The following is a 144,179-nucleotide window of genomic DNA, read 5'->3' as shown; positions in this document are numbered from 1 at the left end:
AATACAGTACAATATATTATGTAAGAAATTGTGGCGGGCGGGAGGGCGATTTGTTTGGCTACATCAACTCTTCACAATGGAGACAAAGAGGCTCTGCCACATGTTAGCTGGGAGGCTGGGGAGAAGCTGCGTAGCCTCTCTGTACTTTTGTAGTCTCATCTGGAAAGTGTGTATATATAATAGTACTTAGTTCCCAGGGTTGTTAAGACGGTAGGATGAGTTAATATTCATAAACCACTTAGAGAATAGCATGGCACACAGTATATCATTCAAATTCTTAATTAAATAATAAATTTTTTAGGGCATTCGCTGCCCTCCCATTTCTCTATCATTTACATGCTTGTGCAAACAAATAACTTTCCTTATGAGAGCATTATGTTTCTTTCTGTCTTCCAAAGTATTATGCAAGAGAACTTCCTGACTCTACCCTACCCATTCTTAAAAAGGAAAATCCTTAAAGAGAAAAATATTTCCAAAATACAGTCTTATGAAATCATACTGTACGGCAGATTTCAGCCCCATACCAGCATAAAGACACTTTTTAAAAAAATGAGAACCTCACTTCATTCTTTCTCCCAAGTATGAGTTCTTCTACAGTATCTTTTTGCTTTTGTCCACACTCTAATATCTTTGGATAATTTCAAAAACACTTTGTCTAGAGATGATAGTTACTACATAGGAGGGAGGCCAGTCCACAGCAATGTCTCTGACGTCAACTGGAAGCAGAGCCTCTACATTCTGTTCGAATGCAAATTGAATAGAATGGGGTGGAAGGGGTAGAAAAGGGGCTCCTTTCATGTGGAGCCTTTTCTCAGGCGTCTGGGACCCTTTCTTGTTCATTTATATACAAGAATTAGATATTAAAGCTGAGTGCAAGTTCTAAGGGCATGGAAATGTTGTCAGTGGGCTATAGAGGGATGCGTTACCAGCCAAACAGTTGTGAAAGCTTCCAAACATCAGAGGCTGAATGTATTTCTCTAGAGAATTACGTTTTTTCAGAGAATTGTCATTTAGTTGCCTGCCTGGGGTATTGCTCAGCTACAAAAAAACGTGACTCTGAGATGGAGAGGGAGCTGGAAGCCTTGATGTTCAAGCATATTGTTATACATGACCCCTTGTCTTCACTTGAACCTTCATGTCTACCCTTCTGCCTGTCTAAAGAAAATGAGTCTGTTGTGTGATGAACTAAGATTCTCTAGAGAAAACACATGGTCTCTCTCGCAGAAGGAACAGCAGCAATCTCAGTGCACCTGACCAGTCCACCTGGTTCCCCACCTTCACTCCAGCTTTATATTCCAAAGCCCGTTATGTTTACTATTTCATTTTCTATGGTTTTGAAGTGAATCAACGACTGGTTTGCTTCTCCCACTGTAAGCATTTAATTTTGACCCTCTTTCAATTGGCCAAATCATTTGCTGATTTCCATTTTCACAAACTTGTGGGGAATTAACAGATTTTGACAAACTAGAACAATAATGCTATTTCTGATTGTTCTTTTTTTGCAAGGGTGAATTTTTAAAGAAGGTGGTGGGTAGATTTTCACCTTTTTATGAGTGTTGGAAATCTCCTTCTGGCATGCTTTTAATCAACAAATTAGTTGATTTAATAACCCGAAGTACTTTGAAATGTTAAGTGAATAATAATGTAGTACGTCATTACTGAAAAAATTTTAAATGAACATCAAGTTTTTCCAGCATGAGCATTTTACTGTATTAAGTATTTGTTTATGTACTATATTATCTAGCCCAGGAACATTTAAGGAAATTTTTCACCCACAAACACTGGTTATGATTTCAGGAAAACATCTGTTTAAATGGGGAGAGCAAATATTGTAGACTGTAAAACAAATGTACAATCTTTTTTGACAAGAGCAAAGATGAAATAAAATTTTACCTCTTAGAAATGCTTATTTCTTACATTAAAAATGGGAGATCTGTACATATTTTTAACCATTGGCAATTTAGAAAAATGAAAATGTTTCACATTTACACATTGACTAGATCTCACTTGAAAAATCAGAAGATCTGTCACACGAGTTCTATGTTCACAGGCGACAACAGTCAATAGGCACTGAGTATGATAAATGGTGTCATCTTTTGCCAGAACTTGTGCTTTTCATTTCACCACAGTCTCCATCTCTCCCTATGGAATCTCTGAAACCCAGCCCACCTTAGATGTTATACTATTTGCTTCCTCCTTCTAGGGGGAAACCAGCATCCTAAAGCTAGTTCTATAGTTTAACTTCATACTTAGGATAGATTTTCCCAAGAGTAAATGAATCAGCAAACACTGCAATAAAATGATAGTACTGCAACAACCATTATGTTAGCAGTTTTCACAATATGGTGGACAGACAATGAATATGAAAACTCCACCCAATTTTGTTAGCTCTTCTTGGAGGTTATGTATTTATAGTATAAAAAGAATTGCATTTTTCTTTCTGGTATGAACAAATAATTATATTTTTATTAAATTTATTGGATTGGCATTGGTTAATAAGATTACATAAGTTTCAGGTGTACAATATTATAGTACATGATCTGTATGATACATGATTGCATTGTTTGCTTATCATCCTAAGTTTAATCTCCTTCAGTCACCATATTTCAACCCCTTTTACCCTCTTCAATTTCACCCATCACCCTTTTCCTTTAGTAACCACTATACTGTTCTCTGTGTCAATGAGGTTTTTGTTTTGTTCATTCATTTGTTGCTTTCTGTTTCATATCCTACATATATGTGAAATCATATGATTCATCTCCTTTTTCATCTAACTTACTTTATTTAACATGACATTCTCAAGTTCCATTCATGTTGCAAATTGCAGCATTTCATCTTTTCTTATGGCTGAGTAGTATTCCATTGTATATATGAACTGTATTTTCTTTGTCCAATCATCCATTGAAGGACACTTGGATCATTCCCATGTCTGGGCTACTTTGAATAATGCTACAATGAACATAGGAGTATATGTAATATTAACAAATAAATGTTTCCAAATTTTTTGGTTAGATAACCAGAAGAAGGATTGCTGAGTCATATGGTAGCTCTAATAAGTGTATATTTTACAAAATATACACGTATCACAGGTTTAGTGTTATATTAAGGAGAATATAGTTAAATGAAGTTAGGTCATTTATTTGGCCACCTTAGAAGAGAAAAACTAAAGCACATAAACCAGGCAGGTGTAGAGAAATACCAAGAATTCATTACAAAGGGAAAAGAGAAACCAATTGTCCAGGTAAGAAGTAGTCTAATAAATAGTATATGTGAATAGAACTGCTTATGAGAAAAAAAAAGAGGATGAACAGATTGTCAGAAGCATTTGAAAGCTGAGTAAACCTTCAAATACACATCATCAGCATTTACTTCATTTCCTAGACACATGGGCATCCTTCTCAATTTGCCACAAGCTAGATGTGTGAACAATGACATTTACTGCTTTTCAATTTTGTGATCAGTAAAATATACCTAAACTAATTGTATCTCATCAATAGAATAGCATGAGAAAAGTGTCTAGGATAGTGTCCAGCACATACTTGGTTTTCAAAAGATACCAATTCCTTTCCCAAGCATGCTAATTCTCTTTATGTTTCCTCAAAGTCGAATCTACTCCTTGAGCACCATTTGAGTCATTCCAGTCCAACATTCTACCAGTATGAGAAGGTACTTCAGTGTTGTCCTTCCTCATTTGCTAATCTGATCCAGGATATAGTACTAAGTGTGGATGCAGGAGTTCTAGGATTATCCTGAACTGAATCTCTGCCCCTTTCCTTTCCCAAAGGGAGCTATCGAATCTGAGAGGTTTCCATGCTGAAACCCACCCCCCACCTACACACACACACTCTTTTTTCTCTTCCTTATCTCTGATTCAGTAACTAAAATTAGATCTTCTCCTGCCCTCATTTCAAATTATCAAAGGCTTGAGTGACTCCAGCAAGAGGTAAGTGTCTAAAATTCTCTTCAACCCTTTAGGGACAATTCTGCCCAATAAACATGTTTCTCCAACCCATCAAGGTGTCTTCAGTTTTAAGTAATATCCAAAAAGCTTAGGTTTCCCAGTACCCTTAAGCTCTTGGCAACCATCATTTGTATGAAATTTATAAAGCCAACCTGTGCTAAAATTGTATTAAATAATAATATGTTTTTTCACTGAATCTTTCATAGTTTCAAACACAATTGATGCAACTTTTCCTCTTATCTCTCTCAGGCTGGGTCACGTGCCAAAATGCCCTTTGTCTACTGTCATCTACTACTCCATGCTGAAATCATCAATTAGAAAATTCGGCTAATTTTTAAAAGCTAATTTCACTTATGAGGCTAAAGATCTAAGTGATTTTTTCTCTGTCTCGTTGGCGTTATTGACTTATAAAATACTGAAAGCTCTTTAGTCCTTGAGTCCTCAGCCTATGTAGCATAGCAAGACCATCCCCAAACAAGCGATGCGTCCTTCTGGTTCACTTTCCATAGAGGATCTCGCTCCAAACCACACCCATTTTGCTCTCTCACGCCTACCTCCGTTTTAAATAGCTTTCATCGGTGTGCTCAAACTTCTCAACAAGTTCACATCCCCTCCTTGCCTTAATCAAATTGTCACTTTCTTTAGAAAATGTTAAACTGTTGTTCAACATATGTCTCTCTCAAGTGGACACTACTTGTTCTCATATACTCCCCATGCCACAGGATTCAAACTCTTGGAATTAAATGGGTTTAACTTTTGTGTTGAGACAGCCAAGACTTTTGTCCTAAAAGGCGTCAGGAAGTTTTGTTCCCAACTTACTGGAATCAAACTACATCACATTTGTTATTGACACCTATCGATTTTCTACTCCCATGCCAGTGCCCTTTGACTGTTTTAAGGTTCATGTCATTCCACAATACGCCACTCATAATAGAGAGACTGAATTTACTTCATCTTTATACCAACCTACAAAACTAAAAATCTACATAGAGCAATTACAAGTTTCTCAAGGCTATTATTTAGAGCAGGTTTCTCAATAGTGACACACTTGAGTTGGATAATTATTTGACGTGGGAGACTGTTTGGCACATTGTAGGAGGTTTAGCAGCATCCCAGTCCTTTATCCACTGGGTGCTAGTAGCAGCTTTTCCCCAAATTTTAGTGAGAATTAACAATGTCTCCAAACATTGCCAAATGTTCCCTGGGTATAAGATTTGCCCCTTGTTGAGAACTATTGTCATAAAGGAAATGATGAAAAAATTCACTTCTTTTCATCATGGAATTCATAAACTTGAACTGACACATTAATTCAGAGTACAGCTCAAGAGAGGAAGGACAACAGAATATTACAGGCGGAAATATAAACACATAAGCCTAGAAATTTGCTCACAATAAAATTCTGAGAACAATAGATGCATTAAAATTTTTTAGAAGTCTCTATTCAAGTCAGTGTGTCTGAAACTGAGAAATAAATTCATTTCATAATTATATGTGTTCATTTAATTTATGCTTGGAAATACAAATGAATTTGATTTGCTTATAACATTTAAGACACTATAGTAGAGGAAAAATAGGGAATAAAAAGCATAGACTTTTTAAATAGCTTCAAACATAATGGATTCAGAGAGAAATAATTGTATTCAACCACAAGAGTAGATTTAAACTGACATAAGTATCTGCAATTGCCTCATTATCTTTTCTTATTATGTCATTTATACTAAAAAATACCCCAGCTATTTATAGTAATCTACTTATTTCATGAAAAATAACAGTCACAAAATCAAGATTTGAGTTCAAATTGAATGTAGTGTAATTTCAGGTACAAAGTGAAAAACCCATAAATTTCAGTTAATGAATTGTGATGTCAAAGTAGCTAAACTGGTACCAAAAACATAATTATTCTTTTATTTTATTATAATAGTTTTCAAAGAAATAATAGCCATTATACTTGAACTGTAAGGCTTACCATGAAGTTTGAATTTTGGGCTGCCCAAATCAATTTCTCAAATATATTCATAATTACAAAGCGTGTTAGAATTACCTTAAAAATCACATACTCCAAAATATATTAATGAGACCAGCTTAGTCTGCAGCTGCTTTAGCTTGAAGATTGTGACCTTCTCTTTGGTTTCCAGTTTTCTATTGTGTAGGAAGGTGGGCACACTCTCCTGATTGTGGTGGTATCCACAAGGAAATAAAATATCAAGAAAATTAAGTATTTAAAGCTACAAATACATTATTTTCTTTTCCTCACAAATATAAATATGTTGAAAAGCCAACAATGTATCCTTTAAATTTATAGTTTGGCTTACACAGGGCCAGATACATGAGTTTCATACTTACTACAAAGTTATGATATAAAGCATCTTAAATTACATGACATTGGCCAAATACTTGGGTTTTGTAACACTTGATATGAGCAGATATCAAGAAGATTTTTAAATTGTCAGACTATTTCTGTGTAATTTTGAATTGTTTTGTTCTTAACCATAACTGATTAGCCTGATATTTAAATGATATTTTAAAATATAAATAGATCTTCTAGAGAACATACTTCCCTTTAATTTTAGAAACTAATAGAAATGATTTGGTTTAAATATTCTTGAACAAGCAATTATTCCATTACACAGTGAATTCCCATTTATACTAAGAAAATTGATTTATCTAAAATTTTAATTTTGACCACATGAAGATATTACTTGGGTTAAATTTTCCACAGTTAGAAGTTTTTGATGCAAAAGGAAATGTTTCACGGTAGTTTAGAACTTAACTTTTGAGTTAAACCTGTACTTGAATCTTGTTTCCACCATTTTCCAGATGTATAGGCTTAGGCAACTTTCATAAGCCTCGGTATTCTCGTTTGTAAGATGAAACATCTTGGGTCAATGAGAGAATTAAAATGAAGTAATGTTTTAAAATTACTTATTTAGCATGGTGACTGGCACAGAGTAAATGATCAAAAGTTATTTCTATTATTATTGCAAACAATTATTTTTATAAAAATTAATTCAACTTGTTATTGGGCTTTCTATAAAAACAGAAACATAAGCTGCTCTATGTGCATTAGTTAACAAAAACATTGTTACATGCATGTGTCATTTTTCTAATGGAAGTGCAGAGAGAAGTTCCCAAATGACTGTGTTTCCAGTGGAAAAAATCACTCCATATCACTCCATGAGGCCTTCAGGACACATTTCTTTCTTTTTTTCCAAAATACTTCATTATTTAGTTTATTATGTGTTTTTATTATAGTTGACATACAATAGTATATTAGTTTCAGGGCTACACATAGTGATTAGACATTTATATACCTTGTGACACGATCGCCACAAGTGTAGTAACCATACATACTTATTAACAGTATAATTGACTATATTCCTTACGCTGTACATTGCATACTCATGACTTATTTTATAAATGGAAATTTGTCACTCTTATTACCCTTTCCATTTTCTGCTCATCACCTTACCTTCACTCCTCTGACAGCCATCAGCTTGTTCTCTGTACTTGTGATTTTGATTGTTTCATTTCGTTTGTTCATTTGTTCTGTTCCTTACATTCCACATATAAGTAAAATCATATAGTATTTTTCTTTCTCTGTCTGACTTATATTACTTAGCATAATACTCTCTAGGGCTATTATATTGTTTCAAATGGTAATATTTCATTCTTTTTTATGGCTAAGTTAATATTTTATCATACATCTATATATATCTATAGATAGATAGATAGATAGATACCACATCTTTATCAATTCATATCTCAATGGGCATTTGGGTGGCTTTCATATCTTGGTTATTATAAACAATGGTGCAATGAATATAAGGGTGCATATATTTTGGGGATTAGTGCTTTTGTTTTCTTTAGATAAATACCCAGAATTGGAATTACTAGGTTGTAGGATAGTTCTATATTAATTTTTTTGAGGAACCTCCATAACGTTTTCCACAGTGGCTGCAGTAAGTTTACAAGCCCAGCCACAGCATGTGACGGTTCCCTTCACTCCACCCCCTTGCAAACACTTGCTCTTTGTTGCATTTTTGATAATAGCCATTCTGACAGGTTTAAAGTATTATCTCATTTTGGTTTTAATTCACATTTTTTCTGATAATTAGTGATGTTAAGCATCTTTTCATGTGCCTGTTGGCCATCTGTATATCTTCTTTGGAGAAATGCCTATTCAGGTCCTCTGCCCATTTTTTAATTGGATTGTTTGGAGCTTTTGATGTTGAGTTGTATGAGTTCTTTATACAATTCGGATATTTACCATTTACCAGATATATCATTAGCAAATATCATCTCCCATGCAATAGGTTGCCTTTTCACTAGGTTTCTGATTTCTTTCACTGTGCAGTTTTAGGGTAGAGTCTGTTCAAAACTAAACACTTTGGGGGATTACACTGTGAACTTTTAAGGTCAAGAGTTAGTTGTGACTATGTATTCAAATATAACTTTGAATACTTGAGCTTTACATTCCATAATCATCTGGGTTTTGGGGTTTTTTTCCTGTATTCAATGGTCCAGAGTTCTGGTTTTCTATCAGTTTCTTATTCAAGAATTTGAAGACACTCAGGTATTTCAGAGAAGTGAGGGAGGATATTAATCATATGTATAAGTTCATCTGCAGTTAGCATCTTTAAGAGGTATATTTCTATCTAAAAGAATGCCATAACAGATACTAAAATTTTAAAGTCAGGATCTTTTTTACCAGTAATTTATTGGATTTATTACTTAAATAGCATTATTGTAAACAGTCCAACTATTCCAGTCCGTTTTATTAACAATATCTAGGAGTTTTCTGTCCCTTAAAATTCAACTAAAATTTCACCAAAATATAGCCTGTTTGAGACTCTCATTCTTCACAGAGACCAATGAAGGCATTTATTTTGCTGCTCTGTTTCCCATCACCCAGGGTCACTTAGTAGTGTCTGTGTGTCAATTATTTTGGCCAATGGACAATCATCTGCATTCTAAGACCCAAAGCTGTTTTAAATGATGTTACATTTAAAGCTATAAAAAGGAACCCCAAGAAGTGGAGTTCTATGTAAATTCACTGTGATGAAGAATTTACTTTGTCATAACAATTTAAACAAAATATAAATAATTGCAACAATTTTCAGCTTAGCAGGATGGTTGGAAAATAAAGGCTGCTTTTTTTCTGAGAGCTTACTTATCCCGCCTGTGCCCTGGACATCCTGAATAACATCTTATCCAATGTAACCGTTAGCCTTTGTTATTATATTTTAAATTTTATTTTTTGTTTTTCACTGCTAGTTGATTAATGTTACCATAAAGGAAGGCTATTATCTTGTATGTATTTATTATATGACAAGATCTGTCCAGAAGGTATCCAGCCCTGTAATATGAAAAATATGGACATCTACTGAAGAAGATACAATAAAGGAGAAACATTGTACATAGGACAATGATGCTTCACTTCCCTTCGAAGTAGGCACCTCTGGACCTCACACAGTTCTCCCAGTCACCATCATCTGCCCGGCCTTATTTTCATGAATCTCATGGATGGTCAGAAATCTCTTCCCTTTCAAAGGTGATATTATTTGGGGGTAAAGCCAGAAGTCACAGGGCGCCAAATCTGGGCTGTAGTGGGGCTGAGTCACCTGGGTGATTTGATGTTTCTCCAAAACACCCTGCATGAAATGTGATGCGTGAATGGGTGCGTTGTCGTGATGAAGCTGCCAATCACCAGTTGCCTGTGGCTGTGGGCTTCTCAATCACCAGAATAGTTTTCACAGAAGAATGTTGAAGCTTAACACAAAACGATGCAGATTCGTTGTTTTACTTGCTCAGTCATTTTTAATGCAATGGCCACACAGTTCACTCAAGGGCGTCTATTGCCTCCACTGACTAGTACAGTGAAATCGTCATTGTTCTCACATGCTCATTCCAGCCCACTCTGCTTGGCTGCCAGGTCACATGGTTGTCATGCAAACCATTCTTTTTATATTAACAATAGCTGGACTTCTTCCAGACAGACATCATGTATACTGTTATAATATAAGAACCTCTTATAAATTTTAAATATGATTAGTAGTTTTTCCTCTGAAATATTTTCAAACACTTTATAAGAGGTTTTCCTAGGTATATAACAATATGTATATGAAATTTAAAATAATCTTATTTCTAATCATTATATTACTTTACTTTCACTTCAATACCAATCTAATTTGTAGAGTTGACTTTACAACAATATTTATTATGCTAATTGTTACTGTTTTATAGTAGTTTTTATATAATATTTGTGTTCTATTTTATTTTTCTTTACATAGCATTTTTTAAAATTAAGATGCACTGCTGAGTTTTACCAAATCCTGCTTCAGCTTCAAGTGATGTGAACACATTGATTTGTTAAAATATATTCCTGAAATAAATTATCTAATGGATTGTTAATATTAAATAATCATTGAAAATTTGTGAACTTTTTTTTAAGATTCTATTTATTTATTTTTAGAGAGAGGGGAAGGGAGAAAGAGAAGGAGAGAAACATCAGTGTGTCGTTACCTCTAACAGACTATCTAGTGGGGACCTGGTCCACAACCCAGGCACGTGCTCTGACTGGGAATCAAACCCACGACGCTTTGGTTCTCAGGGTGGCACTCAACCCACTGAGCCATGCCAGCCAGGGTGAAAATTTGTGAACTTTAAAAATAATTTTGCTCACTTTTTCATTAAATTTTAGATAATATAATATTGATTTTGAGATTTCTCATGGCTTCTTAAGTTTTTTAAACTATGCTTTTTCATTTTAAGTTGCTTAAGATTTGACATGTGTATTTTTAATTTTGTTTTACTTAATTTCAAGGGATACTGACTAATGCTTAGGCAATGTAGCCTGCACCTAATACAATTTAGTGAAGTTTTTGAGGTTTAGTGAAGTTTTGACGTTTTTATATTGGTCATATCAATACATGACCAATTTAATATATTTTTAAAGAAATAAGAGATAAATGGTTCATATCTACTTTTGATCTTTATATCAAAATACTTATTTACTGAATTTTCATTATTGTATACATATAATAGTGCTTGTTGATTTTAATATATGACATTTCAAATTGTTTCTTGTTTCATTTTCTATATAATTCAGCAGTACTGAGGGATATATATTAAATCTCTCATTACAACTGTATTTTGAAACAACATATTTCTAGGCATTTTTTTTATGAATACATGGCTATAAAACTTCATGGAAAATTTTATCATGCTATGTGGGTTATATTTTATTATTTTGATCTTTAATTCCTCTATTAATGTTGCATTTTATTTCATTTCATTTGGAATTTCAGGATAATACATTGATTTATCTCTATCTTAGTACATTTGTTTTATTGTATATACCAAAATACACTTTTAGCTTTTGCATGGTATTAAATAGGAATATAATTTTATGTTTTCCCCTTGTGGACAGGCTGTGGTACCAACACTACTTTTTAAAAATTACCTTTTACTCACCGTTTCAAAGTTTTCCTTGCTCAGATACCAAGATTCCACAAGTGCGTCAGCTGTGTATGGTTTCTCTGTTTTACTTGTGTTTATCCATGCCGATGCCCGTACACCATTTTAAAGTAACATTACTTCTTTTGAAACCTGGGAAATCCAGTGCCTCTCTGTAGTGGCTTACAGATGGATGTAACGTTTTTCCTTTCCTCCTACAGAGAGACAGGGCTTTCCTTGAATCAGGATGGCCAGAGAGAATTGACTGACAGATCAATGAAATGCAGAGGAAATACAAATTGGTTCTTGGGGATTCGGCATAAAAAGCTTTCAGCTCCCCCTTGAGTCTCTTGAAATGCAGTCTCTCAGATGGCTCATTCTCAGAACACAGGTGCCGCACTAAGAGAAAGGCCAAGCCGTGAGGAGAGGCCTTGTGAGGACTGCCACTACACAGCCCTAGTTGAGCTTCTAGCCTTCATTCAGCATCAGCTGACAACAAGGTGACCAAACCAGAAGGACTTCCAGCCTAGGGGAGCTAGCAGATGATGCCACTCTAGGAAATGCTGAACTGCAGCTATATAAAACCCCCCAGGCAAAAAACCCCCTCGTAAACCCATTCAGTCTACCACAATGAAATAATATGAATAAATTATTCTTTGAAACCAGTAAACTTTAAAGTGGCTTATCACATATCAATAGATAATCAGGATACTCTTTTTCGTATCCTAAGTTCTTTTCTATGGTTGGTTTTTTAGTCTTAATTATTACTTTTAGGATCAGCTTATAATTTCATTTTTAAAAATTAGGAATGTGAATGGAATTGATGTACAGATTAATTTGAAAAAAATTGTCTTTATAAAATAAATAGAAAAGAAACAAATCACAAGTCTCTAGGTTTGGAAGTAAGTCAACAAATAAAACTAAAGTCGAATCACACATTTATTTTCCTGTCATGCAAGTTTGTTGTTGGTGAACCCAGCTTTACAATAGGACTCAAAAGACAATGAAGTTTTAGAAATAAATATTATAAAATTCAAACACTTTTGAATATATGAGTTTTTAAGGATTTATGTCTTCAATTTAAGAAAAATTTTAAAACTCTATCCCCCCACCACCATTTCATAAAATTTAATGCACAAATACATGTGCATCCCAACATGTCAAAAGATTATTTTCATATGTTAGAAGATTTGATCCATGCCTCTCTTAAAAATTTAAAACTCGTTTGCTTCTAAGGCTGAGTGGCTTTTGGAATAAGTTTGTGTTAGCTACAAATAACAATCTTTTCAAGCCCTAGCAACCAGTCTCTGCTTTTAGCAAAGGCCTTTGAAGAGTTTCTTTCACTGACTTTGCCCCTCCTCCTACATACACCCAGGTCCCTACCATCCCAATTAAAATGAGAGAGAGGGAGAGAGGAAGGGAAGAGATGGAGGGAGGGAGAGAGGGAAGGAGTAAGGAAAGGGGGGGAGAAAGAAAGGAAAGGAGAGAGGAAGAGGAGAAGGAAGGAAGGAAGGAAGGAAGGAAGGAAGGAAGGAAGGAAGGAAGGAAGGAACGAAAAAATTGTTTAAAGTGGGGTTGTGCAGTGTTTCATAGTTTAAAATTATATGAAAGTCAAATGTACCCTTATTCTCTTGCTTAACATGCAAGTTTGGGGATACAATCCTTCAGCAAACAACAGGTTTATTGATTATAAAGATTCCAGCAGGGCTTTCTTGCCAATGTGTGCTTTTTTTGTGAAGAAAAAGAAAAAACAGTAATCTGGAAATGAGCCACCTTTATTTTAAGTTCCCAGTCAACATGTTGCCACAGCAACCCAAGTTCTTGCTATCCCGGAAAAGACAGATGCCTTTGCTTCAATCAGGATGCAAAGCTTAGAGAAGGAAAAAGGGGAAGAGCAATGAAAATTCATCATTTCATTATTTTCAATGTGAATTGTTCTGAGTTGGCTTTGGGCCCTAGTTTTTATCCAGAGTATCCTTCAGCATGCATTCAAGCCCCTCAATATTGCAATACTTCATTTCCACTAATTAAATAATTATATCCAACACTATCTCATGAGTCAGTTGAAATCATTCATTGCCAAAAACAGTCATTTTTCAATTTAAAGTAGTTTATATTATTATGCAACATATTGACCAAGATGATATTTAACTGTACATAATAGGAGTAGTTGTGTCCAGAGAAGAAAAAGATGGGCACTATGAGAGAAGGAGAGAGAGAAAACCAGAAAGCCACCTGCATTTTTAGTTAAACATGGATACTTGGCTAAATGTGCTTATTTTTTCTCATACTTGAAGCTTTCCTAAAATGAAAGTAAGCCATTTTATGAATGTTTAAACGAACAAGGACAATATACTACAAAAAGCTTTGAAGGCAGAAAAGAAATATAACAGTAAATAAATTAACAGAGTAGAGGAAGGTTCAATCAAGCTGTCTGCCCAGGAAGATGCTAAAGAACAATGAACATAATTAGGTGGAATTACAGATAAACTCAGGTTCAATGTCTACAGAAGGCAATGTGTACACACACACACACACATACACACACACACACACACACACAATCAGGACATTGTTTTAGAAAATCTGCTTCAAGAAAAGTCTGAACTTGCAGACCGTTTCACTTCCTGAAACTAAGATAACAAACAAAGTCAAGAGGGAGGGTGGCACCCAGGTCTCAAGTTATATGCCACTCTACAATTTTATTTAATTTAGTGTTTGCATGTTTAAATTACTGGGCTTTATTTTCCAGAACAGGTTTAGGTGTACAGAAAACTTAAGCAAATAATACAGAGAGTTTCCATATATTCCCTCTCCCCCAAACACTATTTCCCCTTTTATTAACATTTTGCTTTATGTGGTACATTTGATAAAATGGCTAAACCAACAGTGACACCCTCTTATTAGCTAAAAGCCATAGTTTACATTGTCTCATTCTTGGTGTTGTACCATATTATGAATTTGACAAATGTGTAATGTCATGTATCTGCCATTAAAATATCATTCAGAATAGTTTCCTTGCTCTAAAAATCCCCCTTTTCCTATTCATCCCCTGTCTTCCCATTCTACCTGAACTGCTGCCAACCACTGATCTATGTACTGTACATACAGCATTGCTGAATCAGAAAATGTCATACAGTTAGAATAGTACAGTATGGAGCCTTTCACACTTGCTTTGTTCACCTAATAATATCCATTGTTAAAGCCAAGCTGCCTGGGTAAAGTAAAAACATACATGTTGGTATTGGAAGAAGCATTTAAGGAAGATAATATTAAACTTAAACCAGTAGTATCCCACACAAATGGACATGTCCCAGGAGTAGATACCTACAGCAGGTCACCACCATGAACTTTACTAATTAGTTTATCAATTCTGTCATTAAATGTATCACTTATACATGCTCAGGTACTCCATTTAGTTAGTTAAATTTATTTCCTAGTAAAAAATAATAATGCTGATGCAATATCAGGATAAATACTCAGGATTGTCCAGTTATTCAAATATATTTTCCCATCTGGTATTCACAAGCTGCATTAGCCAAGAGGCAATCTCAGACAGGGGTGTCTTCCATAATTGTGGAGTAGATTAGCAGCTCAAGGTGCACCAGGGGGTTGGGTTTCATGCGTGAGTGCCATGTTCTCAACAATTGAGCTAAATAGTACAAATGTTCAGCTCAATGTGGCAGAATATACTTCTTGGAAATATCTTTTTTTGGATGGCTGGTTTCTTCACATAAAAAGCGCAACTCCTTTCCAGAATATCTGAATATTCATTTACCCTTTTCATCATTGATTATGTGTAAGAAACTGAAAAGTTTATCACAATACACAATCACATGTGTAGCCTCAAAGTTCACAATGTGGTAGATCATCTGCTTTTTACATGTTGGAATGATCTGTATCTTTATGGAAATAATTTAATAACTTACCATCTGGCTATGTTTTATCACATATGGTATACTTAAATAGTTAAGCAATATTAGTCACCTGTTTCGTATTAGGTTTGTATTACTTATTATACAAAATATGTTACATAGATCATACTTTGTTTTGACTATTGAAAAACTATGCTTACTATGTTTACTGCTGTAATTTAGTAATTCCATGAGAGTTCCAGAGCCCCCTTGGGAATTCCTCATATTGACATGACATCCCGAATTGCCAGAATCTACATTTAGATATCTACTTATAATTTTGCTTAAAACTATGTTGAAACCCAAACAATTATCCTTCTGGCTGTTCATCAGAGGAGTCTCAGGAGATTGAGCATTTGTATTCTAGGGCTGGAATGATTTACCATTTGAAAGAAATGTAAGGAGGCCCTGGTTGGGTAGCTCAGTTGGGTAGAGTATTGTCCAGATATACCGAAGTTGAGGGTTCCATTCCTAGTCAAGGTACATACAAGAATGAAGCAATGAATGCTTAAATAAGTGGAACAACAAATCGGTGATTCTCTCACTCTCACTCATATCAAGAAAATGTTATCAACATAGGCTTTTAGTGAAACAACCAAATGGCTCGTTAACATTTACAACATGTGAGAAACCATATTATTATCTATACACATAAATAATTGAAAGATGTTTCATAAGACTCCCTTAAGTCACAACCACATCTTTCAGCAGAATCCAATGAAAACCCATTTTGTTTTCAAGAATTGCTCCAAGAAAATTATTCAAGAAATTCCTCTTAAGACACTGGTCAGATAATTGTTGTTATAATCCAGTCTCTGACTCTGAATCTGTTTCTGATCATGCTTAATGAAAATGAGTATGAATGATTACCAATCTGCACAGACTTTGGATCAACTAGAAGGCAGCTATTGAGTAACTTGTAAGCCTTCTGATTTTCCATGAATCCATCTCAAATCATTTCCCTAAAGTCTATCTTTCAAAATCCCTCATGTGGGAAGAGCCATCTTTTCCTTCTCCTACGTTGTACAATACAATAAAAATCCCTAGCGTTATTATGTAAAACAAGCATAAGAAGACTGAGAAACAGAGAGAAGAAGGCAGAACAGGTAGGGCATTGGGACCCCCGGAATGACATGATGATGAGTTCCTTGGTTCTTTTTTTTCTTTGTTTGCCTCACATACCCCAGACATGGAGCTGAAGAAGCTGGCAATGCAGTGATGCAAATAAACACAGACAAAAATGGGGAGCAGTCTAGAGGGACAAACACCTAGACAATGACTGCTCTACTCAAGCCAAACACCACAGAAAAGAAATGGCAACCTAACGTCCATCTGCATTAGCAAAGGTAGAATGGAAAGCCTAAATATCCATTCCACCTGGTAGTGATAAAGTGTCCCGCCCCCCCACCGGCTGGGGTAGTAGCAGAGAAGCCTAATGGAGAATGAGGACTTTAACCCACTCCTGCAGATAAAAGCCCACCCCCTCCATGGTGTCCGTGGAGCGGTATGGGAGCAGTGATGCCTCCTGGCCAGGAGGGGATGCGTGGCGGCCTCACCAGGAGCTGGCATCCCTCGTCTGTCTCGCAGTAAAGACGAGCCCTTTCCTCACATCATTAGGCTGAGGAGGAAACCTAGATTTCTGTTCTAACCAGGCAATAAAGGAGCTGTACTGATTCACTACCTCCCTCTATCTCTGACAGAATAAAGTTAAAAGAAGTTAGCTAAACTGAAGATTAGATGAAATCCAGAGTTTCATAGTATAGTACCAGAAATCTGCAAGTTTCAATCACAAGTCACTTGTTACACCAAGAACAAGGAAGGAAATGACAACAATCAATAAAGAAAAATACTGAAAACATAGATATGTTAGAATTATCTGATAAGACTTAAAAGCTACCATCCTAAAATCACTTCAAAAAGCAATTATGAACATGTTTAAACCAATTAAAAATATAAGCACTCAACAAAGAAATAAGAAATCTCAGAAAATGAATAAAAGATTTTTTTAAGCAAATGGTGCCTTGGCTGGGTAGTTCAGTTGGTTGGAGCATTGTCCTGATACGCCAAGGTCGGGGGCTCGATCCCCACTCGGGGTACATACAAGAATCAACTGATGAATGCATAAATAACTGAAACAACAAATCGATGTTTATCTCTGTCTTTCTCTCTAAAAACCATTTTAAATATTAAAAAATAACAAGTGGAAATTTTAGCACAGAAAACTATAATGGCTAAACTAAAAAACTCAGTGGATGAGCTCAAAACCAAACAAAGAGGGAAGATGAAAGAACCAGTGAGCTTAAAGGCAGAAAATAGAAATTAGCATATCTGAACAATAGAGAGAAACTAGACAAAGAGAAAAAAATGAACAGAAGTGCAGGAACCTGTGGGACCATGACAAAAGATCTAACACTTGTGCCATCAGAATCCCAGAAGGACAGGATAAAGGAGAAGGCACTAAAAAAAAAAAAACAAACAAAGAAATATGGCAGAAAGATTTGAAAATTTGGCAGAAGTAAACCTACCTATCTTTTAAAAAGCTGAATGAAACACCAATACAATAACACCAAAGAAGCCCGTACCAAGACACATTATATTCAAACTTTTAAAAAGAAAAAAAAAAAGAAGAAAATTCTTGAAAGCAGTAAAAGAAAAACCACACATCTCTAGAGAAATCGTGACTGTTAGACCTACCTTGTACATCAGATTTTAATTAGCTGGCTCAGGTGCGCTCTCTGCATCCAGACCCACATCGAGCCTCCCTAAAGCAGGGGAAAGAGTTTTTCACCTGCTTAGTGAAAAGGCACAGAAACTTTAACTAGCTTATACATCACTGTAAAATTGATTGTATACATTTATGTTTAAATTAACAATAATATTTTTAAATGCTGGTTTTATCACTCTCAGTTAATCCTTTAGTATATTCATGAAGTATAATGCTAAGCAACGCTTCCTGTTATTGTTACAGATGGCTTGCCAGATAAGATAAGTCCTTTGATCTATGGCATATTACAAATTTTGAGACCCAGAGTGGCCAAACGAGTTAAGTCTCAAAGAGTGGGTTCCCAAATGTCAGGGTGCAACACCTGTTCCATTGATTTAAAAATCAGAATGAAAATAATACAAAATATTAGCACTATTTAATTTTGGGTTTGTGGTAATATCATTTATTTCTTTCTAATTGTTCCCATTATCTTTAAAGCAAGAATTTGAATTCTGTAAAGAAAAAACTATTTTAATTTTGTAAAATTTGATATATATGATATGTTGCCCATTCTCAGACTCAGAGACCAATGTGCAAAATATGTGATGTGTAAGTAAGTATTTGGCATTGCACATTTTGATTTTGGGAAATCTGCCTACATTATGATAATCTTCTTAGGGTGACTCTTCTTCTTCACGGAGACTCAACTCTTTATTCTTCAATTTGTTCTTTCAAATCATCTTCCATCTGTTATTTGTGTGCCTTCCTAATGCCATTTTCCCTGATGTTACTGTGAGTTTTATCTATGTTTCTTTCCTACAACATAATCCTAATATTTAATCTATTATCTCTCACAAACTTGTATGTGGATATATGGGGATATCTGTGTGAATTTGTATTTGTGACTGCATACCTGTATATGTATAACTATGTATACTTGTGTGGTAACATCTATGTATATGCCTATCTATGTATATATGATGAGTTTATGTGTGTGATTGGGTGTGCATACAGACTGTTTATGTGTTTGTTTTTGTGTGAATATTTGCTTTTTATTTGTCTCTTCATCTGCCTACCTTTAAACTTTTGTGTCTTATCTACATACCTAGTTACATTCCTCATATCTACCTAGAGTCCAAACCAAAAATCACTTCATAACTTTTAGAATATTCTTTCACTTAAAAAATTCCAATGACAACCTGATCAAAAATATATGTTCAGTACCTAGAATGTGTGAATGACTATACCATTTACTGGGATTACAAAGTTAAAAATGTAGTTTTGTAGATAAGAGAGCAGGATGACAGCTACCGGGGGGTGGGAGGGGTTGGAGGGATTGAGCAAAAAGGAAGAGGGACTCACGGACATGAACAACAAATAGTGTGGTGATTGCGGGGGCGCAGGGAGTGTAAGGAGGCTAAATGGTGATGGAAAATAAATAAATAAATAAGAGGTACGTGGAAAAAAGTACAGTTTTACACTTAAAAAACTTCTCTTAAAAAGTTTTTAGAAAATTGAGATTATGAATATGCAACTAAAATGTAACTTATTTTAGTCATTGAACCAAAATTGTATAAGTCTACCTAAAACTTCTCAAGATTTCACTGAATAAAAGCTTAAGATGCCCTCTTTTTGCATGCTGGGTACTAATGATGTGACTTGGGTGTTCTTTCCAGTGTTTGTGCCGGATGTCCCGACATCTGACTGGAGTTCGGACCTGAGTTATTCACCGTTTCACATTCACTCGTCAACTACCTCAAAACTCTAAACACGCTCTTTCTTCTTGGCTTAATTCTTCTTTCTCTTTCAGTTTCAGTGCATTTAATCGTAACCACTTTCCCAAACTAGCAGAGATTCGACGTAGTAACTTGTATCTCCTTAGCAGGCTTTCTTTAGATTGTACTTCTCCTCTAGCAATTTCCATCATCTGCATAAATCAGTCAAAAATATACAGCTAGTGTGTCAACAATGTGCCCATTACTGTGTTAGGTACTAGGGATACAGCCACTAACAAAAGGGACATTGGTCCCATCCACCGGGAATTTAGGGCCCAGCAGCTAAGGCAGACTTTTAACAAACTGTTTAAAATAAGTGCGCAATTACAAGTGCCTTGAAAACACCTTCAGAACACCGTGGAAGCTTGTAGGAAGCACGTCTGTATTGTTTATGTGGAGGAACATTGCTAGATGGCAAATACACCTCCAGGACAACTTACATATATACAAGACACTCAAATATTTACTAATTGGCTAAATCGTTTTGAAAATGCTTAAAGCCTTTGTCCAAGTCATAGTAATAAGTAAAAAACCTAGTTGTATAAGTAGGCTGCTTTTCATTTGTTTTTTCACCATATTATTACAAGCAGATAATAAGGTTCTAATAGAATGTTACCACATCTTCTTTATTTCAGCCACATTGATGTTCTTAGTAGACCATACAAATCACTTAGAAATCCAGCTGTGATTTTTGATGTTAACCACAATTGCTGTTTTGTAACTTCAGGAGTAAAATAACAGATTCTCAGATTCTCCTAATAACAGATTCTCAGGGAATCAAAAAGCTCGACAAGTGCACTTAAAGCATTGAAATTGTTCTGGGATTAGAATAAGTCACACTAATTAAACAAATATAAGAACCTCACCAGTGCCTGAGGACCCATTAGACCAGAAACCTCTCTGGATTCCGTCTTAACCAAAAGATCATCCACAGAAAAGTGCTGCTACTTGGAGACATCATTAGACATCACCATTCTGAAAACGTACTTCAATTTCAACTTAATTACATTGCATTTTATATTTTGCCTTAATGTTAATACAGAAAAAAAAAATCTAGTCCAAGCATTCATTTTTTAAAAAAAGATTTTATGCAGTCACTGCATGAATTTAATGAAAGTTTTTTTTAAGGCTCAAATAATGGCGACAATATACTAGCAGATGGGTAGAAAAACTTAATCACCAGACTAGTAATAATTCGATTTCCTGAATTCAATGATTAAAAATATGGATGTAGTCATTGATAAATTAGATGTGAAGTGAAGAACATGAAGTCACAGAGAATAATTACTTTCAAGGCCTGAGTTACTTTGTGACTTCAGGCAAATATGTGCTTTCACCCCGCTTCTGAATCTCCTCTTCTACTCTTTCCATGTATTCTATTGAACAATGAAAACACTACACCTGTAGCCTACTCAACAGATTCTATTACTTCAACTCAAAGTATTTTTTTCCCAGTATTTTAAAATTATTGAAGAAAAAAAAATTAAATAGGAAATGAAATCTAAAAGGAACATTTGATTGCATGTTAACCTAAGTTTCTTGATATATTTGAGGCAAGAGATTTTTCTATATTTTTTTATAATTTAAGAATTTATGATTTTGAAAAAAAGATAGAAGTCATTCAATAAAGAAAACTATAAAATATATGGGAAAATATCTTACTATCTATAAATTACTGTACCTTACCATGAATAGCATTTCAGATATATATCTACACGACTATGCATTGACAGAAGAATATAGAAATAGAAGGATACATGAATGGAAAGCAGATGGATGGGTGGGTACATAGTTGCATGAATGGATATAATTTTTAAAACCTAGAATATATTATATTTGCCATTATAATAAAGAATTATATTAAACTTTAATTATATTTAAATTAACAGCAACGTAGTGGCAATTTTATTTCATTGGACATCTTCCATCAGGGAAATACTTGTGCCTTATCCCCACTAAAAGATACTTAGAACAAGTATTTGACCCTTATGCTTTCAGTGCTTCTGCTAACACTGCCATCCATGAATTTGTTGAATTTTTTTTATGGTCTTAGTGGTTTCTGATATTGAATCTTATGTTGGACCAAAGGTGGTAAGGCAATAAGTTTCTGGCATGGAATCTATTTACCCAATGGCTGGCTCGAAAAAAAATGTGGAATAGTCTATTGAATATTTAATCATGGTGCACTCTTGCTGGTACCATCTTGAGGGCTTGGTCCTTCAAGATGGGATATATGCTTTAAAACAACATATGACATACAATATTTTTCTGTATATTGATCAAAACTCACGGTATTGAGGATTTCTATAGGCTTAAACCAGAAGACCCTTTCCTAAATCATTTCTTCTTCTCATTGAACTTTGTCTTCTGTTTGTGAAGATACCAAGGAAAATGCTTGTACTAGGGGATGTAATGGCCACCACACTGAGCCAGAATTGGAGACTACTACCTGGTCATTTTGAGCTTATCATGTAACTGAGTCAACAGGAAAGGAAGGTGGTCACTATATTGGCTGAGGCTTTACTCCTGATTATCTTGGAAAGTAGGTTGTGGTCAGAAATGGAACAAAAGGAAGCATGTCAGAAAACCTCAGATATCCTATTTTGGGTTTCCTTTATTCAGCTTATCTTAAAAAACTTCAAATCTACATAGAATGCTACGATAAACATTCATCTCTATATATCAAACACTAATATTTTATCACATTTATCTTTCCACAGATGATAAATAGATGATAGTTAGATGATAGATTAGAGATGATAGATGATAGATAGATACATAGATAGATGATAGATTGATTGATTTTCTGCTAAATTACCTGGAAGTTGCAGGCATCATTGCCTTGTGAACACTTAATACTTCACATATCACCTAAGAACTGGAACATTGTCCTAAATAAACATAATGCCATTGTCATCCTTCATACATCATCTACATTCAAGGTTTCCAATTGTCCCCAAAATAAAGCAATAGAAGAATAGTCTTAAACTGTGAGCCTACTACATTCCACATCTGAAGAAAAGCAGGAGAGGCTGGGAGTGCACCCCTACAAGGTCACAGAAATTTATCTTTAGATCCCCAGTCAGGGCGAGATCTTAAAAGGAAAAGCGTGGTTTGCCTTGCCACACAATGACAGTATACATTTTGCAGGTATCAAGTCATGGAGCTGAGAGCAAACCAGTTTCCAGTCCCGCTGGTGATCCTGTCTTATTCCCTCTCATGTCCCCAGGCTCACCGTTTTTTTAAAACCCACAGAAGCAGAAAACGACTAGAAATTTTTTTTTTCGGGTTTCTTTCACAGGTGGGAGGTGGGAGCAGTGCCAATCAAACCCCTACATTCATGCAGTGAACTTGGCTCACCATCGCCACAGAACACTTACTTCATATGACCCTGCAGGGGTAACTTCCTGACTACCACAGGGTTCTGGTCGCACAGCACACCCATGAATTCATCTTGTTCGTGTGCATTTCTGCTGAATTTATGGCCATGGAGATTTTTATGTTATGCTTGATCCTACCTAAGACTTTTTTAGTTTTCCTTTCCATACTTCATGGATTATCATTATGGGTCTGTCACAGAAAATACAACATGGAAGCATAAACTATTTGCAATATATTCACTGGAAGTAATTACCAGGACCACTGCATGTGGTTGTGCAGTTTGTTTAAAGCACAAGAGGACCAGGCCTGGGGGTGAGCAGGGGCAAAAATCAAGTCTGATGTCTCACACCACGTTGTGTGTCCGGCAAGGGACTGCAGGCGCCTATAGGAAAAGACACCTTTTTTCTGGTTCGCACGAACAACTTGTTTACCAAGATATATGTCATAGATGTGTGCATAGTGAGAGGAGATATCTTTTCTCTAGTTCACACAAAGATAGCCTGTGGGCTTACAATATCTTTGGTCATTTTATTCATTTAAAAAAAAAATTCCTGAGGATTGTGTAAGGGTAGTGGCAGAGTTTTTCAACCCCCACATAAAATAGATAGAGAAACTTAATGGCAAAACCCAAAACCCAAAACCCAAGTCATAAATGGGCCAATTCAGGGACAAGCCATAACAATTCTAAACATGAACACATTTAACAAGAGAGCTTCAAATTATACAAAGCAAAAAATTGCAGTACTGAATGTGCAATTACAGTTGGAGACTTCAACACCCCTCTCTCAGTAATCGATTAAATAAGTAGACAACAGATTGAACTAATTGACATTAGGTCGCCCCACCCAACAGCAAAATACACATTCTTTTCAAGTGCATGTAAAATAATCACCAAGATAGACTATACTTTCACCAAAAAGGAAGAAAAGAAAGATGCAACTAATTCCTACAAGCCAAAATCATGCAAAGTATGTTCTCTGATCACAATGGAATTAATGTTTCAATCAACAACAGAAAAGTCTTAGGGAGTACAAATTCACAGTTACAAAAAAATTCACAGGGATGTAAATTTCAGCATACGGAATATAGCTACTAATATTGTAATAACTATGTATGGTCTCAGGTGGATACTGCACTTCTAGGGGGTCACTTTGAAAGTTATTGAATTAATCATAGTGAACAAGAGGGTCTCAGGCAGACCCTGTGAGTTAGGTATCCCCTGTGTCTCATTGTTGCTGAGCTTCTTAGCAAGAATTGGCCTGCACATACATTCCCCTCTTCCTCAATTACCTTTAAGTCACCCATTCTCACTTCTGAAAACTCGTATCCAGTCCTCCCCTTTTCTCCTTTGTCCAAAATGTTTTATATACCCAATGATGGAGACTGTTGCTTAAATGTGCAAAAGAATTATTTATGCTAGACGAGTGAGATAAAATATGATTAGTAGGGAGAGTGAATCCATCCTGTCTTTAGATGGAAAGTTTCAGTCAGAGGCATAAATTAATTGTGATGTTAGAAATAAGTGTTATAAGAGAACTACTGTTTTCATAAGGTACTGTTTCCTTCATAATGGCTGAAGGCAATATTCATTTTTATTTCACCAGCAAAGTAACATATATAAAAGCATATCATAAAAAGGATATTAGACAAAGTCTTCATAATTCTTATTCTAATATTATTTATTCATTTGTGCAGGCCTTTTTTTTCTCCTTTAAACGTTTACTAAACAGAGCTGTTGTGCTTATAATTGATTTTGCTGTCTCAGCCACATTAGGCTGAGATGCTTTTTGGCTTTCATCTGAATGAACAATTTTCTCATTAGACACACAGGATTTGGAGTTGGGTCAATAAAAGCTTTACTGTGTCCTTTCTCTTTCCTCTTAGAGCTCACAAAAGAGACCTAAATTCCATTCATCTTTTCACTTGCCACAGTGGAATCTTTAGCAATGCAATTATGGCTTCAATGAAGAAACATAGCAAGAAATTGGCAGAGAAACAAATAAGAATTCCCTATGTTTCATACTTGTACCCCTGAAGATCAGTTACTTCTGGGTATGCATGTAAATTTGTCTACTTTAACCATTTGTCTTTGCTATCCTTTGGGAGTATACATCATTATCAAAAGTTTAATGTACTCCCACTGAATCTCATGTGGCTAACTCTAAAGGTATTTGCAAGGAATCTAAGTTGATTTGATCCTGGTATTTAAACTTAACATATTTTGAATGGTTTGAATCAAGGAGGTTTTTTTACAACTTTGAATGGTGTCATTCAAAATTACCACATATTAAAAAGTCAGAATTTTTAATACTCATAAACATTTATAAAATTTTTGAGATGCCTACCCTATTTTATAGACTGCAATATAAGAACCATAACATGCATCATCATTTTTATCTGACACATTTAAACTGAAAATAAGCAGTCCTAAACTATCAGCTGTGAATGAAAAACATGTTATGAAATAACTGTAACTACAAAAAAGTTGGCAGTTCCTAAAAAGAAAGTGTGGCTGTTGTGTTACTAAGTCCAATGGTCATTCAGCAGCTTGAGTACCAACGGATTCTCCATTCCACTTCACTCGGCTCCGTGGAGCCGCAGACGTCACGCCAGCTTCTCACTTCAGAGACGGATCATGCTTTTTGGCTCATAGATTTATTGAATCTTATCAGATGCTTTGTCTGCATGAGACATGGGTAAAATATTGATTTATGTTCTCTGTTCCAAGTTCCTTTTTAAATTTTTTTCTAGTGACATAAATAATGAAAAAAACTTATGGAATGTTCAATAGAGAGAAAGAGGAAAGAACCAGCTAGAAGAATAGCAGGGAAATATGAAAACAAACATAAAAATTCAACTCATCAATGGAAGAAAGACAATAGTGGCCTTTAATGATCCATATACAGAATACATGCTCAGAAATAAATGGAAGCAACAAAAAAGTAAATTAATTTATTAATTTAGCAAATGTCTATTGTAGTACCAAGTACTGTTCTAGGTTCTAGAATATAATAATATAACAATTAATGAACAGAACAGTCTCATGTCCCTGACTACAAGCCCCTTACATGACAATGAGGAAAGTCAGACAGTCAACAAAAATAAATAAACTATTTAGCATGCCAGGTGCTGATGTGCACCATGGCAGAGGAGGAACATAGAGCAGGTGGGCTGGTAGAGACTGGTATTGAACTGCAGGCTTTGGTCTTCACTGAAGAAAACACCTGACTGATGTTTATGTCTAAATATTCATTAGAGGTTGAAAAATTACACCCTAGTGTAAAATTTATCATATGTTTCAGCATAATGTACTAGCATTGGATTATATCACATTGAAAGACATTGAAAAATACAAAGATGAAAACATGGAACTCTTGGCTGAGAGGTAAAATTTATTATTCCACTTCTACCATATTCTAGGACTATAAGATTGCTAATATGAATGAAATCCCCCAAAAAGGTCATAAATGTTAGGTTGAAAATTATAGACCAATGAATAACACTTTCTTACTTAATAAACATATGGAGGTTATATTATTGGGTGGGCAATGAAGCAAACATAATAGGTACGAGAAAGGCAAATAGTTTCTGTAAGAAAAGAAAGATCATGCTTAAGTCATGTGAACTCATTCGGAAATAACTAAATATATGAGGAGAGAAATACTGAAGAGGACTTAGATCTATAATATGATTCCATATGAAAGGTAATTTTACAATGAGAAGATGTAAAAGGGAAATATTTTTTATAGATTAAGAATTGACTTGGACAACAGAGTGGGAATTGACTGTGGGAGAGAGGGGTGGGGTGGGATGGGCGGAGGGGGGCAAAGGAGGGGGATATTGAGGCAACTGTAACAGAATAAACATGATTTAAAAATAAATTTTTTTAAAAAAATTAAATCAAAAAATAAAAAAATAATTGACTTGGAAGCATACTGAAGTGAGAGGAAAGGCTGACTTATGAAATAAACAACTAAACAGTGAAAGACCCTGAGGCTTATGCAACTAATGTAGAAAGAACATGTACTAATGCCATGCAGTCAAGGGCACATCACTATTCTAAGAAGTATTCTAAGAAGTCTAAGAAATGTCAAGTGGGTGGAAATAAAGCCACCAGTTCATACTTAGTAACAGTTACTGAGCACCTCCTTATATGTAGGGCCATATACTAAGTATGAAATTACAAAGACATTTTTTAAATAGGGGCCCTGTATTGAAATAGTCATCAGCCAGGTGGTTAGGACTACAATGTAAAGAATGAATTATAATGTCAAGTGCTAAGGACATGATATACTTATACATAGGATGACTGAAAGCATATAACAGGCTGGGAGTAGAGACATTGTTCTCGAACCAAACAATGCTTCAATTCAAAGTGCACACATTCCCTTACAGGAACAGCTGAAAGCACGCAGGGAGGAGGAGTCCAAGGACATCCTATTAAAAGAAAATGGCTTCAAAAATGGGATAGAGATTTTTTAAATGCCTCGGAATAAGACCCACATTAATTTTCTGAAACCCTACTGTGTGCTAGGAGCTCTGCCAAGACCACGACATTTGCAAAGATGAATGAAAGATTGTTCTAGCTTTCAAGAACCTCATCAGTCCAAGAGGGCAGAAAGAGAACAGTAAAACTACTTACCATGGCATATTGCCCTGAGCATATTAATAAAGAAATGCACTGAATATAGGGATGGGCAAAAGGATGAAATAATCATTTCTGCTTGGATTATATGGGTAGGCCCCCAGGGTGTCCTTGATTTAGATTTGGAGATATGGCTTAGAATTCAAAGATATAAAGGACAGAGAATATGAGACGGAGCGACATTTTGCAAAAGCACAAACAAATGAATCATCCAACAACATTAGAGGAAGAATAGGTGGTCTTCCATGGTTGGAACACAGGGTACAACTGACCAGAGGGACTTGTGAAAGGCCTTTCCTGCTATATTAAATACCCAATGCACCTGGAACATGGATTTTTTTGTAAAGGGAGTATAGAAGACGCCATTGTAAAATTGATTGGTATCAAATTTTGAAAAACCTAATATACTAAAATAACTATTCAAAACATTATCTGGAAATCAAGGAGATTTCATTGTGCCATTTGTGCCAGAAAGTTTAGAGAGCGTTGCTTTAAGAAACATTAGTTGATGACAGTGTCCAGAATAGTGTGTAGGAAGGAAAATGGTTGTACCTGTAAGGATAGAACCAAAGGAGACTTAAAGTGATAAAAAATCAAAATTAAAATGTCAGAAGATGGTATCCAAGATGACTTCAAGGTTTTAATCTTTGTTTAAATTGTAGAGGAAAACATAGCTCTTCTTATCAACTTGGATTACAAGAACTAATATTAGAGAAGAAAATAGGACAAATCCTGCTTACACACTATTTGGTAAACATTTACAAAAAAAATCTGCTTGTCTTCTCATTAGGCAGTAATTTTTATTTTATATTTTTATCAATATACTTTCTGCTTCTATGATTTCTCTAAGGAAGGCTCTGGAAGTTCAGGTCTTTATGCAGCTCTTACACACCCGATTTTGTGCATTTGGTAATAAAAGTCATGGAGACAGGCTCCTAGCAGCTGGCGCGGGTACCTTCACAGCTGTCCCTTCTCTTCTCACACCTCAGGATGTGGTGCTGGGCAACACACCAGTCTAGGAAATAGCCTTTACTTCCCGTGATATTAGCTCTCCTGATTTTAAGAGAAGAACAGATGTTCATCCAAAAAAATAAAACGTTTAAGCATGGAAGCGTTGTTCCTCATACGCTTCCATTTGCACTGACCTCCACCAGGGACGAATTTTGCCTGCTCCAGACAGATTCATGGCTCCAAGACTTTAAGAGAATAAACTGATGAGTCAGGAACGGAGACCTTGAGCAGGGATTTTTTTCATTGAAGGACACATTCCAGAAAACACTGTAGTTTTCCTTCCCACTCCCTTCCTCTTTGCCTTGCCCTTTAGATCGGTATGGACTGTTTGTTATTGCTCAATAGAAAATTCAATCTTGCTCCAAATCAGCACAAAACAGACTTAAATATGGGTTTTAATGGTGGAAGATATCATTCCATTTTTATTATTTCTACTTACTTTCCTTTTCTGCCCAAAGGTGTGTTGTCCAATTTATCATCTATTTTAATGACATTTTGATAGTGAAAGATTTTTATTAATAATTATCTTGGGCCATCAGGAGTAGAAGATGATTTAGGACATAGGATTATTCAACTGCATAAGATTTTCTAACACTCACTTCTCTGTGTCTCTAAAGGGTGGTTATAGAAAGTGAGATCTGGGCCATGGCTGGTGTGGCTCAGTGAATTGAGTGCTGGCTTGTGAACCAGAGGGTTGCCAGTTCAATTCCCAGAAGGACACATGCCTGGGCTGCAGGCCAGGTCCCCAGCTGGGGTTGCGTGAGAGGCAACCACACTTTGATGCTTCTCTATCTCTCTTTCTCCCTCCCTTCCCCCTCTATAAAAATAAATAAATAAAATCTTTTAAAATTTTTTCCTAAGGAACACCTGAATTAGAGAGCCCATGTGAGCTATTCAGAAACACTATAGAAAGAAAGAAAGAAAGAAAGAAAGAAAGAAAGAAAGAAAGAAAGAAAGAAAGAAAGAAAGAAAGAAAGAGAGAAAGAGAGGAAGGAAGGAAGGAAGGAAGGAAGGAAGGAAGGAAGGAAGGAAGGAAGGAAGGAAGGAAGGAAGGAAGGAAGAAAGAAAGAAAGAAAGAAAGAAAGAAAGAAAGAAAGAAAGAAAGAAAGAAAGAAAAAGAGAGAAAGAAAAAGAGAGAAAGAGAGGAAGGAAGGAAGGAAGGAAGGAAGGAAGGAAGGAAGGAAGGAAGGAAGGAAGGAAGGAAGGAAGGAAGGAAGGAAGAAGGAAAGAAAGAAAGAAGGAAAGAAAGAGAGAGAGAGAAAGAGAGAAAGAGAGAGGGAGAGAGGGAGAGAGAGAAAGAGAGAAAGAAAGAAAGGGAGGAAGGGAGGAAGAAAATGAGATCTGGGAAAATGCTATACAAATTTTGAAAAAAAAAGTGGTTTGATTCAAGGACTTTGCTGGATTTAGTAGAGTCTATGTTCTTTAAGAAAGATAGTGTGATCTCTTTTTCTTCTATTATTATTACTTGAAATAATTCTTCTGTGTGCTATCTACTTTACTACTCTATTTTGTCATTCATGAATTTGGAGACCTCATTTTAGCTTTTGTTATCACATTCTATGTCCATAAACCTTGACCCCATTTTAAATTTTATTGTATCATTTTAAGCAGTAGGTATCATTTAGAAATTTATTTCAAGAGTTCTGCTTACTTGTAGCACACTAGACTGTCTGCTTTTGATCTCTCTCTGTCTCTGTCTCTCTGTCTGTGTCTCTCTCTCTCTCTCTCTCTCACACACACACACACACACACCCATGCAGGCACACACAGGCATCTGTCAGAAGCTACTAATAACCATAAAATATGCTCTTGTTTTCTTCTGTAACAATTTGGGTAAAGGAAAAAATCTAAGAATATAGTTTACTCATTGCTAAGCCCAACTCGGCAGGCAATTATTGGTCATTCTTTGTGGACCTCAGAGCCAATAAACTGTTGTTGGAATTTATTTACTAAACTAGAATTTAAAACTCATTTGATTGAAAATACAAAATGTGTGTGACTGTATGTACACAAACCATTATACTGAAACTATATGTTGTATTAAAGAAGCAAAGACAAAATTTCTGAAAAAAAAACCCTGTAACTTAATGTTTGAATAAAATAAAAGCCTAAAAATTACCTATGAATGTACATCAATATAGGAGGAAATATATAAAATTCAAATTATGATTTTGGTGGCCTGAGTTGTATAAGAAATGTCTTAAATTTTCTCTTTTGTTTTTCCTGGTATTAAGAAATTTAAAAAACTTACAATTTTAAAAATTTAAAAAATTACATACAAGTACTTTGATTAGAAAACAGGTTAACACTTTTGAGTTAGCCAGCAAAGTGTACCTACACATATTTCAAGGTAATAGACATGTAAGTCACTTAGCAAGGTGCAGCTGCTCAGCCAGCAGGAAGGAAGATACTCATCCTGAAGAACAGGGCTTAGAGGAGAGAACACTATAAGCAACAAAGTATCTACTTAATATAACCTTTTGAGGAAAAACCACAAAGGTCCAGGTTCCTGTTTTTGACAACAATATGATGGCATGAGATGACAACAGCGTGCATTCTGCTTTCTCCTATGGCATGCTGAGACCCATTTTTAGATTTAGGTTGATCTTCTGTGGGTTGGGAGGGTAAATATAATAGGAACCTAGTTGAAATCAAACTACTAACCAAGACACATCAATAATGTTACTCCATTACCAGTCAATTCTACTCTGTAAGATTGTCTTGCCCGGAGATCAGAGGAGAGATACTGGGGAGATGAGATTGGAGTCACTGCTTCTAACTGGCTCTTTCTACACTATTAAGTGCTTCATTCAGTTGATGCGAGTGAATGGCTAAGGCAAATTGAAATAGCTTTATCTTTGCTACTTAAACTGTAGCCCACAGAGTAACACAAGCATGCCCTGGTTGCTTGTTAGAAATCCAGATTATCCAGGCTATATCCGAGATCTACAGATCAGAATCTGCATGTTAACAAGCTACCCAGATAATTCATACTCAAGTTTGAAGGACACTGCTCACCCTACTTCAAGGGCCAAGCCAAAGCTCAGGGAGCTTAATAACCTGCTAAACATAGCATAACACAAACAGTTGATGGACAGAGGCAGTCTCAGTATCATTCATAAGTAGAGAATGGCTCTTCATTTACTAATATGTCTCCAATACCTTCCATAGAGAAATCTAAGGAAATTAAGGGCAGCATGAGAAAGATTCTTATGGTGGAGTGAAAAAAGGATTTTTAGCCAGTGGCATATGAAATAAAATATCTTAACAATAATAAAGCAACTAAGAAATGTTCAAGAAGAGTTTGTATTATGAGAATGTCTTAGTCAGCTCAGGCTGGTAAAAGAAGAGAACATATAAAGGATGGCTTAAATCACAGGTATTTATTTCTCACGGTTTTGGAGGCTGGGAAGTCCAAGTCCAATGTGCCAGCAGATAGAGCTCTTGATGAGGCCCTTTTTGGAGGCTGGAGGTGTCTAACCTCCAAACCTCGCTCTGCATCCTCACGTGGCAACAAGGAAGCCCTAGTGCTGCTTCTTCTTCTCATGAAGACACAAACCCCATTATGGGGGCCCCACCCTCATAAACTCATCTAAACTGAAATAATCGCCCCAGAGCCCCATGTCCTGATTACCATTATAGTGGGGGTTAAGGCTTCAACATACGGATTCTGGGGGGGAAACAAATATTCTGTCCATAGCACAGGACATGTGAAATTATTACCCCTAAAGGAAATATTTATTTTCAGTAGGTAAAAATATTATAAAATTTAATTCCATTTAGCAACAAAGATAGATGAACAGATGAATTTCTTCTAATTCCATAAAAAAAATTTGTTTGAATGATTAAGGATATATAAAAACAGACATACACAATAGCAGAATTGCAAATCCTGTAAGGATGCTCTCGGCTGAGAAGAGTTAAGAATATTAGGAACATCCAAAAAAGATAAGGCCAGAATGAGCACACAGAATTTATAGAGGAAAGGAATACACAAACATTTCATATATATATATATATATATATATATATATATATATGAATTTCCATGAAAAGTAAATCGAAAATCACTGTATGATCAGAGGCAGTGTTGGCTGGGAAAATGAATGAGTCATGTACATCAGAAGAATTTCTATCACTCTCATGGTGAATGTCAGAATTACTCTAAGGTAAAAAATGGCACCAACTTTTCCAAATAGAACTGAGTTTTCTTGTGGACGAGGCAATCATAAATTGAGTGAATAAGCTGGGGGATCAAGGCAATGCCCGCAAATAATTGGAAACAAAATAAAGAACATTCTAGAAGACTCACAGACAACACACACTCACACACACATGGGAACCAGGCTTCTTTTATTGATCAATAGCAGGTCAATAAAATCAAAAGCTACCTCTCTGAAGAGTTTGATGAAATAGAGAATTTTTTGCTCTAACATAAATACAGACATGAAAAAGTTTCCTTCTGCTAAAAAAAAATAATTTTAATTGGAGCTTAGAATAAACAATCCAGCAGAATGACTATATTCAAGAAACAGTTAAAGATAAAACAAAAACAATTTAAAATAACTATAATAAGTATTTACAAAGAAATTTGATGGGATTTAGCATCCTTAGAAAGACTGTAATTAAGAAAAAAGTAATCAAAAAATTAGAATTACAAAAATTACTGCTAAAATAAAAATATTATAGAGTAAATAGAATGCATTTAACTAAAAAATGAAGTATTGAACTAAATGATAGTGCCAAGGAATTCCCTCAGAAGGCAGTCAAAAAGGATGAAGAGTCAAATAACGTAGGAGAAATAGAGAATTGGTTCAATTTGAACATCTATATAATAACAGTTTCTGAAGATAAGAACAAAAAAAAAGGAAGAAAGAAAATAAAATAATAGTTCAAATAAAGTACTAGAAAGCTGAAGAAGGCAGATTATTTAAACTACCTAGGCTCATTCCTGCTTCGAACATTGCGAGAATTTGAGTTGATGGAAAATAAAAACAAAGAAGATCAAGAGTAAATTTATCCTTTTAAACTTGTAAAACACACTTTTACATAACAGTAGGATTGCAGAGTACATCAGTTTTAAAATGCGAGGTTATTTACTAAAACACAACATGCCAAAACCCTGCAGAACAGGGCTAAAGTGGCACTTAGTAATTTGCATAGTCTTAAACACACAAATTAGAAAACAGGAAAAGACTCTAAAAAACTAGACATTCACTTCAAGGATCAAGAAAAAAGAACAATAAGACTTGACTCAAGAAGGAAGGAATTAATAAAGATAAAAATAGAAATAAAACAGCCAGAAGACCAATAATAGATTCATAAAAGCAATAGCTGATTCTTTGAAGAGTCTAGTGCAACACACCAAAAAAGTTAGAAAACACAAACACCTTTAAAAATAGAAAAGCACTGATAACATAACTACATGACGCTTTTCATGTATAAATTCAAAAAACAAAAAATGAGTTGTGAGGAAAATATGCAATAACCAGATTGATCTGGTAAGAGTAGAAAAATCATAGACATTTCCCTTTAAAATACATCAAACCCCAACAGCCTTATTTGCAAGTCTTTCAAAACCATCAAAGTAGAGTTAAATCCTAAAATACAGATCATTATTTTTTTAGAAAGCAGAAAAATAGAGAAGGTGTCTCAGGATCGCAAAAACTTGTGGCAAAATACAAATGGTTGGCATTCCAAAAACTTCTAGTCTAACCTCTTTGACTAAAAAAAAAAAAAAAGATAAAAGTATGAAAACAATTTAAAGTACGGTACATTTCAGTTATAAATTGGAACACCACTTATCACTAAGAACATTTTTCCCCAGAAATTCAAAAATCACTCATCTCTAGAGCATCTCTGAATATTATCAAGTAGTTTAAAAGATTTCACTAGAAAGAATAGGCTTGAATTCATCTGTTGCACTTCCCACCGATGTAGCTCCGTGAGTGGTAGGCAGGCTGCAGTGTTATAGCAGGAGGAGGGGACCGCATATGAATTCCCTGTGGTCTAGTCGAAGTTTGTTTCCTTCACCTTTGCCTGCTGCTAAACTTGTGTTTGGGACAGTTGAAGATTATTCCTTTGCTTGGGATCACTAGTGTTGTATAACCTTAAGAACTAGCACAGTTCTTATGAGAGCTCTCTTCCCAAATCTTATAATTTTGGTCAAGGTTCAGGAGAGGGAAGGAGGGAGGGAGGGAGGAAGAGAGGAAAGGAGGGAGGGGCAGAATAAATAAATAACTAAGGTGGGGTGTCAGGGGGAAGAATCAGGAAGAGAGAAAAGAAATGAGAGAAAAACCAAAGGAAGCAGGAGTTGAATCAGAGATATTTAGGTATTTTTAAAAAAAAAATTTTAAACTCTAAAATGACATGAATAGATATTAAGATACAATCGATAAGATTATCTAGAGAAATACTGAAAACACATTACACACATAAACTTTGAAACCAAGTCTTAGCTTGTTAGAATGTTTCTACCAGAAAATCATAGCATTTATCACATATCACACTTCACAGATAAACATTTTTCAAATACAATCCCATTAATGTTACTAATAAGATTAGTCACCTACTATCATGGAATCTGTTGTTTGTCTGCTTAGCACTTTTCATTTCCTCTAGGAAAAATAGCCCCCTTCTGCAGGGAACTGCTCCCCACAGCAACTCTACGACATCATAGGGACGAAGGAGGCCACAACTCCCAGTTTGTTATTTAAAGTTAAACAAGTGAGCCAACCCAAACCAAATACTCTTTTTCAGGTTTTGCTTACATTTTTGTTTTTCAATCTAAAGCTGAAGGAATGGATTCTGTTCCAACCAAAGGCAGAAGATTCGAGATATGAAACACAAAGCTCTCTGCACCTACGCCTGCTGTCAATGAGGGTACAATCAATAGCTGTTGAAAAGGAACCCCAAATAAAGGGAAATATAAAAAGAGTTAGTGAGAGAATGAGTCCTGGCTGCACTTCAGTTAATGGTTTGAAGTGTCCTTCAGGCCAAGCTGCAGTGACTTCAGGCCAGCAGCAAGTGTTTGAGTCTCCTAATAATTTCCTCTGTTTGCCTAATTCTCTTCAAGTTAAATGTATTGTTATTTGCAATAACAATACGATATCAAAATGGTATTTGCAGCAAAAAGATCCTGATGAAATATCATCAAAACTGCTCAATATCCATCTCAAGGAGTGTGAGGGGCACCCAAAAAGCCCCAGAATTATCTTCTGGAGGGTGTGTGTCTTGTAGTACAGGCTTTTCCACGAGGTGAGTGTTCTAGAAGCCCACCTCTATCAGTGCACCAGCTGGCATTGTTGTGAGAGGCTGCAATGCAGTGAATTTTACTGGAAGACTCTTTCAAGCATTTGCCCATTTCATGATGGGTGATTTACAAGTGCACCTGCCCACACTGTGCTGAGTGGTCAGCAGTCTTGGACCAAAAACGGCATGACCGCCATGTCCAACCCTCCCTATTCACCCAAACTCACATCCTAGAGACTTTTTGTTTCCCCAGATGAAAACAGTTCTCCAAGGGAAACATTTTGCCGGTGTGCAAGAGGGGAAACATAAAACAGCAGAAGCACTGAAAGGCATCTTAATTGGTGAGCTCAAAAACTGTTCTGAGCAGTGGAAAAAAAGTCTCAATAGGAGTATTACATCAAATGGAGAGTACTTTGCATGTGACTGAAGTTTAAATGTGTAAGAATAAATACACAATTTTTTTATAAATAAATTCTTGTTTTGGGGGGGTCCCCTCTTGTACAGTAAGAGAAAGGAAATGAATAGAAGGACTAAACATTGAATATAATGATAATGTAATTATGTGTAGATGGCATTTATATCTACCTGGAACACAGAAAGATTTTAGAAATATTTTTAAAATATGAGTAGATGATAATATTGCTCAAGGTAAAACTATAGAAAATATTCTAAATAGCTTTTTCATGAACTAGCAACAAGAAATTAGAAACCATCATAGAAAATGATTCATATGCAGAACAAACCCCATGATCCTAGATGGGAATATACATATTGAGGCATTTATTCCTTTTAAATAAATCTTGCAAATGATTGCATCCTAAACTGTTAATGCATTTTGTCTTTGAGCAAGGAAGTTAAAGAGAGAGGGAAGGGAAAGTGAGAAATGAGATCCTTATCCTTTAGCTCATATTTTAAAAAAATTAATTATAATCATGTGTTCATGCAGAACTATGTACCTGAAGAAAGCAAAGGTACAAAAATATTATTTAGCTCTAATGTTACAAATTACGTAATTATTTTATAGCTTCAGTAGTCAGAGAAGTGGGTGGAGGGTCTGGCATGAATCCTCAAAGAATATTAATCAGTTTATATAAATTACTAAGTACTTCTCTCCTTCTTCAAACTGGAGGTCAGTCAGATGGTTAAGTTCCTTGAGAGTAAGAAAATGTTTCACCTCGGTACCCTCATTCTCACCACCACGCGGATCCTTGGCGGTGTTCAAAAAGCGCTACAACATTGGTAAGTGAACGTGTGGAGGAGAATGAAGCTGTTTCAGAGGTGATGAGCTCATGCCATAGGGCCATCTGCTTTCATAATACAAAGCATCACCTAGAAGAGAATGGAAAAGTCTTTTCTATTGAAAAATTAAAGTCTTTAATGACTTCCTATTATCACTTCTCAGATGACCCTTTGCTGTCATATAAAGAAATAAAGTGATTGGGACAAAGATAAGGATTTTGGCACAGGATACAATTGATTTGAGAAGGCAGGGTTGTAGGCTAAGTATGAGAGGGTACATTCAATATACCAACAGCAAGAAAAACACAACTCACTTGTCAGATTCCAAAAATATAGATGTATTTTTAAATCTAGTAGATAAATTATTATTAAAGGAAAAAGTTATTCTCTTATTAAGCAGAATACCCTGCCAGTTCCTAGAAGTATATATCCCTGAGTAATAAAACATGCCAGTCCAGGCCAGTTCTAGGTGCGCTGCATGTCATGGCAGTGAGTGCAGTCCAAGGTCAGATGCACAAAGGATAAAAATATATCATTGGTTTCTTACCATTGAAAAAATGATAACATTACCTTTTCAGCAGTATGCATATTTATCACTGTTAAAAGTGTTAATAATATTCTATTTTTTCTTTAGTATTTATCTAAATCTGAGGTTCAGCTTTCATGAAAATCTGCAGTGATTTTTTTCTGACAAGCATATTTTTAAACCACAGTAAATGCTTCACATGTAAACTGAAGATGATTTATAAAAATTATTTTTTCTTGCAGCTACATCCATCCAGTTTCTAAAAGGGACAATAGTATAAAGAGGAAAACAGACACCAAATTTTGAAAGTTTCTGGAACTATGGCGTTAGATCTCTTTGAAATGAACAAACTGTCAATATTGTAAAGGACACGTCCCCCTTTATTTCCTTTCCCAACAGAAAGATTCTAATTCTAAAATGCTAGATTGGGTCTTAATGATTCTGAAGCCCGTGATTCTTGTACAACCAAATCTGCTCCGCATCCAGACTAGAGCCTACCCAAAAGGTCTGAGTGTATGGAGAACAGAAAGAAAGAGACCCTCTGTTTAAACTATCTTTAGATAATTTCTAAATATTTCTATAAATGCTGATATGTATTTGTTTTTATCATGAACTGTTTTCCTTTTTTATAATAACAACGATAAAGCAGCAATAATAATAAATGCTAACGTTTCTTAAGCACTTGGTACTAGGCACAATTGTGAGTACTCTACTTGTGATATTTGAATCTCACCGCTACCATATAGCGCAGTGGCTATATTATCTCCATTTTATAGATGACAAATCGGACTGATGAGCGTCACTAGGTTTCATCGGTCAGAAACTGGCCGAACTGAAATTAAAACCAAAGCACAATCCACACAGAAGTCCTTCTTCACTTTCCTTTTCTTTTTCTTTTGTTCCCCTTATAGACCCACCATTCATTCATTCATTCATCTGTTATTATTCCTCATTCTTTCTTTGACTCCATTTTTACCCCTTCTGTTACTTTAAGGGGACCTCAGGTAGAGAGAGCATAATAATCCTGGGTTTACAATATTATATCATTGAATGTTATATTACTCTTTTAAACTTTTATTATTATTTTTATTAAATTTATTGGGGTAACTGGTTAATAAGGTCATATAGGTTTCAAGTGTACAGTTCTGTGATACTAGATCTGTATATTGCACTGTGTGCCAGCACCTACAGTTAAACCATCTGCTTTCACCATATATTAGGCCCAATCCACCCCCAATGCTCCCCACCAGCTTCCCTCTGGTAACTGCCACATTGCTGCATCCATGAGTGTCAGTTTTATATCCCACATATGAGTGAAATCATACATTCTTAACTTTTCCTGACTGGCTTATTTCACCTAGCATAATATTCTCAAGGTCCATCCGTGTTGTGGCAAATGGCAGTGTTTTGTCTTTTCTTATGGCTGAGTGGTATTCCATTGTGTATATGTACCATATCTTCTTTATCCAATCACCTCTCGAAGCACACTTTGGCTCTCTCCACGTCTTGCCCCCTGTGAATAATGCTGCAATAAACTTAGAGGGTGCATATATCTTTGCAAATATATGTTTTCAAGTTTTTCAGGTAGATACCCAGGAGAGAGATTTCTGGGTCATGTGGTAACTCTCTTCTTAATTTTTTGAGGAACTGCCAACCTGTTTTCTGTAGTGGCCATACCAGGCTACATTCCCACCAGCAGTGAATGAGTGTTCCTTTTCCTCTGCAACCTCTCCAACAGTCATATTAGTTGTCTTGTGGACAATAGCCATTCTAACAGGTATGAGGTGGTATCTCATTGTAGTTTTGATTTGCATTTCCCTAATAGCTAGTGAGGCTGAACATCTTTTCATGTATCTGTGGCCTTTTGTATGTCTTGTTGGGAGAGGTATCTGTTTAGGTCCTCTGCCCTTTTTATAATTGAATTGTTTGTTTTTTTGATATTGAGTTGTATGAGTTCTTTATATACTTTGGATATTAAACCTTTGTTGGAGCTGCTATTTGCAAATATCATCTCTCAGTCAGTTGCCTTTTTGTTTTGCCATTGGTTACTTTCGCTGTACAGAAACTTTTTAGTTTACTATAGTCCCATTCATTTATTTTTTGCTTTTACTTTCCTCTCCTTTGGGGGCAAATTCATAAAACGTTCTCTATGACCAAGGTCTGTGTGTTTAGTCCTATGCTTTCTTCTATGCAATTTATTGTTTCATGTCTTATATTTAGGTCTTTGGTCCACTTTAAAATAATTTTTGTACATGGGAACAAACTGTAATCTAGTTTTATTTTTTTGCATGTGGCTTTCCAATTCTTCTAGCACCATTCGTTGAAGAAGCTTTCTTTTTTCCACTTCATGCTTCTAATTATTTTGTCAAAAATTATCATCTGATATACATGTGGGTTTAAATCTTGGCTCTCAATTTTGTTCCATTGACCTGTGCATCAGTTTTCTGCCAATGCCACTCTATTTTGATTATTTGTCTCTGTAGTATAATTTGAAGTCAGGTAGTCATATTACTTTTTACTTTTTAACAATTAAAAGCTGTCAGAAGCAAATTTCCTTTGAGGTCCACACTAGCTCAAACATTTAGTATCTCCTTCATCATTTTCCTCCCCACCATAATTTAGAGAGACTCCTAAATCATGTAGATGAGTCCTCTAAAATCTAATGGCCTCAACTAGAAAGACTTCACTTAGCTTGAGCAACCACTACCACCTTCCAATTGTCACTGCTATTCCACCTCAGCAAACAGAAACTCCAATATATCTTTTCTCTACAACAGTAGTTTTATGCTCTAATTTTTTTTGTTTGACAAATAAATCTCCTGATATCACCCCCTTTCCTATCTTTGATGATTCACCACCTTTTGACCCTGCTCCTCTTCCAAGGCGTACCTCTGTCAAAACAACAGCTGCTAGAATGTCAAAATGGGGCGGGGGGGGGGGGAAGTGTGTGCGTGCAACTATGTAGAACCAGTAGGCTATTCCAACAAGGCCTTATGTTATACATTTTCATCTGTGCTTTCAGAACGACTTGGCCATCCAACTGTATATTCTGAATAAGCTCCCTCTCACAGCCCCCTTAGTGGTCATTCCAAACCTTTGCCTTTGCTCTCCTGCCCTCTGTCTTAACATCCTGCGACCACACAGAAGAAGACTCCACTTGCATCATGAACACAGTCCTGCATCCCCACTTCCTTGTGAATCCTGGCCCCCTTCCTTATCTTGTTTACCCTGTCACAGAGGAAGCAGGATGTAGGCCATTCACAGACCTGAAGCTGACAGGCCATCCCCTCCAGAACTGCGATCCATGGATTATCCCATCACTCCTGTGCCCGCAGTCTCTCTTTTTAATGGCTCTTCTACATCAGCATGTAAATATTCCAGAGTCACTCCTATTAAATCACAAAAAAAAAAAAAGAAAAAGAAAAAGAAAGAAAGACCTCTTCCATGTTCCATGGCTTTACATGCCTTTCTAGCTATTTCTTAGAGCTTTCTTTTCTGTAAAAACCAAGCGTCTACAAAGAATCTTTCCTTATTGTCTCTACCTCAACCCCCTAAAATCCAGCCTCTGGCTCCATTTCTTAACAATGATCTCCAAGTGACTACATCTCATGCTTCCTCATCCTTGACTTTCCCTGATGTCCCTGAACTTCATTAAGTTTCTCTACTCTGAACTCTCACAGAGTCCTGTGCTTCCTTGTATCATTGAATTTAAAAGACCACCCCTTATAGTTATCTTTTCATATATTTACCTCATTTACTTTATTTCTTGCATTCAACACACCAAAAATATCTGCTAATATTTTTTTCTAAATATTACCTTTGTATGTTGCCTCATTTTCATTCCTGTCCAATTCAGGCCATCAGAATCCTTACCAAAATAAACTGATTTATTATAATAGATTATTTATCCTTCTACCCTTACATCACAAAATAAACTTTCCCTCCAGAATAAGCTTTCTACCAAGTAAAGTAATCAAATTGAGTGATTAAACACATACATCTGAATTTACTCCAAGGTTCCCAGTGTTTTGAGAAAAACTAAGATAATACAGGGCACATCCCTGAACCCAGAGCAAAGAGGATTAGAGGATGGGTAGAGCCACATCACTGGGAAGGTGAAATGAAACACTGCCCCCTCACCAGGGAGGGGGTGTTGTCAGGTTCTCAGCTCCTTCGTCCATGAGCCACGCGGTGGAAAAAAAGAAACACAAGGTACAGCACAAAGAGAGGATGTGCCCTCACCCAGGTTTCCAGGCCTGTCAGGAACTTAAAAGAATGATTTTTCTGGAAATCCCTGAAATAGAAACAAGTCCTAAAGAATATTTTAAGTTTTTTGTTGTTTTTCTGGAAAAAAATTAAAAAGCAACCACAGTACAGTGTTGCTTTGATGAGTCCTGAGTGTAGCAAGCATGTGCCAAGCAAATTAGCGTGCGATAAACGGTATAGTCATCTCCCCTCCAATGAAGACCTGTATCAAGTCTTACAAGACCAATTCCTGCAGAACTTCATTTGTATATGCTAGAAATTAGGACATAGAGACAGTGTTATAACAGTTATCATGTCCCTGCATAATGCATTATTTCTTAGATTTAGTTTATTTTTAAATCCATGAGCTTAGCTATAAGAGATGGTTTCATAAGGTTGTTTTTTTAAAGACAAGCTATTACTGTGTAAGGCACTAGATATCCTAAATGCCTGATTTATAAAGAGCTATTATTCTGGTGATTTTTATTCCAGATTCCACAGTTTTATTTAATGTTCTATATTTTTGGCCTAGGGCCCGAGATTACTTTAAAATGGTTGCTACATAATATGGTAAGATTTTTTTTTTAAGGGGGAGGAAATTTAATTGTGACTAAGGAAATTGTATTTGCTGTTGGAGGAACTATTTGAATGTGAGAAGTAAACTGATTGCACAACTTGAATTCTCAACTGCAGGTGCAGGGGATAGGGAGTTGTTCCACACAAACAAAATTTTGACAGCACAGAACTAATAGATAGAAGAATAAAATCATAGTTGGCACTAGCCCTGACTGCCGAGACCGTTAAAATGAGGTTCCGCTAACTGTAGGGACCTCCTTCACTGCATGACACTCTTATGACAGAATCACAGCTGGCCAGGACCTTAGGGATACAGAGGCCAGGCTGTGACCCCGTATAAGAATGTCTTACCCTGCATTCCTAACAGATGGCCTGACCAGTTGCAGCCTCAGGGGAAAAAAATCTGCTCACTTTTGGTCATTTACAGTGGTCAAAAGGTCTCACTTAACATTGTATCAAAATTTTTCTCTTTGGACCATTGCTTGTTGGCACTAGTTTTGTCAGGAGACGACATGAAAATCTATTCCTTTGACAGGATAACTCTTCACATATTTTGTCACATCTATTATACCAAGCCTTCCTTTCTTTGGATTAAACATTCCCAATTTTTAAAATTTTTTCCTATTTGGCATGATTTTCAAAATCTTCACAATCTTTCTTTTCCTTTGCTAGATCAGTTTAACTTTCTGAAACATGTCTTGCATTGTAGCAACTTTAGCTACATATAGTGCTCAGATGTATTCTGATGTAAAAATGTGATGAAACTATTAATTCTTTTATATTTTAATGTGTATAGCTACATTAAACTAAAAATAGAATGGACAAGTCTTCCTTGTTTTTAGTTATTTTTGGTTTATTTTAACTTACCAAAAAAAGAAGCAAAAATCTTTTGCACAGAAATGATTCCAGATACAACTGATTTTTAAAATGTTTGCCTTATAAATTTAAATTTCACACATTTGACTCATACTTAAAATAAAAATAATAAAATAGTTTGACTTAAATAGCAAGTGTGCCTCAGTACATGAAGAAAAGTACAAATTTTCACTGAGGTTGATTAACAAAGCAAACATAAAATTATTTTTCTGTTTGGAAATGCTAAATAATGTAAATATATTAAATTTCTAAAAATATATATATTACATGAAAACACCTCATATTATATTTCCTAAGAAACTTTTTAGGGACCTTAACAAGTGTTTCTAAATTTCATTGAAAAAGGGTGTAGCTAGAAGCACACAGGCATTTTAGAAAAAGAACCAAGTGGATGTTCATACTCCCAAATATTAAGGCATATAATAAACCTTCAGTGATATAAACAGTGCAATCAGCATCTAGTATACACAGAAATCAGAATTCATAGCCTTGAAGCAATATTTTGTATTAGAAAAAATATGTATATTTATAAAATTTTTCATCACAAATCTGTTTAAAGAGAGAATATTAGTCCAAAAATGTTTGACCTCTTATTTATTTCTGGTGAGACTATAAAATTGGCACAATCTTTCTAGAAAAAATTTGGCAACATTTATCAAATCTTTAAAATATTTTATATCTTTATATGGCAAAATCCTGTCTAGAAATCCTAAGAAAATAATCAGATATCTGTCAAGGAACATATAGCAAGGACTCATGGACAAAACCAAAGGGGAAGGATTGAGGGAGGGAGAGTGGGGAGGGGGCAAGGGAAAGTGGTGGGGGGAAGGCAGAGACAAATGTACTTGAAAAAATAAATTAATTAATTTTAAAAAAAGTTTCACAGGTATAGCACCAAAAAAAAAGAAAGAAAGAAAGAAAAATAGTTTCTAAAAATATGAGGTGTTTGAAATATATGGGTATGTGTACATGTGCTTGTGTATTTCTTATATAGTAAAATAGCATCCTGTTCTCGCCCCGCTGACTTGAGTCCAGAGGCACATTACTCCTGTGAGCGCCCTGAAAGTCCCCTGTGAGCATTGTCATGTCAATGTATTTTATTTGGTGTCACTGGCATTTCCCTGGACGGGGACTGTCTGCACCACTCCTTCCAGCCGCCCTCTGGGCTGCAGCTCACAGCCATACCTATAGCAGAGCCAGTAGGAAAAGCTGCGTGAGGCGAGCGGCCTGAGCTTTGCGCGCGTCCCTCCATACCTGTAGTAATAATGAAGAGACTGCGCCTGGCCTTGATAAGCCTCAGCGCTCACTACTGCCCTTGGTCAATTTACTAGGCAGTCACCAGGGGAGCCTGTGATAGAAAGAAGCTATTGCATGGGGCAAACTAATATTTGAGACATACGTAATTATTTTGTCCTTTCATCCACTACAAAGATAGGGCCAAACAGTATTTTCTTAGAGCTAAGCAGACTATATATGTTGACATCACTGTTCACTAAATGAACAGTCTTTAAAACTACAGTGGACTGAGGGTCCACTATTTAGTGAGAAACACAGTATCTGGACACAATATTTCTTTATTTAAAGCAAAGGACATTTAAAAATATAAACCTATTGCAATAAAATACCAATATAGAAATTATTCTGCATTTATTATTAAAAATATACTTAAACTTTCTGACTTATGTGGTATTATCACCTTCTCGTAGCCAATACTTTCCTGAAGCTTTGGCATAAAAGTATGTGAATAAAGTGAATTAAGCATATCCTGAAAGTTACAAAATTCCTAATGGAATTTTTTTGTCTTCCTTCTATGTAATTTCTTTTAAATAATAAATGTTGGTAATTAAAAAAATATTTTATATCTTTATATGGTAAAATCCTGTCTAGAAATCCTAGAAAAATAATCAGATATTTGGACCAAGAATAGTACAGAATAGGTTATTGATGCAGGGAAAAAAAGGCAAAAAAGAATAAATTTTAATAGTAAAAGGAATAAAGTCATGAACCATGTAATGATAAGGAAACACTAGTTTCTGCAAGGACCAACCTCCAGATATAATGCCTCAAATATAAAAGAATCTAATTTGTACAAGAACAAACCAAGTGTTTCTGGTTCCTGATATCTTCCCTCTAAATTCACAATTCAAGGACTGATGTACGCTCTTTCCAGCTTGTGGCTCTGCCATCTTCAACTCAAGGCTGCCAATGAAGCATGTCTCATTCTGGAAAAGGCAAAAGGCCTTGGAGTAACATACATGTGACATGTTACTTTCTGTTCACATTCCACTTGCAAGAACTCATTCCCATGGTCAGAAATAACTGCTGGGGAGGCTGCGAAGGATCGCTGAGCTGTACGGATTAGACGAAAGGAAACTGCGCTGAGTGAATAACTAAACCACCGCATCAGAGCCTAGCTTGAAGCTTCAAATTGTGTCTTTCTTTTCAAAGAGTACAGCCACCATCTTCTCCTCCAGGAAAATAACCAAATGCCCATCTTAAAGTTCAGGACCTCTGAATGGAGGGCAGTTCTATCAGATCTGGAATGATGTTCCTTGGGGGTCCAGTGACCTGTGAACTAAAATGGCTGATTACTTCTTGCCCTACAGGTAACAGCGGAGGACAGGGTCAGAGAACACCATTTGGGAGAATTTAAGAGAGGAGCAGAGCAGTTGCTAGTCTGGAGCAATTAGGAATCTTCCCGCATAGACATATGAAAGACCCAAGGATCTTAAGGCTTAAGCAGTGAAACATAGTTTTCATTTTGTCCAAACAGGTTCCTGCTCTTCCATCAAACTCTTATGAGGCTTCCATTCCTCATCCTCGTTCTCCTTCGCTCCTCATACTAATTACCTCATCCAAAATTCTCTACTAATTGATACTTGGGTTGCTTCTAAATCTTGGCTATTATAAAATACTACTGCAATGAACAAAGGGATGCAGATATTCTTTCAAATTTAGTGTTTCAGGTTTCTTTGGATATATTCCCAGCAGTGGAATTGCTGGGTCAAAAGGCAGTTCCATTTTTAATTTTTTGAGGTAACTCCACACTGCTTCCCACAGTGGCTGCACCAGTCTGCATTCCCACCAACAGCACATGAGGGTTCCCTTTTCTCCACATCCTCGCCAACACTTGTTTGTTCATTTATTGATGATGGCCATTCTGACAGGTGTGAGATGATATCCTATCATGGTTTTAATTTGCATTTCTCTGATTATTAATGACATTAGCATCTTTTCATATGTTTGTTGGCCATTTATATGTCCTCTTTGGAGAAGTGTCTATTCAGGTCCTTTGCCTATTATTTAATTGGATTGTTTTGTGGTACATTTAAACAACAGAATACTACTCAGCCATAAAAAGAAGGAAATTTTACCCTTTCTGACAGCATGGATGGACCTGGAGAGCATCATGCTAAGTGAAATAAGCCAGTCAGAGAAAGACAAGTACCACATGACTTCACTCACATGTGGAATCTAATAAACAAAATAAACTGACAAAACAGAAACAGACTTATAGAGAACAGACTGACAGCTGTCAGGGAAGGGAGGTCAGATGGCTACGTGAAAAAAGCGAAGAAATTAAGCAAAAATAAAAAGAAAAGAAAAACCTCAGACACAGAGAGGGAGGTAGAAGGAGGTATGGGGGGACACATGGTGACAGAAAGGGACTTGACTCAGGGTGGTGAACAAACAATACAGTATGCAGATGATATCTTATAAAATTGAACACCTAAAACCTGGATAATTTTAATGAATGTCACTCCAATAAATTCAATTAAAAAATTCTTTTCTAGAAGCTGTCCTCAATTAATTTCATTGTGGCTGCCTTGTGACCATCTGAAAAGAGGTACACGTGGGCCAAAGATAACATGCTGTTCGATACTGGACTGATTCCGTGGAGTGAGAAATCTGTTAGGCTTGTTGTTCAAAATCTGTTTCAGTTTTTCTTTACTATTTGGATGCAGAAGCAATAACTTTCAAATCCTGTAGACTCTTCATATCTGATTCTCTCTGTGTTTGTGATCTCTGCTTGCACCTAGTCTAACCTCATTTCTGTTGCAATACCTTTTACTACCCCTTAAATTGTGTTTTTCTCACTCTTCACAAAAAATCTTCTGTCTTCAGTGCTTAATTAAATTCTGCTCTTTGTACTTCACTGTTATGATTGTTTACTGCGATGAATTTAATCTCTGTAGAGCTAAATCTGTGTCACATATTTTTTTATAATTAGCATGTTATTGTTTTTTTCATTTTCTGAATATTTGAACTGAGAGGAAATCCAAAATAGAAAACATTTTAAAATGTGCAAATGGTTAGATATGTTTGTTTCTAATTTTGCTTTTATTTTCTAGTTTTATTATAATTGCCTCACTTTCATTTTTATTATTTCAATTTTTAAATATACTTATGCTTTATTTTTGGCCTGTTTTAAGTTCATGATTTTTGCAAATGGAACAAAAAGCACTTGCAAAAAGGATGCATTCTCTGTTGAATACAACATTTACTACCAGTCTTTATATAAAGTTATTTCATTCATTTTTCTCTTTTGATTAATGTTTCAGTCCATTGAACTCTATCTCTAAGTGATTTTTATAAAGATCTATAAATGTTATGTTTTTGAATACCTATAAGTACATTTCCACTTCCTTTACATGTATATGATCTGTGCTGGTTCAAAATGTGGTCATACAAAATAGTTTACGGACACTGCTCCATTTAATTCTGAAAATGTTAATGACTTCAGTGACCAGCTTCTTCTGGTTGGACATTTATGCAATTATTTCTACATCACAGATATTTAAAAAATGTCATCATGATGTAACTCCTCCTGTGCCTTCCTCCATTTATCTATTACTTTCTATCTCATTGTATTTATCTTGTTATTCTTATTTTATATAGGTACACAGATTTTCTTTCTTAGGCCTGTCTTTCATGTCACTGGATCTGATTTCAAAAATATTTTTCCTATATCCATCTGCTTTTAAGATGGATTTTCATTCCCATAATGGTTTTCTTATTTTCTACCTTTTCTTTCTTATTTCAGCTCCTTTTAAAAATCAAATTCTATTTTATCACATCATTGTTTTATATTTATTTTAAAGATATATTTTAAAGAACTAATTTATTTGATTTTTTTTATTCATGTAATAAAAGTATCTTGTTCAAACTTTTCTTGTTTCTTGGTGTCACTGCTAGTTTTGTATCTGCTTTCCTTTTTGAAAATCTTTTTTTTTTTTAATTTTAAGTATCCCTGCACAGATCTCTTGTTGAATTTATTCTATTTATAGCTCTTCATTTAATTGCCATAAATCTTTCTAAAGTTTCCACTTGCATAAGAGTGGTCTGTCGGTCTCTGTCTCAGGCCTTGTGCATTTATTTCATTGTTTATTTTATTATTTCCATAGAACTTAATTTACAGGTTAGACTATTGATAGCTTTAAGTATCCTTTCAGTTCTTTGGCTCCTTGGGGAACACTGGGAACAGTGGGTTAAAGAATAACTGAGCAGCGTGACTCAGTTATTCTATGAAAGAAAATGTGTTCTGCTGAATTTGGTAAATTCATCTTCAGACTGAAGTCCTTGCTCCCTTCCAAGTAGCTCTCTCTTTTGGGCCGCCATGTAACTGTACAAACTCAGACCTCGCAGTGAAGACCTGAAACATACTCATTGCTGTTTTATATTCACATGTTAACTTATTTCTGCTTAAGAACATCATTCAGTAGCTATAAAGCTGATTTCTGCGTTGATGGTTCCCCTGAAATATTTTTGCATCACCACAGATCTTGACCATTTTTCAGCTCAAAGCAAGTGAAAATGGCATATCCTCATAAAGCCTTTTTTACCTTCATGTCTTATAGTGAAGAACTAGATACTATACCATCCTAGCCATTTCCAAATCCTCATCTTCCAAAATGAAGACTTCTTGATTAGGGCCCTTTAAGATCCTGTGACTTATTGAAAGCAATTTACCGTATGTGTTGTTTCTGTAGAGACAGACATTAGTTCTTGTTGCCCTATTTCATTTAGATTCATGTTATTACTCTCTAAAAGATATTATTTGCTTTGGTAATGTGGCTCTTTCTTAGTTTATTATAGTTAGGCTTAATTTTCATTGTTTTTGATCACTTAAGTAACTTCAGGCAGAAACATACGTTAGAAACAACTTCATTCTCTTCTTCAACCAGAATTATATAGTGTGCTATCTGAGCCTTGGCTTACATAAAAATATCTTTTTTGTTGCTTTCAGGCAGAAAAGATTGTAATCATTCCTCCAGATTTGAATGTGGGCCGAGAAATCTATGGGTGTGTTTGCTGTGTGAAAAATCTTTTTTTCTTTCTAAAGTTCCAGGGATCTAGATACTTTCAAAGTTTGTAATTCATGAATTGTGAGGAAATTTGGAGCCTGAGGACATGTGGCCGAGCATCTTCTTCTCTCCTCTGAAACAGAATATGAGAGGACTTGTGTTTATGAATAAAACCATGGAGGGCACTATGTTGAGAGTCACTCTGAGAATCCGAGCCTTATGTAGATATGTAAGACCAGGCTAAGGAAAGGCACTTGAGGCCAACATACTAATTAAAAGTTGTACTTCAGGTGACCCTACAAGAGGAGCCATCCCAGCAGTGGTGTCCATGCCCCACAAGGGATGATTTATTCAGTTGGCAGGTGGCAGTACAATAAATGAAGCTGAGTTTTTAAAGAAAAAATAGCTCTTTTCCTCTACGAGAGATGGCCTAGAGAGCTTAGAGAAACAGTCAAGAGAGTGGCTGCATTAAACTCTCACAAGGTAAGTTCCATCTTAGAGGTGACAATGCTCTTCTCACACCAAGAAAGAGAACTGATGGTGGGAATCCTGAAGTCTGGCATAATACTTTGCAAATGAGACCAAAAAAATGCACACATAAAAACAAAAGAGAAATGAAGGCTTGATGTCACATAATTTTCTATCTGAAATTACCCGTATTTCCAACACCTTCTCTTCTCTCAAAAGGCTATTTTTTAAAATCAATTAAATTCTTACCTCTTCAGAACAAAATTGTTCACCAAGAACCAGGAAAACAAAATTCAGGGGAAAAAAAGATAAAAGCAAAGATTTATCCTCCTGAAGGGGTGGTAGAGGCATATTACTCTCCTCTCTGCAATCTTTGATTCTTTAGCTTAATTGAAGATGCAAAAGCCAAGTGGGTGTTGAAACATAGCGTAAGTTATTTCTTGATTAGAGCTTAGTCTCACGTTGGGTAAGTTACAACTTCTCAAAATGAATTCATCCATTCAGTTATAAATGAATAGCTGGAGGCAGCAGACCTTCCCCCAAAGCAATGGAAAGGAAGAAAACAAATTTCACCTTTGTAGGTGGGTACCTACAAGACAGGAAAAGCAACAGGATACAGGATCATGGGTGGGCAATGGTTTTCCATATACTTTTAGATCCCAATAGAGGACACAAAGGATTGCAGACTGTCATTAATCTTTGTAGTAATCTTTTATTGAGGCAGAGTGAAAAGGGACAGAGAGAATGGCAGGAACTCTTTCAAAGTGCTCCATTAAAATGACAGCAGTATTGGTTGAGGTTCTTATTTTATGGAACCATTCAGAAATGATGATTGGAGCTGGTAAATATCCCTCCCCCATGTTGGAGAAAGTCTTGATTTTCAAGTACTCAAGCACGAGAAGTAACAGGCCCAATACAAAGAAAGTAAAACTACTTTCATACCCAATATGCAACTGAATTATTTGTGTTTCTGTAATTCATGGCTAAGTTAAATTAACCTACATATCAAATCTTTGGGAGGGATGAAAGAAAGAGCAAATACATTGTTCTATTATCAGTGAATATTATGCTTGTCCCATTTCCTTTCATGAAGAAAAGCAAGGTAAGATCATTTAGGCCTGGGTGATATCCTGACTTTCAAAAAGATATAGCAAACTTATATGTCTTTCACTATTTTATATATTATCTTTTTGTCAAGTTAAATGTAAACTAACATTGATTTGACTAATTTTACTAACAGTTCTCTACATTGAACAGAATCTGTATTGTCAGTCACTGTTCTGATTACATAATTTCAAACTAGTAAAATGCATTGGTTCTCAACACCAGACAGGTAATGAGTCATTCAATTCAAAGATATTAGACACTCTACACATGGAATAAGTAACGCCCAAAACATGGGCAGTATCTGAAATACGCTTTTGATTAATGGTTTGTGATAGCAAGCCCTTGGTATTCATAAGTGAAATATGAAAGCTCAGCAAAATAGGAACAAAAGCTAAACAAATGTCACTCTTTCCAGCAACCTACTAATACATGGTTAAGAAGACATTTTTCATATTTGTAGATGAAACTGAATTAGCTATAATGAGCTGCTAACTGGGTATTAGCTGAAGGTTGGAAGAGGTGCTGCCACTGGGACATGCAAGGGTATTTAAGTGAATATCTCCAGATCTACCATAGCAGCTCTCAGCCCCAGAGCAATTTGTATTCCTTGTTGTACATGTTGATATAAAAGAAAATAACATAATGAACTGAAGTTGGGGTTTTTTTTTCCCCCTCAAAGGAACTTGACCTCCTTAGTGGAAAAAGAAAAGAAAAAGAAGAAGAAAAATAAAAAACAGCTGTTTGGCCTAAAGGAAGAAAAGGATTCCCCAATGACAAATTTACAATCAAGGGGAAATTGGGTCCAAAGAAATGAAATGAAGACAGCCAATGTGATTATCTCTAAATTTTTAAAAAATAGTTTGCGTATCAAAGGACAGGAAAGAAAAATGTCTTCAAAGAATCGAGCTTCACAGTAAACCTCCCAAAGGAACAAGAGGAGAAAAAACAAATATAATACTTATATATGTATACTATGCATTTCTGATTTTTCTTTAAAACTGTTACAAAGTTCAAACCTGTCTCATACACTTATCGTAACTACATCAGAGATGGGCTGATGTGAAGCTCTAACTCTAACCACGCTGCAACTTGTACTTCAAATGCAGAGATATCACATATGTCCTGTAACAAGAAATAAACAACATTTCTGGGATAATTGGTAAATGGAATAAAAAAACACAGATTAATAATATAAATCTTACTTCTTTAGCAATTAAATTAAAACCAAAGCGTATGGAGGAATTAGAATCAGAAGTGCTGATGAAATCTGGGTCTGCATCGATCAACTCAATCCATGCAAAATCTACAAACTGACTTTCTTCATGCAAAAAAAAATCCTATATGAGTTACACAGATATTTTCAATTTGCCACTCTTTGCTCCTGCAAGGAGCAGCCTAAAATCCTTATAACATGTGCCAGGTGCCTGTGCTATGCTTGCAATCCTGTCATTAACTTGTCCCTTCACCTGCCACAACTTGTGCTTCCTTCTCAACCAAAAGGAAACCTTGCCAAACTATGCTGTCAAAGGCGTAGCTTGAAGGCATACGTAAGTCATAGGATAAAAACTTTTGAGATTATTTTCTCTAAAAAAATATTTAATTTTTTTTTTAGCTAGAAAAGAGTTCCAGCTTGTTAAGATTTCCTTTAGTTGCCTCTCAAGGCTTTAATAGCATATCCAGTGTTTGATGCTCCATAAAGATAGTCGCAAATATATGATAAAAAGCTCATATATAGGAAATTAATAAATAACAGGGAAAATCACTTTCAAATATTTACGCTATTGCCAATGGCAATAATAACATGCACAGAAAGTGGAAAATAACTGGGCCATTGTTTTTACAACATATCATACTCATACTAAAAGAAAAAAGAATGATGACTGCATCCCAACTCAACAGAAAAACAGAATTGCAGATGTTGTGGCTCCTACCCAGAAGAGGCTGGACCTCTGAGCAAGGGAACTCTCTGGTGGCCAGAATTGTTGAACACACATCCTGAAACCAAGAGACACTAAAGCTTAATGAGAACTCTGGAATGCCAGGGGAAGCCAAACAAAGCTTTCCAAATTGAAAAATCACAGAATTTTCTCCATTTGCTTTACTGAAAAATTATTATGTATTACAGAATTGGGAGTATTTCAGAATAGGTTGGGGGAAAAAATTGCAAATAATTTTTTAAGACAGCTGAAAGTTGCTTTTCTCTCATAGAATTGACTGGAATAAATGTGCATAAACAAACCCAGGGAGAGAGCTTCCTAGGGGTTGTTACAGACGATGCATACAAGAGAGATTTTATCTAAATGAGGATCTCAAAGGAAAACTTGACCACACTCATAGCAAAATTGCCACAAAAGCAATAAGCTGTATTGACGGTTCTTCCAGCCCATATTCTGCCAGCCACAGAGGACGAGGAACACCTTTTGAAATTAATAAACCAGAGCTTTAACCTACAGGCAGGAGCTTTACTAAATGTTCTTAAATATATTCAGATTTTCTGCCTTTTGAAGACACCAGTTCCAAAATGTTTCCAACTGTATTTATGTTGCATCTATTCAAGAATAATTTGTTTATTTTCCTGTGCTTATTAAGCAAATATATATTGCAGATACGTATATATGTATGTATACAGATACAACTTTAGAATGCCATAAAATAAACAGCATCATAACACTGAGTTGATAAGATTCCAGCTAAATGTGAAAACACTTGATTTGACATTTTAGTTTTTCCACCTTCATTATCAATAAACACCAAATGTTCCCTATGTATTTTTTTAATCCTGAAAACATCTTGCAAGGGTCTACCTTCTTCATACTTGTTTCCTTACATATCACCTCAAATTCTGGGAATGCACGTTTGGATATAATTATAACAAATCTTTAACAGACTCAAAAGGATTTCATTACATTTTGAACTGAACTGATTTTTAAGAGGAATCCAATTTGTCTCCCATCCCTGAGGTAATGTAAGGAGATTTTACAAAGACTTGGGTATTTTGTTTTAACCATGTCAAACAGTTTTTTCTGCAGAAGCTAATATAATCTTGAGCTCTATCAATCAAATGTGCTTTCTGAAATGAGGAAGCTGAGGACCCCTCTCTACTCTGCTGAGATCACTGTTGAACCAAATGCCCATTCTGAGGACTGTGCTTTCAGAGAGACATCAATGAATTGGAATTTTTCCAGAAAAGGGTGATACATTTGATAAGGGAATTCAAATCATGCTCAAGGGGAACCATAGGATGAGTCATCCCAAAGAATCTGGTAAACTCAACTATTCTATATATCTATGAATAAATTCAGGTTAGATTATGCATAACATTCTTATATAATGTATATAAAGTACATTGAAATGAGAAGTTCCATTATTCTCTCTTTATTTTTTAATTGATTTTAGAGAGAGAGGAAGAGGGGAAGAGAAAGAGAGAGAGAGAGAAACACAACATCAGTTTGTCGTTCCTCTTATTTATGCATTCGTTCATTGATGCTTGTGCGTGCCCTGACCAGGGATTGAACCCAAAACCTAGGCATACTGGACGATGCTCTAACCACCTGAGCTACCTGGCCAGGGCCCCGTGACTTGTCATTTAAGTTTATAAGTCAAAGTCCAATGACTTAGTAAGTCAAACTTAAATTCATAATCAAATTATATAATACATGAATAAATACACATTATAGCCTCATTATTTTTGATAGAAATTGTGTTTTTCTTCTGTCTATATAAAACAATTTTAATGCTCTTATCATAGAAAACTTAGATTTTTACAAGAGCTTAGGCTTCCTATATTCTATCAGTGCCTAGATTTTACAAAGCAAAATCTACTTTTAAAATATAACTAAAAAAAGGCATTTTATCATATGGGATAAAAACAAATAATTTAAGCAAGGAGTATGACAGTGGAGTTGGAATGATGATAGACTTCAGATATCAAGAAAGGGACAGACAGGAGATTATACACACACACACATACATATACATATAGAGAGAGATATGGACATATAGGTAGATATACGTATATATAATATATATCTACATGTAGGTGGAAATAGATATATCTATATATTATATATCTACATGTATATCTAGATATATCTATGTATTATGTATATCTAATGTATTATGTATATCTAATGTAGGTGTGTGTGTATATACACACACATGCATACATATACATATACAGAGATGGATACAGACATATAGGTAGAAATAGATACATCTATATTCATATATATCTATATGTATATATCTATTTATTATATCTATATATCTACATGTAGGTGTGTGTATACATACTCGTGCACGTGCACGTGCTCGTGCGCACACACACACACACACACACACATAGAGGAGGTAGAAATATTAATGAAAACAACTCTTCCCAATTTTAAACTCTAAGGTGAATGAACCAATGTTTTCAAAACTATAATATTCCACCAGAACCACTTAATACATACAGTGGAAACCCCCAAAAGTCTTCCAGGGACTTGCCATTCCAGGAAAACAGGTTTTCTCCTCTGTGGCACAAGCTTAACATGTTTTTTCTCAAACAGAACAGCCAGCCCTTTCCTCAAGTGCTGACCCTTTGCTCCGTAGCTGGACTTCTGCCCCCGCTACGGAGACACATCTGAGTCGTTGAAGAGGAGCACATATGGTCATGTGAGGAAAAGAGCACGGGACTGCTTCATTTAGAGATAAGAAATGTCTCATTACAAAAGCAAAAACATTATAAAGATGATTATAATGCTGATTTCAATATATGCCAGGCCTTATTTTTTGTCCTCCTTCCAGCTTGATTGGCAGAATAAATCTTCCCTCTTGGAGACACAAATTCCCTCAGAACTGGTTGCCTAAGGTCTGAGTGCAGCAAAAAACTTTCTCCGGTCATATTTGCTCATGTTTACAAGGAAGCTATTTGTATCATAACTTCTTTAAAGTAAAACATAAATGACATTCTCTTACTGAATGCGTTCACTGTAAAGGCAGGACTCAGTGATGATTTGAATGAAATATGTTCCATTGTCATTGCAAACATAAATTTATGTAGTGTTTACAGATTTATTTCTTAAGAATGAAAGGTCTTTAGGCTCCTCAAAAACCACAGGGTAGTAAGCTTTCTATAAAAGAGCAAGCTACTGCAAAAGGAGGCAAAATGTTCTGGAATTTAAAAACAATGCAGATATTTGGAAATATTTAAATCTATAATGAAACATGGAAAATTACCTTTAAGTGATAGAAAATTGAGGAAATTAATTGATGAATGCTTTAGGAAATGAATCTTTACTTTATAGAAGACTTCTTAGTCTGCTCTTACAGAAGTTGTAAATCAAAGTGTAGCAAACACTAAAAATATTGTCTGTAGTTTATTAAAAGTCATAAGGTCCACCAGAGACTGATTACCAGTTCCAGAACATTTCTGGTTGCATCTGTAAGCAGAGACATAGAATTAATTGTTCCTTCATATATATGCCACTATTTTGAAGGGAATGAACTCTGTTTGATCCAAGTTCTCACTAGAAAAATTACCTTATCACTTCATTGCTAGGTGTGTGGTCCTGGTTCTCGTCTTTTAATATCTTTTCATATCAGTATTATTCAAAATTTTCTTTTAAAGGAGAATGAATCATTAAGAGATTTTTATGTACTCTGCCTTCCAGAATTCCCAACCATTCCTAGGGTGCGAAAACCATCTATGTGCTGTTAATTCATAAATCTGCATCCACAGCCCCAAATTTTCTCCTGAGCTCCCAACCCTTACCTTCGACTGCACACAAGCCAACTCTTCCACAGGCAACTCAAAATCAATTTGTCTAAATCCATACCTCTTACATTTTCCCATTAGTCTGTTCCGCTACTGTAATCCCCCCACCAGGACATAGCGCCAGCGTCCATCCCATCGTGCAGGCAGGTGACCTGAGCACGTTACTCTCCACCACCACTCCGCGCGCGATCCTCCACTGACTCTCGCCCCTACTCTCACTTCCCTCATCCAGACTCCTAGCACCTCTTACTGAAACCTTTATTTTCACAGTTTCCCTAAACATGCACCATGTGTCCTTCCAATCCGTCAACCAGATTACAGTTTAACCATTCTGTAACTATTGTCTCAATAGGATATCAAGCTTCAAAAACATCTCTTTGCCATTTGAAAAATTTCAAACTCCTTGACCTGGTTTAACAATGGGCTTATGACCAGAGCCCAGCCTTCTTTTGTCTCCTGATCTCTATAGGTTTCTCCTACTAAATTTAACCTTCACCCCATAGACTTTTCTCCAGTTCCTTGGAATTACCATACAGGCTCCAAGTCTGTTTCTCCCTGCTGCCCCCTGATGAAATATTCATGATCCATTGTTTATGCAACTAATTCCAACTCCTCCTCCAGGTTTCAGTTTAGCAGTTTTCCTGCCAGGAGTTTTACCTGACCCTCTAACCTAAATGTTCCTATTACTAGACAAATAACACTCTAATAGAACTGGGTTTATCTATCCAAAAGTGGCCTCTAGGCTCAGAAAGGACAGGGAACGTGTCTGCCTTTGGTATCACGCCCCCTACCCCCAGCTCCCAGCAGCCAGAGCTCTTGTCACTTAGTAGTTATTCAACACATTCGGGCCAAATAGATGGAATTTTTAGGGCAGACAAAATCCAGATTATGCATTTTAGTTCTGACTATTACATTAGTAGGTTGGTTAATTAAATCAACGATGAAATAAGACTGTTTTTAAAGATACAGACAATGGATTTTCAAAGTAATTTTTACATGGATTTTAATCATCACCCTCCCTTGGCAACTTAGGTGAGGTGGAAATCGGCAGAAGACTCTTCCACATCAGAACTGAGAAGCCAGACTATCTCAAAAGATGTCTTTCATTTCCTTAGTTGTCATTATTCCCGGTCTTCACAGAGACATTAAATGGTATTTTAAATAAATTTCCATTTCTTTCTCTTAATTAACAGGTTGGTTAGTCCTGCTTAGACTCCTTGCCCAGTAAAGAGGGGCGGACCCAACCCTCCACCTCTGCACAGGAGGAGTCAGACTGCGGCCAGGCCCCTGGAACAGAGCCAGAGCCACCCTCACCCACTTGACATAAAGAGCAGTGGCTGCGTGACTTACTGCTGCGTTAGTGTTCATTTACCAGTGGGACTGGGTGGGTGCATTTAACTTTCCCCCCAAAATATTGAGTCTGATCGAACGGTCAAACCCACTCTAATCTCATATCACTGTGCCATATTTCAAATCCTTTTACTAACATCAAAACTTGGCTAAAGCTGTTCAAAGCAACACACTAAAGTGAATGACTGGAGCAGTGGCCTGTGGTAATAAGGGGGTTTTAATTTTATTTTTCCTATCTGGTTATCACAGATGCATTTATATGATCTTTGTAACTGAATATAAGCTGATTTTCAGTGCATCTTTTTTCTGAGACAAAGAGATAGGGATATATAGATATTGATGCAGAGAAATGGAGATAGGTATATAGATAAATATAGAAATATAGATATAGCATAGACTTAGATGTAGACATAGATATCAGTACAGAATCTTGTTTTTTCTTTATTGTCATCAGTTTCCCTAAACTATCAGAGTGTTTAATGATGTGCTTTATTTATATTTACTGGGGTACTAAAAGTTTTTCTTTTTAAAGTTGATATTAACATTAAAAAACTTACTCCTTTGAGAATTTACATATTTTAATTTATCATGTAGATAAAAAAATTTTAATTGTTTAGAAAATTTCAGTCTAAAACCTTCTATAAATTTTTTGCTTTTGAGGTAACAGTTTCTAAAAACAATTCTTTTTTTTCCTAAATGTGGCATAGGCCTTTAATTTGTAGTATTAAGGTTGTTTGGTTTTTCTTTCAGAAAGAGTAAGGAAAACCTGCAGTTCCTTTTCGTAATGTTCACTTACATAGAAAAAGAGGCAAATATATATTTTAGTGACCTGGACTTTTACAACAGCTCATTAGCGCCAGTTAGCATGTAATAGATATTTTGGCTAAAGAAGTTTATGGGTTTTACAAATAATTTCTTCCTCCCACACACCAAATTTAACAGTTTTATAGTCCTTTACAACTTCCACCCCATTCATGCACCTCGTCATTATACCAAGAGCCAAATTTTAATGATTTTTGTTGCCTCTAGCACCGAATGCATGTTCAGAAATGATGCACCCCAAACTGATTAAATGCCAAACTTTACTGATGAAAAACAGGTCCACTGAGTAAGTAATAATGATGAGTGAGATTTCATGCTGTTTTACTGCCAACAGACCATCAGAAAGGGAGTTCAGTTCATATAAAAACAGTTCTCCACCAAACAAGTCAGGATGGCTGGCAGCCTTGGTAAACATGTAAATGAACTTGATAACCTTCTCTCTTTGGAGAATTCATGTAAAATACTCTCCTGCTTGCTTTATTTGGCTTGGTTTAAAATGTCAAGGGATTTGCCATGAGACCATTAGCATCTAAACTCTTAGATTAACTAAATGTGTATTATGATGGCTGACGAGGACCTGATGTATGATATGCAGTGACTCTTGAGGAGACCTGAGAAACATGCAAGAGAATCTAATGTTTTACTAAGAATAATGTGTAAGGTAGCTAAAAGGAACTATTTTAGGTTTCCACAACTACAGAGCACTACCATTCTAAAAACATAAAGAATTGGCACCTTGAAGAATTTTTATATCTCATCAGAATTAACAAGGTATAATGATGTGATATTAATAACAATAAATAGTATTTGTTGACCACCTAGTATTTGCTAGACCCAGTACTATATTCTTTATACATATGAATTCATATAACTTTTAGGATATTTTAGTGTAAAGAATGTTGTTCACATTTTACAGATATGATCAGAAAGATTAAATACCTTGGACAAGGTCAGTCACATGAGCTTTGGATATAGAGCCCGGGTTCAAACCTTAGTATATTAGATCTAAGTTCTCACTACACAGTGTATAACACACATGCACATACACACAATTTATACCCTATTCATTTATTTTCAAACTTAAACTGTTATTTAGATTGATCATCTGAGTCTTTTTTGAACCCAATTCTTGCATTCCATTACATATGAAATAATAAAGGGCAATACTGCATGATTTATAAGTCAATTATTGGAAGAAGACTATGCCGTACAATTTTAGTTATCTGCTTCAAGGCTGAGATGGTACTAGAGGAAATGAGACAATACAGATTTGAATTTGAGCCCCTCCAAACTGCATTGCATACATGGATTTCTAAAACTCATCCTCCAAAATGTGTTTATCCTTCTCCAGTCTTCTCTCAAGATGTCTTTCAGGGCAACTCCGCTTCTCTAGGTTGGACAATGGACAAAACTTGCTGACATCTTTACATAACTTTCCAACAATATACTTTATGCCTCATTCTATGTGTGTCATTCTCTCATGTCTTCATGAAAAATTTTCCTATCTATTAAAACTCATGAATATTCTATTTTTTCCAGTGAGAGGAATGTGTATTACTTTAATAAGACATTTTCTGAGTATTCCAATAGTGCTAGTAATAACTATACATCGTTTGGGTCAGTACTTTCTCTTGTCAAAACCCTGTTTTTTTTCCCCTGCCATCTAATATACTCTCTAATTTCCACATTTTGTCTATCCTTTATTCTTCTAACTAGCTCATACATTCAATACCTGACTGACTCTGATTCAGCTTTACCTCTAACCTTCAGAGTTTTGGTTTACCGAGTGCGCGCGTGCATGCGCACACACACACACACACCCCCCTCACTCCCACACACCCCCACACACCCCCTCCCCGATGCCTTTTAAGAATAACCTCTGCCCACTTTTGAGTGCTTCCTGGATGCTAGCCTTAGTCTGAGAGCCAGTCTCACACTTCCATGACAACTCGGCTCATTCTAGAATCTATTTCTGCTACATTTCATTGTACCTCAATAGAGCAATAACAAACGAATTAATATTTTTATAAAATAGTTGTGTGAAACACTATCATATTCTTGAAAGGCTTATTCTGATTTTGTATCATTTCACAAATGTAAATAATGACATCAACTCGAGTTCCAGGAATCTAAATTAGTAATTTGACTAATTGGCCTTTAGTTCCAGAATAAAGGATATACTTGATTCACTCAATTTCTATTGTTTGAGTCTGTACTTTAAATAGACACCTACAAGATGTTATTTGAACATAACCTACTTCTAAAATGCAAAAACTGTGAACAGAATTGATCATCACTGTTAATAAAGTAAATAAAAGGTAATAGTACTACAAAAAAGCAGTTTATTAAAATAAATTTGTAGTGGAAGGAAAGTATATATTAATGTACATACTTGCAATCTGAAAGAAAATTCTTAGGTGAATACATTCAAAAATGGAATAACAAAATACATAAATTTTAACTTCCTATAGAAATCAGAAAGAAAATAAAATAATGAGAATAATTATAGTAAACAATTATTTAAAAAAAGGTATCATTGTTATCTTGAGGGGGAAAATTGAAATAGGATGGAAGGGAGGTTAATAAAATACCAGTATTGGAATAAAATAAAGAGTGATAACATTTTTTAAAGATATAATTTAAGTCAAATCTTCGAAATAGTCCAAGAAGTTCTAAATTTCTTGCTTTAAAAAATTGCTACGAAGCAAATACAATAAAAATATTTTAAAAGCAAAATGATCAACAGGTGATTTTTTTGCAGAATGTCAAACTTGAACTCAACTTTAAAAATATGCATAAATAACATAGAAAAGGGTAAGAGAAAACCACAAGAGAGGAATAAAATATATAATGGTTCCGATATAGCAATGTCCATTCTCCTAGGATAGCAAGGACCAGAACCAGGAGTTCATTTCTTAAATGGTAGCAAATAGAGCGATCATAAGATGGATTATGGGATGTTTTGAAAGGAAATAGAGCGCAATGTAAGAATTTTACATGAAGTCAGGAAATGATTTAATATCTGTGTTTATTTATGTTATCCTGAAAGCAAATATGAGGTGTCTGGATCAGGGACTATTACTACTTACAGCAATAACCACTTCTGTTTCCCCAAGCCCATTTTCTGCCCTTCAAGGTGAAGGGGGAGAACCAGATAGATCCAATGTGTGTACAAAGAGGGTTTCTTACACACCACTGAAGTCGCCCAACACTCTTAATCAGAAAGCTTGTACAGGTGACCTAGTGCCTCCTCCTCCTCCTAAGACAGGGAAAGAAACCTTTGTTCCCTAATGTTTTACAGTCCTTTGGAATGTGAACAGATGGCTCCAGGAATCCAGGTTTTATCCCTGTTTAAAAAGTAAACACACTTAGAAATAAATCCTAGGTCTCTCTAAAGGTTCCTCATTATCTATTCAGCCATCTTTTATTTCCTTTAACCCAGGCTTGTCCTTTAACCCCAGTTCCAGTTTTCTTTGCTCAGAAACCCATAAACATAAAAATACGCCCTTCCTAAGTTTGAATCACAGATCCGTTATTTACCAACTAAGTGCTTTCGCACAGTGATTAAATATCTTTGGAGCTCAGTTTCTTCAACTGTAAAATTAAAAAAAAAAAAATGAAAGCTGTGACAGAAGTTACTGTGTGATGCACATTAGACAATGCCTGCAAAGAACAAAAACATTGCCTGGCTCTGAAGTAAGGGCTTAATTCGTGTTAGTTCCAATTATTTCTGTTTTGAAATCCAGGGGAAAAAACCTCCATATTTTCTATATTTTAAATATGAAGATATTTAAAAATTGTTAAAACTGAGGATAAAAATGGTGTTTAAGCCCAGTCATTAAAAGAAGTCTTTGAAATGATCCAACCTTGGTTTTGGATTTGAATTCTGGCTCCGCCATTTACTGGCCATGGAACCTTGGTGGTATCTCAGCCTTATTTTCCTCATGTTTAAAAGATTGATAAAGATACTTAATTCATTGGATTGTTATAAGAATAAAGGAGTTACTGTACAAAATCCATAAAAGCTAGTATACATTAAGCTTTCAGTATATGATAATCATTTTATTGTTACTATTTTAATTATTATTGTTGTTATTACCATAGTAATTCTAGGGAGGTGGGTTTAGAAAGAAAATTTAGCTAAGAGGATGGTTAGTACACTCTTGCAGTGATACACATGTGAGAAGTTGGAGTTTATGGAAGGAGAGCACTAAGCCTGTCCAGAGCTGTATAGGAAATTTCTGAATGTCTCTACTCGCATTTATTTCAGGAAACAGCCTCGATCTTTATAAGGAACGTGCTCATTTGTGTTTTCCCAAATGGAAGTGATCTGAGGTTAGTCAGGGTAGAAGGTTGACTAGTAGGACAATCCCTCTTTTAGTATTCTGTTATATTTCCAAAATAAGGCAAAAGATGGCAAAGAGGAGAGTAGTCTGTTTACCTTGGGTGGACCAGAGTAAGCAAAGAAAAAGCTGGAGAAAGATTTTTTGTCCTATTTTGTAAAGTGATCATATGCTTTATTTTCTAAACATGAAGAAATGAATCAAGCATCATGAGTATATAACCTAAAGGAAATTGCTTTATAATGTAGAAACTAAAAGAAATAGAGCACATCTGGCTTTGTAAAAAGTACAATGGGTATCGTACATTCAATTGCTTAGTTATGAATGTAAGTCTCAAAGCCCACACAAGTGAAGGAATCATATGAAAGGCAAAAAATGCAAAGAATCAAAAAAAAATCATCAAAGCTGAGAGAGGGAGGCAAGAGAGGACTTTCAAGCAGCAGTGGAAAGGAAGGCAATTTGGCTTATTATAATTACTTCCACTTATTATCAAAGACGTTGCTTTGGAAATCGTTATTCCCAGTAGAGCATGCTTTTTTATCTGTGCTTTGGTAAACACAGGAACACACAAATGGATGGTTTTAAACGGTACTTTCCAACATGTCTCCTAGAGAATCATTTTCTAATAGCTAGAATGCTTCTTTTGTCTTAGGGCCTTTTATTTTAAATTAAATTGAGAACAAATTGCACATTACCTCTTCATGGCATTACTGCACTAAAGGCAGCAGGAAATTCAATAATATGATTCCTTTTCAAGAAAGTTAAATAGAGCCCTTATTTCAACAATCATATCAATTCCTGTACCATTTGTGAAATTGATTCTGACCTTATCAACCTTAATTGTCTTCTTCAGATTTAGATCAGTAAATTCAATTCTTGTTGCTGTTGAAGGGTTTAAACTGGACTTTCATAAACCCTGCCATTCATTCGCCTTTACTTTTATAACTAGGAAGAAAGACTATATAGATACACACACACACACACACACACACACACAAACATATACATACTCACATATACTATAGTATTTGTTAATACCTAGTAGGATCTTTTTACATATGATGTGTATAAAACTTATCTCTAGCCTCTCTTATTATTCTACTTTCTTTTCTCTTTTACTACTCCTTTATTGATTGTTTTACATGTGTTTTTGGAAGTCCCTTTATTTTGGACCAAGGTAAACTCTAAACAAATAAATAACAAAGATGTAACATCATTTAAAAAAAATAAAATCATCTCGGCTGGTGTGGCTCACTGGATTGAGTGCTAGCCTGTGAACCAAAGGGCAAGCAGTTCAATTTCCACTCTAGGGCACAGGCCTGAGTTGCGGGCCAGGTCCCCCATAGGGGACATGTGAGAAGCAACTACACATTAATGTTTCTCTCTCTCTTTTTCTCCCCCCTTCCCTCTCTAAAAAGAAATAACAAAATAAATCTAATAATAATAATAATAAAATCAAAACATTTACCTTGTTTTTCAAATCAATAATTAGTTGCTTTTGACATTTAAAACGTGGTTTGTAATTATATGGATTGGTCATATATTCAAAAGAGTTTACAGGAGAAGATACTACCATATGTAAGTTATGCTCATGTTACCTTTTTTAAATTGTTTAATTATACTTTACTCTGAAAGATTCTACTAGATACTAACACAGAATTCATAACTAAAATATATCCATTTGAAGATGTGTAACTTTCTAAGGATTTTATGTTTAGAAAATATTTCAGCATTGTACTAAAGCAATAGCAATGAAAAAAATTCTTTGGAAGGATGCCCTCACCTATCAAATACAACTCTCAAAATATAGCCTAATCCTGACCAATCCCCACTTTCTGGTCCTTCTCTACGGCTTTGATCTAATAACACATTATCAGCTCTTGCCTGGACTTCTACAATAGCTTCCTAGATAATTCCCTTAGTCTCTTCTCATACACACACACACACACACACACACATACACACACACACACACACGCGTGTGTGTGTGTGTGTATTTATCATTCAAATACATTTGTCTCCATTTTCCCGCCACCACTTTCCCCTGCCTCACTCACCCCCACCTCCCACCCTCATTCTTTCCCCACTGTGGTTTTGTCCATGGGTCCTTTATACATGTTCCTTGACTTGACCCCTCTCTTTCTTTTTCCCATTACCCACCTCCCTCCTTCTCTCTCATTACTGTTGGTTTGTTTTTTCTTCTGATATTTTTTAAAGATTTTATTGGTTTATTTTTAGAGAGAGGCAAAAGAAGAGAGGAAGAGAGGGAGACCAGCAGCATGGGTGAGAGAAACATAGATGGGTTGCCTATTGCACGCACCCCAACCAAGGGACCATCCTGCAACCCAAGCCTGGCCAGGAGTCCAACTCGTGACCTTTTGCTTTGCAGGCCGAAGCTCTACCAACTGAGCCGCTCCAGTCAGGGCTTTTCTTCTGACATTTTAAATCAGTAAATAATATTGTTTCACATATATTCCCCACCCATTACTTAAAACCATCCAAAAGTTCTCCTTACCACTTAAAGGAGAAGCCTAAATCCTGACTGTCAGGGGTAAAATAAAACGCATTCAATAAGTAATGCAGTAACACCAACCACCCCACCCCTTACGGATGCATCAGTCCTGAAGGAAAGATCAAAGTACCTGCCAAAGCAAGGAGATAATAAGGGGTTCTGAGTAGCTCAATAATGTAGTAGTATTTAAACATTTAAATAAGTTCGGTTGTACCAGTGCAAACAGGCTGAACCATGGCTCACTAACTCCTGTACGTTGCTGGCCCCAAATTTGCATTTCAACCTCATATTCTCCCCCTTCTCTTCCCCTTCCTGTGCTTAGGCTATCCAGATTTGTGTAGACATGGAAAACACAGACTGCTTTTGGGTCTTTGCACTTGCTGTTGCCTTTACTGGGAAGATTGCATTATCCGTTGCATCATTTAGTAAGTTCTGTGTTCAAAGGTTACCTCCTCAGGGAGAATGCCTTTGGCCACTCTGTCTATAGGTAAACATCTCCTCTACGCTTTACCCCCCCACCCTGCTTTATTTTTCTTCATAGTCCTTACCATTTTCTGAAATTATCTAATGCTCTTATTTGTTTCTGTGTGTGTCCCACTAAATTGCAAAGACAGGAACTGGTGTGTCTTGCTTCCAAGGAATTATTACCACCTGTAATCAGTCCTGTCTGCACTTGTGTATGATAGATACAGACTTCAGAAACACTTCAAGAATGATGTGATTAGAAGCACGTTACACCGGCAATACACATACAGAATGCTTTATCAATGCAAGAGAGAGTGATTCCTTAGAAACAAAGCTTCATGCAAGGAATAGCGGAAAAAGCTCGGAGCCACAGAGACTAGTTGTAAAACCAGCAACCAAGATCCAAACCGAGGCAGTTATGGAGAAACTGGCTCCACAAACATACTACATTTTTAAGAAATCTAATAAAAAACATTTGGAAACTCCTAGACGCTCTTGTGAAAGAACCTTTTAAAATTTTGTGTTGAAGATGAATGCATAAAATATATTTATAACTGATGTTAAATATATGGTTTATAAGGCTGCAAAATAATAGATTTAGGACAAAATTTCTAGCATATGTCCAACACAGAGATTTTAATATGTACTTTTTAAAATTCTCTTACTCTGTTATTAATTTTAGAAAAGGGTAAAACTGGGATTCAATATATTAAGTAGGAGACATTTAAACATAATATGGTGTAGCCTTGTAAATTTGCTAAACAATTTCCCCAGCTTGCTAATATGTACTCCCACTTCCCCAAGAAAGCATTATACAATTTTTAAAAGAAATAACCCCTTTACAACTCAGTAAGCCTGAACTAGCACTGAAAATTAACAAATGAATTCCTGGTTTAGATACATCTTGCAGAAAGCTGCTAGTAAAATGATATGATATTAAGTAGGTACTATCAATTATCAAAATAAAATTTTACAGCGTTTCCAGGTCTTAACCATTGTGAATCTGCATGCTTAAATTGAATAAGCTTAAGAAGATTAATCATTAAGTTTAACAGACTGACAGATTTCAGAGGGGTGGGGGGTGTGGAGGACTGGAGGAGACTAGCCAAAAAATATATGCATATGTGCATATTCCATGGACACAGAGAACAGTGTGTTGAAGGTTGGGGGTTGGGGCTGGGTGGAGGGGAGCAAAGGGGGCAAAATGGGGGACAACTGTAATAGTATCAATAAAAAGAGATTAACAGCAAGTTTGATTCAATTTCTAGCAGCACCATTAAATTTATGATTGATTTATCTGAAGATATATAGAATATTGTAAGACCAAGTTAGTAAAATATTAAACAGTTGTTTCTCCAATTATAGTTTTGAAAATAATGTCAAATTTTATGCTTTTCATGCCATGATTATTTCAGTAACTATTACAGGAAAAAATGTAATATGGATAGAGAACATTTCTGAAATTGGCGAGAAAGTAAGCATTTCCCCATTTCAGAAACAACTCCTACTATTCAAAATTGGGGCCAAAACAAAGAACAAAATGCATCCGCCATTTAGTGCTAGTCACGAAGCAGGAGAGTGCAAAGTTGAAGGTGAGGAACACAGAGGTCGAGGAGGGTTATCCACTGAGTCCTCATGTTGAGCCAATGATGGAGTGAAAGGACCTTCAAAGAACTAGATTTCTTCCATTGAGTGCCAGTAGATTCCCCATATCCAACAAGAGACATCTCATAGCCACCTGGTATTCAGAAAACTATTTCTCAAAGACGGAAGGACCCCACCCCTCCAAATATTTCATTTTTATAAATGCCTAAAGATTTATGAAAGGAAAACTGAAACGACTGGAGAGGTATACACCAAAATCATTGAGAGATTTTTTCTGACTTAGCTGTGTGTACATCCTTCTTTGCACCTTTCTAATATTTTCCAAATACTTTATATTAAAATGAATGTTATTTCAAACAAGTGTTTTAGTAGATGATCCACAATACTAAGAAGATCTAATGCTTTTTTAAATAAAATGGGCCACCCAAATAAATAATTTTTTTCTGAATCCTTCATTTTCCTCTGACTTGCCACGTGGAAGAAAATATCTTGGAAACTTGGGAAAAAATTTTTTTTTATTTTATGCAAATTTTCAAATATAAATATACCTTCTTTCTAAAAACTCCCTTTACCTTTGCCCTTATGGCCCTCTGGCTTGTTTCCTATAAATCTTTTAAATCATATTGTTTTACTTAGTGCAGTATGTTGTGCACATTCCTGGAAATAACTGTATTTGTCTCATAAAAACACTGTTTTCCTTCATGCAGGTGGCATTGTGCTTGTGCCAGGTGTCCCTGGGTGGCCACCTCACCGATTTAAGTGTAAACTGTGTATGTATGGAGGAGACTGGACCAGGAGGCACTGCTACGGCTCACGTTAAGTAATGTGCTGGTGTCTAGACACAGAGTGCGGAAACTTTTTGTTGTTCTGGGGTTGAGGGACACATTAGCAGGGGCGAAATGTCATTAATGGTAGCAAAGCATGTCAACAGATTAAGGATAAATTCAGAAGGCTAGTATGGTTATAGCCAAGGGATCCAAAGTGCAGGTTAAGAAATGAGTAGGGCAACAGTGGATAGTGGTCTCCCGTTGTACCTTTTTTTATCCAATTCATATCCTATCATTTGTAGTGAAATACGTTCCTTTATGCTTCAGTTGAGTCCAAACTCTATAGTATTTTGATATAAAAAAAAATTCACCAAAATCTATTGCCATCTGCCTACTGAGTTTTAATGCCTCTTTTGTCCTTGTCCTTATAACTTCCTGAAAGAAATTTATACCACCTGAGCTACTTGTGAGATCTCCTCTTGAGAAAACCAAAAAATATCTATAAATATACATTTCTTCCTCAAATTTCTGATTCTTTTCCTTCACATCACTAAATTCCTTGCTCACCAGCCTCAGCCTTGACTTACGACATTGCATTGACCAAAAAGTCCATTTAGTTTTTTCTGTAAAATAAAAGATACATTTTTTTTTATTTTCACCAAACCTTTATTGATTTGGATATTTTAAGTATTTTGGCTATCTCCCACTATTAGCTTCTAGTGGTTGAAACCAAGAGTGTTGATAAACATCGTCCAATGCATAACATAGCCCCACACCTAAGAATTATTTGACCAAAATGTCAATAGTACCAAGAAACTTCGCAAACCACTTTGGACACATTTGATCAGTCACAGCACCCTCTTCACACACTGCACAAATCAGTTTTTGCATTTCAGTTGCATTTTTACCTTTCTTGAAATAACAAAGTATAATATGCTGAAAATGTTGCATATTTTTTCTGTCTTCAATGTTAAAATGGCAGCACAAAAGTTCACCAATTTGGATAAGTGTTTTTTTAATGCATGCTGATATGAGAGCTGTCACAAGTCAATCTAGCAAAATTGTTTTAAATGAAGTTAAAGACAAGTAAGCACTATTAGAGCCATTGTACAGAAAAAACTAAATGAACTTTTGGACCAACCCAATATAGCTGCTTTTCAGTTGGGACATCAGCATGTTTCCCATTGGGTAATTATAAAACGAAAAGGATATATGGAAAGCTGAGATTTAATTTATTTTTACACATTAAAGAAATGAGTATGTGAATTTGTACAAATTATGTGGTGGGAATTAAATCCCACATACAATTTGTTATATGTTAATAAATTCGATGAGTATGGAGATTAAAATAAGGATAGTTATCTTAAATACATTGCTAAGTAGAAAGAAATATGCTTTTGTTATGCAATCTGTTTTTCTACAAAGATGTAGACTTGTTTGACCTAGTAGATTTTGCAGCTTTCATGAACACCATTGATGATAATGGTTAGAGAACTAATATTGGTTTTGTCCTGAGAAAGTGAAGTTACTAATTGATTATATTATACATTGTGTTTGTGTTTTCTTTCCTTACAAATTTCTCTCCATTGTTTCTAAAAGATTACTAGTTTCCAATATGTAAAGTTTAAAATTGACAAGGAATTGTGATTTCTAGGTATGACAAAATTTCTACTTTCTTATCACATTTTGATTATTAGTCAAGGGGCACGTGGTTATTTTAACAAAATAATAGATTGTTTCTTGGCCGTGAAGCTACTGGATAAATAGAAGATATCAGCACAAAATTATGAGAAATGTGAGTCTCAAGTCACTTAAACATCAGTGAGGATAATACCACCAAAAACACATGTATTAGGGCAAGGAGTTAAAATTGATGTTCTATGTGTAAAAAACTCTTTTTCAGTTGAAAGACTCTGAAACAATAATGTTTATACTGTGTGCTATGTTATGACATACAGGTTTTGAGGGAAAATAATTTCAACAATTTTGTCTCAGTGCCATAGAAACCCTCATACATTGACCCTAATTATGAATTAACTATATGTGCTCCATACTCTAGTACACACCTATCTAATGATGACCTTAAAGATTTGGTTTTTTGCAGCCTTCATAAGAATCTTTATCTGGAAACCTTTTGCCACTGTCTTAATTTGTACTTTGGAAAATAGGTGGTGGTTTTATCTAAAAGACTTTCCCTAGACTGAGAAAATTAAGCTTCATTTTTTTCTAAACCTACCTTTTCCACCCTGTAACATAAAGGTAAATGCATACATTCTTAAGAACAGAATGTCTGGTTGATTTTTTTAATCTATACAGTATAAAGAGAGGACATTTCAAAGTTTGCTACATTGGTTATGTAAGTGACTAATCACCCATTCAAAATGGGATTAAACTTGTTCTGTATGTGTATTTTAGGCAATCAGGGCAGTTAGATACAATTAAAAAGAAACCTCAGGGATTCATGTAAATAAAATATAACAAACATCTGTACTTTGGTGTTTTGTGGGATAGTCGCTATAAATGCACCGTTGTACCCAGATGACTGGCATTTCTAACAATACAGGGGGGGACCCAAAAAAATCAAAAATTACTTATAAAAATATGTATTTATTCTTACATGTTGAAACTTAGTCACCTTCAAAGTACTCTCCATTCGATTCAATACACATATCAAGATGGTTTTTTCCACTGCTCAAACAGTGTTTGAACTCATCAATTTTGACACTTTTTAGTGCTTCTGCTGTTTTTTTGTTTAACCTCTTTTACATCAGCAAAACATTTGTCTTTGAGGACTTTTTTCATTGAGGAAACAAACAAAAAAAGTCACCCAGGGTGAGATCCAGTGGATAAGGAAGGTGGGGCACAGGGTTCATGCCATTTTTGGTCAAAAACTGCTGAACACTCAGTACAGTGTGCAGAGATGCAATCACACATGGTGAAATGGGCAAGCGTGTTGAGAGAATCTTTAAAAAAATTCACTGAAGCTGAAAGTAGCCTCTCACAACAACACCAGCTGGCACACTGACACAGCTGGCTTCCTAGAACCCTCACCTAGCAGGGGAAGTCTGTACTACAAGGGACCCACCCTCCCAAAGATTATTCAGTTTTTTGGAAGGTGTCCGTCCTTGTGTTACTTACAAGCGGTTCCTGATGACTTGATCTGCTTTGTACCAACACAATCACATGCCCCTTGGGCCTCACCCTCTGAAATGTGCCCCTTGTACACCATATACCCCCACCCCCTCACCTATTTCCATTTCAACATCTAGCACATTTCCCTAAAGGCAATATGAAATTTGGCTTGCTAAAACTAATATGTAGTGGCAGCAAAAAGTCATTAGCCAGTGCACATTTGGCTGGAGATCAGTAATGTTTGTTATACTCCACATTCTGCATACGACTTGGATTGTATTAAGAATGAGAGGAGCCAAAAATCATCAAATGGAGTGGCTAGTCCCATAAGCGAAAGGCAGGTGGATAGGATTAATACAAAGTACCCTTCCCACTCTTACCTTGCACCTATTTAGAAAGCCCATTGTTCAGTCTTGGATTGCCCAAGGCTTCAGGCAGTAGGCAGAGTTTATTAAGGAGCCCACTTCCTATTTGTAATACACTCTTTATGCAGGGTGGAATTCTTTCTGTCACAGAGAGATTTCTAGGCAGAAGGTCAGGAGGCCTAGGACAAGTCCCCAGGCATTTCAAACCCACAAGCCTTTATTGAGCTCTGACAACATAAAGATACACATGCTTCACTCTGTAAAGTATAGGATTGTCTAACCACTACGCTGTACACCTGAAACTAATACAAAATTATATTGAATATAAATTGTAACTGAAAAAAATTTAAACATTTTTTTAAAGATACATATGTTTAGGAAAGCAAACTGTAATAAGACATGAACTTTGACCCAAGGAACTTACAACCTGTCACTAAGAATTCATGTAGCTTTCTTAAACTCTCAGTGCCTCAGTTTCCAACTTGAAAATAGAAATCATGATATACTCCAACATACTTCACATATGTATTGTAATGTTCATCAGGCTTACAAATCAGAACAAAATGATCTAGTCTAGAGGGATCACATTCCACAAAAATAAAACCCCAGTTGTCAATAGGTATTTTAGGCCATGTATTTTTTTTTGTCCTCAAATATTGCTAGAATGACAACATTTAAAATAAATGGGCCATTGACTGAGGTTTACTGCATTTTATTGTTCCACAAATAATTCTTGGTCATTTATATTTTTTTACAATAATTTTGTTCTCATGAAACATATTAGATGTCTATTATTATAGGAATAGAAAAAAAATAGAAGGATTATATGAAAATCACCATGAAGTATCCTTTACTGAGAAGTCAAGCTCACTCTAGGATACTTACAAATAGAAATCAAGGTAGATTATTTAAGACATAATGTTACAGAACAAAAATAAAATTTGAGGAAAATTAAAGTAAGAGGAAAACGTGACAACAAAGCAAAGAAAGGAATTCATTACACTGACAATTTTTCTTCCACTTCTCTTCTTCAATCCTTTTTCCCAGAATTTCTTCTCAGGAAAGAGCTAAACTATGGGCAAAATAAGCAGCTGACTCCATAGCGTAATGTCAGGAAAAAAGAAAACACACACACACACACACGCACACACACACACACACACACTAAAACCCAAAACCCAAAAAATTCTGTCATTGGTCTACCATAGAATCTTTATGGTGGCATGAAATAATAATAATAATAAAAATAACAATGATGGTATTGAAAAAAGGGCTCTTTAGGGATTTTATGAAAATCTTGTTCTCCATAAAACACAGTGCATAAAGCCATCTTCAAACACTGATGTAAGCAAGCCTTTATAAGAATAGGCAAGTAACCTTGTATAGATGATGAAAGAAAGCAGTCCGCAGATTTTGATAGTGGAGAGGGATTTGGGGAGGTGGCACAAGAATATGGAAATCCTGACTAAGTTACTTAGTAAGGGAACTAGACCATCAAGAGGCATCATAAGGGAATTGATACTCAGGGCTCTAAGATGCCAAACTGAAGAGCAATTTGAGCAATGGATGAGGGAACTTTTAGGTATATTACTAGTTTACAAAATTCCTTAAGGCCAATCTTCCCGTAAGTGTCTACCTTGAGGAAAATAGTTGCCACGGCAGCTCATCTTAAGAGAAGCTAAGCAGATAGGCAATGAAGTGTAGTAAAGGGAAGCTACTTCTGCAAGAACTGAGGAAGTAAAAGAAAATAAGATAGGGTGAGAGTCATGGCTTAAAGGGGAGGTGAGTATGTATGTTACAAACAACAGAAAAGAATTCAAGATGATTATAGGCTGATAATAAGATTCCAGAATGATGATCTAGAGAAAGGAGAGGGGATACACTCAAACAGGACCAAGAAAATTTCTTCCTTTGAGATTTGAAGATAATACTGTAGGGTTAGTAAGGATGCAGGTATTGGGGGCTGAGCAGTGGGACTGTGCATTCTCATGATGTGCTTCTATTGTCTCTAAGAAGTAAAAGACAAAAGTGAAAGGGTTAGAGTGTAGCAGTTTGACAAAAGAAGTAGAATTTTCAGAACCTGTTTTGAAAAATCAAAGTTGATTAGAATGGGAAAGAAAAGTATTGCCAAGGAGATTTGTGGCTCAATTCGGGTTCGAAACCAGCGACTAACTCTGGATCCTCTTTGGAAAGGGCAGATCCTGAAAATGGACCTTTTTAAGTCTATCCATAGGAAACGTTTATAAGACATAGTCCTGGGGCCAAGCCAAGATATTCAGAATATTAGCTAATGGGTAGGAACATGGCAACCCATGGAAATTGGCTTGAAGCCAGATGATAAATCAGGTAAAAATAAGCCAAGATGCCAAAGTTGGAAATGGGTAAGACACAGATGGCCTGAGGAGGCAAATGGTCAGAGCCTGAGCTTGAGCAATAAAGAAGACAGCAAACCGTTTGGGCAATGCAGGCTGGGTTTTGGGAGAATGCATTTTGCAAACATATTTATTTGGCTGCTTCAATTCACTTATTTTGCCTGTGGTTATGTGAGTTCCAACAAGGTCAAGAGAAGACACTTAGAAGGGTGTACGTGGATAGAGGATGCATACTTTTCTCTAGCAATCTCCGCAGCCCTGGAGTAGGAGCAGAGACGTCAGATAGTTAGGATTATTCAGGGTTTCATAGTAGATGGCTAAGAAGGTAGAAAAATCAACAAACAGTGATTCAGGGAAGATGTCAAAAGTTTGCTGGTAGACCAGAGAATGGGGGATTAGATGGCTATAGAACGGGAGAGTGGGAAAAACAGAATGAAAAAGATGGCTACTATCTAATGAAAAGGCAATCCTATATCCAAATGCAGTTTTCCAAATCAATTCTGGAAGTGGATAATTTGTGACCCACAATGAAAAGTTTGGCTGACCATGAGTAGTTAGAATCATAAAGAGGATGAAGAAAGAATATGATGCTACCTCTGATACTTTTACAGTTCATTGAAAAGGAGAAGAATGTCAGGCTATGAGAAATATCAGATTATGTATACTTGAGTGAGCATCAGAAAGAGTATGCCTAGGGAAGAATATGAGAGAATATGACTAGGGAGAGAATACAAATGACATTGGTTCGATCAATATAAGATAAAGTATATAGAACAAAGTGGTGTCATTCACATCAACCAAGATGGCTGCCCGTCAGCCCTGACATATTGGTTTGAGAAAGAAACTACCTAATTCACACCTGGCAGGGTGGAGTGTTCAAAGTACCTGCACACGTGACCTGAACAGACACATCTGTAGAGGTGGGGTACCCCAGGATAAGCCCACCCAGAAATTTTTCACTTACCGTCAGGGGTGCAAGACACTTATCAAGATACCTAGACGGGTGGAGGACGCCACTCTCAGGGTGTAACTGCAGCAGGCTCCAGGCCACTGCTCAGAGCTGAGCTCTGCACACCGAGGTGCTGCCCACGCGGCGCTGCTCTCCATGTGCGGCACCCGTGCCCACCGTGCTGTCTCCCAAGCCCGTAGACTGAAGACTCTGGGACTCGGATTCATTGTCCCACAATTCTCTTGTGTGATGTTATTATGGATTATATTAGTATGGACTTAGAGTGAATTCGCATTAATAAAAGTTGAGGGAATAGCATAGTCACCTGTGTGGGCTCCGTTATTTCTCAGTGCTGGTGTCACCTGTAGGACTGGTGGTCGGTCATATAGGTGGCTTGGCGCTCTCAGTTCTTAAGGCCCAGATCAGACGGTCGAGGAGGGACCCAAGTGGGGCTTCTAGGAAAGACTGTATCATGAAGCACACCCTTGCAACAAGCCCAGCCTCCTTTTCTAATGCCACGGGGCAAGAGTGACGCGAGTTTCCCATCTCCATAACAAGATGGAGAAAAACACTGAGCGCTCCTGCAAAGTGGAAATATCAGTGGCTAAGTTTAGACCCCATGAGAATAAGTAGAGAGAATAGTACTTTTGGTTTCTGGGTGTTGTATATGACTAAATCCATAGTGTTTAATAAGTTATGAGACTACACTGCTGTTATGAGAAAAATGTTATCTCTTTTATCACTCAGTAATTTGTGTAAGCATAAATCTATAGGCTTGGCAGAATTCGTAATGGCTCCATACGCCCACAACTAAGGCTCAATTGCTCTTCATCACTGATGAGAGCTTCCTTGTGGCTTCTCTATTACATCATTTAAAATATTGATCTTAAGTTATTATGCACACGATCATGAATCAAGTCCTGTGTGTTTACATGCTGCAGCTGAAGACACTGATCCAACAGTATCGTAATATGAACTTTAAAGTATTGCAACTCCCTAAAGAAATTTACTGAAACCGGTTGAACATACTTTGAATTATTTGTTTGGTTAATTATCAATGGCTCCAAAGTGGGCCACTGTAAAAGCTTTCTCAGTAAATTGCTTTCAAAGCCTCAGGCAGTTTGTAGGCATTATGCCTTTTTTACACTCCACACAAGGTTCTCTTTGTTTATTGCCCTGTGTGTTACATGTATCTTTGCACTGTGCACTAATGGTTTGTATGCAGCCCTGGTTCATTATCAGGCTGCCGTGACAGCTTAAATGGTCTTCCGGTTCTCTCAGGTTGGGCTTGCATTTGAACATAAGACCTTTACCATCATAATAAACACACCCATCAGGTCACTATGGATGAAGACATTAAACATGTCAGTCTCTTAAGTCTTCACTACCCAATGTCTTTCTTAAAGCATCCAGGTTCCAGACTGGTAATTACCACATCATATGGCTGTTGCTTCCCTTATTATCTTATTATCTTCTCTTAATATCTTTCATAATTAAGATCATATCCAGTGTGTCTGGAGGAAAGGTAACCTGGATGAAACTTCCTAAGATATTATCTGATGCAGACACAGAAGCTGTGATGAGAATCCTGATGAAAACATAACATAGACCAAAAGATATTCATGTTTGTTCCAGGGGGAAAAAATGGGGATGCTTGGATTTTTATTCCTTTTGTGTGTGTGTTTAACATATGCATGGTGGTTTGCATTATGTCAGCTTGTCTACATTAGAACAGCGATTCTCAGAATTCCTTTGTCTACATAGTTCTAAGTTCCCATGCGCCACAAAAGACCAATTACCATCAGCTCTCCTTTTTTTAGTTTCTCTGACTCTTGGGCCAGCTCTGAGTTTAACTTCATGCTGAAGGGCACCAGCCTCACATTCAAGTCACCAGGAGCATCGGTGTTGAGGCTTGGCCACGTCAGGAGACCTACATGAGTTTCAGTTCTACATGGGTACCAATGTGTCCTGTTCCTCACCAACTTCACCATCTTCCCTTTCCAATGGTCCCTAGTGCCGACTCAGGCGCAGCATCCAATGTAGAAAAACAGGGTAATGTAAACTGTTTAACCAACTCCTACAAATACCTAAGGCCAAATCCCTATGATAAAGCCCTTAGACTTTATCACTCCTATTGGCTCTGTTTCTCTAATTTAGACTTGACTAATAAACCACATATATCTGTTATACACGGGGGAATAATAATTAGTAAAATATGCTTCAACAACCTATTTCACATGAGTCATTAAAATTTGGAGTGGTAAAGGAGAAAAATTCCACATTTACTTTTTTAGGGTGATATTTTGAAGCTTCTGTCCTTTCAAATAATTTTATTTTTAAACAGCATTCCATGGGTAAAATGTAAATGTTACAGAATTATTGGAAACTTAAGATAACCCCCCATAGACCATTCTGAAAGCTACATTCCTACAGAAGTTAATGCATTCATAAGAGAACAATGTTCTTTATAAGGACATGGATGAGTATTCAATCCCAACCATTGAAACAATTTCTCAATTTTGACATCATGAAGAATTAATTCTTCCTAAACTTGGAAAAATAAGAGAATTCGTCTCAAGACATGGAAAATATTTTGTAGTGAAGACACTACAGGTACCTGAAACCAGGAAGTGAGCTATTAAAATTATTTATGAATATGAATGTTCTCCCCTAATATATTTTTTCCATACAGGCTATTAATCTAATTTATATCACATACTTAGTTCTCTTCTACTTTCCCCTAAGCCACAGAGAAAGGAATGTGCTGGTATAAATTCACAGAAGTGCATGTTTGTAACTGCTAGAATCCTGCAGCTTAAAAGGCAGAACTGAAGGTTTGATATGTGTTCCATAATTCTCTGGTTCTGTTTCTGTCCCTATATTACTTATATGTGTTGAAGCAATGGGACTCTTAACATCTGAGTCACTCAATGTCACTTAGCAATTCGAGTATGCATGAGACATGGCTGCTGACACTGCAGGAGGCACCAGAGTGGTAGAGACCAGCCCCTGCCTGCAATTCAGTGAAATATACAAGAAGGATGTGGCCTCGGCCGAGGCTTCAGAGAGGGAAGTTACTCTAAAGAGGAAAGTGGGGAAAGGTGGAAGATGTTGCTGTTTCACTCCTGTAAAAGAGCAGAAGAAAAATGGAGGTCGAAATGCAGAGTCCACAAAATGGAGAAAAGGTGTGATGGTAAAAACATACTACTTATGTGAGCATTTTATTTTTTTAACTTTTTAATGAAAGATTTTATTTATTTATTTTCAGAGAGAGGGGGGAGGGAGGGAGAAAGCAAGGAAAAGAAACATCGATGTGCAAGAGAAACATCAATCGGTTGCCTCTTGCATGTCCCCAACTGGGCATGTGCCCTGAGAAAGAATTGAACTGATGACCTTTCAGTTCACAGGCTGGCACTCAATCCACTGAACCACACAAGCCAGGGCATCTATGTGAGCATTTTAATGAAAACCCCTTAACTAAAGCCCATAAGCAAACTTCAGTAAATTCTACATCTGTGACAAATATTGCATGTAAATGGATTCTAGTAGAGAACATTTGAAAAGGTATTTATTTCCCATTGGATCATATAAAGTAGATGCAAGTCTATTCCACATAAACCTAATTTTTTTAGGCAAAGCGGGTTCCATGTAATGTATTGATTAGAAATTTAAATTAATGAATGGAGTAACACAAATACCCCAGCTACCACAACATAAAACACAGTATAAAATACAATGGACTTTGTAAAAAGATGAGATTACTTTAGGGGAGAGATGAAGAAAAGCATTTCAGAAGAGTTGGTTGATCATATGAATCTTGAAAGGTGAATGAAATTTCAAAATGTATAAATAGAATTACAGATATTGGCAATGAAAGGAGATAGCTGCTGAATGGGTAAATGCATAATCTATTAAAGGAATCAATGGCAGCACCTAAGGTATAACGTAACATCTACAAGAGAATAACTAGAGATAAAATGGGGGAAGTAGGTTATAATATATTGTGGACTAGAGAATGCTGAATGCCAAACTAAACAGTTTTTTCTACTTTATTTTATTGGAATAAAGATCCCAAGAAGGTACCTTCTTAAGAGAACAATTATAAAGAGAACAGTTGATACAGAAAGTTTATCTGGAAGTTATGAGGTTTGAAGCAGGTAGTGCAAAGGCAACAGTGGTAGGAACCAGTTCAGAGACAAGATGGCAGACCATAAATAATGAGCACCTAGAAATTCACTCTAAGTGTGAGGTGCACCTATTTTTATTATTAAAAGAGGTGGTAGAAGAAAGAACAAATGAAGTCTTACATATGTGTTCACATTATTTTCCTGAAGTAAAAACTAAAGTCATTTTTTGAGAAGAATAAGATGGTGAGGTTATAATTCAAGAAAAGTAGAATGGTTAATTTATTAATATTTAGGGTAGTATTTGTCTGTCAGTAACTGTCCTGTCCACTCGGCTTCATCTATACCATTCCCATTGGAACGGCGCAACTATTTTATCACATGTGCCCCTTTGGCCAAAGTTGATGAGCCCACACTCAAGTGTAACCAGGCAGAGTGCTCACCTAGAATTTCTGGAACTGAGCAGTAAAAATCAGTCTTTCTAGTAATCTGGGTTTTAAGTTAGAAACCTGAATGTTACATCCTATTATCCTTTTATTGTTATTTCCCACCTGTTTACCACCACATGAAAGATAGAGCAGATATGGTCTGCACAGAAATAAAATTGATTCATAAAAAAATAATAAATATAAGATAGAGATAAAATGTAATCCCCTTGTTCCAGCTCTAACAGAGGACCAGTCTTATTCCTAGTTCTTCGATTCGGTGAGACATCCCAGAAAGATGTTAATAAGTTCTCCCCTTTGCTTCAACTAGTTCACGTTGGTTTTCTGAGACTTGCAACAAGAGGTTGTAATTAATAAAAATGGTTTGGAAAATTAGTAATAGAGCTTACTTTGGAGACATCTAACCATTACAAGACAGTGTTAGGGGTCCAAATAAAGGTTGAAACGATAAATGGCAATAGTATTCATCCATTTAGTGTGTCCATTTCTGCAGAAGTATGCTAGAGCCCAGGGATAGATAAAGTAAAGGTGGTCTGTTGAATTGATCAAAAGTTGAGTTGTGGTTTGAATTATAAAGCAACTCAATGGAAGTACAATAGGACATGAGGGTTAGTGATATTGACAAACATGATTGCAGCTGAGGGTGAAGTGCCTCTCAAGGGGAATGATGTAATCCATCAGTAATATCTGCTCTCGCCAGAAGGGTAGGACGCACAAGTATGATTTTTAATACATTCCTTTTTTTCCCTCTTCAGGATCCAGATTTATACTCTATAATTCTTTTAGCAAAACCAAATTAATGTAACTGTCTGAATAAGATTATGCTACAGGAACTGATATAAAATCATTGTGTAAACCTAAAGAGGCTTTAAAAAAAAAACAAACATAAAGTCACGCGATATATCTTAACAGTAGGATACCAGAAGAAAAAGTCACACAGAAGAAATAAAAAAATTAATTTTAATGTTATAGGAATAAAAAATAGGTGGAAGAGAGCACTGTGTACATAAGATTGTAAAATAAATGGTAACGGGAATGCCACGATTTTACAGCTTTCCACTTTTCTGCTTCCTATCCTGTAGGATTTTGAAGTGGGGAAACTATCACTCTTTGTGCCCCACTTAAATCCCTTCAAACCACTCTTCTACCTGCATTCCATCTTGTCAGCTGCCTACACCTGCATTTGAGTGCCTGTGAGTTTTATCTGGCTACCAAAGCAACTGTGTCCTGGAAATGCCCCAGAATGAACATCCCCATGGGAGCACCCCAGGGCCAACGATGGAAGGAAGTTTGGTGTGTAAAAGTCCGACTCGTTCTCCCCACCTTGGTGCAATGCTGACATGTACCCGGATTTCGTCATTGAGAGTGAAACCTGGTTTTGCTCGGCAATAACCTGCTTGCTAATACATTTAATATTGGCTGCCTGCCTTCTCTATTTGACTTTCCCAGTTTTTACTGGCATTTTCTAAAATTATCTTTCAAATAAATAACTTGAACTTGAATACTTGTTTTAGAGTTTGCTTTTGAGGAAATGCAACCAACAAAAATATTGGGGTACAGGCAGGAGAATAGTGTTGAGTCACCATTCTGGGGCCTTTTATACAAGAGTCAGGGTCTGGAGAGTTTTGTTTTATTCCCTGGGCTAACAGATGTGCCAGGTCTTTAATTTTAAGTAGTGCAGGGTTATGTTAGATGTTTGAGATACAAAATAATAATCCATTATTATCCAAGATTAATACACAATTGAACAGGATGTGGGAAGAAGGACTAAAAATTAATATTTCATTAAGAAACAGGGTGGCAGCAGATGAAATGGGCAAAGTGGGTCAAATATATGGTGACAGAAGGAAACTAGACTTTGTCGTGATGGGCGCACAATGGAGTTCACAGACATCATATAAAAGTGTACACCTGAAATTTATATAATGTTATTAGTAAGCAATATCATCCAATAGATTTAATATAATAATAATAATAATAATGGATAAAAACTTTAAAAAAAGAAATTCTAAACAAAAAAGAATTTTTTAAATCTATGAATGCTGGTTCCTGATTACTGACATGACTACCTTGCTGTTAAAGACTATCGTGTTATATTGGGTGTTAACTAAATCAAACCATTTTTAAGAACTGGGAAAAATGTATGAATATAACAGAAATTTATATATGTGTTAAAATCATCCTTATCACATTATTAAAAGTTGTCTTCTTAAAACTTCTGCCAAAAGTATATAAGTGTTCAATTGTCTGAAATGGAAAGCACTGTTTCAATCACTTTTTACAAATCCATGGTGTACAGCATCACTACTATAGTTAATAATACTGTGTGGCATTTCAAGTAAAGCATAATTGAAAGTTGATAAGACTATAAATCTTAAAAGTTTTCATCATAAGAAAAATCTATAACTATATATGGTGATGGATGTGAATTAGTTTTATTGGTGTGATCATTCCCAGCATATACAAATATCAAATCACTATGTTGTGCACCTGAAACTAACAGAATGTATTTCAATTATACTTCAAATAATCCATAATTGAAACATATATTCATATTAGTCTTCTCCTATGCAACTTAATTCAATTTAGATACCTTATGTACAATGAAACTTGAGGAATTCTTACCTTACCTTTGCCATGTCTGTATATTCTTCAAAGGAAATATAATATTCATTACTGCCATTTTTTCTGCATAAAACTGTATCTATTTTCTCTAACCCAAGGAAATAAATGCAAGGAGGCTGAGATTATAGAAAATTTAAAGATCAAGATTAGAGTAGAAAAGCATAAGGCCACATCACACTGCCAGGAGCTAGAATAAGTGGTCTACAAAATCAAGTAATCTGTTATAAAGTTCCCTGCTTTTTCCAGTGAACTGAATTATTAATTTTAATTTATTGATTTAGTAACAATCATTTGTATTCACATGAAAGCTTCATTACAAATATCCACAAGTGGCCTCTTAAAAGAGAAAACTAAATACTATATATGTGTGTGTGTATAAATGTTTTCATTTCTTTAAATAAAACTCAGTATTTGTACTTTGAACTAATTCAGAAAATGTACTAACTTTATTCTATAAAGTAGAGTTATGTTGCATGCATAAGTGATGGTAAGATATTATGCTGTAAAAATTTTAAGGAAAGAAAACTCCTGCAACACTATATTCCTGACAGAGGTTAGGATGCTTATTAATGGAACTGTTGACTTGTAGCAGTTGGGGTGGATTGAATACTTATGAATTGTGCTACATGCTAAATACTTTAAATGCTGTCTCACTTTACCATTATTGCCAATTTACAGAGGAAGGAACTTCAACATGCAAAGTCAGGCACCTTGCCCCAGAGCACACCAATGGGAAGCAGGGGAGCTGAGATACAAACACAAATCTGCTTGACTAGATTTTGTGCTCTTAACCATGATGCTACCTGATCGTCACCAAAGGTTCATCAGTCTTCCTACTCCAAGATTAGTCCACGTTTAAACACAAAGCTCTAATTTAATGAAAATGAACACAGACCAGCATAAAGCTATAGGAGAGAGGATAATAAGGATCATTAGGCACTTTCATATTATAATCCTATTTGAATTTTAACATAACCACTCTTGGAGATGAATAAACATTCTTCCTTTTACAGGAGACAATTGAGACTTAAAGAAGTCTGGAGATGTGTCCAGCAACAGCACACAGCAAATAGGAGGCGGAGGCCAAGGCAGACCCAGGCATTTTGACTTTGTATCACTACTCCTTCTCCTGCACTAGGTGGGCATTTTAGAACATAGACTTCATGTTGACTATTTTTGTTTTGTTTCTTACCTAAGTTTACCAAGGTTTCAACTCTTGAAATACATTAAATGCTATTTTACATTTCCTTCTGAAACAATCAACTGATATAGTTTAATGTTATGTTCTTAGCAAAAGATGAAGATATTAGTCAAAATCCAAGTCTGTCTTTTGAGTATTAGCCTCTATTAATACAACCCAGAACAAAAGGAGAAGGGAATGGAGGCATGTACAATCTTGGAGGTTCATTTCTCCCACTCTGCTGTATTGTAGAAATTGTCATGCTTTCTTAAAAGGAAGAGAATACAAATATGAAAGATGAAACTATGAACAGGAAATAATTGTGATGATTGCAGAAACAGTAACAAGGTCAGGTTATGTAACTGGGGCCAAAAGTGATTACATGCACATGTGTTTAAAGAAAAAATGTGCACTCCACATTTGGGGTGGATTTTGAGGAACCCCAACATTATCATAACGTGAAGGTCTTGAGGAAACACTAAGGATGTAGTGTGGATTGCCCAACAGTGACAAGAAAAATATCAGGAAATATTATATTTGATATGGGAGAAGAGATGGGGAACAATCTGGAACTATGCAAAGAATTTTCAGAAGATGTGGAATCCCAAATAACAGAAAACATGAGCAAAATAAAACTTGTTTAACTGTTTGAGGGGAGAGCTTAAAAACTGACCATAAAGATGATCATTGCAAGGAAACTTGCATTAGAACAAATAAAAATTGTTCAGTTTTATTTTTCAATTACAGTTCCTATTCAATGTTCTCCTGTAGTAGTTTCAGGTGTAGAGCACGGTGGTTATACAATCATCTACTTTACAGAGTGATCCCCCTGGTAAATCCAGGACTCACCTGGCACCTTACATAGTCATTACAATAGTACCGACGCTATTCCCAATGCTGTACTTTACATTCCTGTGACTATTTTGCAACTACCAATTTGTACTTCTCAATCCCTTTATCCTCTTCACCCAGGTCCCCAGCCCCCTCCTCCAGCAACTGTGTCTGTGCTCTGCACCTACAGGTCCACCCCATCCTGTCTCCTCGCACAACCAAAAACTTACACCGAGTTTTTATCAGAATGATTAAAAAAATCAAAATATAAGAAAAAAATAACTCCAGAAGTGAATGAAATAGAAAAGTAGCTTTAGAAATTGTATGTGTATTCTGACATTCTAATTTGAAATTAGACATTTAAGAAAATCAATGTTATGTAGAAGTGTTGTTAGAAAAAAATAAACTGCATAATACAAACACCTTTTTATGGTATCAGCTACATCATTGTTTAATAGGAAGCCAAATGTGGAGCCAGGAATGTACTCACACTGTGACAAAAGGAAGAACACCCAGAAAACAAGAGTGATGCTATAGAAGGCTACCTTGTCAACGCTTCCTATAACATTTTCTATCAATGTACAAACATAAAATTTGTAAAACTGTATCTCTGTTAATACTTGCTTTGTCATTTTTCCAGACAATTGGGCAACAGAAATGTCATTTGATCCACGCTTAAGTTCTTGAGAGAACCAGAAACATAATGGGCTCCAACACACCTTAAACTGCTGGCATCATGAACACTTCCTGCCTAATTCTGTTGGACAACAGAGACAAAGCGAGCCCTGTAATTACATCCTAGCCTGATCTATGCTTGCAGTCATGTAATTAATACTTCCTCTGTAAAGCAATGGAATAATTTAAAGAGCAGATATTTTTCAACCATGGTCTGAAAAAAATCCTCTAGGAGGAGAATACATGTGCATTTTAGCTATGTGCAGACACTTCTGGGATTCCATTTGCTAAGAGAAATTGTAACTGGATTCTCAGAGCTTTCATTGTACCAAGAGATGAAAATGATACTTCCTTCCTGCTCACAGCTATGGTGGGGGGTAGAATGGAGAGTGACTGGAGCCTATATTTATTCCATGAGGGTTTATGAAAATGGTAAACATAATCTCAGTTCCTGGTTACCTGAGCCACCCTAGTATGGTGCCAACCACATTTGCAGAGCCTCAGCCAGGAAATCGGTGCAGAAATCTGGCTCCAGAGGTTAGACCTTAACTTACACTGCAGAAAAAACACTGCACTCCAGCAAATCTATACTGACTTCCCCATCCATTCATAGTTTCTAATGTCCATTTGTAGAGAGCCATTCACAACCGTGAATGTAAATCCTACAAAAATCAGAGACACATAAACTTGCTTCTCAACACAAAAGTGAAAGGCAGAGTGAGAGAACGTAAACTAACAGTATAGATTTTGCCAAGAAGCCTTCTTTTCAACAATTGTTATTTTAAATAGTTTTTCATTCTTTTCTTTTAAATAATTTGCATAGTTGCCCAGAAAAGAAGTCTATTTTCAAAGTCCCTCTCCATCCCCATTGAAATCCAAAACAAATTTCATCTTTGTCTACTTCTTGTCGACTGCTTCCCTTTCATATTTAGGCTACACAGAGAGGGTTGTCAGGGTACACACAGGACAAACAAGAAGGCTGTTCCCTCTCCCTGAAGCACTCTTTCCCTTAACTCTTTACAGCACAAAACAGTCTTATTCTTGACAGCAATAACATCTCCAATAAGAGGTCGTCCCTGGTCACCATCCCGCTACTCTATCACATCACCCTGTTTATAGCCTATACAAAAACACCTCGCAATCTCTGAACATTGTATTTATTGATTCATCTGGGCTTCCACCACACAATACCATAATCTGGGTGACTTAAACAGTAGAAATTTTTTTTTCTCATAGTTCTCAAGGCTGGGAAGTGCAGTATCAAGGTGCAAGTAAATTTCATTTTTGGGTTTGTGTGTATGTGGTTGTGTGTGCATATGAGAATGCCCTACGTGACTTGCTGCTTTCCGGCTGTATTTTCACTTCCTTTTCTTGGAAGACTACGAATTCTCTTATGAGCACCCTACCCTCATGACCTAGTCTAATTACCTTCCAAAGCCCCCATCTCCAAATACTGTCCTATGGTGGGTTTTGAGCTTCAACACATGAGTTTTGGGGTGACACAAACAGTCAGTCCATAGCAATAGTATCCCAGGTTTGAGTCCCTTCAACAAAGTAGAAAATAACCGCAAAAACAAATTGCTTGATTATTTGACTCAGCTACCCTATAGCTCTCACAGAAGTAACCTGTTTTGTTGTAGCAGCAGAGTCTAGTTCTCAAATAATAGTAATTAATAATAATTTCCATAGCAACTTGACTTATGCATCTACATTCTAGTGGCTTGATTGGTTTCATTTTATATTTGTAAACTCAATTGGTTGGCTCATAAATTACAGACGTTCTTAATTCTGCTCTAAGAATTATGCCAAGAAAAACATAAAATCTTAAGATAATAGATGACTGTATGAATATTTAAAGACAATAAGCCAGATTTATATTCTGTGAAACACAAATAAAATTCTTAACAAAAGAATAGAATGATTGATAAGATACATCAGAACACGCCACTTTTTTGGCACAACGATTCTAAGCTCATATATAAATAGTGTCCTATTCTTCAGGCAAGCTTACCAAAGAGGGAGTCCCTCCCTATTGGAGATCACTAAACTTTTCCATTAGGAAAAAGCAAATAGAGATTTTTAGTACACTTTGGCTTAGGTACTCTGAAATTATTAAATTTCAGATATGTTCCAATTTGCAAGCACTGAAAACACAAAATAGGCCAATGGCCCAAATCCAAGTAGACTCAATTTTCCAGAAATCAAAAACTAAAGCATAGAAATGGTAAGAAAATTCTCTTAAAAATTACCAAGAGTAAGGATTATATGATTTGAACATTTTATTCACCTAACTCATCCTTTTTCACTTCCTTTAATTACCAGTCTTATCTCAGATGTTGAATCCACTTTTAAAATGATCAAAAATGCTTTTATTTAATGTGTTAGATTGTGCCCACATGCATATTATAAAAGATATAAAAATATCATTGCCTCAGCCTCATATATGTCATATGAACACTTAATAAATATAGGAGTCAGTAGAAGCATCATTGATTCACTTGATATTTTCTGGGTGGACAGGAGCTATGTGCAAAGCACTGTACTACCAACCATGTTCAAACAGTATTTAGGAAATGACTACAGGTTAAAATGGAATGTTTGCCCAGAGATTATTTTGAGGATCCAGAAGTTAACTTCTTCATCTTAAAAGCAAAGACAGTCTTGTCAAGTATGCAAGCAAACGTTTTTCAGTTAGAGAAAGAAAAATATCCAGTCTTCAGTAGGCTCTGTAGCCAACCCTATAGAGGCAGATTTGGATTAAAGGGCTCTGCCATGGTGGTAAGATTCTCACCAATGCCTGTATAGATAATCTTGTTTCTGCATCTCCCACCTGAGTATGTCAAATCATAGGACTACCACAGGAAGTATACTTATGCCATATGATAACATCCAATATTTTCCCTTCTCTGAATTTCCATAACAATATTCCTTTGTTTACCTTTCTAGTTCTTAGGTCAATTTATTCAACTTCCGCTACAGCATATTCTTGCAGTTCAGTTTTTAAATATCAAGGTTCCCCACTCGAAGAATCCCATCATGATACCCAGATCTCTAGGTTCTATGCCTCTTCTGGGTTCCAGATCCAAATACCTAACTTCCTACAGAACAGATGCTTTGACAGGTTCCAAAGTCATAGCCTTTATCTTCAGGACCTGCTAACTGCTCCATTTCTCCTGCTCTATTAATAATAGCATCAACCACTCAGAAAAACTTTAACCAGAAATCTGAGAAAGGCTGGGCTTTTTCCTTTCCTTCCCTTTCCAAAGACAGGTCAGGTCCTGTTGATTATAACTTCTCCTCATCCCCCAGAGGCCTTGTTTTAAACTTTCACAATTATTTTTATCTATTTTTGAAACAATATGTGTTTGCCATCAATTACTTGTCAGACATTATGCCGACTGAACAAGTTTTCAAAAGTGTTTATACTGGGATAAATAGACGAGCAAGTGTGAAATCATATAATAACCTTACTTTAAGTGATATTTCTTTCTTCAAATAGCCTTCTATTTTATCCTCAACATTGTCACAGTCTTCCCATCATGGCCTTCTCCAATCTTGTGAAAACCTCCATTCATCCCTTATAATCTGTAAATTAGCAATCAAGTTCAGAAAAGGTTTTAAATGAATTTAAATTTTTTTCTAAGAAAACTAAGGCACAGGTGAATTGAAGTTTCTTTGAGACTTTAAGCTTTAAAAACAGAAGGTGCCAAAGCTGGGTGAGAACCAACATCAGAAAATAGGGAGAATGGAATGTATCAAAGAAGGAAAGCTGAATAAGAGTAAAAGTAAGCAAGCAAAGCCGAGTCCTGGGGGCAACCAAAGACCTGGAACTGCTGCCTTTGATGAAGAAGCAAGTCCAGAATATGGACCAATGATTATGAGGGGCCACCGTGACACCGTCAGTGTTCAGCAGCTGCTCAAGTCTTCCTTTGGAAGACTGGCAATTGATCCCATGTGCATGTTCCTCAGCCTATCTAAAGAGACAGAGTTCTGTCCTGATTCACACTCCTCACAAAATATTCTGCACAGCCATTATACTTTAAAAAAAAAAAAAAAAGTCTTGACTGTAGAATTATAGACAGGGGTTGCTGGGCTACACAATAGATTGTATTGCTCAGCTTTCTGGGTGGTGACTAAAGCCAGAAGATCAGTGATGATCTTTAAGAAGGCAAACACAGGTCCTCGGAACTCTAACTATTCTTTTATTCTTAAAATCTTACAGTAAGAATCTGTACCTTCTATATGTCATTCAGTACTACAGTGACATATTTTATTTACCTCCTTCATTAAATATAGGTTATACTCTGTCAGAGATCTTGTATTCATATCAACATATAGCTGAGAACACTTAAAATGAAGAGCCTTAAAAAGGGTGTAAAAATGACAGGAAGTTTGAAATTGGATTATAAGAGCTTATTTTACAGACAATAATGAACTGGATTTATCTAGAGAAATAGGTAAAATTCATTTGACAACTTGGTAATTCTGTGAAGACACTCAAAATCACTGGGATTATTTAGGCCTACATGAGATAAACTGAGTAATCAAGTCTCATATATAAGCTTATTTCATCATCCGCCTTTCTGACTCATTAAAGAAAGCCTAAGTTTCAAAACTTAAAAGACTTCTAAGTATCTCAATAGATTCAACAGTTTTACTTTGGATATTTGCTTTCTTTAAAAGTTAACGATAATTAATATTAAATAGTTTTATGAAGATCTCTGAATTTGGACGTAGACCGTATTTGTAAGTTTGCCTTTATTCAAGTGGATATCGCTCTCTGAGACCTGTAAAATAGGGTAAAATTTACACTTATTAGAAATACATTTGTGGCAGTGAAGGACACTCAGTAAGAACAAATTTTAAAGGAGGATTTTTATTGGAAATGTATTGGGATATTTTACAGAACAAACAAGCACAAGTAAAGCAGAGAACCAAGAATTCAAATCATTTGAATACCATCAGTACTATTGATTTCTCTTCTAAGCTGACCCTGTGGGTTGACTTAATAGTTTTCTCTCCTTTTCTTTCTCTCTCTCCCTGCCCCCCACCACTTTCCTCCCCATTCTATTCTTCTTTTCTCATTTTCTTTCTCTTTCTCATTTTTTTCTTTTTCTCTCCTGGCCTTCTCCCCAGACAACTCACCTTGCTCTTCTAGCCAATGAGGCATCGAAAGTGTCTATTTACAACTGCTTATCTTTTTAAATATTAAAACTATAGCCACTGTAAATGCACATGGTAATAAAAATACTACAGAAGAAATGATTGGCCAACTCTTACCATGTACCCATAACTAGACCCACCAGAGGTCACAAGAATGAGATATTGTAAATTTTCCAGTTTGAAATTAAGCAGTTGTTATGTAGTACATGACATCTCTAGCACAATGAACTGGGGGTAAGATACTGTTTCCAGCTGAAAAGGCAGGCTTTCTGGGTAGATAAAAGTTCTGTGTTTCAGAAAGAATTTATCAGGTATTTGTCCAATTAATGTTGTGGTTTTTTTTTAAAAAGTAGATTTTTTAAAAAAGAATTAAATGTGGCACCCACATGTTCAAATGTTATATACATTGGTATTCAGTAACTTGAGCATAAATTTCAACAGCCTCTCGTGTGAATAAAGTCCAGGCTGCTTAACAGCCTTTCTGTCCTGTTTTATTTCCATTGTTATTTATTTAATGTTCCCAGCACTGTAATAAAACATTAAACAGTGGTATTTAACTTCTTTGTGTAAAGTAGTTTTTTGTCAAAATGTTTTTAGTAAGTAGTGATTTTCTTTAAATTAAATGGGATGTTCACACCATTAAATTTATTTTGACCTTTATGAATGAGAATGCTTTTCTCCATTTATTGTTTAGAACAATGCTTCAAAGAAGTAGTAATATGCAGCTATGTACTTAATATGATAATAGCCTCATTCAAGAATAATTTTTAAAGTACATCCTTTTTAAAATCCCTCCCAAATCCTGTAGAATTTATATCAACCACATCATAAGAATTGCAAATAAAATAATGTATATTGGAATAAGATTTTTTTAATCCATACAAAGGAATATTACATTTCTCTATCACATTAACATGGATTTTAACATAATCATTATAATCCCAAAATGTTCAAAAATTAAATAAGACATCACCATAAAAACAAGTGTTGTAAACATTAATTAATGAGTTAAAAGTAACACTTCCTAACGTGTGCAGAAAGCTCACACTAAAAAAATTATAGTGCTTTCATTAGTTTACCTTAATTATCCTGAATGATGAAAAGGAAGCTATTTGTTTCAACTCCATGCGAACTTTGAAAAAAAGTCATGAAATCCTTTGATTCTCTATCAGAAGAAAACTCCTTTCTACAGCCAACTCCATCCCAAGCTTGTCTACCTAAGAAGAAAAAAGGGGGACTCAGAATGAGACAAGAATTTTTTTGTCTAGGTCTGTCTTTCACTATCTTTTAGATAGAATTTAATTCAAAAGCTATCAGTTGATGATTCCTAACATAATAAACTGGTTAAAGACCTCCATACAAACTACCCGCCACACACTCTGCAGGTTGTTAAAGACACCTTTGCCTAATAGACTTGCAAACATTGGCAATCAAAAGGCTCTTTCCAAAAAAAGCTAAACTACAGGATTGAAGAGTTTTAACCTCTCAATCTTTTTTGTCAAGCTTTATATGGGATAGGAGGTAGGGGGAAATAGAAAAGAATGTGCCAAAGAAAACCTCACAGCCATCATTGAAACCACGTGAGTGTGTATTATTGAAATACTGAGACAAAGGCAAAGAAGAAGAAAGAGGAGGAGGGGGGCAGGGGAGGGGGAGGAGGGGAGGGAGAGGGGGGAAGAGAAGAAAGATAGATGGATGAATGGATGGATGGATAGATAGATAGATAGATAGATAGATGATAGATAGATAGATAATTGAAACAAAAAATAGGAAGAGCAGACACAGTTTAGGGGATAAAAGTAAAAACAAAGCTCATTCATCAAGGAAAATATAAAAATAAGAAAGAAGGCAGTGTGCAGAATGAAGCAAACTAATACATATATTCACAAGCCAGCATGTGGCATATTGATCCAGGTCATAAATACCATGAAATAACAGGAGTAAATGGTATATAATTTAGCTTCTTATTGGTTAAACATAAAATGTATTGGCTCTTAAAAATAATTATATTGTCCATCTCTTGTAGGGAGATTTTGACAGTCTTCTATTTTTTAAAATTTGATTTCAGTTTAGTTTTTAGTATCAAATGAACTCTCTTTAAGTCAATCAACTTACAAAGTTTAATCCACTATCTTGTCATTATACTCTGTGTTATTGTAATGCACATAGGACTGTAAAATAAAGACTAAAGTGAGTTAAGTTTAAAATGTGAACATAAATTATGATTTTATTTTTTCAAGTAAAATCTTGATGAGCAATTCTCTATCAAAACAATACATTGACACACAAGGAAAACTGTTGAATTAAAAGCAAATTGTATAATAAATGGAGAAAATAGACTATGACATGAATAATTCTGAGAAGAATAAAATGCAATGAGGATAAATTTCAATACATCATCCAGTTAATTTTAACAACTGAAAGAAAAACTGATTAGATATTGCATGTGGGAGTAAGGAAATTTCTTTTAAGACATCCATAAGAGCTCTCCCAAAAAATAATTTTAAATTTGTATATATGATTTTTTTAAAAAATAGGTGTTGACTGTCCTTTAGGAAACAAATCCTCACCCACAAAGATACATTATTTTTACCAGACAATTTAATTTGCCTTTTTCACAAAAGACTGTTTTCAAAATCCCTCTATTTGTGCTAATTTATTTGCCACATATGATTGTGGATTTGAACCTACCAGAGTATTTTTATTGGAAAATTTTCTTAAGGGTGAGGTAAAGTGTTCACCAGTTTTCAACTTTAAAATATTTCTTCCGTTGATATTTTTTTTGCCTCTTTTGATAGAAAAAGTGGTTATTTATAAATGCTTAACAACTCACTGTGGTATACCATGCTTGGTTAGGTAAGTCACTCTGTTCGTAAAAGTACAAAAGTATATACACATAATAGTATGTCTTGATTGCCTAAGAATTTTATTTCGTTTTTGTAGATGAGAGACTCACAAACTCCTTTTCAATAACTGCTTCCTGCGAAACCCAGCCTTGCATAGCCATGATTTAACTGCTTAGTCAAATCATTTCCTCTAAAGTGAAGAACTGCTGAAGGCAAAACAATCCAGCTCAGCAATTCTACCCTTCATAGGAGTCAACATTCTGAATGTATTTGTGACATTAAGAAAGGAAATAGAGACTATCAATCAGACTTTCAGATCCTGTTTTAATCAGAACACATTCAGGAAACAGTCTGAAAAGCCAGAACTTTCAATGCCCTTGTGGAAGAAGGTTTTTTTTTTCTAACTGATTTGCAGCCCACAGAGCAAAGAACAAACACTGGCGATGCTTTCTATTTAATTTGGTATAAGTTCATAAAACAAATTGCCCAGATAATTGGACATGTCTTCAATTCTACACTACATTTTCCATAGATGTAAACCAGATTTATAACTTAGAAGTGCAGCAATAAATGAGCCTAGCTTGTAATACACCTGTGCCAAGTCTTATGTCAAAGTGAAATAAAAAATGAGACTGACCACTTTGAGTAATCAAGTCTGTCAGTTCAGTTAACTCCTTCTAAAGTATTGATGAGAAACACTAAGCCCTGAAAAAAGAGGTTAATTATTTCTACTTGTACAAATATACACCAGCAAGAAATAGATGTTTTAAATAGATTCCCTAAAAATAAACTTATCATCTTAACCCTGCAAATGATTTTTTTATGTTATTCCTTTTCCTACCCACCCCCCCTTCGGAGAGTTTAAAACTCACTCACACATGGAAACTACTATCTTGAAGCTAAATTCCCATTTTCCTTTGAGGAGTTTTTCCAGCTTAAATCAGAGTTGGCAATTATGCTTCTCTGGACTGGACCATCTGGTCACCATTTGTCTCGTCCCTGAAACAATATAAAGGAAATATAAGGTGGTTTTTAGGCACATCTGTTCGTTCTATGATAACTAAATAAATCCAGTTATTATAAGGCAAAGCTCAAACCTAAAGGTGTCCTCTAATTGAATTCTTCCTCTTCATGGTCAAGAAAAGCAAGGGACATTAATGGTAATAAAGTGGGGAAAGCAGAATTTCCATCTGCAAAGACTTTCCTAGGTCTACATACTTCTTCAGGCTATTTGCCAAGGCAACGTTCCAGAAAAAGTAAGTTTAAATAATACCTGATTCCTGGAATGGGAAAGGTAGATGTATGGATATGTGGAGATCAATTGGCGTTAGTAATATATTTCCAGGATTTTAAAAAAGAAAGGCTTATTTATTTTAGAGGAATAAACTATTTTTCCCCAAAATCTCTGCTGTGGTTGTATTCAAGTAAATCATTTTACTCTTCATTGTTAATGTATCCAGTTTACCCAAACCAAATTCATTATCTTCCTTCTGCTTTTCCTTTCCTTATCTGAGCAATAGGAACATCATTCTCCATTTGACCAAACTAGAAACCAGGTAATCACCCTTGGTTTTTCTTCTCCCTTCCCTTCAAATCTAGTTAGTGATGAAGACCTGATATCGGTGACTGTCAGATATTTCTCAGTGCTGTTATTTTTCTGTCTTTTTTATTACAATTGCTGCTCACTTTTCTCTCTGCCTAAATGCTCAATTTTTCCAGTTCACCCTTACAGGTGCTATCAGAGATCCTACTAAAGGCAAACCTAATTATGTCTGTCACCCTCTTAAAATCTTTAAGTAACTCCCCAATATCTAAACACTGAAGTACAAATTTTTTTATAGCTTTTTACTTAAGACCCATCAAACACTTTTTTTTTTAATCTCACTCCTGCCACTTTCTGAAATTCTGTAAAGCTTATGTTGCCTTTCCAAAACAATCCGTGTCAGTTCATCATCTGGCCTGCTGCACATTTTTTTCTACCTAAAATAATTACTCCATTGACTTATTGAGAACTTAGTCTTACTTAGATTGAAATCCATATGGCTTCTGAAACCTTCCTTTACTCTCCCTACCACAACACCTAACATCCCATCTCTATACAGTATATGCACCCCTATGTTCATTGCAGCCTTATTCACAGTGGCCAAGACAAGGAAAAAACCAAAGTGACCTTCGATAGGTGATTGGATAAAGAAGATGTGGTACATACATACAATGGAATACTAGTCAGCCATAAGACAAAATCCTTCCATTTGCAACAACATGGAAGGATCTTGAGAATATCATGCTAAGAGAAATATACAGAGAAAATAAAGAACCATGTAATTTCACTCACAAGTGGGATATAAAACTGAAAGCAACATGTGAACCAACAAGAAAATCAAACAAACAAAACTCATAGACATAGACAACAGAATGGTGGTTACCAGAGGGAAGGGAGTAGGGTGGAAGGTGGTAAAGTGGAAAGGAGGCCAAATATGTCATGATGAAAGAAGATTTGACTTTGAGTGGTAAATACACAACACAACATGTATCATAGAATTGTACACTTGAAAACTTTATAATTTTATTAACTGATGTCATCTCAATAAATTTAATTTAAGGCAGCAACTTCGCAAAAATATCACATAGCACTTAGTCTTATTGTAGTATATTCATATATCTGTCTTCTCCAACTGCTTAAGCTCCTGGAGAGTAAAAACCATGTGTTTTTCCTCTTCAATATCCTGCTAACCAGCTGACTATAAATACTAAGTAATTGTCCATAGGTATAAATAGATCAATGAATGAATGATAGATAATATAACTGACTAAGGCAGTAAAATCTGTTTCGGCTCTGGTCAGCATTATGACTTTTCATCTTCTTAGGCCAAATGGAATTGAACGATTGGACCAATTTTCAAAAATTATAAAAGTGCATTAGATATCTTTTGACTTCATGAGTCTACACAATAAAATAGTCCTGCTGATCTTTTAGCTGGCATAGATTTTTTTTTCCTTAGAATTGGTTCTGTGTTGCACTGTTTCCTTAGATTTTTGTGCAATGCTTTTATTTTCCATTTTAATTTGTTTACTTTGCTTTTTCTGTTGGCTTTAAAATTCATACTTAGATGTAACTGTAAATATCTTTCACTTTTTTATAATTTATCTACTAGAATCGCATGCCATTAAGCACTAAATACAATGATCTTCCTATGCTAATTTAAGAGTGCATATTTGGAAACAGAACCAAGGAAAAGAAACATGAATATTCTTCATCTTTATTCTGACTGACTTCATTTCAGAACCTCTTACCACACTTCCTCTCCTGCCACCAGTTTTTTTGGCCATACTTTTGCTTTTCTTCTATGCAGTAATAATAAGAATGTTTTTCTTTACAGAGAGACAAGTGGCATAAAAATGTATACACTCTTTTGGGAGAAAAAAATTCATGTAAATTATTTTGAAGAAATTAATGTAATCTGAAGTGCTCATTAGGAGGAAGGTTTTTTGGAAAATAGTACTTTTTTTTCTAACTTTTTTTTTTTTAAATGTTGACTGAGGCCTTATTCAGGCACATATCTCATTAACTTGAATAAGGGTGGTTAGCCCTTAGGGGAACTCTGTTACCTTCTTCAATTTCTTTTGCCATGTAGAGGTCTCCTATAAAAAACACTCATTGGCATGGACTATTTTAACTCATATAGAAATTACTCAGACCTCAGAATTGCATCATACAAGAATGGAGGCCGTTCTTCATTCTAATTTACATGTTGTTTATTCTTTTCTACTAGCATATAGGTTTGAAGTCTTGCTGACATTTCTACATACAGATATTTTCATCTTCTTTGCCTTGATTTTAACATTTACTATTATGTCTACTTCTTTGACAAAATATCTATTTAATCTTTGAAATTATTAAATGTTTAATCAAGTTCTTGAAAATGAGTAGTCAGGTTTCAAAAGATTTTTACCTTGTTTACTTTTTTTTTTTTCATTTTTGTTAGTGTTTCTTCTCTAGCAACTACTCCAACTAATCCTTCTCACAACTAGTGCACTGTTTCTAAACTGAATTCACATTAGAACTCCAAATCCACTCTTACTGGTGGCAAGATCGATTTTTTTTTCACTCTCTCACCTCACATATGAAGGTTATTACAAAGTTGATGAGGATAATCAAGTCATACTGGAAAGAATGTTTTGGACCGTGAATATGCAGCTGCAATGAGGAGATATTTTGGCACTTCCAGCATTATAAAAGTTAGAATGATTAATAAGACGAAGTATGGAATTGATCTATTGAGAATACTGTATTCCCTTCATGGTTATTAAGAGATGTGTGAAGCACATTAAAATAGATGTAGATTATTTGTTACTAAAGGGATTCATGATTCAATTTTATCACCTTTAAAAACGTATGTTGTTCGGTTTTGGTTGTTGTTTGGGGGGTTTTTTTGTTGGGTTTTTTTGCATTTTATAAAACATTAAAAGTCATGACTTCCATGCTTAGGTCACTGTTTTTAAATAATGCTATCTTTTAAGAGGTTGTTATCAAAAAAGTATGTATTCCAAGTTGTCTAAATTGTACAGCAAAGCCAACACATGCTTACCTCTGTTTCCTCATGACGCCCTATGAAAATAACAAAGTGGATTTAGCTGTCAACTGGTGGAAACACACCAGTTGACAAGCCCATAAGTTTCTAATCAGATGTTTAGTGACTCATTCTTAAATATTTATGGGCAGCCAGGGATCCCCAGATATCTGAAGAAAGTCTCTAACATAGAATACAGAGACCAAACAAGCAGAAATAACAAATTGAGGAAAATAAAGGGATGGAAGTAAAAGTAAATTGTGTGTGTGTGTCTGTGTTGAACATTCCTTCCCAGTGATAGAAAATTGTGTTTCCATGAAAATGACACCATGTAAAAAATAAATGAATAAGTATATAATTTTTAAAATAAATTTTTAAAGCTACAAATGATTAAGCTCAGCAAGGAAGTACGTTAAAACCTGAGATATACCAAATGTGAGGTCCCTGTGGCAAGTTGTGAATACAAAGGAAGAGTAATAATAAATAAACAAACAACTATCCAGACAAGTAAATAAAATGTATGTAAATTAGAAATATGGTAGCAGAAATTAAGAAGAAAACAAATTGGAAAATATTGGATTTTAATTTAAATCTCTAAGAAATTAGAATAAAAATCTAAGTGTAGAAAATTATGTAGGAAGAAATGAGTACCTATTTAAGCGGTTCATTATCTGAATAATAGAAAAAGAGGACAAAATAAATTATGGTAAGGAGATTATGAAGGAAACAATTTAACAAAATGTTCCAAAAGTGAAGTTCAGAGTGAAAAGTCCATGGAATGGCTAACATCATAGGAGAAAAAGACCCATGCCAATGTATACCACCTTACAATGTTGAACACAGTGGGGAAATGCCCAGAGGAAAAAAATAAAAATGACATCAAACCTGTCAGCAGCAACACTAACCAAACTAACCAACCAGTAAGTAAATCAGTGACCTCAAAATTATGAATGAATGTTAATTGCTATCTTACATTTTTACAGCAGCCAAATGGAATAAAGACATTTCATATTTACAAAGTACCACTTTGTAAATTTGATCTACCCTGAGCTCCTTCTCAGAAAATTAGTAGAAAATATGTCACCAAAATGTGAGTATAAACTAAGAAAATGAAAAACATGAACCTACACAGAGGAGATCCAATGCAAGTGAGATACAATGGGAATTTCTAGGATGATTGTGAAGGGAGATCCCAAAAAATAATAGCTAAGCAAAGGACCAATAAAGTAATAATTCCAGAAGAGATCAGAAGGAGAAAACTATCCTAGAAGGATATCTCCAAGAAAGTAGAATTCACAAAAATTTCTATATATTTGAAATGTTGAGAAAACACACTTTGCAGAGTTTGGGAATGAACTGCGCGCGCGCGCGCGCACACGCACGCACACACACACACACACACACACACACACACACACATTTTTAACTCAAAGACAAAACCAAAAATAAAGTCTCCAGGAAAGTAAATATAAACATGATAACTTACATGGGTTAGCTGTAAAAAATACACTTTCACAATAATGTAAAAACTGATTATTGATCAAATTAACAAAAATATACATATTGAGAAATGTGAGAAAAAAGAAAAAATGAGATATAAAATAATTAATTGTTCATCTTTTACTGTAATAAGTGAATATGTAATGTCTAAAACTGGAAAAATATAGCTATATTAGCAAAATAGCATTGTGTAAGACTGTTCTTTAGAAATATTCAGATAAATACTCAAGAAATAAATAACAGATTTGACATTGATTGAGAGAGGTAGAAAAAAAGAGGATAACAGACACTGGTTTTATTACCAAAATTATTTAAAAAAGTGAAATGTAAATTTATAATCAAAATTATATATTTATTTATTTTACTTTCCTACTTATTACTAAATGTATTTATTTTTAAAGTAATTTTAGGAAATAATTTTATTGGATTTAAACGTTGAATTTTTTTTAAGAAATTACATGTCAATTGTAACAAGTTTGGAACAAGTTCTGGGCTTAGAGGAAGAAGCTCCAACTGAAAACTAACCAGGTCCATGACGGTTGAATGTCAAAGTTGATGAAGTAATGGGCAATGGTAGTAATGGAAACCAGAATCTGTACTAATAGTTTTTTCAGAGTGAATTTTCTAGTGCCAAGAAAAATTGGGGGAAAAAATTACAAGATACAATATTGAAAAAGAAAATTACAAGGTTTAGAGCAAATAGATAAACCAGCATTGATTATATCATGTGCTGAGCACCTTTGCACATATTGTGACATGTGATGTTCTCAGAAACTGCTACCTTAAATAGTCCAGCTTTTTAAAAAGAGCTGGACTATATGGAGAGTTTGCACTCACCATATCACCTATATTTAATACTAGAGAAAGTTGGGATTTTTTTTTTTTTTCCTCCTCAAGGAAAGCTAAGAGTAAGCAAAGAGGAAAACTGAGCTTTACTCTTTTTTTTCCTCTAAGTTTTACTCTTGCTGTGAACTTGGTCCAACAAGTTACATCCTCTTTCAGCATAATTTTTCTCTCCTGATTTTGGTTCCTAATTTATGGGCTATAAATACTCTAAGTGTGGCTCTCTTGTCTTATAGATTAATTGAGCAATCAAGAAAAGCAGACCCTGTCTCATCATTTCCATGGCTTCCTACTGCACACAAGTTAAACTAACTCATCTCCTTAAACTCAGCATTTCGGCCCCAGCCAGTGTGGCTCAGTTGTTTGCAGTCATGTCCAGTAAACGGAGAGATTGCGGTTTTGATCCCAGGTCATGGGATACACCTACCAATTGATGTTTCTCTATCACATCGATGTTTCTCTCTCTCTTGTTTCCTCTCCCTTCCTCTCTTTCTAAAAGCAATGAAAAAAATGTCCTCAGGCGGGGATTAAAAAAAAACCCAAAAACTAAGTCTTCCAAAAAATGATCTGAAAGTGCTGTCTTTACTGTCTCACATTAACTTTCTCAAAAAACTTAAAACAAGTTTCTGTCCTTCCCACTGCCCCACAAGTGTTCCAGTAAATGTCGCTATTTTCTAATGGGTTCTTTCAGCCTTCATTTCACTTGACCTATGTGTACTCCCTGCTATGTTAACCTGCTTGCTACTGTCTCTTGATTCTCCACCTACTTCTTCACTTGTTCACTTCTTGATTTTAAGATTTCATAGATACATATACACATATTACTTGTAACAAGTTCATTCTGTTAAGTGTCATGCTATTTTGAATGACAACATTCATAGTTATGAAGAACTATTAAAATAAGTTTAACTAATATCGTTGTCAGATAAGCTAGTAATTGTATTTAAAAATTGTAATTATTAGTTCATAATATACAGATAGTAACTCTAGGAAACTTTCTATTAGAATACCTAAGAAAAGGAAATAGAACAACTTTCTGATAGGACCTGGTGAACAAAGTGATTTTTTTCATTGTAGTCCATATATCTTTTTATTGAATTTATTGGGGGTGACATTGGTTAATAAAATTATATAGGTTTCATGTATACAACTCTACAGTACATCTGTACATTGTGTGCTTACCATGTAAATCAAGTCTCCTTCCATCACCATTTATCTTCCCCTCACCTTCTTCTACTTCTCCCCACACCCCCATTTCCCTCTGGCAATCACCACACTGTTGTCTGTGTTCATGAGTCTTCCTTTTTTTTCTTTGCTTCATACTTTCCTCCTTCTCACCCAGCTCCCAACTACTGCTCCTCTGACAACTGCCAATTTGTTCTCTGTATCCACAAGTATCTCTCCACCTTGTTTGTTAGTTTATATTGTTCATTAGATGCCACATAAAAGTGAAATCTTATGGGACTTGTCTTTCTCTGACTGACTTATTTCACTTAGCACAATACTCTCCAGTTCTACCCATGCTATCGTAAAACATAAGATTTTCTTCTTTTCATGGTATTCCATTGTGTAAATGCACCATGGCTTTTTTATTTACTCATCTATTGATGGACACTTGTGTTCATGGATAGGAATGATTAGCATCACTAAAATGTCCATACTCCCCAAAGCAATCCATGGATTCAACACAATTCTTATCAAGATAGTGAAGGCATATTTTACAGAAGTAGAACAAATATTCTAAAATTTATATGGAATCACAAGAGACCCCAAAGAGCCACAGAAATCTTGAGAAAAAAGAACAGAGTTTGAGAAATCATGCTACCTGATTTCAAACAATACTACAAGACCATAGTAATCAAAACAGCATGTTCCTGGCATAAAAACAGGCATATAGATCAATGGAACAGAACAGAGAGCCCAGAAATAAACCCACCTGCCCTTATAATCAATCAATATTTGAAAAAGGAGGCAGGAATATACAATGGGTAAAGACAGTTTATTAAATAAATGGTGTTAGGAAAATTGTATAGATGGGTGTAAAACAACGAAATTAGACCACTTTCTTACACCATACGCAAGAATAAAATTAAAATGGATTAAATACTTAAATGTAGCCCTGAAACCTTAAAAATCCTAGAAGAAAACATAGGCAGTAAAATCTCAAACATTTCTTGTAACAATGTGTTTTCTAATATATAGTCTCAGGCAAAGGAAACAAAAATAAATAAATAAACAAATGGGACTAATGAAAAGACAACCCACTGAATGGGAGAACATATTCACCAATACATCTAATAAGTGCTTAATATCCAAAATTTATAAAGAACCTATAAAACTCATCACGAAAAAAAATCTTTCCTATTAGTAAATGGACAAAGGACCTGCATAGACACTCTTCCAAAGAGGGCATGCAGCTGACCAATACACCTATGAAGAGATGCTCAATGTCACTAATCATCAGAGAAATCAAATTAAAACCACAGTGCTATATCACCTCCCACTTGTCAAAATGGCTATTATCAATAAGTCAACAAACAAGTGTTAGTGAGAATGTGGAGAGAGGGGAACCTTTGTGCACTGTTGTGAGGAATGCAGACTGGTGTAGCCACTGTGGAAAGCAGCACAGAGTTGCCTCAAAAAATTAAAAATGGAACTGCTTTATGCATCAGCAATTCTGCTTCTGGGAATATATCCAAAAAATGTGAAACACTAATTCAAAGAAATATACGCACCTCTATGGTCGTTGCAGCATTATTTACAACAGCCAAGGTTTGAAGTTTGTTCACATCTTAAAGCTTGGAATCTCTACAACTTTGTCTTTTTTATAAGTATATTGGTATACAATACTATATTGGTTAGTTTTAGGTGTTCAATATAGTGACTTGACATTTTTATACCTTAAAATGTGATCACTTCACTAATTCTAGTTATCATCTGTCACCATGTGAACTTACCACAATGTTACTGACTTTAATCCCTTTTACCTTTTTCACCCGTCCTCCCACCCCCTCTTTTCTGGTAACCATCCCTTTGATCCCTGCTTTTATGAGGATGAAAAAAAAGTAAAAGGATTCCTACAACTTTTTCTTCTTTGGTCTTCTCTTTTTCCCTGTAGACATTCTTTGACATTCTCTTTCGTAACTTTAGCTAAAGCTGAATTCCAAACAACTACCATACCTCCTGATGAGAGCTCTTACAGTGCCAAGAATTGTACATGGAATTTTCCCAATTCTCTTCATCCTTCTAGGTTCCCTTTGAATCATGGTTCAAAATCACCATGATTTACATGGAAATGAAGGTCCAACCCTGGTATAATTCTAGTATCCTTCATTCTTAGATCCACAGCAGTTACCTACACTTGCATATTGTTCATCCTTCTCCTTTTCCTTGTTTGCTCCCTTCTTTCCTTGTCTTGCTCCTTTTCTCTTTTGAAGCCTTATCTCACAGCACTTTCACAGACAGTGGTAATATTCCCACTCCCAGACTCATTCCTCAGATCTTTTGCATCTTTAATTCATCTTCTCTACTGCTATCAAAGTTAGCTAACCTAAAATACAAATCTTGTCATTTTACTTAATGGCCTGATACCTTTCAATCTCTCCTGGCTACCTCTAAGATAAAATCCAAACCCATCAGCCACATGGCCAGGCCACAAACTGCTTGTCTCTTGCTGTACCACTGTCGCGTTCTGCCCTTCAAATAAGACCTCTCTTGTAGCTTCTGGATTGCACATCCGCACTTCCATTCAGATTGCCTCTTCATTCTGCAATTGCACTCCCTTTTCCTTCTCTATCTCCACACCCAAAGAAGAACATCTACAGCTAAGATTTTTTTTTCAAAATTGACTTTTCCAGGAAGGTTTTTGGACTACGTAAATTTAACCACTTCTTCTTTGCACCTTCACTTATTTCTCTACATAACCATATTTTTAGCAAAGAAAAAATTTTGCATTTCTACATTGGACTGTGAACTCATTTAGAACACAGTCTTGTCCTACTTGTTTTATAATACCAGTGTTTCAAAGAGTTCCTAAAGGATAGGAGGTGCTTGCCTTAGGAAACTCTAAGTGTCTGCTACATACCCAAAAATGAATCAGGAAAAGCTGCCCTTTGCATGAAATTTGCTATGCTTTGCGTTATATGACAATAAAACCCCTACCTACCACAAATGCATGGTCAGGTGATAAACCATCTGAGATTAGACATAAAGGAAGGTCACTCCCTACATTTCAGTCTGGAGGACATTAAGTAATAAAGTTGTTCTATATTGGATATGGACTATATAATCCACTTAGACAAATATAGCAGAAACAGACATAGTTATAGTATTAACATGAAGGCAGTGGAGGGCAGAGTCATGAGTACCATAGGCTAGAAGAGAAGAACCTTCTGGGGAATGGCAAGTTGATGGTATGTTGGGGAATGATAAGTAATGGTATTGCTTCTGAGAGGGCTGCTATATACTACATGCTGGACAGAGTAACGATGTTCCAGTTCTTCATGGGGACTGACTATCCTGCAGTTGAAATGGCACTATATGGCATACTTGGAACATATTCCATGATCACAACTGGCTTAAATTATAGATTATAAAATTCAAACTTAATGGCATTTAAACTCTTCATTATCAGAGAGTTTAATAATTTGCACTTTAAAAGTAGAGAATATATTTGATGGTAAAAATAAGATAAATTAAATTCTTAACTACCATATTTCTCCATTATAGGTCTTTGGAAGCCTTCTTGATTAGGCCAACATTTACTACTTATCCTCAGGCTGATATTAAATTTCAGTCTTGAACTGGGGACATTAATTCCCCAATGTCTACTTTATATTTCCTTACATATACAAACTTAGGGACTCTCTTCTTTTTGTTCATCCCCATAAATATGTAGTCAAAGTTAAAAATATGATAAATTAAACAAACACTAGAGAGAAACATCATGAGGAATTCAATGACACCTACGAAATTTCTGGAGACATGATTATGGTCTAGATACAGGTGATATGTGATAAAGGAAGAATTGATGGAGTATATTATATCAAAGAAAGTCTTTGCTTAAGATATTCAATGCATAAATAAATAGCCCACTGTAATTGGGAAACTGGACATTCAGTGAGTAACCACCTTCACAACATTGAGTCTGAGTTGTTAATATGAATAACCTTAGAGTCATAGAATTGTAAAAGTACAGAAAATCTTAGAGATCATCTATTAAAATTCCTTTCTTTCAAAAATTTCAAAACCAAACCGTGGAGATTTTGATTTACAAAATATCAGATAGGTTCCTCAGAAAAATTGGTTCAGGTGAATATTAGAAATAAACAGAGTAAATATGTGAATTATCTGCACATAGAGAATTTCTGAATTCCTAAGTTAATGTTGGATAGTTTTTCATAAAATGGTAATAAAGAGGTAAGGCAGGGAGAGTAATGGGGGAACAATGAGGACAACTGTAACTGAATGATTTTTAAAAATTTAAAAGAAAAAAGAGGCAAGGAAGTTTATAAAAATAGTGTGTGAAAACTTCCACAGGCAGGGAGAGGGAGCCCCATGTGTCTCTTTCAAAGCTGACATGAAAAATTTTAGCAGAAATACCAGAAGTTAAAGATGTTATCCTAGAAATAAATATGAAGAAAAATAAATGTAGAAATTGAATAAAAAAAACATACAGCTGTGTCATATGGTAGCCACGAGACATATGTAATTATAGAGCATTCATATGGCACTCTAAATTGAAATATGCTGTATGTAAAATCTGTACATAACAGATTTTGAAGGCCTAGTATAAAAAATTATTAAATATTTCATTAATAATGTATATATTGATTATATAGTAAAAATATATCATTTGGATATATCATGTTAGATAAAATGTATAATTAAAACTAATGTAGCAGATTTTTTTGCTTTATTTAATATGTCTACTAGAAAATTTAAAATTACATAGGTAGTTCATATTTGTGGTTCACATTATAGTTCTATTACAGTCTTGATATAGAGGATATGTGGGAAATGATAGACAGAAATATTAATTTGAATAACCTTTGTAAGCTAGGCATGTTTCATGTACATTGTTTTATCTAAGAATCATACGATTAAACATCATTTTAATAACTATTATTCTTACATCTTCTAGTTCCAGGAACCTCCATTTGTTTTGTTTTGTTTTTCATCTTAAACAAAATTCTTAAGGCCAGGGTAAAATAAGTTAGAGAGAAATTTTTTCTGAGCATTTAAATATTAGTCTGACACAGACACAAAATTTAGGACCTTCTAAATAATAACTATCATACTATCAGTTGTTCTGGTATATAAAATATGTTCAAGAAAACCTGTTTTAAAAGCTGAATTATTCGAGTCATAAAGGAGAAAACTGGTATTGTTACCCTGTTCTGCTCATTTACATTAAGATAACATGTAGACAGACTATATCCCACCCTTCCTGGATATTTTTAATGGATATGCCCTCTGCCTTTCACTAATGTATCTTATTTCTTCCATTATCTATAAAAGAAGCAAGTGTTCTTTCACCTTGAAAACCGAAATACCTCTTCCCGATATAATCAGATGCTTTCCAATTCCTTTTAAAGGAAAGGAAATTGCTTCTCTGGCTGCCAGCCATCATGAAGCTGAGAACATGTCTCTTGCTAAAGGTAAGGCGCCCTTATGAATGACTTTCTATTGAAAGGAAAGACAATCCCTGCAGTAATTCAGTATAAGCAGCTGTTATTTAGACACTAATGAAAGAAATAAAAATAGATAAATAAAGACACAACTTCCCATGTGTAGCTGTCAAAGGTGACAGTAAGATAGGAAGTCATTTTCAACCAATCAAAACGTTGAGCTTACTTAAAGAAACATGACCAAAAATCCATTTTGCCACTTTGGATTTTTTTTTCTTAATATATAATTAGCCCACCCACTAGAAGAAAGGAAGAAAGAAGGGGAGGAAGGGAGGATGAAAGGAAGGGAGAAAGTGAGGGAAGAAAGGACGGATCGGGAGAGGGCAGAAGGGATCAAAGCAGTAAAACCTTTAATGATGCACATATATGCTTTGAAATATTAAACTTTACTCAGAGGTTAGCCTTTATTTTGCCCTCATGATAAAAGACCACAGATTTTTTGTAGTATATTAATGTCACATTTTATTATAGCTGTCATTTAATAATTGTTTCCTCAATTTGTTGTATTTTTCTCAGTTACAGAAAATAAGGAGTTGTACAGGAGTCACAAAGTCACTTCTATACTATCTGGTTGTGCTTTATTTGATATTATTTATTTTACTTTAAAATTGAAGGCCAAGATACGCAAGTCAGAACAAATAAATTGAACTGTTCTGAAATTTGGCATGATTAAATGTACATTATTTCCCTCCATTGCTTTATCTCTACTTATTTTTATTCTTTGTTTTATTAGCGGTTCTATCTGGGGCTGATCACAAGATTGTGGTTTCACAAAATTTCTTGGAGGTGGGGTTGCTCAGGGACTGATTAGTAACAGCACCAAGACCTCATGCAATCCATTGGCTTCCACAAGGTCATGAATTAAAATATCAAATTATAACAAAACTACTTTTCCAAAACACACTAACAGTCACTAAACACTATCAACCTAATCTTGAGAAACTTTCTCCAGGCACATGAAGTGGAATTAATTTAGTCAGTTACAGTTATTGTGCAATCAATACATTGCTCTATGGAGAGACAGCAAAAAAAAAAAAAAAAAATGCACTGGACATGGTTCATTCCCTGAAAGACAACATAATATCAAGAGGAAGAAAAAACAGTTCCAGGAATCTATTGCTGCATAACAGTTTACTTCAAACCTTAGTGGCTGAAAATAGTCACTTCATTGCTCAAAATTCTGTGGATCAGAAACCTAAGCAAGATTCCTAGAAGACAACTCAGTTCTTGCTCCATACAGCATTGCTTGGAGTGGCGTAACTCTCTCTGGAGAATCTTGTGTGGCTCACTCCCATATCTGGTACTGTGAGGCTGGCAGTTCTGCCCCCATGACATGTGTCTGCACTTGATAGACTGAGTCTATTCTTGTCATTTGGTAGTCTAGGCTGAGCACCTCTCCAAGGGTAAAAATGAAAGCCTCAAGACTTCTTGAGACTTAGGGCCAGAAGTCACATTTAATGCATTCCTTTGGTCAAAACAGATCTCAGGACCAGCACAGATCAAGACAAGGAGAAATAAACTTTACCTCCTGATTAAAAAGTGATAAAGACACATTACTCAGGGGCTAATGAGATGAGAGGAATTGTAGCTACCTTTGAAAACAATATGCCAAGCAGTTGTGAAACAAATGAGAATAAAAAAATAAAGGAATAGTTACAAAAGATTCATATTTATATACATAAATATGCCATAGAAAAATTCTAAGAAGCTGTTACAATACTTAGAATGATCTAAGATGAGGTATTCAATCTTTTTAAAATTAATATCCGTTTTCTTATAAGCTTAAGGAGTGCAATAGAGACTCGAGAAGGCTGGCAGGGCACCCATGGGTGGCAGCTCCAGAAAGATATTGAAATGGCCAGCTGGATCCCCCTGTGAAGAGTGGGGTCTAAACCATAAGAGGGATCACCAGTCTACAGTACAAAAAGTACACAGAGAACAACCAGCTGCAAAAAGCGGCAGGGTTGCTCTCTGCTTAAGATGCAAAAAGCTGTTTAAAGGGCAAACACATAAATTTTTATTTGCAGCCACTTACCCTGGGCTCTGGCAGAGGTGGGAGCAGAGTAGGCTAGAGACACCTGAGGAGAGGCTGGGGAAGAGGCTTTGGGGAGAGAACTGAGAGAGTAGCCAGCAGGATCCCGGTGCTGACTCATCCCCCACACAGCAGCAGCCATCTTGCTCAGGCAGACCACTCCCTGAGTAGCAACAGCGTCAGAGGACACAACAGCCCCACCCCAGGAGGGACTCAGCCCTGGCGCAGAAGTGCCAAAGCCTGACTGCTGAGTACAGAGTAGCAAGCACAGATAGTAGATCCCTGGTTAAAGGGGATGCAGAGTGGTCTAGAGACACCTGAGGAGAGACTAGAGACATAGGCTTTGGGGAGAGAACGGAGAGAGTAGCCAGTGGGATCCCAGTGCTCACTCCTCCCCCATATGGCAGCAGCCATCTGGCTCAGGCAGACCACTCCCCTGAGTGGAAGCAGCGTGAAAGGACCCAATAACCCGCCCCCAGGAGGGACTCTGCCCCACCTTGCGATGTCTATGCTGGCCTATTGAGTGCAGAGTGACTGGATTAACAGCTGAAGGAGACAGCCACAGACAGTAGATTCCTGGAAGTCTCGAACAGACTACCTAAGGTCAGACAGGGTCAACGTCTGACATAATCAAAGGCAAATCCAGAAAGAAAAAACAGCAGTCTCCTACCATAGAAGTTCATACCACAAAGACAGGAAATCAAGATAGATCAATTTAAGAAGCAGAAACAAAAAAGAAGAGCCTCACTAATAATGGGAAAACAAAGAAACACCCCCTGAGTCAAAGGGAAAGGAGGAATCCCCAGAAAGATTGCTAAATGAAACAGAGGCAAGTAAACCATCAGATATTGAGTTCAAAACAATTCTAAGGAAGCTCAATGAGCTCAGAGAGAATTACCAAAAACTACAGAGAAACTAGGAGGAACTTACTGCAAACTATATCAGCATGAAAAAGGATATAGAAACTATCAAGAAGACACAAGAGGAAATGAAGAATACACTTTCTGAATTGAAGAACACAGTAGAAGGAATCAAAAGCAGGCTAGATGAAGCAGAGGATCAAATCAGCAAGCTGTAGGGTAAGGTAGAAAAAAAGCTCCCAGAAAGAGCAAGAAAATGAAAAAAAGACTCAAAAAGAATGAAGAGGCATTTATTAAAATGCAGGACAACCTGAAACATAGTACTATTTGTATAATAGGGATACCAGAAGGAGAAGAAGAAGAGCAAGGGATAGAGAACCTGTTTGAAAAAGTAATGATGGAAAACTTCCTTAATTTGAGGAAAGAAAAAGTCACACAAATCCAGAAAGCACAGAGGGTCCCAATCAAGAGGAACCCAATGAGGCCCACTTTAAAACACATCATAATTAAAATGGAAAATATCAAAGACAAACAGAGAATCCTAAAGGCAACAAGGAAGAAAAAGGTAGTAACATATAAGGTAGCCCCAGGAAGGCTAGCAGCTGACTTCTCAACAGAAACACTACAAGCCAGAAGGAAATGGCAAGAAATATTCCAAGTCATGAAAAGCAAAGGTCTGCATCCAAGACTGCTCTACCCAGCAAGGCCCTCAATTAAAATGGAAGGCAAAATAAGGAGTTTCCCAGACAAAAGAAGGCTAAAAGAATACACCTCCACCAAACCAGCATTGCAAAATATGCTAAAGGGACTTCTTTAAGAAGAGGAAGAAAAAGAGTCTATGAGTAGCCAGTTCCTTTCAGTCACCAATACTTTATATAGCCAATATTTTTAATACTTATTAATCTGGTTGTGACAATGATGTTATTTTAATTGTTACTTTATTATTTGTTCAAACTAAACCTGTTTTTGTGTATTTCTTGCCTATTTCTATTATTTTTAGAAAGCTTTAAATGACTTTTTGGTATTACTTATCCATTTTTTGATTAAAGATTTGTAGACCTTTTTCCCTTAAAAAAAGCTATTAACCCTTTTTTTAGATGTGTTGAAAATACTTTCTTATTCTATTACTTGTCCTTCAACTTTTTTATATGTATATTAATATATAGTCTTAAATGTTTACTATAGTCATATTGTCAATATTTTACTTTATTGCTTCTGGGTTTGAATATTTTACTTCATGATAAGAAAAATATTATTTTGTGTCTTCTCCTACAACTCCTTAGATTTTACATATTGATTTTTAAATCACCTGAATATTTCTTGTATGATGTGTGAAATAGGGCTCTATATTTGTTTAATTTCAAGTAAAAGTGATCCATGCACTTTATATGTTAAATAAGGCTTATTCTCCCCATTGATTTGAAATATCAATTTAATCATATATTACATTGTTAGATATATATGTTTGTTTCCAGAATGCTCATTTTATTTCATTGATCTCCTTGATTATTCCTGTGCTGGTGTCATGTTGTTTTAATTGATGAGACTTTATAAAATAAATAAAATAAATAAATAAATAAACAAAATCACCAGGACATGTGACTGTGGATAATAAAATCTCTAAAAAGGTAAGTTGGAGGTGAAATAAGTAGATGCATGTATGCTGACCAAAATATTTATTACATCAAGCCAAAATGAGGAGACAAATTGACAACTGCCCCACTGTCATACCACTGTTCCCAAAAAACAAAAAAAAACAAAAACAAAAAAAAAAAACAACTAAAGCCATTAACCTTATTTAAATCAGAACTTTATGACCAAGGTTTAGTATTTTAGAAATGTTGTCCCCAACACACACACAATATGTAAATAAATGAATAAATAAATAAGCTCCCTGTAACTCTGATTCAAAGAAAAATAGATTCTGCAATAGTGTAATTAAGACAACTTTAAGAATGATAAAGTGTGAAGGCCACCTGTCTATGGAGATCTTTATTCAATGGTAGTTAAAATGCATAATATTAAATTTCTTCATTTTTAAGTAAGACAGGCAAAATACAGTCAGAATTCAGCTATAATTAAGAAAGAATAAAATATCTTGAAATTATGAAAAACAAAGTTAATAAATTATATAGCAGAATAACAGGAGAATGGAAATATAGATTCAAGAGCTGGTTCATCAGAAAGACTAATAAAATAGACAAACTTTCTGACAAGATTAAGAAAAAATAAATGACAAATTTCTTGTAGGTCTTCAGAAAAATGTATAACAGCAAGAATATTTTTGTAAATATGGAAGAATATTAATAGAATTCTGTGTTTATAGATGTTTTCCAAAGAAAAATTATCTTTGGAGAAAGTTACAAAAGATTAGAATTTGTTCATCAGGTATTAGAACTCTTAAATAGAACAATAACCAGTAAAATACCTGCAATGTTTTCAAAAAAGGCTTCAATAGAAAACTTTGTTCTTCTCACATATTCTTCTCATATGTTTAGCAGTAAGTTAAAAGAATTGATAATTACAGTGCTATTGAAATTGGTCAGGCACATAAAAATAGATGAAACCATCTAACTTACTTTCCTGAAGTACTAGGTGTCATTAACGTTATCTCCCACAAGAAAAATAGCAAATAAATGTTCCTCAAAGTGAGTTTTACAAAATTCTGGTTAGCTTGGATTATACTAAATACCCCTTGGGAAAATTGGGAGTTTCTAATTAAACATAATTTTAAAATGCTAAATTTAAGTAAAACTAGTTTGTGACTGCAAGATTTAATCATAGTATTTAAGTGATAATAGATAATCTGTGGCCATTTTTAAATTCCTTTAACTATGGAAAATTCTCTTGTCAGACAAGGATTCTGAAAAATATCCTACTTGAAATATGACCATAAGCCTATCTAAATTATACATAAAGAAAGTAAATCTTAAAGAATCCATGAAATCCACTACTGTCTTGAATAACAGCACACAATAACAAAGTATAGTCAATTCCAGTCATAGAAAAATATTAGAAAATCTTCTATTACATCAAAAATAAGATAAAAATAAGGCAATAGAAATAAGGCAAATGAAGCACTTGTAATTACATTCAACATCCTCTTATAAAACTTTAATAAATTATCGATAGATAATTATTTAATATAATAAAGGAATATCTAAAAAAACAGATGTAAAATAGTATCTATCTTAAATAATAGCTAATGTCACATTTGATTATGACAGAAATATTTCCAATAAAGTCAAAAATAAGATTAGGATACAAACTATTGCCATTATAACTAATTTAATATTATTCACTACATTAACAGCTTTTGGAAATCCCAGATGATGTACTAAGAAAAAATAGCCTTGAAAAGGTAAAGTCGATAAAATTATCATTATTTGATAATGAAATAATTTGTAATTATCTATATCTAAGGATGAAAATGAAAGAAGATGACATTAGAGGAGAAGATGACATTAGAACATTCATCAAAATATAAGCTACCATACAATTTTCCTCAAAAAAAGTGACACACACACTCGCTTATGCTTATGCTATTATTCTTTTGGGGAGAGGAATGAAATTTGGTAAACTTAATCTTTGACCTTTTCTGAGTTTCTCAAGATTAATGCAATGATATTACAATAATTCTAGTCAAAAATATGTCATTTTCATAAGTGTATGGTAATTTTGTAGGCAAAATGCTTGGAATTCTTAGTCTTAGTCTTACAACTTCACCCACATGGTATAATTTAGAACATTATCATGGGAAGGATGCATCAACTCCTCCACAGAACCAACCATAGGTCAGATAAGCTGTACAAAATTTTGTATCCTTTGAGAGGATTCAAAATCCCTTTATTCTTACTGGAAATTTGAAAAATGTTTGTTGCTACTTTGAGGAATTTCAATGGTATTTTCAGACAACATTTTCCCAAATGCCCCTGTAGGGAATTACAGCCACTTACCCTTCACCCTTCATCTGGACTTCTAAGAAACACAAATTCACCCATAAACTACCAAGTTTATGGCAAACTTGGTAAAGTAGTTAGAGATTTAGACGGGGACCAAAATTATTCACATAAGCTTAAAACAGAGAACCAGGATTATCTTTAACTCATTGAACAAGAGAAAAACTCTAGAAAATAAAAGAGACTAGTGTGTCTTCACAGGGCAAAATTTTAAACTATTCTCATTAATTAGCAGTCATGAATGTTATTAATAATTGATTAACATAAATGGTAAAAAATACTCTTAATTATTTTGGAAGGCTAATTAAAATCAACATATGCATCAACAATAATGACAGAAATGATGAGATTAGACCCATGATTCTCAAATGAAAACACTTTTGCCCACTTTTCCTTCCCCATCACCCCAGATGGGACATTTAACAATGTCTAGAGACCGTTTGGGTTATGAATACTATGAGTAAGGGTGCTGTTGGCATCAATTGTGTATAATCTGCTAAACATCCTACACAAGGTAGCCTCCCACAACAAAGATGTATCCGGCCCAAAATATCAATACTATCAAGATCAAGTAACCCTGGATTAGATAAAGTGCTATATTGTGGTTATGATTTCTTTAGGAAAAAACTTCTATTTTCTTCCCAAAGAAGCAATGCCTATGTTCTTAGAAATAAATTGACATGTCATTCGGATCCATATATGATTTGTTACTATGTTTTCTGAGTCTTAACTTATTTGCGAATAAGTTCCTTATATTAACTAATGTTAACCTCACAGCAACTCTGTGAAACACTGTGGCAGAAAATTAAATGATCTTATTAGCCATTCTCTTCATTTGTCTCAGTCTTGAAGCCAGAAACATGGCTGCTTACCCAAAGAATTTATTTCTCAACATCCCTTGTAGCAAAAGGTGACCTGTTAGCAAAGGGTAATGTAATATATGAGCAGTTCCCAGGTATTTCCTATAAAACAATTGTCGTAAGATCCCCTCATAGTTTTCTCCTTTTTGCTAGATGGAAACAGTGAAAATAGTAGTAACCACCCTATACCCACATGTTGCAGCTATGTGTGAGGACTATAGGGCCATTTTTCTATTCTAAATGCTCCCCTATCTTTGGACTATTATGTAAGAAATAAATTGCTGTATTTTTTTCATACTCTGTAGTTAGAGGTTTTGTTATAGTACTATTGGGTTGGCCAAAAAACCCATTTAGTGTTTTCCATAAAATAAAAGACATTTTTCATTTTCACCAATAATTTTATTGACTTGGATATTTTCAGTATATCAGCTATCTCCTGTCTGGTATAATGTTGATTGTTTTCAATTAATGTCTCGATTTGATTGCTACCTCTCAACTGCAGCTGGTCCACCCGACTGTGGAGCATCGTCCAGCAAGAAATCTTCAGCATGAAACTTCACAAACCATTTTTGACATGTTCGCTCAATCACAGCCCCTTCTCCATACGCTGCACAAGTCTTTGTGTGTGTGTGTTTCAGTTGCATTTTTACCTTTCTTGAAATGATAAAACAAATATGCCAACAATATTGTATATTTTCTTCCATCTTCAATATTAAAATAACTACACAAAAATTCACCAAATTTGATGTTTTTTTTAAAATTTATGCTGATATGACAGCTGTCACAATACAGTCTAACAAAAATGGTTTTGGATGATGTTAAAGACTACTAGAGCCATCGTACAGGGGGAAAAAATGAGCTTTTTTCCAGCCCAATATATTGTCCTACATTCTAGCTATTACAGAGGTACTATCATTATCACCATTTTTAAATATGTAGGTAAGAGAAATTAAGGAAGTTAAAGAAAGCAACAACTCATAAGTTGTAAAGGCTGAAGTCAAACAAAGTGTAACTTCAGGCCCCATGGTGCTGACCACCCAGTACTATCCCCGTAGCCAAAGCCTGTAAAAGACATTGTACTGTTGTAACTACATGATTTCAAGAAACTCCTCTAAAGGATTTTTACACCATTGTTCAAAGGGAATTGGCATTTTCGAAAGGAGAAGAGGTAAGGGTAGTTACATTACATCTGAATGAAGCAATTGTCCCAATTCCATGGAAAACTTGAATTTATCTTTTCCCTTAAGGGGAAAAATTGAACAACTTTAAACATCTGATTGAACCAGAGTGCCACTGAATGAATCACGCAGACTTGGTGGACTATGTTGACAATAGGCACAACCTAATGCTGTAGTCAGTCTTGGTACCCATCACTGTTTGCTTGACAAGAAGATGAAGAAGCAATCTAAGAAAGAAGGGGTGGTGCATACAAAGCCAGTAATGTCATTAAAAATGTACCAAAAATAACATGAAAATCCCTATGCTATTTCAGGAAAATAATCTTGACCATCTACCAAAGAGTAGGATTATTGATGTTACTTAGGAAGTGTCATAATATCTGCTTTAGGCAGGAAACATTTTGCTTCACAAATCTTAGGAGGAAGGATATAATATTGTAAGAATATATAAAGATCCCAGAAATTTGAGAGCACCAGTGTTTCACAGGAACTACACCAGGAAAGCCATCAGAAACCGAAGTCTCCCCGCCGCCCCCTTGAGATCATAGTTTTATACATTTCTGCCTTTTTCTGTTAGACCAGTTCATTCCTCTGCCTGTCTGTCAAAGCCCTTCTGCTTCAGCTTGCACAGGTCTCCAGGTGAGCACTTCAGCCCCCTCTACACAATCGCAACTCTTCACAAGTCATTGTGATGCCCCTAAGGTTAACTGCCCTAGGCAGGTCTGTTGCCTAATTCTAAATTCCTCAGAGATGGATCTGATCAGCTCTTTTCACATTTTCTTGAGCCAAGCTGTACGAGTCCCAAATTTCTGCCTTGCTGAAATGGACTTGCTGCCTTGGGCTAAATCCACATCCATGGTCCAGTAAGTATCAGCCAGATGGTGCGGTTGCAGGGTACATGACAAGAACACACCCACTCATTAGCAAGCAAGGACTCAGCAACTTCCCTCTGAAGGCGCTTGGGAAAGAGCATGTCATTGTAAACAAGTCTGGTACAGCTTTGATAATTTTGCTTAACTGATGAACTATTTTCAACTCAGATACTAATCAAAAAACTATTCGTTCTGCCAGATGCAACTGAATGAAATATGTTTGTCCTTGTGGCAATGGGCAAGAATGCAGGGTCAGCTGAGCAGAACACACAGAACACAGCAAAACATGGGGGTTGTCTGGAACGTGTGGATAGAAAGCAGAGGTGCAGGACCAACACACAGAAAAGGAATCTACTAGATGAGATTCATCAGTTTTGAGTAAAAGAGATTTACTCTGGCCAGCTCGAGTGTATAAAAAGATAACGTGTTTAGTAGATATAGGGGTAGCACTGAGAAGTAACAGGGAAACTCAGGTAGCAATCAGGTAGTTTTTAGAGAGTCTAAGTTAGAAAACCTACTTGAGAAGTCCATCCAGGTATACTACAGCTGAAATGAATAGGTCCAACCATTTTTTTTAAAACAAGGCATCAAGTTTTTGCCAGATGGGAGGGCTATAGGGGAATGGGTGAAGAAGTGAGGGGATTAAGAAGTGCAAATAGTTACAAGATAGCAATGGGAAGTACAGTATAGGAAATGGAGTAGCCAAAGAACTTACGCGCATGTCCTAGGAATAGGAACGATGGTGTGAGGATTGCCTGACAGAGTGGGAGGTGCTGGGTGGAGGGGAGAAAAGGGGAGTAAATTGGGACAACTGCAATAGCATAATCAATAAAATACAGGGTCTGGCACAGATAACACCCCCTTTTATTACAAATCTTTTGTTACAAAATCATAAGTGTGTAATTCTGTAACATAACAATATCACACTCAGACACACCATATGACATTTTAGGTGAAATGGTTAAATTGCTATCCATCTTGTGCAAGACATTCATGTACCCTACCAACCACACTCAAGCAGGCGTAACTTCTGTGGGGCCCTGAATAATTTTAAAAAATAAGACATATATTTTTATTTATCTTTGATTTTAATTACAGTTTACATTCAGTATTATTTTGTTTTAGCTTCAGGTATAAAGAGCATAGTGCTTAGAAAATCATATACTTTACAAAACATTCCCTCCCATATTTCTAGTAGTACCCACATTGCACCATACATAGTTATTACAATATTATTGACTATATTCCCAATGCTGTGCTTTACATTCCCATGATTATTTTGTAACTACCAATTTGTACTTCTCAATCCCTTCTACTTTTCCACCCAGTCCCAACCCCTTCTCCTCTCAATCATTTTTAATTTATGTGTCAATTTCCCCCTCTACTCAAATCCTCAGAAGTCCAAGAGTTCCCAATTAAGCCTGAGAAGGAGAAAACACCTTCACTAAAAAATGGTACCTAAAGGTAATAAGAGAATTTCCCAAAAGAAAACCTGATGCTATTTATAAAGTTAAGAAGGAATGGTTGTTGGACAGAAAATAATAACAATGTTCTCTACAAAAACTGTTTCTTGAGCAATAAGTAATTAGGAGATGCAGGTGGCAGAATAATAATAATAATAATGAGAATGATTTCTTCAAGAATACTATTGAAATGACTGGTTTATAAAAGTGTACATTGAACATATACAGGTAAAACTAAACCAAATCATCCACTGGGAATAAAGATAGTAACTAAAGTGTGCATAACTGCTTTCTATGGACTAGAAACCTTTCTAAATACATTTCATTTATTAACCCATTTAGTCTTCACTTCAATGCCATGAAGCTGTCAGTTAAGTCCCACCCGGAAAAAGAAAAGCAAGGCACTGAGAGGTTAAGTAACTTACATGAAGATCCATGTTGGAAGCTACTGAGAGATCAGGTTTCCCACAATTGGCTTCTCCCCATGCTCTACCCAAAAACCCATTGCAAGTTTCTTTAAAAAAAAAAAGAAAAGATTTTATTTATTTATTTTTAGAGAGAAGGGAAAGGTAGGAGAAAGAGAGGGAGAGAAACATCAAGGTATGGTTGCCTTTCACGCACCCCCTACTGAGGATGTTGCTGGAAAACCAGGTATGTGCCCTGACTAGGAACCGAACTGGCAAACCTTTGGTTCAGAGACTGGCATTCAATCCACTGAGCTGCACCAGGGCCCATTGCAAGGTTCTTAGGAAAAGAAAGGAATGGAATGGAAATGTACTACAGAAAGGCCAAGGGGCACAAGAGAGTAATGGGGGAGGAGGGGAATGCGGACAATTGTAATTGAACAATTTTTTTTTTTTTAAAGAAAGAAAGACAGACCAAGGAACTAGAGAAGGAAATCAGCAAAACTTAGACAAAGCAAGAGGAGAAATCTAAATTAGATAAAACTAGGAGATCTCCTGATGATGTGTTAATCTTGGGATTTCACTGACTTTTTAGTTAAGAGAAAAACAGGAATTAAGAAGAGAATCTCCTGCATGTTGCCTATAGTTTCTTAAATCTGGAGGTGCTAAAGTTCATTATATAGTAGATATCTTATTCTGAATTATGAGGTCAGACGTTCCCAGCTAATCTTGCCCTCTTATCTTCCCAGATTCGAGCTTTCCCCACTGTGGACCCCTCCAGCAAGAGTTGTTACAGATGGATGAAGTGATACATGAGACTTGGGTATTTTCAGTTTATGCCATTGCAGGAAGAAAACATTTTGTGTAGTTTTCCTGCCTACTTTTAAATGACATGTAAACGAGGGGAATTTCTGCTCACCAGATTAATTCTATTCTGGTTTGATTCCAGGAAAAGAAGAAGATGAAGAAGTAAGAGGGCTAGGAGGAGCCCAGCTATCATGGTCTGCATCCCCTCATTGGTTAATCGTTTACATTGCAGTCTTAAGAATTTCACTTCTTTTCCTTCATGTTTGTCTTCATGAACAAATTAAATGGCACTCCGAATCACAATTGTTTGTAAACGAGAGAGGATTATTTGGTTCGTAGGAAAGGCTTGTCTACAATTTTAGATAAACTTAAATCCTGTCTACCGGAAACAGGCAAACATTAGTCCTAAAGTAACAAACTGACTATCTTTTTGTCTCCAACTCCCCTTTGCTGCTTATAATATGGTTAATTGGCCACTGACGGTAGACTAAACTGTTTGAAATTAGAGAATTTCACTAACAATACACATTTATGTGGTAAATAAAATAGGGAATGCTAGTGTGTTCAGTTTCCTGATGCTCTTTCTATATTCATACCTGAGTATTTCCAAAGAATAAAAGAGAGGAGGCAGATCCATCCAAGGGCAAGGAGAGATGAATTTCCAATGTAATTTATCATTGCTTTCCTACTCTCTCGTATTTCTTAAATTAAAAAAGAAAAACACACACATAAAAACAAAAACACTTCCTTTTCCTCCCTACTAAGAAACACTAAGTTAAAGCATTAGGACAAAAGTGAGAGGCCACAGAAATGTCACTAAGTAGTTAACATCAAATTCTAAATCTAGTTCTATTTCTTCACTTTTTTTCCTTTTAGCTGTCTTTTTCTTTCCAGGCTTATAGAGATATAATAGTTCTTCAACATTGTCTAAGTTTAAGATGTACCATGTGTTGATTTGATACACTTGTCTTTTATGAAACTATTACCACAGTGGGGTTGGTTAACACCTCCATCACCTCACATGATTACATGTGGGGATGAGAGAGAGAAAGAGAGAGAAATACTCTCTTAGCAGAACTAGTGTCTTAGCAACTTTCTACCATTTTACTCTGTTTCTCTAAGTCCAGCTGCTTTAGATTCCACAAATAAGTGATCCATACAGCATATCTTTCTCTGTCTGACTTATTTCACTTTGCATAATGCCCTCAAGACCCATCCATGTTGCCTCAAATAGCAGGATTTTCTCTTCTTTACCATGGTTGAATAATATCCATATGTATATATCACATTTTCTTCTTTTTTAATTAAATTTATTGGGGTAGCATTAGATATTGTGCTGCTGATTAATAACATCACATTTTCTTTATCCAGATTATCTATAGACAGATACTGAGGCTGTTCCCATATCTTGACTATTGTCAATAATAATATATCTCCTTGAGATCCTAATTTCATTTCATTTGTATACATACACAAAAGTGGGCTTGCTGGATCATACGGTAGTTCTATGTTTAAGTTTTTGAGAAACATCCATACTCTTTTTCATAAGGGTTGTACCAATTTACATTCCCACCATAAGTACACAAATGCTTTCTTTTCTCTACATTCTCACCAATGGTTGGTTCCCTCTTGTATTTTATATAACAGAGCCATTGTAGCAGGTGAGAAGTGACATGTCATTGTGGTGGTGATTTGTGTTTTTCTAATGATTAGGGATGTTGAGCATTTTTTCATGTATTTGTTGGCCAACTGGATAACTTCTTTAGGAAAAATGTCTATTCAGTTCCTCTGCCCATTTTTAATGCCTTTTTTTTTTTTTGCTATTGGATTAATTGTATGAATTCTTCATATATTTTGAATATTAACTTGTTATCAGATTTAACTTGCAATTGTTTTCTCTCACTCTATAGGTTGCCTTTTTATTTGTTGATTGTATCTTCTGCTGTGCAGAAGACTGTTTGGTTTCATGTACTCCCACTTACTTATTTTTACAATTTGTTGCTTGTGCTTTTGGCGTCATATCCAAAAAATCATTGCCAAGACCAATTACAAGATTTTTCTCTATGTTCTCTTCTAGGAGTTTTATGGTTTCAGGGGTTATGTTTAATTCTTTAATCCATTTTGAGTTAAATTTTGTGAGTGGTGTAGCACAGAGGTCCAATTTCCTTCTTCTGAATGTGATTCTCCAATTTTCCCAACACAATTTTTTGAAGACTGCAGTATTTCTCCATTGACTATTTTTGGCTTCTTTGCCAAATATTAGTTGACCATAGATGTGAGGTTTTATTCCTGGGCTCTGTATTATTCTGCTCTTTTGGTTTATATGTCTGTTTTTATACCAGTATCAAACTGTTTTGATTACTGTAATTTTATAATATAGATTAAAATCAGGGAGCAAGATGTCTCAAGCTTTACTCTTTGCTGGCAAATTTTTTTTGGCTCTTTGGGGTCTTTTGTGGTTCCATATAAATTTTAGGATTGTTTTTTCTGTTTCTGTGAAAAATGTCATTGGAATTTTGATAAGCATTACATTCAATCTGAAGATTGATTGGGTAGCATTAGCATTTTAATGATATTAATTATTCCTATCTATGACACAGAATATCTTCCATTTCTTTGTGTCTTCTCCAATTTTTTTCATCATTGTCCTATAATTTTCAGTTTACAGACCCTTTCACCTCTTTGGTTAAATTTATTCCTAAGTATTTTATAGTTTTTGTTATATGTGATTATGAATGGAGTTGGTTTTCTATTTATTTTTCAGAGACTTTTTTATTATATAAAAGTGAAACTGATTCTGCATGTTGTTTTCTATCCTGAAACTTTATTGAATTGGTTGATTAGTTCTAACAGGCTTTTTGTAGAGTTTATAGGATTTTCTAAATATTTGATCATACCATCTGTGAACTAAGACAGCTTTACTTCTTCCTTTTAAATATGGATTACAATATTTTTTTTTCTTGCCTGATTGCTCTGTTTAGGACTTTCACATCAAATAGTAGTGATAAGATTGGTTGGGCACCATTGTCTTTTCCTTCTTAGAGGAAAGACTTTCAAACTTTCACTGCTGAGTATGATGTTGGCTGTAGGCTTTTCATATATGGTCTTTACTAAATTGAGGTACATTCTATACTCTATTTGGTGAGAGTGTTTTTTACCATGAAATGATGTTTTATTTTATCAAATGTTTTTTCTCTGTCTATTCAAATAATCATAAGATTTTATATCTTTTATTTTATTAATGCAGTATAGCACCTTTATTGATTTGCATCTGTTGAACCATCTTTGCATCCCAGGGATAAATCTCACATGGTGTATGATCCCTTTAATGTGTTGTTGAATTCAGTTTGCTAATATTTTGCTGAGGATTTTGGTGTCTATATTATATATCTATATCAGAGATATTCATCTGTAGTTCTCTTCACTTGCAGTGTCCTTATCTAGCTTTGGTATTGGAGTAATTCTGGCCTTGTAAAATAAGTTTGGAAGTGTCCCCTCCTCTTCAATTTTTGGAGTAGAAAATAGGCATTAATCCTTCTTTAAATGAGCACCAGAGATATCATTTAGTCTCAGGCTTTTCTTTTTTGGGAGATTTTTTATTACTGATTTAACCTATTTGCTAGTATATGATTTGTTCATAGTTCCTGTTTCTTCATGATTCAGTCATGGTAGGTTTTATATTTTTAGGGTTTATCCATTTCTTCTAGGTTATCCCATTTGTTAGTGTATAATTGTTCATTGTAGCAACCTGAGATACTTTATATTTCTCTATTTTATTGCTATTAAAGTACAGTTGTCACCATTTTCCCCCTCTACTCCCCCCTCCCCGCCCCACCCATCCTCACCTCCCACCCTTGAACCTACCTTCTCTGGCTTTGTCCATGTGTCCTTTATACGTGTTCCTTGATGCCCTTTCCCCTATTTTCCCCCATTATCCCTCTCTCCCCTCCCCTCTGGTTACTGTCAGTTTGTTCTTTATTTCAACATCTCCAGTTATATTTCGCTCGCTTGTTTGTTTTGTTGATTAGGTTCCACTGATAGGTAAGATCATACGGTATTTGTTTTTCACCAACTGGCTTATTTCACTTAGCATAATGTTTTGTATTTCTGTGGAACCAGTTGTAGTATCTCCTCTTTCATTTTTTATTTTGGTTTATTTATGAGAGCTGAGAGGATCATTCTTGGTCCTAAGCTGTGACACCTTAGGAGAGGGGTGACATAGACAAAGTAAAACTGCTCCTTTTACCCTCTCCAATGCACCCGAGCTTGTGTTTATTTTTTGCTCCCACAGTGTGCTGGAGCTTCTTTGGTAACCTGGACTTCCACAGACGCTCACTCATCTGTGGGTAATTGTCTAATACAGTGTTTTTTAGGGGCTCCTGGACCATGGTCAGAGGGGCTGGGGCTGGTTCATGGACCACTGCGAGACCCACAGCTGAGATTAAGGTCTATAGGCCTATTGCCTGACCCATGAGCGGGTGAGACTATGCTCAAGTCACATGGTATATGCTATTTGATGCCACAGCTCCCACAAAGGCACTTTTTCTTCCATGAATAGATGCCAAATTGTTCCCTTTGGGTCAGGGGGTGAATGACACAAATGAGAAACATCTTAAAGATCAGCCACAACCCTAACATTATTCCCCTTTTAGCTCTCATGAGCACATACTATATACTAGGCACAAGGCCAATCACTTTTTTGGCATTATCCAAGTTAATAACCTGACAGTAATTTGATAAAGCAATTTCTATTATCATTATCATTATTATTATTGTAAAAATGAAAAAAAAATGTTAAGTAACATTACAACTATAAATAGAACTTGCATCCAGTTCCCCTTGACTTTAAAAACATTCATGTGAATCATGGTGTGAACAAGCTTTACTTTGCTTTCCAGTCTTTATTTTTCAAAATTTAGTTATTATGTACCAGGCGCTCTCTCTAGACAATGGAGATATAAACAAGTAAATAAAATAGCCAAAGACCCTGCCCTCATGAGACCTATATTTTAGAAGAGAAAGCAGATACAAATTATGAGTTTGTGTTGTTTTGTTTTGTTTTTAATATGTAATTCTAAGTAGTAATAAGTGCTGTGAATACTCAAACAGAATAATTAAGCTGGAGAGTACCTGACAGGAGATTAAATGCTCAGAATAGCCTCTGAGGAAAGACTGCTCTGAGAAAGTAGTATTTGAGCTGAGATCTGAATGGTGACTCGGTACCAGCCATGTAAAGGCTGGGCGTAGACTCTTTTAGGTAGAGAAGAGGGTTCATGATGATACTCTGAGGAACAGGCAGGACCTATTAAAGAGACGGCGTGTCCAATGTGTCTTAGCTACAGTACGCAAATGGGAGGGTATAGAAAATAAGTTAGAGAAACAAGAGAGTGGTTTAATATGTCATTATATATGTATTTACATAGTTGTATAATATATTTAACATACATATTAACATGTATCAAATGTATATTAAACTTTAGCAAAAATACATATCAAACATCTAGTTAGGTTCATTGTTAGGAAAAGGAATAAGATTAGGAAGCAAGGGTTGGGTTACCAGGAGGGACTTTTACTTTATCTGTATTGTTATCTTTGGCAATGTGAACATATTTATGTATAACTTGAAGAATTAAAATAAAAATAAAATAAATAACTGAAGGAAAACTTCTTAGGTGTAAGCGAGAGAAATAAGTCATTATCATACTTAGCCCCAAGAGCACATTAATTTTTTTATCAGAAAGAGGCACAAAATCTATACCAAATCACAGATTTCAACATCCATATGTTTAAAGTTGGAAAATGAAATTAAATCCAGAATTTAAGAAAGATCATAAGATCAGTTTATTTTTATATCATTCAGAATTTGTACAGATGGGTTATCACACAAAGAAATTACTCTCATCATTAACCTCTATTAATTTGAAACTGTTGAAAAATGACATGAATAAAAGAGAAGCAAGAGAAGCTTCTAAGTTTCTCTTCCATCATACAGTTCAGAAAGAAACACAGGAGCAATTCAATTAGCAGTAATTGTTTATAAAAATCCAATCCTTTATGCAGGTCTAAATATGAGTATCCTGTTATCGGTATGATCACATACAGATAGTAAGTCTTACTTAAATCAGGTGCAAGAGCAGATGTGATTCCTTGGATTTTTTTCTTTCATCACGCATAGCCCCTTTTTAGACCATATGATGTGGTTAAAAAAAGTTATATGTATTTCAAAGAAAGGTTATAAAAATATCATCATTTAGTACATTGGTGAAACTTTAGCTCTAAATAAGAAAAAGCTGTAAACATGGTTTTGGATTTATATCTATATTTTTATCTCTTACATGTAACTTGGATAGCATCAATATTATGCTAATTAAAGGCAATTCTACTCTGTATTTTAATTGTAAGGGACTGAGTGGGCACCATGGCAAAGAGAATAAATGATTAGAGACTTTGGGGCTAAAATGCAACATTTAGCTTGATGAGCATGGGCACCAACACCTTTCTAGATAATGTGCCAGCTTGGGAAGGAATTCAACCCATGGAAGAGGGTAAAATTCTTGAATATGGTCCGGGGGCAAAGTGGGATAATTTTTTAGTAGAATATGGTGATGTGTCATTGAAAGTATTTTCCAAGGAGTTCCTTAGGAATTTTGTACTAGGTTCCTATAATTCATATGTTAATATTAAACCCCCCCAAAATTAAACCAAAAGAACAATCAATTTAAATAGCTAAGTCAAAGAATTGGAAAGCAATGGAAAACCCTCTTAAGAATTTATCAAATAGAAGGCTCTACTTAGCGATAGCAATCCTGAGAAAGAAGAACAGAGTTAGAAGAATCACACTATCTAATATTAAATTATACCAGAAGGCCATAGTAATCAAAACATCATGGTACTGGCATAAAAACAGACATACAAATCAATGGAACAGATTAGAGAGCCCAGAAATAAACCTGCATCTTTATAATCAATTAATATTTGACAGAGGGAGCAAGAACATACAATGGACTAAAGATAGTTTATTCAATAAATGGTAAAAGGAAAATTGGACAGATACATGCAGACCAGATACAGAAACTAGACCACCTTCTTACACCACACACAAGAATAAATTCTAAATGGATTAAAGACTTAAAGTTTAGACCTGAAACTATAAAAATCCTAAAAGAAAACATAGGCAGCGAAATCTTGGACATAGCTCATTGCAATATTTTATCAGCTATAACTCCCCAGGCAAGGGAAACAAAAGAAAAAAACAAACAAATGGGACTACACCAAATAACATGCTTTTGCACAGTGAAGGAAAATATCAACAAAATAAAAAGATAACCCACACGCTGGAAGAACATATTCACTGATACATCTAATAAGGAATTAATATACAAAATTTATAAAGAACTTATAAAACTCACCACTAAAAAATAAACAACCCAATTCAAAAATGGGCAAAGGATCTGATTAGAAATTTCTCCAAAGAGGACATGCAGATGGCTAATAGACGTATGAAAAGATGCTCAATGCCACTAGTAATCAGAGCAATGCAAATTAAAACCACAATGAGATGTTATCTCACACCTGTCAGAATGGCCATCATTAATAAATCAACAAATAAGTACTGGTGAGGATATGAAGAAAGAGGAATATTTTTGCCAAGTTGGTGGGGATGCAGATTGGTGCAGCCACTGAGGAAAGCAGTATGAAGATACCTCAGATGATTACAAATGGATCTGCCTTTTGACCTAGCGATTCCACTATCTGGGAATATATCTGAAAGAACCCAAAACACTAACTTAAAAGAACATAAGCACCCCTATGTTCATTGTGGTGTTATTTACAATTGCCAAGGTAAATAATTTACAATTGCCATGGAAGCAGCTCAAGTGTCCATCAGTAGATGAATGGATAAAACAACTATGGGATATTTACACAATGAAATACTACTCAGCTGGAAAAAAGAAGAAAGTTTTACCCTTTGGAACAGTATGGGTAAACCTAGAGAACATTATGCTAAGTGAAATACGCCAGAGAAAGAAAATACGGTATGATTTCACTCATATGTGGAATCTAGTGAACAAACTGAACTAACAAGCAAAATAGAGACAGACTCATAGATGGAGAGCAGGATGACAGCTAAGACAGATTAGGGACAGGGGAGGAAAAAAGGAGAAGGAAAAAGAATAAAGGACTCATGGACATGGACAACCGTGTGGTGATTGTGGGGGAGCAGAAGGTGTAAAGGGACTAAATGGTAATGAAAAAATACAATAAAAAATTATTTCAAAAAAATAATTTATCAAGAATTCACCAACTATTCACCTCTATATTGTGCAGCTATCATACAAGATTTAAAAAAAAAAAAAATTTTCCCAGGACAAATGGTTCACATGAACAATTGCATCCACACTAAAAAAAAGAGAGAAAAATGAGTTTGTTACGTGCTCCAAAGTTTTAATAGTGTAATAAAAAGATGATTAGAGTTATTGTTCATATCTACTTTATTGAACTAAAGGCTAAGCATCTAAAAAATAATATAGATATATATATATTTATACAGCACCTACGCGCTACAATACTTCAACCTAGGTATAGGAAACAACAATGGTGTAAACATTTTAAAACTAAAATAAAATACAGGCCATGCTCATTTAAACCTTAAAGTCAAAAGGAATAAATAAGTATGAAATAATTATTGTCAATAATTACTTGTTAATGAAATCTATTGGGCTGAGTATATAATTGGTAATCTTATTTATTCAGATAGTATTTACTGGGGTCGGTAAAGGATTCCCTGAAGAAGGGATATACAATTTAAAATGTGAAGGATTAGTAGGGTCTAGATGGATCAAGAAGTAGATGGAGGGGTAGAAACGTACTTGTCAAAGAGGGAAGATGATGTGTAAAGGGCACGAGGCAGGCAAAAGGGAAACACTGGGGATGGCCAGGGACCACCCCTCCATGAAGAGCTTCAGAAGAGACACGTTAGTTGAGGCTGGTAGGTGTCAGACCACAAAAAGGCCTTATAGACCACATTAAAGATTTTGGATTTATCTTAAGAATAGCCAGAAGACATTGGAAGGATTAATCCTCACCCAAGGATACGATTATTGATTCGAGAGAGAGAGAGAGAGAAAGAGGGGCGGGGGGAGAGAAACATGTGAGAGAGAAATATAATCAGTTGCCTCCTGTACATGCTTTGACCAGGGATCAAACCTGCAACCTTTGTTGTACCGGATGACACTCCAACCAACTGAGTGACTCAGCCAGGGCCGTCGGAAGGATGTTAACGAGAAAAAATGAATGTAATAAAGTGAGTACATTTATAAAGTTACCTTGACTATTGTATGAAAAACGAATGAAGGGGATCAATGGTGTGCCTGAGGAAATCAAAGAGGAGGTTTTTACGACATCCATGTGAGAAGGCCGGTTCAGCTATGGTGCAGACGCTTGGGATGAAGATTCAAAAGGTTGCTAAGTAGGTTAACAAGACTGGATATGTAGACATAAGAGAGAAAGAAGGTGATGTCCCTAATATCTCTCAGACTCATAGCAGAGACATATGAAGTATCTATTGGGATTCTTACTAAATATGCACACCAGATTTTGGACATCTCCTGTTTGCATAACTTTGCAATATGGTATCTGTGAAGGTACTTTTAAGGGATCATTTGGGCAATATTCCACAGTCATCAGATGGGAGGTGGGGGTGGGTGGGGCAGGGGAAAGTGGAGGTGGGAAAATGGAGACAAATGTATTTTGAACAATAAAAAGAAAAAGGATTGTTATATAAATAAATAAACCAAAAAAAAAAGTTTTATACTCTCTGGACAATCTCCAAGGATTCTGAGAAACTTTACTGAGAATTAGTCCTTGAAAGAAGCTTGTGATTCTGCACCTGACAGCATTGATATTAGCTGCCCTCTAGGAATAGAGTAAAGTAGCTATAAGCCAATGAAGGAAGGACAGCATCATTGTTTCTGGGGACTGCACAAGAATGCCAGAGAGTTCAGAGAATACTGTTAAGCTCAGAGTGAGAGTATTTGTATAGCAATCCTTTGCTATTTCTGGGGAAGAAGAAGCTGTTCTCTATAAAAGCATAGAAAAGATGTTGCCAATTATCTACCTGTGGATTTAGAATCCCAGAAATTCTGAATCAATTTGTAACAATTTGATCTACTCTTCTAAGTATTAGTAAAGGAAAATCTCAAGGGTTAGTAAAAATGTAATGTGATACAGGCATTTATTTGATTTAGCCTATATATATAGAATTAGAACTAAATGTGCATTTATATATGCGCATAAATATATATTGCAGGATAATATATCACATAATAAATGCATAATTATATATATACACACACACACACACAGAGTTAAAAAATGTTTACATGTCAATGTACTATGTCTGAGCTCACTAGGTTACATAATCTCCCTCCCCCTTCACCAAATGTCTTGTTAGATGAATAATTCATTATTTGTAGGCTCCTCCTTACTGATATATTTTAAAAGAGAATTCTTAAGCCTCTAGGAGTTATCTTTTGTCCTATATTTAATCTTTTAATAAGACCAATTTAACTGTAATATAAATGGTAATGCCTAGTGTTCTATATGCTGCGCAATTCTGAACTTGCTCAGAGATTGCGGATGAGCAGGCTGGCTTTACCCATGGGCAGGATTGGTGAGGAGTTCGGTATGGTTTCAGAAGCACAGAGAAAACTCATTTGACCTTTGTTAATTGTCCTGGGAAGAGTTATTTAAGGTTGGTCAGCCCTTAAGAGAACCTAATGTGTAAAAGAACGGCGTTAGATATATGATTAACCTTATGTCCATCTGAGGGATCCAGGCCTCAGCAAGAAGAGGACCATATTCTCAACAGGGCAAATCAGCATATACAAGACAATGAGTATGGCTGAGCACCACCAGCGTGAGTTAGAACAACCACCTGTGAGTGACAAGTGTTATGAGGTGTGAAACACAGTATTGCTATTCCATTTTAGTGTCTTGGGTTTTGTGTCTTTTTTTTTTTATGGATGCACTTGACCATTATTGGTTGAATTTCATTTGCCACTGTTGAGTAGCCGGCCATTTGGAATGAGCTTACATTCCCTCTGTTGTGAATGAAGGAGATGCAAGTGGCATTATTCCACATTTTCTTAAGGATTTAAGGTGCCACTAGCTTTCAACTGATTCTACTAAATAAGCCAGGGAAAGACAAATACCATATGATTTCACTCATATGTGGAAGCTAATGAAGAAACTGAACTAACACACACTATAGAGACAAACTCATAGACAGAGAGCAGGCTGATAGCTCAAGACAAGGGGTGTTAGAGGGAGGAGGAATGGAGCAAAAAAGGAAAGGATTCCTTTCCTTTGGACGTGGAAGACAATGTGGCGATTGCGTAGTGGGGGAGGGGTGTGGGTGGAGGTGGAAGAGGAGAGAAGGGGGATAAATGATAATGGAAAAAATTATAATATAAAAAGAAAAAAATACTTTAAAAAAGGGATCTTAGCCAGGATCCTAGCTGATGTCAATTTTAATTTAATCTCCACACATGTTTATTAATACAATTGTGCACAAATTTTTCTTCACGTATCGAACAAGCCAAAAAAGGTATTTGTTTTTCTATTTTTCTATGCCCATATTTAAACATGTTACGTAAATACGTCCACACCTAAATCTGTCCTATCTTGTTGATTCACTTTTAAAATTCACACCCTGTCTTGTATAAACGCAACCCAACCATGAAAGAAATTTGTTCATGAGTCATAGCATTACAAACATTGAAGTAATTGTAAAAGCATCTCTTGTTAGTTTGCAATTAGGGTATTAAGTTTGATAACATGCTGTATTAGATTTAAAAAAAAAATTCATGAAGGATTTTATTTCTTAATGCTCAATAACAATCATAAACACATACAAAGACAAAGCTATATATAGAGTATTACAGAATATGTAAACTGAACAGGTACCTATAGGCATGCCACAATATGCTGGAGTGATCTGTTTATTTAATTAGCTTTTTGAGGTAAAATCCTCATCTTCAGTATCAGAAAAAAATTACCTGTTGTATAACTATGAATTTAAACCAAATATGCTTTACAGTCCATCAACACTCTCTGTACTTAGCAGTGATTCAGAGCAGGTGCAATTCGATTAAAGGAAGGTTACAAAGGCAAAGCCACCTCTATCCAACAAGATCTGTGGTTATTCTTCTACTTCACAAATTAAGAAGATAATGAATGGATTCCCCCTAAAAGTCTTTGCGGTAGGCTCAGTTCTAGCAAGGAGTACATTATATGCCAAAATCTCTCCTGATAAAGCAGGGTCTCCAGCTAACTGGAGAATCTCTTGGTAGCAGAAGTCACCCCTCCTCCTGTGGTAATTACCTCACTTCATGACTCCTCCCTCTCACTCACTTGCCCTACATCGAACGTCTTCCATACCTGCTCTCCAACATCCCTGACATTTTCTGCATTGAGCTTCTTGACATTCATATTATCCATTAAAATATCCTCTAACTGATCTACTAGATTCCAGCTTAATCCCCTCGCAATTCATTCTCTACACATTCAAATACAGATCTCATTCTGTCATTCTTGCTTAACATATTCTAATGATCTCAATAACTCCAGGACTCCAGGGCGATGTTTCTATTTATTAGCTCAAGGTTTATTAATTTGAAAATTTTTTTCAAAACTCACTTTCCATTATCAAGTCCACTTTGTACCTCCACTCAGATAGCCTCTGCTCTAACCTCTCTAAATAGTCTCTGCCCTCCCATTCAGGGCCCTTTGCTGAGGATGCCATTCAAAAGTTTGCTCAAATGTTTTGTCTTTCCTAAAGATTTCTCAGGAAGGAAGCATGCACTATAGTAATGAGGGATGTGGAGGGGAAAAAAAAAAAACAAAACTTGTTCTGCAGAGCAGCTGGTGTTTGGAAGTGCTGGGATCAAATTCTAATTCTCCAGCTAGCTGTGTGGTCCAGAGGAAAAAAAAAAAAAAGAGTCAGACGCCCAACATAACAAACATGTTCATCCTTGGTAAGTGGATGTTGCCACCAGGGAACAAGACAAGTAATTGACGCCTGAGCACCTTCATTTCATACTCTTCTGTAACAATTTTTTTTGAAAGATAATTGACACATAACATTGTGTAAGTTTAAGGTGTACAAAACAGTTGACTTGATACATTTATATGTTGCAGTATGATTACTATCATAGTGTTAGCTAACACCTTTATCATGACACATTTATTTTTTTATTTTGTGGTAAAAACATTTACAATGTAGTCTCTTAGCAGCTCTGAATACATAATACAGTATTGTTAACTATAATCACAATTCTGTGCATTAGGTTTTTAGAATATCAGCAAGTCTGTACCCTTTGACCAATATCTAATTAATATTTGAAAAGAAGCCAAGAATACTCAATAGGGGAAATATGGTTATGCTCTTCAATAAATGGTTTTGGAAAAATTGGATAAACACATAAAGAAAAATTAACTTGATTGGACCTCTACATCACACCACACACACACACACACACACACACACACACACCCCCCTCCTTGAAATGGATTAAATACTTAAACATTAGACTTGAAGTAAAACTCCTAGAATAATAAAATATAGAATATATCTCCTTGACATTGGTCTTAGAGGTTATTTTTTAGGTATAAGCACAAGCAACACAAGCAAAAATCAAGAAGTGGAATTACAATAAATTAAAAAGCTTCTGCACTGCAAAAGAAACAATCAACAAAATGAAAAAGTAACCAATAGAATGCAAGAAAATATTTGCAAACCATATGTCTGAGGAAAAGTTAAAATCCAAAATATTTACAGAACTCATAAAACTCAATAACAAAAATGAACATGAATGTTTATAATGAATGGGCAGAGGAAATGAAGGAACACTTCTCCAAAGAGGACACACAGATAGACAGATGACCAATAGAAATAGGAAAAAATGCTCGACATCACAAATCATCAGGGAAAAGCAAATCAAAACTACAATGCGGTATTACCTCACACCTCGCTGTGACAATATGCAAACTAGCCAGCCTGTCATCTTTTAGAACTACGTCCATAACAGACACTCCTGTCATACCTGGATGGTGATTTTCTCTGCTCCCTCTTGGTGATTCTGGGTCCCTACAAATCATCTTCAATATTTCTTCTTGCCTGATGCTTGTATTTGGCTAGCCTGTCCCATCTTTGAACTTGGTTTGGCCCTTAAGTACACCTGTGTGCGTGTGTGCATGTGTATATACGTATGCAACTGACCCTTGAACAACATGGTTTTGAAACGTATGGGTCCACTTACACACGGACTTTTTTCTGTAAACATAGTCCGCCCTTTGTATCTGCACATTTGACATCTGCAGATTCAACAACCACAGGTATAAAACAGTATTTTTGCATTTCCAACTTCAGATTTCCAACAGCTGGTTGAAAATACTCTTTTCATCTGATGTCGGTTGAATCCTGACATAAGAAGGAATGACTTTGGAGTTAAAAGTTATACTCAAATTTCAACTGGCAGGAGAATAGGTGCCCCTAACCCCCACGTTATTCAAGGGTCAACTCGGTGTGTGTGTGTGTGTGTGTGTGTGTGTGTGTGTATACACACAATATACATACACACACATATATTACTAATACATAATATATACTTCTAATACACATTTTTGATATACAAATATACTTTTTACTTCAAGTGTAGCTTTTGCCCGTATTACTTTGACAAGGCTGCATTGCCCTACATCTTTACGGCCAAATATCTTTCCTGTATCCTCACCCTGGAGTTCATTGCCTATTCTAGCTGAGTCACATAATAGCAATAATTGCCATTTAGGTTGCACCTCCAGTGTACTAGGTAGGATATGAGACATTTTGTGTATGTCTTGTGATTTTCCCCACAACTCCAGAAGTAGGTATTACTAACCACTTTAAAGTTGCAAAAATGAAAACAGAGAGATTGAGTATTCATTCGTCTTGTCTGGGCTCACAAGTGCAATATTGGCCACATGCACATGTAGTAAGGCAAGTCAGAGAAACAGAGAATAGAAAATGGTGTGTGTGTGCGTTGAGAGGTGTAAAGGAGGAAAAATTAGGGAGAAAGAGAGCACACCTTAGAGGGACTTATAGCGCATAGGCCTCTACGTTGAGAATTTGGCGTGACCCCTCTGACCCAGAATCCTCCACGCAACTTTCATCTACCACCCACATTCCTAGATCTGACTCCAAACCTGAAAGGTCCAAATTCTCACACCAACTTCTTCTGTTGTCCAGGCCTAAAGGCTGTGTGTCACATAGAGGGAAGGCCAGGTGCCTCAATCCTAAGCTATAGGTCAAAAGAAGTTGAAGCCAGGGAAGACAGAAAATGGGAATCAAAAGTATTAACAATGGATAATTCACTGATTTGCTGAGTTAGAAAATTTTGTAAGAAACAATTTCAACCAAGAATTTTGAAGGAGTTGACATCAGAATATAAATAATATTTAAACAGAAATGAAAAGCTCTATCTTGCAGCAGCTGGGAAGAAAGGTTGGGAAGCAAAAAATGTGCTAATTAGAGAAATCTCCTTCAAGATTAGGGCTTTAAGGAAAGTTTTCTGCTCTGAAAAATAATCATTATAACAACAAAAATACCAATTAATTAACTATTTTGTGCAAGATGCTTTTCCCTCCTGATCTCATAAACCTTACAACCACCTTGTAAAATGGATAATATTATCCATATTTAACATGTAATGAAGTGGACGTTGTAATGAAGTGAGTAACCTGCTATATCAGTCAGAGTTCTCCAGAAAAACAGAACCAATAGGGTATAGATATCTTTTGTAAAAAATATAGAGAGAAAGACATTTGTTATAAGGGATTGGCCCACATAGATATGAAAGCTGAAAAGTCCCAAGATTATTAGCCAGCCTGCTAGAGACCCAAGAAAGCAGATGGTATAATTCTGGTTAGTACAAAGGTCAGCAGGCTCAAAATCCAGGAAGAATCGATGTTTCAGTTTCAGTCTGAAGGCAAGATAAAAAAAGAAAAAGAAAAGGTCTTAGCTGTCAGACAGTCAGGCATGAGGAATTTCCTCTTAATAAGGGAAAGTGAGTCTTTCTGTTCTATTCAGGCCTTCAACTGATTAGATGAGGCCCATCCATTCTAAAGAGAACAATCTGATTTACTAAGTCTATTGATTTAATGTTGAACAAATCCCAAAACACTCTCATAGGGACACCCAGAATAGTATTTAACCAAATGCACATATGGGAACCAAATGACCCAGTTAAGCTAATACATAAAATTAACCATTCCACTTGCCTAAAACTGTCTAAATTGTAAGTACCAGACATGGCATTTAAACCCAGGTGTGTCCTTTTCAAATGCCTGCAATTATTCCTCTATGTCATAAACATGAGCCCACAAGAATTATCTAGAATATATGATTTTTTTTACTTGAAACTTATGCCAAGAAAACAGAAAAATTAGTTGATGAGTGATTTTATACATACATATACATATACATGCATATTTATATATAATATATAAATATATTTACATATAATACATATATATATATATATACCTCTCACATATAACACAATACACACACACGATTTCAGAACATTAGCTAAGTCGGTAAACCCATTTATTTATTTTTGTAATTGAACCAAATCAGACGTGCTGGAGCTGGAGCGCCTCAGAAGAGAAGGGGCCAAGGGTATGAAAGTGCTAAGGGGCAGAGAGTAGCCTACCACCCGGATTTCTTTTGTTAACTCAGGAAAGTTTTTTTCCAATGGCAACAAATTTTAGAACCTCAGATTAATCAATTGTCAGTTTGATTATATTCAAATAAAGGACAAAAATGAGTGTGAAAAAGGGTCCTCCTTTATCCTTGCAATAGTCCCTTTCTTGCACTGGCTCAAGAGAAAAGACAGAGTCACATGTGGAGGGCGGGCACTTCAAGTAAGAAAGACGACCTGCGCAGTGCAGGGGGTCAGTAATCGCATTAGGTCCAGACAGCTTAACGAGATCTGGAAATTGAACATCAGGAATATATTAAGGAATTAGCTGCCTAAAATTATAAATCAATTCCGTTTTTTCCCCATGGTTTCATGTGACATTATATTCTACAAAATGGGAAATATACTCAAAATAAGCCTGATTAAGGATGAATGTGTATGTCTAGAAATTACAACTCTTCATTAAATGAAAAATAGTTATGCATGAATGCTATTTATAGAACACACTAATGTAACCATATGCTCTTTCCTCAATGCAGTTTTGTTAACCATGTACGTACTATTTTTAAACCTGTCTGAGGCTTCATGAACAAATCAGTGAGCTTCTAATTCCATTGCTGTCTGATAATAACCCTTTAAGACTCCTTTAATATCAAGTACTTCCAGGGGAAAAAGAAGACCATTCTTATCAGTGAAAGGATAAAATCCATCAAATTGAGAGCAATGTCATTCCTAGGATGACAGTATGTCTGAGGACTAAGAATCAGCTGTGGTATGCTACATCTTAAGAAAGATATTTTGAGGTTATGTACATCATCTGCTGAATTTGCAACATGCTGAGTCAAACATGTCTGACCTAGTATACTCTGGCTTCTTTTGCCTTCTTCAGATTAGTATCATGTGGAAAATACTACTTAAAATGGGAAGTCCTGAAAAAAATGAACAACTCACTAAATATGAGGTTGGAGGTTACTGTTGTGAACTCATATGAAAGTAAAATAAATTAAAGTTTGGGCTCAAAAAGTCATGACTGACTCTTTCTTGGAATGGTAAACTGTAGTCTGTCAGAAAAGCCTTGGATAGAGGTGGGACCAGGATTCAAACCTCTAACCTGAATCTGTCGTTACCTGTGACCTGATCCAGGTCATTGCCCTTCAGTTTCCTTACCTACGATGCCAAATATGAAAGTAATAATTACTTTGTATTTCAAATGCATGTTATGATGATTCTATAGAAAGACACCCAGAAGAGGATGGATGAAAAAAACCCTGCAGTAATGAGAAGAAAAGACCAGACATGAGTAGGCAAATCAGAATAAAATGTTGGCTCCGAAGAGCTAAATAAAAAAGATAAGAGGAGCAAAATATAGAATGGAGTCAAAAGAGAGCAAAAACCAGTATTCACAAATCATACCAATGACAGATGTGGAAAAAAGGGAGAATTAGAGGCTCCAAGAGTTGAGAATTTAATGCCTAAATAGGAAAATGCAGAAGTGAAATATGAGAAGAAAAAGTTGTATTTGGTGCTATTTGGAATCCACTGTTTTCTCAAAAGACTCTGAAGAGGAAAATAGTGCTGCGTGGAATATCTGAAATTTTCTTGCCTATGTTCTCCTCTTGGACCTTTATGGTGTCACAATATATATTTAAGTCTTTTATCCATCTTGAGTTTATTTTGGTGTGTGGTGTAAGCTGGTGGTCTAGTTTCATTTTTTTGCATGTACCTGTCCATACCTCTCAACACCAATTATTGAAGAGGCTATTTTTACTTCATTTTATGCTTCTGCTCCCTTTATCAAATAGTAATTGACCATATAGACTTGGGTTTATTTCTGGGCTCCCTATTCTATTCCATTGATCTTTGTGTCTGTTCTTACTCCAGCACCAGACTGTTTTGATTATGATGACCTTATAATACAGTTTGATGTCAGGTATTGTGATCCCTCCTACTTTGTTCTTCTTTCTCAAAAGTGCTAGGGCTTTTCAGGGTCATTTATGGTTCCATATAAATTTTTGAAATATTTGTTCTCTATCTGTTAAGTATGTCATTGGTGTTTTAATCAGGATTGTGTTGAATCTATAAATTGCTTTGGGTGGTACAGACATTTTGATGATATTAATTCTTCCAATCCATGAACACAGTATATGCTTCCATTTATTTGTTTCTTTCTTAATGTCTTTTCTTCAGTGCTGTGTAGTTTTCTGAGTACAGGTCTTTTACCTCTTTGGTTAAGTTTATTCGTAGGTACTTTATTTTTCTTGTTGCTATAGTGAATGAGATTTTTTTCCCCTGATTTCTGATTCTGATATTTTGTTGCTTGTGTACAAAAATGCCTTTTATTTCTGAATATTGACTTTGTATCCTGCCATTTTGCCAAAAACACTTATTAGATCAAGTATTTATTTGGGGGGGAGTCTATAGGTTTTTCTATGTACACTATCAAGTCATCTGCAAACAATGACATTTTTACTTCCTCCTTTCCAACTTGGGTGCCTTTTATTTCTTTTTCTTGTCTGTTCACTGTGGCTAGAACTTTTAACACTATGTTGAATAGAAGTGGTAAAAGTGCCCTTGTCTTGTGCCTGATCTTAGGAGGGAAGCTTTTAGCTTTTGCCAGTTGATTATGATGTTGGCTGTAGGTTTTTCATATATGACCTTTATTATGTTGAGGTACACTCCCTCTACTCTCACTTTTCTGGGTGTTTTTATCATAAATGTGTGCAGCACTTTATCAATAGGTCTTTCAGCATCTATTGATATGATCATGTGATTTTTGTTTTTCAGTTTGTTCATATGATGTACTACATTTATTGATTTGCAAATACTGTGCCATCCTTGGATACCTGGGATGAATCCCACTTGATTACGGTGTATGATCTCTTTAATGTATTGTTGAATCTGGTTTGGTAATGGGTTTTTTTAACTTAATAACAAAAACAGCTGTGATTTTTACTCCAAAATGCCCTTGTAAATAACTATCTAGCCGGGACGAGTTATCTGTGTCAAGCAAAAGAGTAAAAGAATCCCATTATATCTTACTTTGTGAATACCTTACCACTTGAGAGTATCCTATGTGAAAAAAAATGGCTAACAGTTTTGTGTGCTGATAAATTTAGGGTATTTTTTATAAGTCAATTTTGGTTGTTTAAAATTTTGTGCAGTGCTCTTAAAACTGTACTTTTCATTTCATAACTTTAAGAGTTTTATTTTATTAGATAGTGAACTTTATCTATGACATGTGGAAATTTCCAACTTTAAGAGCTCAGGTGTTTGTGTAATTGATGTGCAAAAATAACTTTAAATTGCTTTTTGTTTCACTGAAACTTAGAATGCATTTTCATAATTCATATTTTAAAAGGAGGAAAATAAAAAACACCAGTCAGACAATAATCAAAGTATTCTATACTGTATTTACATCTTTTATATCTTTACATGATATAGAAGTAGAGCATGTTTACTTCTTTCTCTCATTGGATATTAAAGACCAGAGAATGTTGGAATATGTTTTGTAGAGTTATAATAAGAAAAGATGCAACAAAGTCAGCAATTGCCCATGTAAGGATTAAGTTATAAAGCTTTGACTAAAAAGACACTGGAACTATTGCCAAGATACATTTTTGCAATGATTCAAATGTCAGGGCTGTGTGATGTAAGCTTGGGAAATAGTACACTGATTTATTCTCAAAGATTTATTTGGGGAAAAGAATCAGAAACAAACTGCAATTCGTAATATCACTATTTTCAAAAAGCCAAAAATAAAGATTATTTACACGTTCTATTTGAAATGAAATATCTGCTGGAGATAACAGCTTTTTGGGTTCAAGGAAAACTACAGTGTTAGAAATCAACAAATAATAAACTGATATAAAGTCAGCATAAAGCAGCGTCTAAACTAAAATAAGAACTAAAATGCTGGATGGCTAAAATAAGCCATTAACACATATATGTTCTTGATTCTTTAACCACATAAATCTAGCAGGAAAATAAATGAGTCAATGAGAGGAACAACAGCTAGCAAGGTCAGATAAATAAGTAGGTAGTTGATGGACTTGATTTCCAGGTTGCTTTCTTTGCTATGTAAGTTTCTTTACTTGAAATCAAAGAACATATACATAGACTTTCAGGGAAGAGAATCTGCTGGAGAGCATACTTACGTTTGTTTCAAGCAGTGCTTTATAATCGCCACACTGCTCAGAATGCCTTATACCCTCCAAATCACTACAGGATGAGAAAATGCGCTTACAGGGAGCGAGCTTCTGTCAATCCAAGTGAAGAGGAGTGGGAAACAGCATATTCCCTGGAAACATCTCGTGTGTCATTAATTCATAGCACTGTCAGATCCCTTACCAGTTCCTTGATTGGACTTGATAAACTCAGTGCTTAGCACTGCTTAGTGCATAAAAGGTACCCATTAAACACTTTTTGGAAAATGAATCTCTCAAGTGTACTGATACTGCAATCTCAATAAAATTCTTTTTGGAGATTATCGCAATTGGTCCTCTCCACCAATCAATGGAGAACATGAGGCATTTCTGACCAATGCGGTAATTATAAAACTACTTGAATCTAACATAATTATACATTCCAGAAGATCCTCTTCCCTGAAAGCCTAATTTTTTATTCATTTTCCATTTTATTGTGCTTCATGCTTAACATTTTAATAAATATCTTACTACTCTTTCTTAGGTCAGGCTGCTATGACAAACACTGAGTGGCTCATAAACAACAAACATTTATTTTTCATGGTTCTAGAGGCCTGGAAGTCCAAGGTCCAGACACTGGACGATTCACTATTTAGTGAGAGCCAGATTCTTGATTCATAGGTGGCTGCCTTCTTGCTGTGTCCTCGTATGGCAGAAAGGGCTGGGGATCTCTAATCTCTTTTATAAGGGCACTAATCCCATTCATGAGGACTTCACCTCCTGACCTAATCAGCCCCAAAGGCCCCACCTCCAAACACCATCACATTGGGGTTTCAACATATAAACCAGGGAAAGAAACTAACACCCAGCCCATAGCATTCTGTCCCTGCCCACCCCAGCCCCCAAATGCATATCCTTCTTGCATGCAGAACACATTCATTCCATCCGAAGAGTCCCAAAGGTCTTGACTCCTTCCAGTGTGAACTTTAAAGTCGAAGTGCAAAGTCTCATCTAAACATCATCTGAATCAGATATGGGTAAGACTCAAGATATGATTCATCCTGAGACAAACTGCTCTCCTGCAGGAAACCTGTGAAATCCAACAAGTTCTATGCTTCCAAAGCATAGTGGTAGGGCAAGCATAGGGCAGCTGTTCCTATCCTAAGGGGACAATGGGGAAATGAGGGGGAAAAGGGACAGTGCCAAGCTAGGCCAACACCCACTGGGACAAATTCCATTAGAACTTAACCGTCAAGAACATCCTCTTTGGCTCTGTGCGGCGCCCTCCAGGACCACCTGGGCAAAGGTCCTGCCCCTGCAGTTTGGCAGGGCAGGGTTGGACCCCCAACGCTCTGGGTCACCCTGTCCCCACAGCTTGACTGAAGTCCCCACCTCAGCTCTCCTCTTAGACCCCCCTCCAAGGCTGGGGGCCTGTGACCACAATTCCCTTGTGGTCAGATCCTATGCCCAGTGGCTCTGGCTTGTGTCCTTTGATATGTAGGTGGAGGTAACCAGATCCTCACATGGTGTTCACTCTGTAGAGCCTGAGGAGACAGCAGTAGGGACACCTACCCCCAAAGTTTGTCACCTGCAGTCTCTGGAGAAACTGCCATAGTCATGCTGGGGCAACTGAGGGATTTGCCACTGGAGTGCGGCAGTAGAGTCAGCAATGTGAAGCAGGCAGCATGTACCGAGGGCCCACACGCACCGGGGGCCCCTTCTGTGCCGTCCCCCATTGTCTTGAACACCACGGCTCCTGGTATCTACGTAGATGGCTGACTAATCCCTTAGTGTAAAAGGATTTCTCCTTCCTTACAATATGAACAAGCTGAGAATTTTCCAAACCTTTCCATTCTGCTTCCCTTTTGAAAAACAATTCCATCTTTCCATGTTTCTCCCTTCTTGCATTTTGCTCAAAGCAGTCCAAACATTTCAGACATCTGATTCAACATTTTGCCTAGAAGTAACTTCAGCTAAAGAGCCAATTTTAGCAGTCCTAAGCCCTAGCTTTCACAGAACACAAGGACATGAACAAAATTCAGCCAACTTCCTCGCCACTTTATATCAAGCATGGTCTGTCTTCTAGGTTCCATTTCTTTTCGTTCCTCATGTCTGAGGCCTGTTAGAATGGCCTGTAACCTGCATATTTCTGCCAACATTCTGTTCAGGACTTCTTAGGTCTCTAAAGAAACGGAGGTTTTCTCTTTTCTTTATGAGCTCTCACCAGCACCATGCTTAACTGTTTAAGACAATGGAGGGTTTTTTGTAGTATATACCTCAAAATTCTTCCAGCCTCTACCTATTATCCACTTCTACATTTTTAGTTATTTGTTATAGCAGGACTCTTATTTCCTCCAGACCAATTTCTGCCTTAGACTTTGGGGGAGCACACAATCATTCAGTCTACAGTATAATCTTATTCCTGATAGCATATACATAAGTCTGCATTTATTATTTGTCACCATGGCAAATCCAGAATAGGTTCCTGCTTACCCACTCTGTCCCGAGAATAACCTGCAATCCACTCACACACCCTTCTGCTAGTCTGGCCCTGATCATTCTAAGGCAGAATCACCTAGACTGACCTGTAGCTACATGGAGATTTAGGGATGGAGTATTTAGTCCGGCTTGGTGGTTGACTTACTGCATTAATGGTCTAATTCATTGCCTCTGCAACCTCCCCTGTCCAGAAGAGAAGTCTGCTTTCTTATTCCTTGAAGCTGGCCTACCTTTGTGACTTATTCTGGCCAATAAAATGTAATAAAAGTGAATCGTGCGCTGGTTCTGAGCCTTGACCGCCACAGGCCGTGTGCATTTATTCGTTCTGACTTTCAGTCCTGTGCCTTCGCCACGAGAACCTGCCCGGGCCGGCCTGCCCGAGTACCGCACCCATGTGGTGGCCCAGTGGCTCCGTCCCTCCAGCTGCTCGCCAGGCGTGTGAAGGAGCCCAGTCAAAACAAGCACTGCCCAGCTGGGCCAAGTCTAAGTCACGAACCTGCAGGCTGAGTAGCTAAATCAATGCTTATTTTTCTGCTGTATTACTGTAGCTATGGAAATTTGATAAAGGGCTTCATTCAGGCCCTACTTAAATCATACCTGTATCAGTTTAACTACCTCATTGCTGATTATCCAATACCTGGTCAAGCTTTTATCCTTGTTTTTCACATAGAACTTATAATGCTGGTGGAAATATCTGCCAAGTATCTTGTGTTCTCCAGCTGGTCTTTCTGGTTCATTTGAGAATACGATACTAAATATTGAAGAAAATACTTTGCCATGAGCAGCTTCATGCACTCAGTGACTTGGCAAGCCCTTAACAAACAATAAGCCTGGAATGTCGAAGAATTCTTAGAAACTTATCAACTTGACCAAACATGGGCAAAATCAAATTCATAACAACCAAGAAGTAACAAAATAAGACCATGTGTAATGTTTTTAAATAGTTACATAAATCATTCCAGACCTTGGCTAAGAGCTGCATTTTTAAA

The sequence above is a fragment of the Pteronotus mesoamericanus genome, unplaced genomic scaffold (genome assembly GCF_021234165.1).
Source record: "Pteronotus mesoamericanus isolate MK-2021 breed Mesoamerican mustached bat unplaced genomic scaffold, CSHL_Meso_final contig_94, whole genome shotgun sequence".
Lineage (NCBI taxonomy): Eukaryota > Metazoa > Chordata > Mammalia > Chiroptera > Mormoopidae > Pteronotus > Pteronotus mesoamericanus.
This window is presented reverse-complemented; position numbering follows the sequence as displayed.